This window comes from Sus scrofa, chromosome Y, assembly GCF_054392235.1.
Source record: "Sus scrofa isolate SSC_HxYL_T2T_F1_AM1 chromosome Y, Sscrofa_HxYL_maternal_Yorkshire_Landrace_v2.0, whole genome shotgun sequence".
Lineage (NCBI taxonomy): Eukaryota > Metazoa > Chordata > Mammalia > Artiodactyla > Suidae > Sus > Sus scrofa.
In genome coordinates, this window is record NC_139402.1 from 1688167 (window position 1) to 1831209 (window position 143043).

Here is a 143043-nt window from a genome sequence, read left to right on the forward strand (position 1 = left end):
TGGGACTCAGGGACTTCTTAAAACTCGGCATCCCTCGATGTGTGGCTGGATCCAACAAAGGAAAATCCCAGGATTTCAATCAGGCCCAGGGTTTATGTCTGGACTGTGTCTAATTCCAGGCTTGTTCCTCCTGGCCCAGATGTGCCCCCGCCCACGTCCCAGACCCAATGCTGAGGTGCACCTCCTGGGGAGGGTCAATGTGGCCCCTCCCCCGCGGCCCCGCCGCTGCATTAGCTCCGCCCCAGACCCCGCCCCATGAAACCTTCCCCACTTGTACAAGTTCCAAGGCTGTGCTTTCCGGTTAAGGCCACTGGGTGGAGCCAAAGGGAGGGAAACACCCCGTGTTTCAGAGACCAAGTCCCTGTGTCCCCGCAGTAACCTCCCACTAGGAGCAGGTGCGAGAACTTCAGGGGGTTTTTCTAAAATCTCGGGGTCCCCTGGCAAAAGCCTGAATCCAATGAAGGAAAAGTCACGAGTGGCTCAGGGCTTATGTGCGGACTGTGTCTAATTCCAGGCTTGTTCCTCCCGGCCCCCGATGTGCCCCCGCCCACATCTCAGAGGCAGAGCTAAGGTCAGGGTGTGCCCGCGGGTGGGGCCCCGACCTCATCCCAGACCCTGAGCTGATTAGTGTGATGATGGACAGAGGGACAGCGGGGTCGCATGAGGGGCCTGCATGGACACACGAGCTCAGGCGACCAGGTGTGGACAGACATTTGGGAGGGTGGCTCTGCCCATCTCAGGCCAAGAGGCATGGAGATTCTGGGGGGCCTCTGCCCTGCCAGGGGATCGAGCCGCTCCTCCCCTCCCGCTGGGTCCCCTTTATTCCCAGAGCATTTGAACTGGGGGCCAGTGGGAACCCCTTAGCCAGGAAAAGGTGGGGCGTCCTCACCGAGGGGCCAAGGGGATGCTGCTGTTTTCCTTTTTCTGTCCTCTGTTTTCTTGGAGCTCAGCTATAGGGATGGGTCCATCAGGGTCCCCGTCCCAGTGGATCAGCGTGACTCAGGACAGTTCAGGGCATGTTGTCGCCTCTTTCCATGGGAGGTGTTGGAGCCACCAACCACATTCTGTGGCCCTGACATGCGTGGCTTCCTCTGTCCTGTGCCCCAGATGTCAGTCTCAGGACAGGATGCCTCTCAGAGGAAGTGCCATGTGGGAGGGTCTCTGGGGGCCTCACAGGTGACCACCACCTGGGGCTTAAACCACAGGCATCCCCCCTCCCCCAGCCATTGGGTTCAGATGTCTGAGGTCAAGGGGTCCCAGGGCTGCGATCCCTCCAGAGGCTCCAGGGCAGGGTCCTTCCTGCCTCTTCCAACTTCTGGGGGCTCCAGGGGGCCCTGGGCTGGTGTCCACCTCCCTCCCGTCTCAGCATCACCCCCCCAACCCCTGCGCTGGCCACCTTCTCCCATCTGCACATCTGTCTCTCTGTCCCAACGTCTTGTTTCTGCAGAGACCCCAGTCCTGTGGGGTCAGCCTTGAAGTGTGAAGCCAGGGGTGGGGCTGTTAAGCCTGGGGAGACCCCCTTCCCACCTGCCCTGCAGCGGGCAGAGCTGACCCCATGGGGCCATAGCCTGGTCCTGTGTGCCATGGACGTCCTGGGTGGGTGAGTCACAGGGACACACCTCCTCCATGGGGTCTGAGTGTGGGAACAGTGGGGCCTGGTGCCCATCACAGCCCCTGTGGCCGTGTCCTGCTGTCCTCTTGAGGTCCGGTCCCCTGAGGGTGTCCTCTTGTTTATGTGTTGGTGAAGGTCTAGGGGTGGGCCTGGCCTCCATCCAGGGTGTCCTGTCAGCACCTGAGTCCTGTGGGTGAGTGGGGGGGGGCAAAGGCAGGGGTGGGGTGGGGGTGGTGACGTTAAGGCAATGGGGGCAGCTGTGTTCTCTTTTCATGGCCTGAGGGTCAGGTCGGATGCCTGACTCTGGGTGGGGGGGGAACCCTGGGGTTGATAATTGAGGTGATTGTGGGCCCAGAATCTTGGGGGGAGGCGTCTGTGTTCTGGAGGAGCTGCCGTCCTTTTCCCTGCCCCTGCCATTGGCCCTGTCCCTGCCATTGGCCCTGTCCCTGCCATTGGCCCTGTCCCTTTGCCCCCATTTCCCCCTCCCCCCATTTCCCCCTCCCCCCATTTCCCCCTCCCCCCATTTCCCCCTCCCCCCTTCCCCTCTGTCTCCTCGTCCCCCTTTCCCCTCCCCCATTCCTGCATCCCCTCTGCTCCCTCCCCCTCTCTCCATTCTCTCCTCTTTCTCTCCCGTCCCCTTCCCCATCCCCTCCCCAGTCCACTGACCACTCTTAGTCCCCACCCTCTCCCCCCAGCACAGGGACACGGCCGGAGTGACGACCAGTGCAGAGACACCGGGACCCAGCCATCCTGCAATGAAGGAGGGGGCTCCGCCTGTGTCCGATCTGCCCGGCTGCTCGATGAATTGGTGTGATGACCCCACTGCTGGACACGCTCATCCAGCGGGTTGTGTGGGTGTGGACGTGGGTGTGGGGTGTGATGTGGGGTGTGTGCTGTGTGTCCTCAGACACAGGGGTGGTGGGTATGCATCTTGGGTGTGTCCCTGGGGTGACGATGGAGGGCCTTAGGCTCAGCCTTTCCATTCTGTAGAAATCACACGAAATCGTGTACCTGTTGGGGGATGGTCCACTGAGCCCCACATTTACTGGTCTCCGGGGACAGGTGATCACGTTTTGTGGGCCCCAGTTGCTCATGTGGGCATACGAAGGGGGCTTCTACCCTGGGAGTGGGTAGATGGGGGTAAAAAACATCCCCCTGTCCCCCAGGGGAGCCCTGTGATAATCTGGAAAACAGCCTGAGTCAGGCTTGGCTTGTCCACACTCGGCCACTGCTGCCCTGTGGCATAAGGAGTTCCTGGGCCAGGGCTGCAACTGTGGCAACGCTGGAGCCTTGAACTCACTGTGCCCGGCTGGTGATGGAACCTATGTGGGAGACCCCGGGGTGGATGCTTTATGGGCTGGTGATTACGCATCATACACAGTGAGTCAAAGTGAGGTTTCCCCCTCAGGCCCTGCTGTCTACACACCAGGCCCCTCCAGCTACATAACCTGGGCTTGGGTGCAGCTTCTGACGCACGTGCCTGGGGTCCTGCCGGCTCCCAAGCATGTCAGCTGCTCCGTGCGCTCCGTCCTCAGCCCAGCGCCTCGCCAGGCTCTTCTACGCATTCAGTTGGGCCGTCGTTTCCTCCCTCCATCCTCCACAGTCTCGGGGGTCCTGCTTCCTGGTAGCGAAGACCCCGCTGGGGCCCTAGAGGAAAGCACCTCATATTCCTGACGTCCTGTCAGGAAGGAGGTTTGTACTTTCTGGCCATTGACAGCGACTCTGGGATGGTCCCTTGTGCAGCTTGTGAGCATTGGGGATGGCCCCTTGGGGCCGGTTTCCTGCCTGGGTGCTGCAGACGATGCCCTGTGTGTTGCTTGTACCTGTCTGTAGTATGTTGTACACTGTAGGTCATACGTTGTAAGTTTGTACATTGTCTGTACAGCACATGGTCCATGTTGCATGTATGTTGCATGTTTGTACAGCACATGGTGTAGCATGATGTATGCAGGTTGCGTGTTTGCAGTTGTGTGTACAGCACAGGTCTGCATGGCATGTTGTGTGAATGTTGTGTGTTTGCATGTCATGTTTGCACAGCACACAGTTACATGATGTATGCATGTTGCATGCTTGCATGTCATGTATTTGTACAGCACAAGTCAGTGTTGAATGTTGTATGTATGTTGTGCGTTTGCATGTTGTATCTTGGTACAGCATAGTCTGTGTTGCATGTTGTATGCATGTTGTGTTTGCATGTCATATGTTTGAACAACACATTCTGTTTTATATGATATATGCATATTGCATGCTTGCATGTCATGTATTTGTATAGCACATGGTCTGTGTTGCATGTTGTATGTGTGTTGTGTGTTTGCGTGCTGTATCTTTGTACAGCACATGGTCTTTGTTTCATATGATATATGCATGTTGCATGCTTGCATGTAATGTATTTGTATAGCACATGGTCTGTGTTACATGTTGTATGAGTGTTTGCATGTTGTGTGTTTGTACAGCACATGGTCTTGTTGCATGGGTGTAGGGTGTTTGCATGTCATTCTGCCAGTCAGCCTCATGCTCCAGCACTTGTCCATGTCAGTTCCTGTCCTGTGTGCACTGGTTTCATGTTCATATTTTGACCCTTTGACCTCTGTCTTGTATGCAGGCAGGGGTGGGGTGTTGGGGGGTTTTCCAGGCTCGGCTGCTGTGCCCCTCCCAGCACTGGTCTCCCACCTTGGAAAGGCTGGGTCTCCGTGGGGTGGATGGTTCCTGCTCCCATGGGGATGACTGGATGCCCATCTCAATGGGTGCCAACTCACCCCTGGCCCCACAGGCCCTTGTCCTTCTCAGTGACCTGCTGCTGACCCTGAGCTACCAGGTCCCCAAGGAGGACACAAGCTGCTCCTTCTCATTCCTGAGCCCGTCTGCAGCCAAAGGTGGGTGCCTACACCAGGGAGGACATGTGCTGGCAGGAGACAGTGGGGCTGTAGGTCCCCCCATCCCTGGTGGGAGCTTGGGGTGCTGTCAGCTGTCCTGGACTGGACTCAGGACTCAGGCAAGCAGGGGCCAAGGCAGCCTGCATGGACACACAGCTGGGACATGTGCCTGGGGGGGTTGGGACACACAGGTGTGATGTGTCCCTGCGGAGGGGTGTTGGGACGCACAGCAGGGACATGTGCGTGAGGGGGGTTGGGACACGTCTGTGCTGACCTTGGCTCCTCCCAACACCGGGATCCCAGGTCCCAGGGAGGCCCCATGTGTGACCTTCCCAGTGACCTTGAAGACCTGTGCTGCGACAATGACTGGGGGAGGGAATCTATCCATCCCGTCCCGTCTGTGCTGTCATGTTGTCATGACGCGTGAGTGAGCCTTGGTTTTCTGACTCTGCCTTTGTGGAAGAGTGGCCCCAGCATTGTGGGGTCCAGGGTATGGCATGGGGTCCAGGGTATGGCATGTGGCCCACTTCCTGCTGGGCTGTTGCCTGCTGTGTTTTCCACGCTGAGGCCCCCGCCCCAGCATCAGGGGCTACTTAGAAATGCCTGATGAGCAGAGTCTCTGAGGCGTCTGCCTGGCATCGGGCCCCAGGCGGTGTTGGTCCAACCGCGTCGCAGAGGAGGAGGTGCTCACCTGAGGCCGGAAGGGGATCTGGGCTCTTATGGGGACAGCCTTCAGCCCTCAGTGGCCGTGATGACCCCGCCATGGCCACCCACCCGAGGGCCTCAGACCTCCCTGCTGCTGCTGCTGCTGGAGTTTCTCCCTTTCTTGGGGGTTGACCCCTGCTGCGAGCGAGTGTCTGTGGTTTCTCTGGAAGTGCTGGGGAGGGAGCGCCCCCTCCCTGAGGGGGAGCATCCGATGCAGCATTCCTGGGGTGGGGCGCCCAGATGTGGTGTTCCTGGCATGGAGTTCCCAGGTGGGATATTGCTAGTGTGCCGTTCTTGGCATGGATCTGCCAGGTGTGGTGTTCCTGGAGTGGAGTTACCAGATGTGGTGTTTCTGGCGTGGTGTTCCTGGCATGGAGTTCCCAGGCATGGCACTCCCAGCCATGGCACCCCTGGCACGGTGCTCCCAGCTGGCACGTGTCCTTCAGGATCCAGGCTGCACACAGGCGAGAGGCCCAGCTCTTCCTAGATGCCCGTCAGATGCCCCCTATCTTCCCTGTCCTGGGGACGTGGCATCCCACCGCCCCCCTTTCCCCCTGATGTTCACACGCCAATGTCGCTTTGGTTTTCCTGCAGTTTGCTCCTTGGTGGGAGTGGCCTCGTTTGTTTCTCGTTGTGGAGCAGCCCAAAATGTTCAAACGATCCAAAAATTCCAAAAAGCATCGGCCCTACATGTACTTTTCTCTCCTGGTAAATAAACCACGGGTGCCTCCCCTGGTCAGTGAGTTTCCCTTGGGTCATTGTGTTGAAAAGCTGCGAGAGCTTCCGCGGGTCCGCTGTGACGTGGCTGGTGTAGATGGAGCTGGAGTAGGCTGGTCTCCATCTGGCCACTAATCAGATCAGTGACCTCCGTGTGGGTCACTGTGGTTCTACGCCACACACACCCCCATGAGTGTCCCCAACCCCAGGGGGACCCGCAGCATCAGCCTTCCTTTGAGCACCAGCCTTTTCCTGGGACCCTGTCCTTGTCACCTGTGGGGGAGGCCCTTCCACATTCTCCTCTGTTTTGTCTTGAGCCCAGGTCCCTTGGGGCGGGGTCTCTGCGCTCCTGTTGTGGTTGACAAACCCATCCAGATGCTGGACTCCTCCCTTGAAGTGCAGAGTCTGTGGAAGGCCACCAGCAGTTCTGGGGCCCGCCCTCGGGGGCTCGGTGCAGCCCTGGATCACAGACTGGGCACACAAGCCTGTGGGTGTGGCCACAGCACAGAGGCTTTTCAGCCTCTTATGGGGTCTCTTGGAGGTAAGCAGCCCCCACCCCTTCAGCTGGAAGGGGGTGTCAAGCCTGCCATGGCTCCTCCCTTTTGGGAAAAGGTGCCCAAATGGATCCCCAGACTCAGGACACGGACCCCTCCCCATGAACCTCACCTGGACCCGGCAGATTGGGTGGGTGCCCCCAGGCCTTGCACCCAGGTGGTCTCCCAGAGCCCCAGCACATGGGAGGTGTCTTCCTGACCTGCCCTGCTCTTCCGCAGCTATTTCAGAAGCACCTGGACACATACAGCTGGGCAGAGACGCTCCTGAGTTCATCTGCCGCGCCCTCGACTCTACCTGGCCGCTGGCTCACAGCCTGGTGCTTAAGCCACCCACCTGATCCACAGGTAGCTGGGCCCCTCCCCTGCCTAACCTCCACTGCTCCATCGGGCCCCCGCCTTTCCGAGCTGAGCTGAGCTCGTATCTGCAGCTGGTGGTCTGGAGCCCTGCCCCTTTCTCTAAGCCCCGCCCCCCGGAATGGACCGGTGTCAGCGCAGAAGCCAGAGGCCAGACAGGACCGATGAGAAAGAGGCTGCCAGCACTTCCCCAATCTCTGCTGCCCACTCCTGCTCGTCAGGTTCTGCAAGATCCCCGTGGAGCGTGAGTGCCCGGCCTGGTAGAGGCTGGGGGGAGACCTGGAGGGACTGGGGGCGGGGCTCCCTCCGGCTGGAGTCTGCACCTCTGCCGGCCCCCACCCTCCGCTCACGCATTTTCCACCCTGTCTGGACAGGTGGAGCTCTGGGGTGGCTGCAGCCCCGAGATTGGGCTGGCCCTTCTGGCCGTTGGTGCAAGGACCCTGCCTGGGTCTTGGCGATGAAGGGCGGGGACGGCTGCTCCGCGGGTGGGCGGACGTGTGCAGACCCCTGGCTCGGTGCAAAGAGTTCCAGAGGCAACGTGGGCTCCGCCCATCCCGCCCAGGGACCCGCAGCTCAGGAGCGGGGGCTCAGGGGGTGTCAGAGAGGCCACTGGGCTCCCGCGTCCTGGGGCTGGGCCTCCGTCAGCGTGTATCAGGCTCCGCGCCCTCGTTCTCCTCCACCAGCAAGCAGGCGATGTCCTTCCACGTTCCCTCTCAGGACCGACTGAGTCTGATGAAGGTGCGCCCCGCGGGGGCGGCCCTGAGCCTGGCTTGTCCCTGAGGGGAGGACTGGCCACTCTCCCCTGCAGGGTCTGTGACACCGTTGTCTCTAGGGACTCAGATTTCATCCGAGGAAGACGTGGTCACGGAGCCGTCCAGCCCGGTGGGTGCATCGCAACGGCGGGGGCGGGGGCTCTGGGCCACGGCTGCAGGGACGCTGGAGGGTCTGGAGCGGCTGTTGCAGGGGATGGGGGGCCCAAGGGGCTGCCTCTTCCTGCCCCCACCCCCAGGCGGGGGTCTCCAGGTGACCTCTGCCTCTGCCTGGGGTGGGGAACGGAGGGGGCTTCCGGGCAGGATTCTCACCAGTGACCTGGGGCCACTGTAGGAATGGTCGCCTGGCAGTGGGCCTGGCTGTCATGCCCTCCCCATCCCCGCCACCCTGGTGTTCTGAGCTCCTGCAGGATCTCGGGTGCATCTCCAGGCCTGAACCTGAGCAGCTCAGAGCACTGCGTCTGGGGTGCCCTGGGGTCCTCGGTGCCTGTCCTGGCTCCTGCCTGCAGCACCAGCCCCCCAGCCCCCTGGCCTGAGCTGGAGCGGGGTTCTCGGGGAGGCCGGTGGATTGGGGCGGCCCTTGGTGGGGTAGGAGCCCTGTGCAGACCCAATCCTGTGGGATCCGTGTACCAGCCCAGGGGCTCCAGGCAGGAGTGTGGCCGGCCTGCAGGAAGGCCCTGCTCCGGAGTCTTGCCCCTGTGTCCTCGGGTCCCTGATAGCTGTGGGGGGCATTGCCACCACATCCATGTGTATGGCAGCCTCTGCATGTGGACGACCCAGGCCCTGGGGTCCCCAGACTGAGGGGCTGGCGATGGCCCGTCATCCACATGCGCAGATCTGACCCTGTACGGGGTTCGGGGCATGTGACCGTTGATGCAGGACCTACCCAGGTGCCCACTCCTGCTGACTGACCGCTGCGCTGGGCAGGCAGGTTCCAGAACAGCTCTGACCCCGTCCACGATGCTCAGCGCAGGGTGCTGGGCGGACCTGCGGGGCTCCAGCCCTGCTGTTGGAGCAGTGTGTCCAGCGCCGTGAGCCCAGCTGCAAGACAGACGGACTCACTCCCCGAGGTCTGGTCAGTGGCCATTTAATTAGACCAACTGCCCTGTGCCCGGGGCTTGTTGGCTGCCTCCCCCTGGATGCGTGGGGCCGGGCTCTCCTGGAGCAGGGGGTGCCAGGGGGGCATGGGGGTGGGTATCAGGCTGTCCCTGTTTGTCTGCAGGGCTGTTTGTCACAGATAGACGGGACCACAGGAGGCCGGCCACGGGGGCAGTGTCAGCACCTGGGGCCAGAGCTCAGGCTGCGCGGCCCAGGAGGGTCAGGCTGCTGGGAGCCCTCGGGCCCAGCACCCGTGACCCACGCCCGGCTGGCTCCCTGCCCCCGAGGGCCACACCCCTGTGGGCCCCCCCCACGGTGACACTGCCATCCGTCACTCTGCAAACTGCGTCCAGCATTCCTGCTGCTCTGTCTGGTTTTGTCGTCAGCGGAGCCTGTGGCTGAAAATCCGTAAATTCTTTATTTGAAAATACAAACGTGATCTCATAAAACATTTTTAAACAGCTCTGCACGGCAAATAAAAGGTAACTTTACATGTTTTGTACATTTACACAACAACGTTCACAGAAGCTGGCGTGGGTGCTCCCTGTGGCGGTGGCGTGCCCTCCCGGGGACGCTCGTGCAGGACGGAAGCTTCTGGGGCTCCTGGAATGTTCCTGACGACCACCGCCCACCTGCGGGCCCCTGCCCGCCGACCAGCCCGAGGGACAGCAGCCTGGTCCCCTCTGGGGCTGGCTGTCAGCAGGGACAAGGGGGCGCCTCCACACACCGGGACACAAGAGCCGGCCAGCGGGGCCGCGGCCGTCCTCATCTTCAGGGACGCCCTGGACGTGGGTGGCCCCCAGGCCAGGCCCGGGTTCCTGTGTGCGCGTTGGCCCCTCCAGGACAGGTGGGACACGCGCCTCCGTGCCCGCCTCCGACCAGCTTCCGCGTGAATAAATAACAACTATCATTCCGTCAAACACACTTCACTTTCTGTAAAAGACACAGCTCAGCCACCAAACAGTCTGCTTTCGACACAGAAGTCGCTGCCTCCAGCGGGCCGCACGGACGTCCCACGGGCGGGTCACGAGGGCTGCAGGTCGTCATCCCCGCACTCGTACAGGTCAACGGTGCCCAGGCCAGACGGCGTCTCGAAGAAGGGCCTCTGGGCCAGCGGAGACCGCAGCGCACTCAGCTTCTGGTCCACAGGGCTGAGCTCGGCGTCGTACCTGCAGGGAGGGGTGAAGTGAGGATGCACAGGGGCCGGGCACCCCCTGCACTCAGGTGAGCACAGGCGTTCCCCACAGAGCCTCGAGGGGCCACCTGCGCTCAGGTGAGCAGGGGCACTGGCCAAACGGCCTCGAGGCGCCCCCTGTGCTCCATGACGTGTGGCCTTGGCTGCTGCAACTCTGAGCTTGTGGCATCTGGGCCCAGAGGCCTCCCTGGTGAATCCTGCCAACCGGGGGAAAGGACACGTCCCTGATACGAACTCTTCCAGAAAACAGCAGGAGGAGGCCGCTGTTCCAGGGGCCATAACCCGGAAGCCAAGGTGGTCACCAGGGGCCAGCATGACCCCCACCCAAAACAGGACAGTGTCTCCGGCGGACGCCAAGAACATACAGAAAGGACCCTGCATCACGGCCGGGCTGGCCAGGGGACGCGAGGCCCGTTCACTCAGCACCATTCACTGAATCTGCAGGCGACAGACCCGGAGCCGCGTGGCCAACGCACTTGACCACGTTCAGCGTCTCCACAAACTGGCGTCAAACAGACGCCCTCACGCTGGTGCAGGACCCTGACAAAACCCCACAGCGGGCTCCGTGCATCTTGGGTAGAGAAGGGGACTCCAGACCGGAGACGGGGCCGAGGCCAGGCCACCTCCGGTCATCTCGTTCACTGAAGGTCATCCTGGGTGTCCCAGGAAACCACGGCCAGGAAGAAAGACGACATCCACAGAGCGGAGAAGAACGGCCCCAGGTCGACAGGGACCTCGGCTGCCACTAGGAAAACGCCAAGAACGTGGAAAACAGCTTAGAAACCTAACAAGTGCACCTGATAAAACAGAAGACACGTGGACCGCACGTCTCTGTGGCGCCAGGGGAGGCCCAGGATGGAGACGCTGACGGAGCCTTGGCGGCCCCCAAACTGTGACATCCTGCGGTTCACAGCTCATAAAACACGCAAAGACCAGTACACCAAAAACCACCCACCGCCGCCGGGAGAGGGGGCTGGAGACGTGAAGAGACAGCGCACACTGCAGCTCGGGCACCTCCGAGTCAGTACGACCGCCACTGTCCCCACCGGCCTCACGCAGTCCTCAGAGCTGCAGCACAACGTGTTCTAGAAGCAGACAAGCTCACTCTTACACTTCCACATGGAGGCAACGGAAGCCACACCACCCTGGAGAACAGAGCCCCGGCTCTCAGCACGCGATGGCCGGTTCCCGCAGAGCAGCAGAAAGCGGGACCGGGCGGCCGGGGAAAGGACGGTCCCACTGATCGGGGGACAGATGCTCCCAAGACCGAGCCTCGCAGGGGGTCCAGCGGTCACAGGCCGATTCTCACCCCCAGGAGACGGCCCAGCCCAGTAAGTGCCCCCGAGGCTACTCCTGGGACCTCAGGCTGAACCCACGGCTCACACGGAAGCCGCAGAAACGGGAGGGACCCAAAGGGTTCTGAGCAAGACCAGAGGGAGGCCTTGCCACAAGTCTCCACTGCCCACAGGCCACAGTGGCCCAGACGGTGCTGCACTGGTGGACAGACACAGCGACAGCACGGAGTCGGCTCAGGGACGACCTCGCACACGGTCAGCTGATTAAAAATAACAAGGACGGTTTGGTGGCTTCGTTCAGTGGCGCTGGAGCAGCTGGGCCAGACCTCGCACCCCACAGGGAAGGTCAGCCCAGCAGATCAGAGACGCACAGGTACACTGGAAACACCCGAAACTGCGGGACAAAGTGTTGTGGCTTTAAATCAGGCCCTGGCTTCTCACACCCAGAGCAGAGCCCGTGAAAGCAAGCTGGCAAACGGCAGCTCACCAACGTGAGGTGGCGTCGGGGAAATGGAGAGACGAGCCACAGGTCAGGGGGCAATGTTCACTCCTCACCCAGCTCCTGCAGGACTTGCATCCGGGGGAAAGAACCCCCAAGACTCAGAAGGAGGAGAACAGCCACGAGGGAGAAGGCGCAGCAGGGGTGTGACCTCAGCCCACAGGCCACAGGAGGACACAGGCCAGGCCATGGCGAGACTGCTCTGTGCAGCAGCGCCAGGAGAGGAAGTGTCCCCAACCGGATAGCTGCACGTGCTTGTCTGCGCTCCGGGTCTCCGTCCCCGACTCCGCCGCCCCCTCCCTCCCTGCTCCCCAGGTACTCGGCGGCCACTCACCCATCCTCCCACGGCTCGCCCACGGCCTCCTCGGCCACCAGCAGGTCGTACTCCTCGGCCGCGTAGCGCTCCCAGTCGGACAGCTCGGGGCCCTCGCTGTCGCTCTCCTGCGGAGGAGGCACGCGGGTCACACGGGCCGCGGGGGGCGGCGGCGCCCTGGGGCTCCCGCCACACTCACCCTGAGCAGCGAGGCTTGCTCTCTCTGCTCGTGGTCCAGGTACTTCTCGATGTTGAAGAAGGTGTCGAAGAAGACGCCGGCGAGCTTGCAGCGCTTCAGGTCGCTCAGCGTGATCCTCCCTGCGGGCGGGGGGGAAGACGGCCGCGCATGCGCGTCAGAGGCTGGTGCCAGCGGGCGCGAGGCACACGCTGCTGCAAACCCGCACTGGTGAGGCTGTTCCCCTGGACGGACACCTGGGGCAGGGGGACCGAGCCCAGCACGGGGGGCCCTGCGTGTCCTAGGATGCGCGTGGCTCAGGAGGAGACTCTGCCCATGTGCCCACCGTCTGAGGGCCAGATGGAGCTGCCCGGGACCGCAGACACGGAACAGGGAGGAGCCGAGTCAGGGGGGTCCTTAGGTGACAGTCCGGAGACCAGGATCCCAACCAAGGCGTCCGAGTGGGGGCAGCGCCTCCCTCTGACCTCAGACCGTGTCCTGGGTCCCCTGGCTCCCAGATGAACCCCACACTGGGATCCCAGCACCAGGAGGGGGAGGTGGAGAGTACAGGGCCGGGATGAGGGGAGCCAAGGGCCGCTGACCCTCAGTGACCCCACACCCGGGGCCCGACCTAGCCTCCCCACTGGGAGATGAAGGAGCACAGGCTGGGGGATGGGGGTCCACCTTCCCAGGCCAGGACCAGACCTGTCAAATGAGGGTAGAGGGAGTGAGGAGGCTGGGACACAGGGTCCCGTCCACCCCAGGACCTGGCCTGGGTGGCAGGTGAGTCCAAGTGAGACATCTGCCCTGGGCACCTGCCCACCTTCCTGAGGCCCTCCCTCGCCTGATTAGTGACACAGAGTGGGGTCAGCTGTTCCCCGAGTGGGCCAAGCCCTCACACCCCTCACAGAGGGCTGTCCCACCTCCCACAGGTCCCCCCTTCTCAGGGGGTGTCCCCCTCCTCCCCGGGGCGTCTCCTCTGGGCGGCACCTTCACTCTGGGGCTTCACCAGGTCCAGCATCTGGCAGAGGCAGTCCTCGAAGGGCAGGGCCTCGATGGCCATGCTGTCCAGCCTGCGGCACTGCTCCTCGTAGAAGTACTCCAGCTCGAACATGGACAGCGCCCCATCCCCGTCCAGGTCCATGCAGCGGAACCAGTACTCGATGCTGCCGCACGGACACCATCAGCGCGGCTGCCCGGGACGGCCCCGTGGGAACCAGGGAACCCAGCCTGGGACCGACGCTGAGGGAAGCCGGGCACCCAGCCTGCACCCCCTCGAGCGACCTGGCCCAGACAGCCCTGGGGCGCCCTCACTGCCCCCCACTCCCTCCCCCCCCCCCCCGGCCTCCTAGTGTCCTCGCCGCTGGAGCCCAGGGCCGTGGCCATCACCTACCTGGTGGGAGTCTTCTTGTCCTCCTCCGAGATCAGAAACCAGACAAAGTCCGCGTAGCTTATCTTGCCGCCTTTCTGCACCTTCTTCCCTCTGGGCATGGAATTCGGACACAAGACCACGTCAGGGAGAAGCACGTGAGCACGGTCCCTGCCCCCATCTGACCACACCCATCTCCCCATGTGCCCCACCCCCATCTGCCCCCATCCCTCATCCCTCCACCCCTCATCCCTCATCCCTCCACCCCTCATCCCTCCACCCCCATCTGCCCCCACCCCCATCTGCCCCCACCCCCATCTGCCCCCACCCCCATCTGCCCCCACCCCATCCTACACTCCCTTCCTACTGGGCCTGAGAGGGACCACGTGACCAGAGAGGGTCCCCCCAGCACCCCAGGTGGGACAGGAGCGACTGCTACAGTCACCGCCACTGCCACCGCCACCTCCGGGCCTCAGAGGCCCGTGCCCCCCCCACCCCCGTGACCTCACGTGACGTTGGCAGGCACTGAACGTGCCGCCCCCGTGGGCGGCGAACGGCAGAGGTGGACACAGCGCGAAAGCGGCCACAGCCCTGAGGAGGCGCAGAGCAGCGGGGCCGAGACGTACCGCGTGACGGCTCCGGAGAAGATCCTGTCAATCATCCTGCTGGAAATGGCTGCGAAGCAGGACGGGCCGTGAGCGCCCGCGCCCTCGGGCGGGGCGGAACCTCGGGGCCCAACCCCTGCTCGCGCCTCCCAGGACCCTGAGCCGCGGGGGCAGAGGCCGGCCTGGGGGCGCCTGGCCAGCGGACGGCGAGGAAGGGGCTCACACGCGCTCGGCCGGGGCTCTGCTCCCGACACCCGGTGCGACCGGGGTCGGAACACAAGCGCGTTTCAACTCAGACGCGGCGGGGAAGGAGAGAGGACGAGGCCGAGTAAGTCGTTGCGGCCGCGGTGAGGACAGGACGCGCCAGACGCGCGGGCCGGCGGGTCCCCACGCAGGCCGCTCTCTGCGCCTGTCGACGGCGTCTCCTCCCCGCGTCCTCACCGGCCCTCCCTCTGTGCGTGTCTGCGTCCTGACCTCCTCTTCGTCTAAGGACCCCCGTCCTGGGGGATCAGGACCTCCCCCCCCACCCCACCCCACCCCACCCCACCCCACCCCACCCAATTTATCTCCATCTCATCTTGAAAGACCCCGACCCCTAACACAGCCCCGTCCTGACGTCCTGGGGGCCAGGGCTTCATCCTGCGGATTCTGGGGACGCTTTTCGGCCCACACCACGCATGAAGCCACAAAAATGGGGAAGTAGAGAGGCAGTCTCTTTCCTGACCGTTCATCCAGGCTCCGTGAAGGTCACGGGTAAGGAAGTGACTGGATGGTGTTCGAGGGTGAACAGGGGTCCCCAAGAGACACAGCCTCGTCCTGACCCCATGTCTGTGAACAAGGCCTTAGTGGGAAGAAGGGTCTTGGCAGATGTGAAGTGAGGGGCCTGAGAGGAGGTCCTCCTGGATGAGGGGGGCCCTCCATCCAAGGACAGTGTCCTCCTAAGAGACAGAAGTGGAGACCCAGAGGAGGGGAGGAGAAGCCACGGGAAGACGGAGGCAGAGACGGGAGGAGCCCCCAGACGCTGGAAGAGGCAGGAAGGACCCTCCCTGGAGCCTCTGGCGGGGGCGCGGCCCTGGGCCCCCTTGACCTCTGGTGTTCAGAAGGGGAGAGGATGAATATGGGATTTTTTTGTTTTTCCCTTTTTCTGGTTTAGCTGCCCCACGGCACAAGGAGTTCCTGGGCCAGAGATCAGATCCGAGCCTCGGTTGTGACCAGAGCGGCAGCGACAGCGAGGCAGCATCCTCCAACCCACTGCGCGGGGCCGGGATGGAACCTGTGTCCTGGAGCGGCAGCGACGCCCGTGCTCGCCGTGCGCCACAGTGAGGGCTGGGAGTCTGGGGTGTTTTCCACCCAGGCTGTGTGCTCTGTTCGAGTCGCCTCCGTAACCCCTTCCGGGTGATGGACCGACGCTGTACGTCCAGCTCGGAACTGGAGGGTCATCTCCTGTCGTGGGAGCCCCGCCCCACCTCCACCACGACAGCAGCCCCAGGGGACAGGACAGCTGACGGGGAAGGAAAGAGGAAAAAAGTGATCCGATGACAGGATCAGTGGGCTGACGACACGGAGGACCCTGCGTGTTCCTCTCCCTGGTGTGAGACGACCCCGCTGTGCCCCGGGCAGGACTCAGGCTTGCCAAGCGCATGGGATGCATCAAGGCACGTGTGTCCGCCCGGGGCTGTCCCGGAAGCTGCCGTGTCCTGTCCCATCACTAGTGTTACCAGGACAGACGAGCCCACAACGCCACCAGCTCCCAGCCCTGCATGGTGACAAGCTCCCCCACTGTCCCCACGAGAGCCCCTGACGTGAGGCCTCAACGGAGTGGACAGGAGGTCCCAGGTACGTGGGTGGCTGGAGAGGGGCCATGGGGCCGGGGGCCAGGGCCATCTCCACCCTGCGCCAGGGGGCACTTCCCGCTGAGTCCGCAGCTCGGGTCAGAGCGGAGACCACGTGTCACGTTAGGGCTGCAGTTGAGAAGGACCCTCAGCCGCGGGAGCCTCGCCGGGTGAGACCAGAGGCGGGGAGCAGACAGCGGGGACGCACCGACCACGAATACAACAAATGCTGGAGAACCGAGAACCGCGCTCGAGGTGAAGGGACGTGAAAGAAAGCATCACATCACGACACGCAGGTTTAAGCAGCTGAAGGCGCCCAGCACAGTGGACCCTCTACCAGATGGGCCCACGGCACCCTCAACTGCATCCCGCATCTGCACGCTGAGCACCTGCGCTCTGGAGCCGGAGCTGGGAGCTGGTGGCCTCTGCTAAGAAGGTATTTACGGCCGCCTGTCTCCGCTGCAGCTGCAGTGAGGCCCTGAAGCCCCTGCCCGGGCCCCCTGCCCAGAGCAACGAGAGCTCACGGGCCGCACGCGGAGGCCAGAGCGAAAGCCCTCAGATGGCTCTGCTCCCCTGTCCTGCAGCGCAACCCCCGGGCTGTCACGGGCACAGCCTGGTGCCACCCGGCCCCACCCAAGTGCCCCACATGGTGCCCTCACCCTGCACGTCCACCCGCAGACAGGCCCACCGGAGGCTGCAACATGGGAGGGGAGGGCAGTGTGCAGCGGGGACACCGTGACCACCCCACTGCACACAAGCGTCTGCTCCCCCGCAGAGCAGGGACCATGCTCAGAACTGCACCCACAGAGGGCCTGGTGGGGGGCCTGGCACGAGAGGACGGTGGGGAGGCCCCCATGTGACGACAAGCCGAGGGTCCTGGGTGGGGGTGGGGCAGGAGCCGGGTGCCCAGGAGCCACGGCTGCCGAGGACACGCCTGCTGCTGACGGCCCGCCCGCCCCTGCCCCACGTCTGCCCTGCTCCACCCATGTCCCGTGTCCACCCTGATCCCACGTGTCCACCCTGTTCCCACGTGTCCCAGTGCATGTCCCATGTCGGCCCTGCTGCCTGCATGTGCTATTGTGTGTCCCGTGTCCGCTCTGTTCCCATGTGTCCTATCGTATTTCCCGCGTCTGCCCTGCTCCCCGCATGTTCTGCCTGTGTCCCTGTCCCCCACGTGTCCTGCAGTGAGTGTCCTGGAAGGGCCGGGCTGCAGGAGGTGACCGGAGGGCAGTACGGAGCGTCAGTCCTTGGCGCTCTGGGAGGCGGCCACGCTGGTGTCCTTGGAGGGGACGGGGCCAGTGTCCCCCCGCCGGGGGCCGCGTACTCACCGTGGTCATTGTGCCGGGCCAGGTCCTGCGCGTCGATGAGCAGGTCGTGGTCGGTGTCCAGCTCCCAGAACTTGCAGTAGATGACGTAGAAGTGCTCGTACGAGAAGAACTCTGTCAGCTGGTTGATGTCCGCTTCCTCTTCCAGCAGCGCCACGTTCTGCCAGGACAAACCCAGGACGCTGCAGCCAGAACCCTAGGCATCGTCTGAGGCAGGCAGGCCTCCCGCAGGGGGGGACCCCAGGACCCTCGTATCGTGAGGGTGGGCTCATGGGTGGAGGGTCGAGAGCACAGCACCGCGTCGGGGCCGCACCTGTGTCAGGGCCATCACCTGACGGCCACAACGTGCAGCCCAGGTGACGGCTCCCAGGCGGACACTGGTGACGCAGGAGAGGTGGCCCCACCCGCAGCCCCAGGTTAGGGAGGGCCCGGCGCCCCAGTGGCGGGGGCTTGCCTTCTGGATAAATGAGTAGAGGATGCAGGTTTGGATCCAGGATGAAGGGAAGATGTGAGGGTGGGAGGAAGGATGGATGAAAAGAAGAGGAGACGCATGAACAGGTGACAGAGGAGGGAGTGGATGCGGGATGGGGGATGGGGAGGTGGGTGGAGGGATGAATTATGAGTAAACGAATAGCTGAGAGCATGGAGGGAGGGGTGATGGGTGCGGAGGCACAGGGATGCTGAGGGTGGGGGCGGGGAGAGGTGGACGGTGGGTGAGTAGATGGACGCAGGGATGGACACGGTGGGTGAGTAGATGGACGCAGGGATGGACGAGGGGATGGGTGATGACGCGATAGAGCAGGGAGGGCCACGAGTCCCCCCCCCCCCCCCCCCCCCCCCGGCCAGCTGCCCACCTGCAGGAAGCTGCTCCTCCTGAGTTCTGCACAGGTGATCCTCCCGGACCAGGACCTGTTCACGGTGTAGAAGATCCTCTGAATGACCTGTAGGAGAGTGGTCAGCTGACCGCCGTACACTGCGGGGCTGCAGGGCCCCACGGGGACCTTCCCTGTGCCCTCTGGCCTCAGGGGGAGCTCTGGACCCTGGGCTGCAGGACACCGCGTGGCCAGCAGAGGGCACCACCCCCCCACCCACATATCAGCCCTTGGGGATCTGGTCTTGTCTCTGGCTGCAGGAGGCGGCACGGGTGGCGGGAGAAGCTGCCCCTGCCCCATGTGGATGGGTAGGTGGGCGAATGCCTGAGGGGGTCACTCGTGAGTCGGGACGGTGGGGACCGGAGTTCCTGCAAGCCTGAGTCCCCCTTCCATGGCTTTGGTTTAAAAACCTGCTCTGAACCTTCCACCAACACTGAACTTACGAGTGGATGAGAGGCAGTAACTTCAGGCCAGAGCGTGATCCCTCTCCTTCCCCTCCCCCCTCCCTCCCTCCCCAGGGAGGCCCACGCTGGACATGGGGCTCAGCTCTGGTCCCGGATGGGGGGATTCCTCACTCAGACCCCTCCTCTCCCTGGAATGTCCCTCACCTGTCTCCCCCCTCACCTGCCCCTGCCTGGAGCACGAGGCTCTAAGTCAGTGCGGGCCTCCCGCAGGTACAGACCCCTCAGGCCCAGGTGCCCTCCATCCCTCCCTGCCCAGGAGCAAGACACGGGTTCTCTGGGCGGCACCTGCCTGCCATGGCTGCTGCGGTGGCGGCTGCCTGCCCAAGAGGCCCGTGGTGAGGACGTCCAGGCTCTCTGACGCCCGACCCCGATTCATGCTGAGGACGCAGGGCCTGGAGCGCTGCTGCCCCCACCCAGCCGGGCAGCAGGGCCCACGCGGTACTCACGGTGGTGATGTAGCGGGAATGGAACTCGGACGCCTCCTTCAGGAAGGCCAGGCCGGGGTGGGTGTTCACCACGTCCTGCACAAGTGGACAAGGACACGGCCTGAGGTGCACCACCCGCCCCGGGGACCAGCATACACATGTCCACCCTGCAGCCTGGACACCGCCGGCCACAGAGCAGCTCCGGTGGAGTCGGTGCAGACTCGCGGTTCTGTGGAATCCCGGCCCATAGGGACTGTGCAGGAGCATGTGGCCAGGAGAGCGCGCCCAGCGGGTCACACCAAAGCCTCTGTCACAGCCTTTCACATGTAAATCCAGGGCCTGACATGTAAGGGGAACTTGACTTGGGAACAGAGGGACTGACACGCGAGCCGATCGCAAAGCTCGAGAATGCCAATCTGAAATATCCTCATCTAATAAAAACTGCAACCCCCGGAGGCTTTGAAATCCTTTCTCTTGGAACCACGTGGGCAGGTTCTATTATGTGCTGTGTAGATGGAACACACAGTAACGTAACGGAGTCGTCTGCCGCCATCTTCCACCCAAATAAACCACCCCCCGCTTCCCGGAAACCTCAGCCCACGGCACTGATCCCCTGCGGACGCCACCCTGGAGGGGCTGGGCAGTGGTGCCTGCACAGTCCTGCCTCGCACGGGACGAAGGGGCGAGCAGATGCGCTCTGGGGGAGGCGGCCCCAAAGTCAGAGAACCAGACCCCCCCGCCCGGTGGGGTGCAGACACGAGGACGCCTCTGTGAGAAGGGGGGACAGGTGTGCAGGGCAAGGATGCGGAGACGAGGGTGGGGGCAGGAAGGAAGCGGGGAGGGAGAGCTTGCTCAGCTGCGAGGAGGTGGGGGGGGAACGGCGGGGGTGGGGGCCGGGGAGAAGGCCGGACGGAGAGCATGCGCGGCAGAGAACGCGGGACCCGGAGCGCCTGCTAGGCGGAGGAGGGCGTGAGCAGGGAGGGCGGAGGCCGCAGGCACGTACCTGCAGGAAGGGGATGAAGTCCTCCTGCACCAGGTAGTTGCACCCGGGATTCATGAGCAGATGGACGAACTTGGCAGCATCGTCATGACAGTTCTGCAGGACCCTGAGTGACACAGGACGCCAGGCTGTCCTCACACAGGCGTCCCCAGGGCCCTTCCCAGACTCAGGGTCTGTCAGGTGCTCTGTGACGCTGGGCGCAGGCAGGAGAGCCGGGAGGGACACGGGGGCTGCGGCAGGGGACTCCCGGGGCCACCACCCCCTCCCCCGCACCACCAGGACTCACTTTCTCCACATGGCGACGAACTTGTGGACGGAGACGGAGCCGGTGCGCTCTCCCCCCGCACCGCAGAAAAGCGGCCCCTTCCAGTAGAGCGGGCAGCCGCAGGCCTGTGGGAGCGGGAGCGGCGGCACGGTCAGGGGCACCCGGCCCTGCAGCTGCCTTCACAGCTGGGGCCACTGTGAGGGCAGGACAGGCGTCCCGGGAGAGCTGCTGTCACACTGCCACCTCCCCAACCGAAGGCAGTGTGGCAGCAGGTGTGCCCAGCCAGGAGCATGTCCCAAACCCTGGAAGGGCAGTGTCCTCTGCTGGCCGGAGATGAGGGCGCAAACGGCCGTGTGGGTTAGGGATGGAGCCGTGACCACACATCCTGCCCCGGGGACCACAACAGCGGTGAGGTGACTGTGCCGCTTCCGCGCTGGCACTGGGCGTGATGGAGGCTGAAAACCCATGCTCTGCGCATCTACCTCCAACACGTGGTGGGAGGAAGACACAGCACAGGCACAGCCGAGAAAATCAAAGCTAAGTCGGGTCTCCACAGAGGTTCCAACCACTTAGGAGCCCAGCAAAGCTCCGGGGACCAGACAAAGGGAGGCACGTGCCCACGCGAGTGGCCGTGGCAGGGCCCGCCAGCTGGACAGACGGGCAGCGCACACGGGGGACAACCTGCGGCCGCTAAACGTGATGACCGCAGTGACACAGACCGATACGGTGGCTGTCGCGTGTCATCAGGATTAAGAACAGAGAACCTGGGTGCGTCTGCATTCCGGGACGCCGGGCGTCAGTTAAAACGTCCCCACAGAGAAAAGCCTGGACCCACCCCATCTCCCACGAGCCCGGCCTGAGGTTCGGGAGGAACGTCCCTGACCACGTCCGCACCCCAGGGGACAGGGACAAGGGCGGCACCACGTCCCCGGCCTGGGCCTGCAACAGGGATCCGGCTCTGCCTTTCAGGAGCAGAGGCTGACACCCTACCCAACCCAGTCGGCAGCAAGGTCGTCACAGACGCCGGGCTGGAAACCAAGGAGCCTGGACAAAGGCTGCGCACAGGGGTCAAGCTCCCAGTGGCACCTCCCGTCGGCACACGGGGACGTGGGCGGCTCCACCCCGCGGGGAGCACAAGGAGGGACAAAGAGGGGAACTGCCGACTCCTAAATATGCGACAGGCGCAGCGGTCTGTAAGATTTCCAGAGTAAATTCGGCACAGCTACTGGATCCCAGACAACATGCGAGAGTCAGCTATGTGCCAACATGCACACGAGCAGCCAATAATTAAGAAACGAACAATCCACCAGAACCACTTAGAAAAAGCACAAAACCATCAACCTACAGACAGACACGCCGAAACTGTGAGGTCTGGAGGAGGAAGCTGCAAAGCAGGGCTGGGAGGAACCACACACCCACAAGGGGAGGGACCTGCCGTGCTGATTCCTGCACTGGAGACGCAGGGTGCTAAACCGTCACCTGGCCCCCGATGAAAATGCAAAGCTGGGGAGCTCCCGTTGTAGCTCAGGGGCGTAGGAACCCAACCAGCATCCGTGAGGATGAGGTTTGATCCCTGCCCTTGCTCAGTGGCTTAAGGATCTGGCATTGCTAGGGCTGTGGGGTAGGCCGGCAGCTGCAGCTCTGATAGGACCCCTAGCCTAGGAACCTCCATGTGCCCCAAGTGCGGCCCTAAAAAGCAAACAAAAAAAAAAAGAAGAAAAGAAAAAAGAGAAAAAAAAATGCAAAGCTCATCCACATGCAGGAGGCAGGTTTTGTAGAAAAGACCGGCTTGTTTAAGACCCAGGTACAACCCCACAGGAGTGTCCAATCTCCCGGGCAGTGCCAGGGGCGCGGGGGCAGAGAGGGGCAGACACGGTCAGAAGGGACGGCGGTTAGGAGCAGCCTCCAGCGCTGCCCGAAGGCCAGCTCGAGGCGAAGCCGGCTGCAGCTCAGAGGAAGCATGGTCTTCAGCCAGAGTCGGCAGGTCGCCCAGGCCAGGTCCTCCAAACTCACAGACACGGGGTCCCAGCCCCGCGCACGGGCGCTGGAACAGCACACCTTCCAGCAGGAACACTGAGGGGAGACCTCCCGGATGCTGCAGAAGTGGAGACTCCTGAACAGGCCTCAGACACCCAAACCCCGAGACAGAGGTGGGGGAACGGGCACCTTTGCCATCAGAACCTGGGGGCAGGCACCGTTAGGGGCCACAGACCAGGCGTGGACCGGGCATTTCCCGACAAGGGCCCGCGGCAAGTGGGAAATGAGGCAGAAAGATGTACGGGGAACAGCAAGGAGCCGCCCAAGGAACAGACGGGGACAGGGTGCAGGAGAGGATGCACCTGTCAGGACGTGGAGACGCAGGCAGGTGGTGCCCAGGTCCCAATATGCCACACCCAAGCCCCCCCAAACTGTGCGTGCCTGTGCTGCAAAGCCCCCCCAAAACATACAGCCCCCCAGCTGTCCTCCCTCCACTCAGAGCCCCCAGCTCTGTCCCCCCACTCACCCCTCCAGCTCTGTCCTCCCTCCACTGACCCCCCAGCTCCATCCCTCTCACTCACGCCCCCCACTGCCCTCCCTCCACTCACACTCTCCCAAGTCTGTTCTCCCTCCACTCAGAGCCCCCCCAGCTCTGTCCTCCATCCGCATGGCCAGCCACCCCCAGCCCGCCGTGAATACAGCAGCATGCAGCTGGGCGTGGGCCTGGTTCTGCTCTCACTGTGTCTGACAGTCATCAGTGCTGTGCTACAAGAGTACCCCGACCTGGTACACGGACGCCCCGGCCTCTGCCGAGTGCCCCTTCGGAGCCCATGAACCTGCAGGCCCCTGGGCCAGGGGTCCAGCAGCACCTGCCCCCACTGTGACTGCCTCTGCCAGGAGCACCTTCCCTGCTGCTCTGTGACCTCTGCCCCTGTTGCCGACCCGGAGCCCCTGCCCCCTTGGATCTTCCAGGGTGCTAGGAGCATGTGTGTCCTGAAGAGGCGACCCTGGGTGGGCCCCGGAGGGGACTGGTCACTGCAGAGAGCACGAGGGTCAGACACTGGACCTCTCCAGAGCCCGTTCTCTGCCGCGGGAAGTGGGCAGGGGCTGAGTGGGTGACATATCCCTGATGCCCAAGGCAAGAAGCCGAGCCAAGAGGCCGGGAAGACGCAGGAGAGAGCCCGTCCACGTGCTGGGAGGCAGAGGCGCCCCGAGTCCAGGGGCCAGAGCTTCTGCCCTGGGACCCCCAGACCAGTCCACACCCACACCCTGCCCCACCCCTGCTATGACCACAGGTCTGTCCCTGAGTCCAGGAGCTGCTCCTGCAGGGCACAGAAGCACAGGGCCCCAGAGCCAGGAGGGCCAGGGCCCCAGAGCCGGGAGGCCCCAGAGCTGTGGAGGGTTTGGGGTGGGTGGTGTTTATGGGCCAGGAATACAGACTGGGGGCAGCCAGGGTCCAGGCAGAGACTGAGGGGCTGCAGGGTGTGGAGAGACTCCAGGTGGCGGTCCCTGGCCGGAGGTAAGAGGCACAGGGGATGGCCTGGGACGCGGGGCTGGCAGGCGGCGGGGCGACGGGTCCTTGCTCACCAGGGACAAGGTGTTAAGCGGGGCACAACTGCAGGACGCCTGCGGGTGGCAGAGAGGCCAGAGCGGCGGCCTCGGCAGCCCGGGGAGCGGGTGAGGGGCAGCGGCCGGTGTCCCCGGGGCCCAGGACAGACCCAAGCCAGAATCGGGAGCACACACGCGTCTAACGCTGCGGGTGTCGAGCATGAGAAGAGTGGGTCTGTGAGGAGCGCTTTGCCCAAAAGAGAAAAGACACGACAAACACGCGTGTCGCTGCGCCAGGTGCAAACGCAACGGGAAACAAGCCGGCATGTGGGTGCCTGGGGCCGGGGGTCCAGCAGGGCTCGGGGGGCCTCTGAGAGCCCCACATCCCCGTCAGCAGCAAGACAGGCTGAGTGCACAAGCTGCCGGTGAAGACGCTGGAGCGAGAGCTCAGCCGTGACATCCAGCAGAGACGAGGACAGAGCAGAAATCATCGCGGCAGAAAGTGATGGCCAGAAAGCCACCCGACGGGAAGCGGGGTCCCGGGGGTGGCAGGAAAACAGCTTCTGCGCGCGGGGACAGAGCGTCAGCAGAGAAGAGAAAGATTCCAGGATCGGAAGTGGTGGCGGGCAGGATGCGGTCGCCGCAGACCCCGAACCAGGCTCCAGACAAGCCCCGCGTGTGGTCGCTGTACCAGACTTAGGGGGGAGGAAGGGGACTGAAGACACACAGGTTGGAGAGAACACGGGGACATGATCACGGGGACCCAGGAAACAGACTAGGGAGGATATGAGGACACTGTCACAGGGACCCAGGACCCAAGTTAGAGGACACGGGAACCCTGTCACCGGGACTCAGGACACAGGTTAGAGAGGACACGGGGACACTGTCACCGGGACTCAGGACACAGGTTAGAGAGGACACGGGGAAACCCTCACAGGGACTCAGGACCCAGGTTAGAGAGGACACGGGGACGCTGTCACAGGGACTCAGGACACAGGTTAGAGAGGACACGGGGACGCTGTCACAGGGACTCAGGACACAGGTTAGAGAGGAACGGGGACACTGTCACAGGGACTCAGGACACAGGTTAGAGAGGAACGGGGACGCTGTCACAGGGACTCAGGACACAGGTTAGAGAGGACACGGGGATGCTGTCACCGGGACTCAGGACACAGACGTTAGAGAGGACACGGGGACAGTGTCACAGGGACTCAGGACACAGGTTAGAGAGGACACGGGGACAGTGTAACAGGGACTCAGGACACAGGTTAGAGAGGACACGGGGAAACCCTCACAGGGACTCAAGACCCAGGTTAGAGAGGAACGGGGACACTGTCACAGGGACTCAGGACACAGGTTAGAGAGGACACGGGGAAACCCTCACAGGGACTCAGGACCCAGGTTAGAGAGGACACGGGGACGCTGTCACAGGGACTCAGGACACAGGTTAGAGAGGACACGGGGACGCTGTCACCGGGACTCAGGACACAGGTTAGAGAGGACACGGGGACACTGTCACCGGGACTCAGGACACAGAGGTTAGAGAGGACACGGGGACGCTGTCACAGGGACTCAGGACACAGAGGTTAGAGAGGACACGGGGACAGTGTCACAGGGACTCAGGACACAGAGGTTAGAGAGGACACGGGGACAGTGTCACAGGGACTCAGGACACAGAAGTTAGAGAGGACACGGGGACGCTGTCACCGGGACTCAGGACACAGGTTAGAGAGGACACGGGGACGCTGTCACCGGGACTCAGGACACAGGTTAGAGAGGACACGGGGACGCTGTCACAGGGACTCAGGACACAGGTTAGAGAGGACACGGGGACAGTGTCACAGGGACTCAAGACACAGGTTAGAGAGGAACGGGGACACTCTCACAGGGACTCAGGACACAGGTTAGAGAGGAACGGGGACACTCTCACAGGGACTCAGGACACAGGTTAGAGAGGACACGGGGAAACCCTCACAGGGACTCAGGACACAGGTTAGAGAGGACACGGGGACAGTGTCACAGGGACTCAGGACACAGAGGTTAGAGAGGACACGGGGACGCTGTCACAGGGACTCAGGACACAGGTTAGAGAGGACACGGGGACACTGTCACAGGGACTCGGGACACAGGTCAGAGAGGACACAGGGACAGTGTCACAGGGACTCAGGACACAGAGGTTAGAGAGGACACGGGGACGCTGTCACAGGGACTCAGGACACAGGTTAGAGAGGACACGGGGACGCTGTCACAGGGACTCAGGACACAGGTTAGAGAGGACACGGGGACGCTGTCACAGGGACTCAGGACACAGGTTAGAGGATTCGAGTACAGTGTCAAACAAGACTGACACACACAGCCTGATACCTGGCAGAACCCACGCTGGGGACATGGACACATAGACAGGCAACCGATGCTGGAGGAGGGGCCAAGGCCGGGCAGCAGAAGGACAAGGTGCCTACCAGGCGGCCCAGAGCCACTGGGCTCCGTGTGCAGAACACACCCTGCCTCGGACCCGCCATGTGCAAATGAGCCATCAGAGTGCAGCCCAGACCTGCAGGGAAGCGCTAACCGGATCAACCTCTAGAAGAAAACCTGAGAAATGAAGGGGCCGTGGATTTGCCAGTACCTCCTGCCTAAGGTACAAACTCCGTTAAAAAAAAAAATCTGAAAGCTCAACGGGACCAAAATTAGAAACGTTTGCAAATCCGACGACTGTTATGAGAATGAAAAGAGCAAACATACAGACGGACACAGCTGACAAAGGATGTGTACCTAGAGAATCACAAGCACATGGAACTCAGGGCTACGAAAACAACAGATGGGTTTTCTCTTTTTCTCTTTTTTCTTGGCTGCCCTGTGGCATATGGAGTTCTGGGCCCTGGCCTGGGATCAGATCTGAGTGGTAGTTGTGACGCAGGCCACAGGTATGACAACATCAGGTGCCAGGCCGGAGACTGAACCTGCGTGCTGGCATTGCAGAGACACTGCTGAGCCCACTGTGCCGCAGCAGCAACTCCAACACCTGATTTTTATAATTTTTTTGTCTTTTTCTATTTTGGGCCACACCTGTGGCATAGTAATGCTCCCAGGCTAGGTGTGGAATCAGAGTTACAGCTACTGGCCTACTCCACAGCCACAGCAACACATGATCTGAGCCGCATCTGGGACCTACAGCACAGCCATGGCAACGCCAGATCCTCAACCCACAGAGTGAGGCCAGGGATTGAACTTGCACCCTCATGGATCCTAGTCAGGTTCATTTCTGCCGAGCCACAAAGGGAACTGTCAAGATCTCTGAATTTTAAAATGGCTGAAATGCTGATAGACTATTATGTGAATTTTACCACAATAAAATGTTACCTACTCTATGCTTCTATTTGTGTTAAAGTTCCAAGAAGTGCTAACTAAGCCGTGGAGACAGAAAGCAGAGCCGTGGAGCCTGGGGCTGGGGCGGCTGGACCGGAAGGAACAGCCTGGGGAACGACAGGCTGCTTATGGCCCTGTGAGCTCCAGGCTCTCCCTCTCCCCCCACCACACACACACACACACACACACACACACAGAGTAACTCCACACACAGTAACTGCGCGCACACACACACACACACACACACACACACACAGAGTAACTCCACACACAGTAACTGCACACACACACACACACACACACACACACACAGAGTAACTCCACACACACTAACTGCATGCATACACACACAGAGTAACTCCACACACAGTAACTACACGCACACACACACAGAGTAACTCCACACACACACACACAAACTCCACACACACACACACAGTAACTCCACACACAGTAACTGCACGCACACACAGAGTAACTGCACACACACACAGAGTAACTCCACACACAGTAACTGCACGCACACACACACATACACAAACTCCACATGCACGCACACACACACACAGTAACCACACACAGTAACTGCATGCACAGAGTAACTGCACACACACACAGAGTAACTCCACACACAGTAACTGCACGCACACACACACACACACACAGAGTAACTGCACACACAGTAACTGCACACACACAGAGTAACTCCACACACAGTAACTGTACACACACACAGAGAGTAACTGCACACACAGTAACTGCACACACAGACACACAAACTCCACACACACACACACACACAAACTCCACAGACAGTAACTGCACACAGAGTAACTCCACACACAGTAACTGTACACACACACACAAACTCCACATACACACACACACACACACAGAGTAACTGCACACACACACAGTAACTCCACACACACACATACACAAACCCCACATGCACACACACACACAGTAACTCCACACACAGTAACTGCACACACACAGAGTAACTGCACACACACACACACACAGAGTAACTGCACACACAGAGTAACTCCACACACCGTAACTGCACACACACACACACAAACTCCACATGCACACACACACACACACACACACAGAATAACTCCACACAGAACTACACACACACACACACAGAGTAACTCCATACACACACACACACACACACAGTAACTCCACACACATTAACTACATGCACACACACAGAGTAACTGCACACACACACAGAGTAACTCCACACACAGTAACTCCACACACACACACACACACACACACAAACTCCACACACAGTAACTCCACACACACACAGAGTAACTACCCCCCACACAAACACAGAGTAACTCCACACACATTAACTGCATGCACACACACAGAGTAACTCCACACACAGTAACTGCACACACACAGACACACACACACACACAGAGTAACTCCACACACATTAACTGCATGCACACAGAGTAACTGCACACACACACACACACACAGAGTAACTCCACACACAGTAACTGCACACACACAGACACACACACAGAGTAACTCCACACACAGTAACTGCACACACACACACAGAGTAACTCCACACACAGTAACTGCACACAGTACACATAGCCTGGGGAATGATGGGCTGCTTACAGTCTTGTGAGCTCTGGGCTCTCACACACACTCACACACACGCACACTAACTGCACACACACACACAAAGTAACTGCACACACACACACACACCTGGGGAATGGCAGGCTGCTTATGGCCCTGTGAGCTCTGGGAGAATGTGAGTGAAAACACACAGAGTAACTGCACACACATACTCACTGCTCACACTGTGCACACTTAATGCACACACACACCCACTGCTCACAGTGCACACACCCATACACACACCCATCCACACATTCTGCACAACCCACACACACATTGCACACACAGTGCACAACACAGTGCACACACAGAGTAACTTCACACACACACTGTGCACACACACTCACTGCTCACACAGTGCATATACACACTGCACAGAGTAACCACACACGCAAAGTGCACACCCACACATTCACTGCACACACACACTGCATACTCACTGCTCACACACTGCAACACAGTGCACACACACCACACACACTGCTCACATGGCACACCCTCACTACTCACACACCCTCACTGCTCACACTGCACACACACACTGCACAACTCACTGCTCCACAGTGCACACATACAACACACACTGCTCACACTGCACACACTCACTGTTTAAAGTGCACACACACACACACACATGCATGCACAGTGCACCCCAGCTCTTTGCTCACATCAGTTATACAAGGAAGCTGCTGGGAAACAGAAAAGAGACTCTGATGAGAAACATGAGCAGGGACCCAATCTGGTCCTGGGAAGGGAGGCATGAAGCCAGTGTCTGGGCCCTGCACACACCCACCAGTGCAGCGGTCATGACAAGCATCACTGCCCAGTGCTGACGGCTTCCAGGGCCTCTGGCTGGAATGCGCCAGGGCCACCACGTCAAAAACGGCCCTATGGGGTGTCCTGAAACAACCCAGTCACCAGACCAGCAGCAATTCAGCAACGAGGTATGGACACCCCAGAGAAACGCACGTCTGGGGCATGAACCTCATGCACAGACAGCTGCAGCAGCTTGGCTCACTGGGGTGCTGGGATCAGGCCAACATTTGTGTGGCAGGCGGTCAGTGGTCAGTCAGGGCCGCATGCACACCCTATGCACTGCGGGGATGCTGCAGAAACCAGACATGCACCATGTCCACTTGGGTCAAAGTGCACACCTAAAGCAGGGGCCTTACTCAGTATCAGAGCGCGGGAAAGCCGACTGAAAAGAAGTATCAATGTTCAAGAAGCTGGAAAAGTGACAAGAGAAACACATATAATTTCTCAAATGCTCATGGAACATTCTCAAGAATCGACCACATGTTGGGACACAAAGCGACTCTCAACAAATTTAGGAGCATAGAAATTATCTCAAGTATCTTCTCTGACCACAACGCCATGAAATTACAAACCAACCACGGGAAAAGAAATGAGAAGAAACCTACTACATGGAGACTCAACAACACACTACTAAAAACCCAATGGGTCAATGAGGAAATCAAGAAGGAAATTAAAAACTACCTTGTAACAAATGATAATGAAGACACAACCATTCAAAATCGATGGGATGCTGCAAAAGCAGTGCTCAGAGGGAAATTTATAGCAATATAGGCCTTCCTCAAAAAAGAAGAAAGATCCCAAATTGACAACTTAACACTCCACCTAAATGAATTAGAAAAAGAAGAACAAAAAAGTCCTAAAGTCAGCAGAAGGAAGGAAATTACACAGATCAAAGAAGAAATCAATAAAATAGAGACTCAAAAAACAATAGAGAAAGTTAATAAAACCAAGAGCTGGTTCTTTGCAAAGGTGAACAAAATTGACAAACCCCTGGCCAGACTCACTAAAAAGAGGAGAGGAAGAACCCAAATAACCAAAATTAGAAATGAAAAAGGAGAAATCACAACGGACACAGCAGAAATACAAAAAACCAAAAGAGAATACTATGAACAACTATATGGCAACAAGTTGGACAATCTGGAAAAAATGGACAATTTTCTAGAATCTTACAGCCTGCCAAAACTGAATCAAGAAGAAACAGACCAACTGAACAGACCCATCACTAGAAATGAAATTGAAGAGGTCATAAAATCACTCCCTACAAATAAAAGTCAGGACCAGATGGCTTCACAGGCGAATTCTATCAAACATATAAAGAGGAATTGGTGCCCATCCTCCTTAAACTCTTTCAAAAGGTTGAAGAAGAAGGAATACTCCCAAAGACATTCTATGAGGCCACCATCACCCTCATTCCAAAACCAGACAGAGATACCACCAAAAAAGAAAACTATCGCCCAATATCATTGATGAATATAGATGCAAACATTCTCAACAAAATCTTAGCCAACCGAATCCAACAATATACCAAAAAAATTATACACCATGACCAGGTTGGGTTCATCCCAGGTTCACAAGGATGTTCAACATACACAAATCAATCAGCATCATACAACACGTTAACAAAAAAAAAAAAGTCAAAAATCATATGATCATCTCAATAGACTCAGAAAAAGCATTTGACAAAGTCCAACATCCATTCATGATCAAGACCCTCGCCAAAGTGGGTATAGAGGGAACATTCCTGAATATAATCAAAGCCATTTACGATAAACCCACAGCAAATATAATCCTCAATGGGGAAAAACTGAAAGCCTTCTCACTCAAATCTGGAACAAGACAGGGATGCCCACTCTCACCACTGCTCTTCAACATAGTTTTGGAAGTCCTAGCCACAGCAATTAGACAAACAAAAGAAATAAAAGGCATCCAAATCGGACGAGAAGAGATAAAACTGTCACTGTATGCAGATGACATGATACAATACATAGAAAACCCTAAGGACTCAACCCCAAAACGACTTGAACTGATTAATAACTTCAGCAAAGTAGCAGGATATAAGATTCACATTCAGACGTCACTTGCATTTCTGCATACCAGCAATGAAATATTAGAAAAGGAATACAAAAACACGATACCTTTTGAAATTGGACCTCACAAAATCAAATACCTCGGAATACACCTGACCAAGGAGGTAAAGGACCTATACGCCGAGAACTATAAAACTTTAATCAAAGAAATCAAAGAAGATGTAAAGAAATTGAAAGATAGTCCATGTTCCTGGATTGGGAAAATCAATATTGTAAAAATGGCCATACTACCCAATGCAATCCACAGATTCAAGGCAATCCCTATCTAGTGACCCAGGACATTTTTCACAGAACTAGAACAAACCATCCAAACATTTATATGGAACAACAAAAGACCCAGAATCGCCAAAGCAATCCTGAGAAACAAAAACCAAGCAGGAGGCATCACTCTCCCAGACTTCAAGAAATACTACAAAGCCACAGTCATCAAAACAGTGTGGTACTGGTATCAAAACAGACACACAGACCAATGGAACAGAATAGAGAATCCGGAAAGAAACCCTGACACCTATGGTCAATTAATCTTGGACAAGGGAGGCAAGAACATAAAATGGGAAAAAGAAAGTCTATTCAGCAAGCATTGCTGGGAAACCTGGACAGCTGCATGCAAAACAGTGAAACTAGAACACACCCTCACACCATGCACAAAAATAAACTCAAAATGGCTGAAAGACTTAAATATATGACAGGACACCATCAAACTCCTAGAAGAAAACATAGGCAAAACACTCTCTGACATCAACCTCATGAATATTTTCTCAGGTCAGTCTCCCAAAGCAATAGAAATTAGAGCAAAAATAAACCCATGGGACCTCATCAAACCGAAAAGCTTTTGCACAGTAAAGGAAACCCAAAAGAAAACAAAAAGACAACTTTCAGAATGGGAGAAAATAGTTTCAAATGATGCAACGGACAAGGGCTTAATCTCTAGAATATGTAAACAACTTATACAACCCAACAGCAAAAAAAAAAAAAAAAAAAACAATCAATCAATGGAAAAATGGGCAAAAGACCTGAAGAGACATTTCTCCAAAGAAGATATACAGATGGCCATCAAACACATGAAAAAATGCACAACATCACTGATTATAAAAGAAATGCAAATCAAAACTACCATGAGATACCACCTCACACCAGTCAGAATGGCCATCATTCATAAGTCCACAAAGAACAAGTGCTGGAGGGGCTGTGGAGAAAAGGGAACCCTCCTGCACTGCTGGTGGGAATGTCAACTGGTACAGCCACTATGGAGAACAGTTTGGAGATACCTTAGAAATCTATCCATAGAACTTCCATATGACCCCGCAATCCCACTCCTGGGCATCTATCTGGACAAAACTCTACCTAAAAGAGACACATGCACCCGCATGTTCATTGCAGCACTATTCACAATAGCCAGGACATGGAAACAACCCAAATGTCCATCGACAGATGATTGGATTCAGAAGAGGTGGTATATATACACAATGGAATACTACTCAGCCATAAAAAAGAATGACATAATGCCATTTGCAGCAACATGGATGGAACTAGAGACTCTCATACTGAGTGAAATGAGCCAGAAAGACAAAAACAAATACCATATGATATCACTTATAACTGGAATCTAATATCCAGCACAAATGAACCTCTCCTCAGAAAAGAAAATCATGGACTTGGAGAAGAGACTTGTGGCTGCCTGATGGGAGGGGACGGGAGCGGGAGGGATCGGGAGCTTGGGCTTATCAGACACAACTTAGAATAGATTTACAAGGAGATCCTGCTGAGTAGCATTGAGAACTTTGTCTAGATACTCATGTTGCAACAGAAGAATGGGTGGGGGAAAAAACTGTAATTGCAATGCATACATGTAAGGATAACCTGACCCCCTTGCTGTACAGTGGGAAAATAAAAAAATTATAAAAAAAAAAAAGAAACACATATAAGACAGGAGTGAAGAGGAGGAGTTCCCACTGTGGCTCAGAGGTTAAGGACCCAACACTGTGTTTGTGAACACGTGGGTTCGATCCCTGGCCTCGCTCAGTGGGTTAAGGATCTGGTGTCGCTGTGAGCTGTGCTGTAGGTCACAGATGCCGCGTGGATCCTGTGTGGCCATGGCTGTGGTGTAGGCCAGCAACTGCAGCTCCAATTCGACCTCTAGCCTGGGAACTTCCATATGCCTCAGGTGTGGCTCTAAAAAGAAAAAAGAAAGTAGTAAAGATGAAAACAGAGATTCATAAAAGATAAAAAAAGTAGAGTACCCCATGAAGCTGACAGATATTTATCCGAAAAAAGTAGTGTCAGTTACTCTACAGCATGAGTGGTCAAAGGAAGCAGAAATAAATAACCCTACAAAGGAAAAGGGTCGTCTGTGCAGATTTGATAGAGTTGAAAAATCATACAAGAAGATAACGAGTTTTGGAGGCAAGATGGCAGAAGAGTAGGGGGACACGCTTGCCCTCGCCCACAAACACAACAAAAAAACCCCACATCTACAGATTAATCGACTCACACAGAACAGCAATTAATCACTGGCAGAAGAACCTAAACTCCAATAATGGCAAGAACCCCATGACATAACTGGGTAAAACAAAAGAAAAGAGGAGAGCAAGAGCCCCTTGGGTTCTCAGCGGCCCAGCTAGCTGCTCCTGTTCTCAGGGGGTGCTGCACTCCCCATAGAACAGCTGCCCAGCACTGCCAGCCCCCTGGAAAAGGCCCGCAGTCCAGAAAAGCTAGAACAAGCCCGGCCCGGCTGTGCAAAATCTGCCTCCATTGTGGGCTGATCCTGCCAATCCTGGCTGCCCTGGGGAAGAGCCCCTTGGGTTCTCAGTGGCCCAGCTGGCCGCTCCCAGGCTCAGGGGGTGCGGCACTCCCGTGGAACAGCTGTCCAGCACTGCTAGCCCCCTGGAAGAGCCCCATGGCCCAGAAACACCAGAGCAAGCTCTGCCTGGCCGTGTGAAATCTGCTTCCATCGTGGTGTGGACCTCCCAGTCCTATCTGCCCTGAGGAAGTCCTCCTTTGCTTCAGAGAGACCCTGTCAGCCCTGCCCACCCTCAGAAAAAGCCATGCTGCCTCAAAGAAGACCGACCAACAACGCCAGCCCTCAGGAAATATTCCACGGCAATGTCAAGGCAAAGCCTGCCCGGCCACAGGGAGTACAACTCCACCAAGAAAAAAAAAAAAAAAACAACAAGCAAGATGAAGAAGCTGAGAAATCACCCCCAGTCAAACCAACAGGAGAACTCACCTAAAGCAGTGAGCAATGAAACAGATCTCTGCAGTCTGACAAACCTGGAGTTCAAAAGAGAAATAGTGAAAATACTGAAGGAATTAAGAGAAGATATGAACAGTAATGCAGACACCATCAGAAAGGAACCTGAAAACATAAGGAGGAGCCAAGAAAAACTAGAACATTCATTTGCAGAGACACAAACTGAGCTAAGGGCAGTAAAAACCAGAATGAATAATGCAGAAGAACAAATTAGTAAGATGGAAGACAGAATAACGGAAATCACCCAAACAGGACAGCAGACAGAAAACCAAAGGAAAAACATGAAAGCAATATAAGAGACCTATGGGGTAATATAAGTGGGCGAATCTATGCATAACAGGAATTCCAGAAGGAGTGAAAAAAGATAAGGGGATGGAAAATATATTTGAAGAAATTATCGCTGGAAACTTCCCAAATCTAAGGGATACTGAGTTCAAGATATAGGAAGCACAGAGGGCCCCAAACAAGGTGAACACAAACAGACCCACACCAAAACACATCATAATAAAAATGGCAAAAGTTCATGATAAAGAGAGGATCCTAAAGGCAGCAAGAGAAAAGCAAAGTGTCAATTATAAGGGAACCCCCATAAGATTATCAGCTGATTTCTCTACAGAAACTCTGCAGGCCAGGAGGGAATGGCAAGAGATATTTAAAGCACTGAAATGAAAAAATATGCAACCTAGAATACTCTATCCAGCAAGAATATCATTTAAAATAGAAGGGGAAATAAAACATTTTTCCAACAAACAAAAGCTAAAAGAATACAGCAGTACAAAACCCAAGCTAAAAGAAATAATGAAAGGGCTTCTCTAAAGGAAGGAAAGAAAGGAAAGAAAGGGAGGAAAAAGAAAAAAAAAAAGAAGAGGAAGAACTAGGATTGAGGAAACCACAATCAGAGCGCAGTCACTCAAATAAGCCAGCACACAGATTTAATCATGAACATGTTTAAAACAAAATAAAATTTCCAAGAAAAAAGAGTCATCAAAATCATAAAATGTTGGCAAGGGAAGTAAGGAAATAAATAGACTCATTAAAAAAAATTTGGGATTTTTGGTTTTTGTTTTTTTGTTGTTGTTTTTGTTTCTCTTCTTAATTTTAGTATAGTAATGAAGTGTTTGAACCTACAGGACCATCAGGCTAAAACACACAATTATACTAAGAGGTTAACATACTTAAAAAACAGGGCAACCACAAATCAAAACCAAACATTGCATTCGCAAAAAAAGAAAACAAAACAAAACAAAACAAAACAAAAAAAAAAACTCAAGCAGAAAATAACCAGAGACGATCCAACCAAAAAAAGAAAGAATGGAGAACCATGGAATCAACTGGAACACAAGGTTTAAAATGGCAATAAATAATCATCTAACAATTACCACCTTATATGTCAATGGACTGAATGCCCCAATCAAAAGACACAGAGTAGCTGAGTGGATAAAATAGCAAAAACCTTCAATCTGCTGCCTACAAAAAACTCACCTTAGGACAAAGGACACATATAGATTGAAAGTGAAGGGGATGGAAAAAAGTATTTCATGCCAATAGACTTGACAGAAAAGCAGGAGTTGCAATACTCATATCAGGCAAAATAGACTTTAAAACAAAAGACATAAAGAAAGACAAACAAAGACACTATTTAATGATTAAGGGATCCATCCAAGGAGAGGATGTTACTATCGTCAACATATATGCCCCAAATACAGGAGCACCCAGATACATACAACAAATACGAACAGACACAAAGGGAGAAATTGATCAGAATACAATCGCAGTAGGAGACCTTAATACCCCCCTCACATCAATGGACAGATCCTCTAGAAAGAAAACCAATAAAGCAACAGAGAGCCTAAAGGAAACAATAGAAAAGTTAGACTTAATTGATATCTTCAGGACACTACATCCAAAAAAATCAGAATACACATTCTTTTCAAGCGCACATTGAACATTCTCAAGAATCGACCACATATTGGGACACAAAGCTAATCTCAATGCTCAATTTCTATGCTTTGGGAGCATAGAAATTATCTCAAGTACCTTCTCTGACCACAACGCCATGAAATTAGAAATCAACCACGGGAAAAGAAATGAGAAAAAACCTACTACATGGAGACTCAACAACACACTACTAAAAACCCAATGGGTCAATGAGGAAATCAAGAAGGAAATTTAAAAATACCTTGTAACAAATGATAATGAAGACACAACCTCTCAAAATCGATGGGATGCTGCAAAAGCAGTGCTCAGAGGGAAATTTATAGCAATACAGGCCTTCCTCAAAAAAGAAGAAAGATCCCAAATTGACAACTTAACACTCCACCTAAATGAATTAGAAAAAGAAGAACAAAAAAGTCCTAAAGTCAGCAGAAGGAAGGAAATTACACAGATCAAAGAAGAAATCAATAAAATAGAGACTCAAAAAACAATAGAGAAAGTTAATAAAACCAAGAGCTGGTTCTTTGCAAAGGTGAACAAAATTGACAAACCCCTGGCCAGACTCACTAAAAAGAGGAGAGGAAGAACCCAAATAACCAAAATTAGAAATGAAAAAGGAGAAATCACAACGGACACAGCAGAAATACAAAAAACCATAAGAGAATACTATGAACAACTATATGGCAACAAGTTGGACAATCTGGAAGAAATGGATAATTTTCTAGAATCTTACAGCCTGCCAAAACTGAATCAAAAAGAAACAGACCAACTGAACAGACCGATCACCAGAAATGAAATTGAAGAGGTCATAAAATCACTCCCTACAAATAAACGTCTAGGACCAGATGGCTTCACAGGCGAATTCTATCAAACATATAAAGAGGAATTGGTGCCCATCCTCCTTAAACTCTTTCAAAAGGTTGAAGAAGAAGGAATACTCCCAAAGACATTCTATGAGGCCACCGTCACCCTCATTCCAAAACCAGACAGAGATACCACCAAAAAAGAAAACTATCGCCCAATATCATTGATGAATATAGATGCAAACATTCTCAACAAAATCTTAGCCAACCGAATCCAACAACATACCAAAAAAATTATACACCATGACCAGGTTGGGTTCATCCCAGGTTCACAAGGATGGTTCAACATACGCAAATCAATCAGCATCATACACCACATTAACAAAAAAAAATTCAAAAATCATAGGATCATCTCAATAGACGCAGAAAAAGCATTTGACAAAGTCCAACATCCATTCATGATCAAGACCCTCGCCAAAGTGGGTATAGAGGGAACATTCCTGAGTACAATCAAAGCCATTTATGACAAACCCACAGCAAATATAATACTCAATGGGGAAAAACTGAAAGCCTTCTCACTCAAATCTGGAACAAGACAGGGATGCCCACTCTCACCACTGCTCTTCAACATAGTTCTGGAAGTCCAAGCCACAGCAATTAGACAAACAAAAGAAATAAAAGGCATTCATATAGGAAGAGAAGAGAGAAAACTGTCACTGTATGCAGATGACATGATACTATACATAGAAAACCCTAAGGACTCAACCCCAAAACGACTTCAACTGATTAATAACTTCAGCAAAGTAGCAGGATATAAGATTCACATTCAGAAGTCCGTTGCATTTCTGTATACCAGCAATGAAATATTAGAAAAGGAATACAAAAACACGATACCTTTTGAAATTGCACCTCACAAAATCAAATACCTCGGAATACACCTGACCAAGGAGGCAAAGGACCTATACGCCGAGAACTATAAAACTTTAATCAAAGAAATCAAAGAAGATGTAAAGAAATGGAAAGATAGTCTATGTTCCTGGATTGGGAAAATCAATATTGTAAAAATGGCCATATTACCCAAAGCAATCTACAGATTCAATGCAATCCGTATCAAATTCCCCATGACATTTTTCAAAGAACTAGAACAAACCATCCAAACGTTTATATGGAACAACAAAAGACCCAGAATCACTAAAGCAATCCTGAGAAACAAAAACCAAGCAGGAGGCATCACTCTCCCAGACTTCAAGAAATACTACAAAGCCACAGTCATCAATACAGTGTGGTACTGGTATCAAAACAGACAGACAGACCAATGGAACAGAATAGAGAATCCGGAAAGAAACCCTGACACCTATGGTCAATTAAGCTTTGACAAGGGAGGCAAGAACATAAAATGGGAAAAAGAAAGTCTATTCAGCAAGCATTGCTGGGAAACCTGGACAGCTGTATGCAAAGCAATGAAACTAGAACACACCCTCACACCATGCACAAAAATAAACTCCAAATGGCTGAAAGACTTAAATATATGACAGGACACCATCAAACTCCTAGAAGAAAACATAGGCAAAACACTCTCTGACATCAACCTCATGAATATCTTCTCAGGTCAGTCTCCCAAAGCAATAGAAATTAGAGCAAAAATAAACCCATGGGACCTCATCAAACGGAAAAGCTTTTGCACAGCAAAGGAAACCCAAAAGAAAACAAAAAGACAACTTTCAGAATGGGAGAAAATAGTTTCAAATGATGCAACGGACAAGGGCTTAATCTCTAGAATATGTAAACAACTTATACAACCCAACAGCAAAAAAAAAAAAAAAAAAAAAAAAATCAATCAATGGAAAAATGGGCAAAACACCTGAAGAGACATTTCTCCAAAGAAGATATACAGATGGCCATCAAACACATGAAAAAATGCTCAACATCGCTGATTATAAGAGAAATGCAAATCAAAACTACCATGAGATACCACCTCACACCAGTCAGAATGGCCATCATTAATAAATCCACAAATAACAAGTGCTGGAGGGGCTGTGGAGAAAAGGGAACCCTCCTGCACTGCTGGTGGGAATGTCAACTGGTACAGCCACTATGGAGAACAGTTTGGAGATACCTTAGAAATCTATCCATAGAACTTCCATATGACCCTGCAATCCCACTCTTGGGCATCTATCTGGACAAAACTCTACCTAAAAGAGACACATGCACCTGCATGTTCATTGCAGCACTATTCACAATAGCCAGGACATGGAAACAACCCAAATGTCCATCGACAGATGATTGGATTCGGAAGAGGTGGTATATATACACAATGGAATACTACTCAGCCATAAAAAAGAATGACATAATGCCATTTGCAGCACCATGGATGGAACTAGAGACTCTCATACTGAGTGAAATGAGCCAGAAAGACAAAGGCAAATACCATATGATATCACTTATAACTGGAATCTAATATCCAGCACAAATGAACCTCTCCTCAGAAAAGAAAATCATGGACTTGGAGAAGAGACTTGTGGTTGCCTGATGGGAGGGGGAGGGAGTGGGAGGGATCGGGAGCTTGGGCTTATCAGACACAACCTAGAATAGATTTACAAGGAGATCCTGCTGAATAGCATTGAGAACTATGTCTAGATACTCCTGTTGCAACAGAAGAAAGGGTGGGGGAAAAAACTGTAATTGCAATGCATACATGTAAGGATAACCTGACCCCCTTGCTGTACAGTGGAAAATGTAAAAATAAAATAAAATAAAATAAAATAAAATAGGTTTTGAATGAGAAAAATAAAATAAACAGGGCAACCACAAGCCAAAAGCAAATATTGCATTTGCAAAAAATGAAAAAAAAATGCACTCAAGCAGATAATAACAGGAGACCATCCAACCAAAAAAAAAAAAGAAAGGAAGAATGGAGAGCCATAGAATCAACTGGAACACGAGGTTCAAAATGGAAATAAATAATCATCTATCAATTATCACCTTATATGTCAATGGACTAAATGCCCAGATCAAAAGACACAGAGTGCCTGAGTGGATAAAAAGGCAAAAACCTTCAATCTGCTGCCTAGAAGGAACTCACCTTAGGACAAAGGACACATATAGATTGAAAGTGAAAGGGTGGGGAAAAATACTTCACGCCAATAGACATGACAGAAAAGCAGGAGTCGCAACGCTCATATCAGACAAAATAGACTTTAAAACAAAAGACATAAAGAAAGACAAAGAAGGACACTACTTAGTGATTAAGGGATCCATCCAAGGAGAGGATGTTACTATCGTCAACATATATGCCCCAAATACAGGAGCACCCAGATACATACAACAAATACGAACAGACACAATGGGAGAAATTGATCAGAATACAATCACAGTAGGAGACCTTAATACCCCCCTCACATCAATGGACAGATCCTCTAGAAAGAAAACCAATAAAGCAACAGAGAGCCTAAAGGAAACAATAGAAAAGTTAGACTTAATTGATATCTTCAGGACACTACATCCAAAAAAATCAGAATACACATTCTTTTCAAGCGCACATTGAACATTCTCAAGAATTGACCACATATTGGGACACAAAGCTAATCTCAGTAAATTTGGGAGCATAGAAATTATCTCAAGTATCTTCTCTGACCACAACGCCATGAAATTAGAAATCAACCACGGGAAAAGAAATGAGAAAAAACCTACTACATGGAGACTCAACAACACACTACTAAAAACCCAATGGGTCAATGAGGAAATCAAGAAGGAAATTAAAAAATACCTTGTAACAAATGATAATGAAGACACAACCTCTCAAAATCGATGGGATGCTGCAAAAGCAGTGCTCAGAGGGAAATTTATAGCAATACAGGCCTTCCTCAAAAAAGAAGAAAGATCCCAAATTGACAACTTAACACTCCACCTAAATGAATTAGAAAAAGAAGAACAAAAAAGTCCTAAAGTCAGCAGAAGGAAGGAAATTACACAGATCAAAGAAGAAATCAATAAAATAGAGACTCAAAAAACAATAGAGAAAGTTAAAACCAAGAGCTGGTTCTTTGCAAAGGTGAACAAAATTGACAAACCCCTGGCCAGACTCACTAAAAAGAGGAGAGGAAGAACCCAAATAACCAAAATTAGAAATGAAAAAGGAGAAATCACAACGGACACAGCAGAAATACAAAAAACCATAAGAGAATACTATGAACAACTATATGGCAACAAGTTGGACAATCTGGAAGAAATGGATAATTTTCTAGAATCTTACAGCCTGCCAAAACTGAATCAAAAAGAAACAGACCAACTGAACAGACCGATCACCAGAAATGAAATTGAAGAGGTCATAAAATCACTCCCTACAAATAAACGTCTAGGACCAGATGGCTTCACAGGCGAATTCTATCAAACATATAAAGAGGAATTGGTGCCCATCCTCCTTAAACTCTTTCAAAAGGTTGAAGAAGAAGGAATACTCCCAAAGACATTCTATGAGGCCACCATCACCCTCATTCCAAAACCAGACAGAGATACCACCAAAAAAGAAAACTATCGCCCAATATCATTGATGAATATAGATGCAAACATTCTCAACAAAATCTTAGCCAACCGAATCCAACAACATACCAAAAAAATTATACACCATGACCAGGTTGGGTTCATCCCAGGTTCACAAGGATGGTTCAACATACGCAAATCAATCAGCATCATACACCACATTAACAAAAAAAAATTCAAAAATCATAGGATCATCTCAATAGACGCAGAAAAAGCATTTGACAAAGTCCAACATCCATTCATGATCAAGACCCTCGCCAAAGTGGGTATAGAGGGAACATTCCTGAGTACAATCAAAGCCATTTATGACAAACCCACAGCAAATATAATACTCAATGGGGAAAAACTGAAAGCCTTCTCACTCAAATCTGGAACAAGACAGGGATGCCCACTCTCACCACTGCTCTTCAACATAGTTCTGGAAGTCCAAGCCACAGCAATTAGACAAACAAAAGAAATAAAAGGCATTCATATAGGAAGAGAAGAGAGAAAACTGTCACTGTATGCAGATGACATGATACTATACATAGAAAACCCTAAGGACTCAACCCCAAAACGACTTCAACTGATTAATAACTTCAGCAAAGTAGCAGGATATAAGATTCACATTCAGAAGTCCGTTGCATTTCTGTATACCAGCAATGAAATATTAGAAAAGGAATACAAAAACACGATACCTTTTGAAATTGCACCTCACAAAATCAAATACCTCGGAATACACCTGACCAAGGAGGCAAAGGACCTATACGCCGAGAACTATAAAACTTTAATCAAAGAAATCAAAGAAGATGTAAAGAAATGGAAAGATAGTCTATGTTCCTGGATTGGGAAAATCAATATTGTAAAAATGGCCATATTACCCAAAGCAATCTACAGATTCAATGCAATCCGTATCAAATTCCCCATGACATTTTTCAAAGAACTAGAACAAACCATCCAAACGTTTATATGGAACAACAAAAGACCCAGAATCACTAAAGCAATCCTGAGAAACAAAAACCAAGCAGGAGGCATCACTCTCCCAGACTTCAAGAAATACTACAAAGCCACAGTCATCAATACAGTGTGGTACTGGTATCAAAACAGACAGACAGACCAATGGAACAGAATAGAGAATCCGGAAAGAAACCCTGACACCTATGGTCAATTAAGCTTTGACAAGGGAGGCAAGAACATAAAATGGGAAAAAGAAAGTCTATTCAGCAAGCATTGCTGGGAAACCTGGACAGCTGTATGCAAAGCAATGAAACTAGAACACACCCTCACACCATGCACAAAAATAAACTCCAAATGGCTGAAAGACTTAAATATATGACAGGACACCATCAAACTCCTAGAAGAAAACATAGGCAAAACACTCTCTGACATCAACCTCATGAATATCTTCTCAGGTCAGTCTCCCAAAGCAATAGAAATTAGAGCAAAAATAAACCCATGGGACCTCATCAAACGGAAAAGCTTTTGCACAGCAAAGGAAACCCAAAAGAAAACAAAAAGACAACTTTCAGAATGGGAGAAAATAGTTTCAAATGATGCAACGGACAAGGGCTTAATCTCTAGAATATGTAAACAACTTATACAACCCAACAGCAAAAAAAAAAAAAAAAAAAAAAAAAATCAATCAATGGAAAAATGGGCAAAACACCTGAAGAGACATTTCTCCAAAGAAGATATACAGATGGCCATCAAACACATGAAAAAATGCTCAACATCGCTGATTATAAGAGAAATGCAAATCAAAACTACCATGAGATACCACCTCACACCAGTCAGAATGGCCATCATTAATAAATCCACAAATAACAAGTGCTGGAGGGGCTGTGGAGAAAAGGGAACCCTCCTGCACTGCTGGTGGGAATGTCAACTGGTACAGCCACTATGGAGAACAGTTTGGAGATACCTTAGAAATCTATCCATAGAACTTCCATATGACCCTGCAATCCCACTCTTGGGCATCTATCTGGACAAAACTCTACCTAAAAGAGACACATGCACCCGCATGTTCATTGCAGCACTATTCACAATAGCCAGGACATGGAAACAACCCAAATGTCCATCGACAGATGATTGGATTCGGAAGAGGTGGTATATATACACAATGGAATACTACTCAGCCATAAAAAAGAATGACATAATGCCATTTGCAGCACCATGGATGGAACTAGAGACTCTCATACTGAGTGAAATGAGCCAGAAAGACAAAGGCAAATACCATATGATATCACTTATAACTGGAATCTAATATCCAGCACAAATGAACCTCTCCTCAGAAAAGAAAATCATGGACTTGGAGAAGAGACTTGTGGTTGCCTGATGGGAGGGGGAGGGAGTGGGAGGGATCGGGAGCTTGGGCTTATCAGACACAACCTAGAATAGATTTACAAGGAGATCCTGCTGAATAGCATTGAGAACTATGTCTAGATACTCCTGTTGCAACAGAAGAAAGGGTGGGGGAAAAAACTGTAATTGCAATGCATACATGTAAGGATAACCTGACCCCCTTGCTGTACAGTGGAAAATGTAAAAATAAAATAAAATAAAATAAAATAAAATAGGTTTTGAATGAGAAAAATAAAATAAACAGGGCAACCACAAGCCAAAAGCAAATATTGCATTTGCAAAAAATGAAAAAAAAATGCACTCAAGCAGATAATAACAGGAGACCATCCAACCAAAAAAAAAAAAGAAAGGAAGAATGGAGAGCCATAGAATCAACTGGAACACGAGGTTCAAAATGGAAATAAATAATCATCTATCAATTATCACCTTATATGTCAATGGACTAAATGCCCAGATCAAAAGACACAGAGTGCCTGAGTGGATAAAAAGGCAAAAACCTTCAATCTGCTGCCTAGAAGGAACTCACCTTAGGACAAAGGACACATATAGATTGAAAGTGAAAGGGTGGGGAAAAATACTTCACGCCAATAGACATGACAGAAAAGCAGGAGTCGCAACGCTCATATCAGACAAAATAGACTTTAAAACAAAAGACATAAAGAAAGACAAAGAAGGACACTACTTAGTGATTAAGGGATCCATCCAAGGAGAGGATGTTACTATCGTCAACATATATGCCCCAAATACAGGAGCACCCAGATACATACAACAAATACGAACAGACACAATGGGAGAAATTGATCAGAATACAATCACAGTAGGAGACCTTAATACCCCCCTCACATCAATGGACAGATCCTCTAGAAAGAAAACCAATAAAGCAACAGAGAGCCTAAAGGAAACAATAGAAAAGTTAGACTTAATTGATATCTTCAGGACACTACATCCAAAAAAATCAGAATACACATTCTTTTCAAGCGCACATTGAACATTCTCAAGAATCGACCACATATTGGGACACAAAGCTAATCTCAATGCTCAATTTCTATGCTTTGGGAGCATAGAAATTATCTCAAGTACCTTCTCTGACCACAACGCCATGAAATTAGAAATCAACCATGGGAAAAGAAATGAGAAAAAACCTACTACATGGAGACTCAACAACACACTACTAAAAACCCAATGGGTCAATGAGGAAATCAAGAAGGAAATTAAAAAATACCTTGTAACAAATGATAATGAAGACACAACCTCTCAAAATCGATGGGATGCTGCAAAAGCAGTGCTCAGAGGGAAATTTATAGCAATACAGGCCTTCCTCAAAAAAGAAGAAAGATCCCAAATTGACAACTTAACCCTCCACCTAAATGAATTAGAAAAAGAAGAACAAAAAAGTCCTAAAGTCAGCAGAAGGAAGGAAATTACACAGATCAAAGAAGAAATCAATAAAATAGAGACTCAAAAAACAATAGAGAAAGTTAATAAAACCAAGAGCTGGTTCTTTGCAAAGGTGAACAAAATTGACAAACCCCTGGCCAGACTCACTAAAAAGAGGAGAGAAAACAACCCAAATAACCAAAATTAGAAATGAAAAAGGAGAAATCACAACGGACACAGCAGAAATACAAAAAACCATAAGAGAATACTATGAACAACTATATGGCAACAAGTCGGACAATCTGGAAGAAATGGATAATTTTCTAGAATCTTACAGCCTGCCAAAACTGAATCAAAAAGAAACAGACCAACTGAACAGACCGATCACCAGAAATGAAATTGAAGAGGTCATAAAATCACTCCCTACAAATAAACGTCTAGGACCAGATGGCTTCACAGGCGAATTCTATCAAACATATAAAGAGGAATTGGTGCCCATCCTCCTTAAACTCTTTCAAAAGGTTGAAGAAGAAGGAATACTCCCAAAGACATTCTATGAGGCCACCATCACCCTCATTCCAAAACCAGACAGAGATACCACCAAAAAAGAAAACTATCGCCCAATATCATTGATGAATATAGATGCAAACATTCTCAACAAAATCTTAGCCAACCGAATCCAACAACATACCAAAAAAATTATACACCATGACCAGGTTGGGTTCATCCCAGGTTCACAAGGATGGTTCAACATACGCAAATCAATCAGCATCATACACCACATTAACAAAAAAAAATTCAAAAATCATAGGATCATCTCAATAGACGCAGAAAAAGCATTTGACAAAGTCCAACATCCATTCATGATCAAGACCCTCGCCAAAGTGGGTATAGAGGGAACATTCCTGAGTACAATCAAAGCCATTTATGACAAACCCACAGCAAATATAATACTCAATGGGGAAAAACTGAAAGCCTTCTCACTCAAATCTGGAACAAGACAGGGATGACCACTCTCACCACTGCTCTTCAACATAGTTCTGGAAGTCCAAGCCACAGCAATTAGACAAACAAAAGAAATAAAAGGCACTCATATAGGAAGAGAAGAGAGAAAACTGTCACTGTATGCAGATGACATGATACTATACATAGAAATCCCTAAGGGCTCAACCCCAAAACGACTTGAACTGATTAATAACTTCAGCAAAGTAGCAGGATATAAGATTCACATTCAGAAGTCCGTTGCATTTCTGTATACCAGCAATGAAATATTAGAAAAGGAATACAAAAACACGATACCTTTTGAAATTGCACCTCACAAAATCAAATACCTCGGAATACACCTGACCAAGGAGGCAAAGGACCTATACGCCGAGAACTATAAAACTTTAATCAAAGAAATCAAAGAAGATGTAAAGAAATGGAAAGATAGTCTATGTTCCTGGATTGGGAAAATCAATATTGTAAAAATGGCCATATTACCCAAAGCAATCTACAGATTCAATGCAATCCGTATCAAATTCCCCATGACATTTTTCAAAGAACTAGAACAAACCATCCAAACGTTTATATGGAACAACAAAAGACCCAGAATCACTAAAGCAATCCTGAGAAACAAAAACCAAGCAGGAGGCATCACTCTCCCAGACTTCAAGAAATACTACAAAGCCACAGTCATCAATACAGTGTGGTACTGGTATCAAAACAGACAGACAGACCAATGGAACAGAATAGAGAATCCGGAAAGAAACCCTGACACCTATGGTCAATTAAGCTTTGACAAGGGAGGCAAGAACATAAAATGGGAAAAAGAAAGTCTATTCAGCAAGCATTGCTGGGAAACCTGGACAGCTGTATGCAAAGCAATGAAACTAGAACACACCCTCACACCATGCACAAAAATAAACTCCAAATGGCTGAAAGACTTAAATATATGACAGGACACCATCAAACTCCTAGAAGAAAACATAGGCAAAACACTCTCTGACATCAACCTCATGAATATCTTCTCAGGTCAGTCTCCCAAAGCAATAGAAATTAGAGCAAAAATAAACCCATGGGACCTCATCAAACGGAAAAGCTTTTGCACAGCAAAGGAAACCCAAAAGAAAACAAAAAGACAACTTTCAGAATGGGAGAAAATAGTTTCAAATGATGCAACGGACAAGGGCTTAATCTCTAGAATATGTAAACAACTTATACAACCCAACAGCAAAAAAAAAAAAAAAAAAAAAAAACAATCAATCAATGGAAAAATGGGCAAAACACCTGAAGAGACATTTCTCCAAAGAAGATATACAGATGGCCATCAAACACATGAAAAAATGCTCAACATCGCTGATTATAAGAGAAATGCAAATCAAAACTACCATGAGATACCACCTCACACCAGTCAGAATGGCCATCATTAATAAATCCACAAATAACAAGTGCTGGAAGGGCTGTGGAGAAAATGAACCCTCCTGCACTGCTGGTGGGAATGTCAACTGGTACAGCCACTATGGAGAACAGTTTGGAGATACCTTAGAAATCTATCCATAGAACTTCCATATGACCCTGCAATCCCACTCTTGGGCATCTATCTGGACAAAACTCTACCTAAAAGAGACACATGCACCTGCACGTTCATTGCAGCCCTAATCACAATAGCCAGGACATGGAAACAACCCAAATGTCCATCAACAGAGGATTGGATTCGGAAGAGGTGGTATATATACACAATGGAATACTACTCAGCCATAAAAAAGGATGACATAGTGCCATTTGCAGCAACATGGATGGAACTAGAGAATCTCATACTGAGTGAAATGAGCCAGAAAGACAAAGGCAAATACCATATGATATCACTTATAACTGGAATCTAATATCCAGCACAAATGAACCTCTCCTCAGAAAAGAAAATCATGGACTTGGAGAAGAGACTTGTGGTTGCCTGATGGGAGGGGGAGGGAGTGGGAGGGATCGGGAGCTTGGGCTTATCAGACACAACCTAGAATAGATTTACAAGGAGAGCCTGCTGAATAGCATTGAGAACTATGTCTAGATACTCCTGTTGCAACAGAAGAAAGGGTGGGGGAAAAAACTGTAATTGCAATGTATACATGTAAGGATAACCTGACCCCCTTCCTGTACAGTGGGAAAATAAAAAAATTATAAAATAAATTATAAATAAATAATAAATTAAATTAAAAAAAAAAAACTCTCGCCAAAGTGGGTATAGAGGGAACATTCCTGAACGTAACCAAAGCCATTTATGGCAAACCCACAGCCAATAGAATACTCAATGGAGAAAAGCTAAAAGCCTTCCCACGAAAATCTGGAACAAGACGGGGATACCCACTCCCACCACTGTTATTCATCATATTATTGGAAGCCCCAGCTACAGCAGACAATCGAAAGAAATAAAAACTATCCAAATCGGAAGAGAGGAGGTAAAATGTCACTGCATGCAGATGACATGATACTATACATAGAAAACCCTAAGGACTCAACCCCAAAACGACTTCAACTGATTAATAAATTCAGCAAATTAGCAGACTATAAGATTCACATTCAGAAATCGTTGCATTTCTGTACACCAACAATGAAATAGTAGAAAAGGAATACAAAAACACAATACCTTTTGAAATTGCACCTCACAAAATCAAATACCTCAGAATACACCTGACTAAGCAGGGAAAGGACTTATATGCTGAGAATTATAAAACTTTAATCAAAGAAATCAAAGAAGATGTAAAGAAATGGAAAGATAGTCCATGTTCATGGACTGGAAAAATCAATATTTTAAAAATGGCCATACTACCCAAAGCAATCGAGAGATTCTGTGCAATCCCTATCAAATGACTCATGACATTTTTCACAGAACTAGAACAAACCATCCAAACATTTATATGGAACAACAAAAGACCTAGAATTGCCAAAGCAATCCTGAGAAACAAAAACCAAGCAGGAGGCATCACTCTCCCAGACTTCAAGAAATACTACAAAGCCACAGTCATCAAAACAGTGTGGTACTGGTATCAAAACAAACAGACAGACCAATGGAACAGAATAGGGAATCCGGAAAGAAACCCTGACACCTATGGTCAATTAATCTTGGACAAGGGAGGCAAGAACATAAAATGGGAAAAAGAGAGTCTATTCAGCAAGCATTGCTGGGAAACCTGGACAGCTGCATGCAAAGCAATGAAACTAGAACACACCCTCACACCATGCACAAAAATAAACTCCAAATGGCTGAAAGACTTAAATATACGACAGGACACCATCCAGCTCCTAGAAGAAAACATAGGCAAAACACTCTCTGACATCAACCTCATGAATATTTTCTCAGGTCAGTCTCCCAAAGCAATAGAAATTAGAGCAAAAATAAACCCATGGGACCTCATCAAACGGAAAAGCTTTTGCACAGCAAAGGAAACCCAAAAGAAAACAAAAAGACAACTTTCAGAATGGGAGAAAATAGTTTCAAATGATGCAACGGACAAGGGCTTAATCTCTAGAATATGTAAACAACTTATACAACCCAGCAGCAAAAAAACCAATCAATCAATGGAAAAATGGGCAAAAGACCTGAAGAGACATTTCTCCAAAGAAGATATACAGATGGCCATCAAACACATGAAAAAATGCTCAACATCGCTGATTATAAGAGAAATGCAAATCAAAACTACCATGAGACACCACCTCACACCAGTCAGAATGGCCATCATTCATAAGTCCACAAATAACAAGTGCTAGAGGGGCTGTGCAGAAAAGGGAACCCTCCTGCACTGTTGGTGGGAATGTAAACTGGTACAGCCACTATGGAGAACAGTTTGGAGATACCTTAGAAATCTATCCATAGAACTTCCATATGACCCCGCAATCCCACTCCTGGGCATATATCCAGACAAAACTCTACTTAAAAGAGACACATGCACCTGCATGTTCATTGCAGCACTAGTCACAAGAGCCAGGACATGGAAACAATCCAAATGTCCATCAACAGAGGATTGGGTTCGGAAGAGGTGGTATATATACACAAGGGAATACTACTCAGCCATAAAAAAGAATGACATAACGCCATTTGCAGCAACATGGATGGAACTAGAGACTCTCATACTGAGTGAAATGAGCCAGAAAGACAAAGACAAATACCATATGATATCACTTTTAACTGGAATCTAATATACAGCACAAATGAATCTTTCCACAGAAAAGAAAATCATGGACTTGGAGAATAGACTTGTGGCTGCCTGATGGGAGGGGGAGGGAGTGGGAGGGATTGGGACCTTGGGCTTATCAGATACACTTGGAATGGATTTACAAGGAGATCCTGCTGAATAGCATTGAGAACTGTCTAGATACTTATACTGCAACAGAACAAAGGGTGTAAAAAAAAATGTATACATGTAAGTGTAACTTGGTCCCCATGCTATACAGCAGGAAAAAATGTAAAATAAAATAAAATAAACTATTAAAGTAAAAAAAAAATGATAATGAAAAACTTTAGAGGAATTCATCTGTAATCCTGCAAAAATTGTTTTAGAAAAAACACATAAATGACCAAAACTGACTCCAGAAATTTAAATCCTCAATAGAGGAATTTTGCTAAAGGAAATTAACGGTCAAAGAGAAAACGGGGTGTTTCTATAAAGGGCATGTGCCTGGTGAGGTCGCTGCCGCTGGCGCCTGTAAGGAACAGACCGCCCTCCTCAAACTCCGGGGCACGATGAGGGACGCTGCTGCTGCTGCAAAGAAATAAAAGGATTCATTTGGTTCACCTTGAATCACAAAGTGGACAAGCCCAGGATAAACAGGGACACAACGCCGACTTCAATCAGCAGCTGTGGTGCAAACTTAAGAAACAAAATCTTAGCAAATGGAGAGAAACGCCAACCGAGGGCACCAGGGCAGCATTTCGCAGCCACGTGAGCGCGAGCTCCTGGGTCTGACCGCGTGGCCTTCGGGGGGCGCCCCCCCTCGGGAAGGGTGGGGGGAGAGCTGAGCCGCAGAGCCCCAGGCGGGGGTCTGACGGCAAGCACGTCACCAGGCCTCTGCCCGGACCGGAACCGCGCACAGAGGACGGTACCAGTACCGGTACCGGCACAGCCCAGGGCCCTCCCCACCGTCACAGCGGCGCTGACAGCCCCGCGTGGGAGGGGAGGGTGCACCTGAACCTCGCGCCCCTGCGCTGGATGGTTCCTGGGCGCGGGGGGGAGGAACTGCAGGATGAAGGATGCTGCAGCCAGGCCCCGGCAGGCACAAAGTCCAGCGGCCACGGCCGCGACACCTGCGGTCCCCACAGACGGGCGGGATTTGCGCTCCTCGGGCAGAGATGCCTGAATCCTGGGCACCTGCACGGCGGTTCTTTAGTCTGCGCGCAGGACAAGACAGCGTGAAAGCGGCGTGTGGCTCCTTTCAGAGCGTCAGGCATCCGCTGTGTGTCAGGCACTCAGCTCACACATGACAAATGTGTGGCGGGGCTGCCCGGTCCCCGGGGGTAGAAGGGGCCGAGCGGGCAGAACTCCACCCTCCCCAGGCTAGAAGGCCAGGTCACCTGGCTTCGAGGCGGTGGGGGAGGGGGGGTTTAAATCTCTCTTGATCACCAAACCCGCCTTGCCCTCCAGCCAGGGGCCCAGCTAGCTCTGGTCTGCGGGCCTGCCGTCCTGAATGGGGTCCAGAGGGGTCACTGACCTGCAACCTGAGAGCAGGTGACTCCGTGCACTACACACTGAAGGAAGCAGGACACGGAGCAGGTGGAAGTGACTGGACATGACCGGCTGGAGAAGCGGCAGCTGACTGCGGGGGCGGGAGGCTCTGAGGACGAGCGGGTGGGTGGAGGGAACCGACAGAGAGTCACGGCCGCCCAGGAGGCTGTGATGGAGAACGTGCTGACTCCGAGGAGGGGACACTGGCCAAAGCCCACGTTAAAGGAGCTGTCAGGTACCGCACAGCATGGAAGGGGTGAAGGCTGAAGCTGGGGCGTGGACCACACGTAGAAGACAAGTCACGGGAGGTCTCACTGTGGCCCAGAAGGCGAAGAACACAACTAGCATCCATGAGGACGCAGGTTCCATCCCCGGCCTTGCTCAGTGGGTTAAGGATCATGTGCTGCTGTGGCTGTGGTGTAGACAAGCAGCTGTAGCTCTGATATGACCCCTAAGCTAGGAACCTCCATGTGCCTCAGGAATGGCCCTGAAAAGGAAAATAAATCAATAAATAAATATTAGTCCTAAATAAATGAATAAATAAATACTAGTCTCTCTCTCTCCCTCTCTCTCTTTTTTTTTTTTTTTTTTTTTTTTGTGCTTTTTAGGCTGCAACCACAGCAGATGGACGTTCCCAGGCTAGGGGTCGAATCGGAGCTGCAACTGCCGGCCTACACCACAGCCACAGCAACAAGGGATCCAAGCCACATCTGCGACCTATGCCACGGCTCACGGCAGTGCTGGATCCTCAACCCACTGAGCGAGACCAGGGATCGAACCCCTCATGGTTCCTCATGGATGCGTTTCCGCTGCACCACGACGGGAATTCCAGATACTCTCTCCGTTCCCCTGTACATTTATAACCCACTGTTAGAGAGTTTGTGATGTTTCAACACCATCTTTTAAGGGTTACAACAAAACACGAGTAATTTTTCCCACTGAATGAAATGCTTCAAAAGCGAATGAAATCAGTCCATTTGCGGCAACGTGGATGGGCCTAGAGATTCGCACACGAAGTGAGGACGTCAGACAGAGAAAGACACGTGACACAGGCGCCTGCCACGTGGACGCTAATAAAATGGTACAGAAGAGCTTCCTTAGAGGACAGAGACAGGCTGGGAGGTCTCAGAACCAGTCGCGGGGTTACCACGGGGGAGACCACGTGGGGAGGAGGAACTGGCAGGGTGGGGAGAGCCCACGACGCCCGCTCTGCAGGAGACAGAGCAGAACATCCGCAGGAGATGAGCAGCAGAGCACAGGGAACCGGACTCCGAGTTCTGCCATAACCTCCATGGGAAGGAAGAAGACAGGTGCGCATCACGGGCTCCCGTTGCTGTGCACCTGAAACGGCTGCGACGTTCGAAGGCGTCCATCCTGCAATAACACTGTTCTAGAAACTGCATTTAAGAGGGGACACACAGGCCTTCCTGCTGTGGTTCAATGCGATCGGCGGTGTCTCTGTAGCGCTGGGACGCAGGTTCGATCCCCAGCCCAGCACAGTGGGTTAAGAATCCAGTGTTGCCGCAGCTGCAGTGTAGGCTGCCGCTCTGGCTCAGACCTGCTCCCTGGCCAGGAAACTCCATATACCATGGGGTGGCCAAAAAAGGAAAAAAAGGGGAAAAAAAGAAGAAGAATGTACACACACAAACAGGAAAAAAATAAAAATAAAGACTCGTTTGCACAATCCTTTCCACGCAGAGTGAGGACGAAGACACTGGGTGAAGGGCCTAGGCTCCGAGACAAACGTTCACTGACAAACACCCACGTGTGCAGCAGGGCACACTTTATGGTTGTTACCATTATTATCATCATCATTTTGGCCGTGCCTGTGGCATGCGGGGACTCCCAGGCCATGGATGGAACCTGAGCCACAGCAGTGACAACACCGGACCCTTAACCCACGGAGCCACCGGGGAGCTCCAATATACGACTTTTTACGTCTAAGAAAGGGAAGAAAGCAAATACACACACACCCACAGAGAGAATCACACACTCACAGAATTGAATGTACTTGCTCGAGTCTAAAAGTAGAACAAATGCTTTTCACGTTAACCGAAGCCATGAAAACGATTCCATGCAGGAAGAGAACAGAGCTGAACAGACAGCAAGAGAATCTGGGCGTCTCTGAATGTATCTGGTTTTCCAGCTTGAACCTGGGAACTATGGTGGTTTTTCACATACTATCAAAACAACATTTTAAAAAACGCCATAAAAGGCAATCCCCAATAGAAAGGAATGCTTCCAATTCGTCCGCTGGGCCAGTATCACCTTAATACCAAAACCAGACAGAGGAATCATAGGACAACCGCAATCCAGTATCGCTTAGGAACAGATGCAAAACCCAACAAAACAGCCAACAGAAGGAGGCAACATATAAAAAGGCTTATACCCCAGGAGCCAGTGGAATTTATCCCGAGAATGCAAGTTTAGCATTGGCTAAAGCAGTGCACATAACACCACATCAACAGCACAAAAAACCAGGACCCGCTGTGGCCCAGCAGTAACAAACCTGACCAGTATTGGCAAGGATTTAGGTTCAATCCCTGGCCTCGCTCAGTGGGTTAAGGATCCTGCACTGCTGTGGCTGTGGCGTAGGCTGGCAGCTGAAGCTCCGATTCAGCCCCCACCCTGGGAACTTCCACATGCCTCAGCAGCGGTTCTAAAAAGCAGGAAAAAAACAAAACAAAACAACCCCCCCCCAAAAAAAACAGAACCAAAAAACAAAACCACAGGATCATCTCAACAAATGCCAAAAAAGCACCTGACCAATGCAACTTCCTTTCTGTATGAAAACACTCAGCTAAGAATAGAACCGCGGAACAGCAAGGAAGGTCCTTGACCAATGAGGGGTGTCTATGGAAGCCCTACAGCCAACCCCACACTCGTGATGAAACACGGGAGCTTCTCCCCTAAGATCAGGAACAAAACTAGAACGTCTGCTCTGGCCACTTCTGCTCTGGAAGTTCTAACCAGAGCCATCAGGCAAGACAGAAAAGCAGAACACATGCACCCTGGGACGGGGAAGGGGCACTACTTCCACCGGCGGATGACGCGGTCACATGTGCACCAAATCCTGACGCACGCGCTAAGAGACTCTTAGGACTGATAAATGAGTCCAGCAGGATTGCAGGGTACAAGACCAATACACAAAGGTTAGCTGCATGTTTATGTGCTTCCCATGAACAAGGCAGAGGTAAGTTCAGGAAACAATTCAATTTACCATAGCACGGAAAAGAAGAAAATACTTTGGGACAAATCTAACAGAAGAAGTGCAAACTTATACTCCAGAACTGTAAGGCACATTTCTTTTGTTTGTTTGCTTTTTTAGGGCTGCACCCGCGGCATATGGAAGTTCTCAGGCGAAGGGTGAGATCAGAGCTGCAGCCGCAGGCCTACACCACAGCCACAGCAACACGGGATCCCAGATGCATCTTCCATCTACACTGCAGCTCGTGGCAATGCCGGATCCTTAACTCACTGAGCGAGGCCAGGGATCAAACCCGCAACCTCATGGTTCCTAGTTGGATTCGTTTCAGCTGCACCATGACGGGAGCTACCTATGAGACACTTTTGAAAGAAACTGAAGCTCTAAGTAAATGGAGCAGCTCACCTTGTACATGGATCAGAAGACCTGAGGGTAAGATGCTGATGCTCTGCAGAGAGACCTAAGTATTCATCACCATCCCCGGCAGAACCCCAGCTGGCTTCTTCGGTTTCTTGTTTGTTTGTTTCTTTTGCCATTTCTCGGGCCGCTCCCGCGGCATATGGAGGTTCCCAGGCTAGGGGTCGATTCAGAGCTGTAGCCATCGGCCTATGTCACAGCCACAGCAACGTGGGATCCAAGCCGCATCTGCAACCTGCACCACAGCTCACGGCAATGCCGGATCCTTCACCCACTGAGCAAGGCCAGGGATCGAACCCACAACCTCATGGTTCCTAGTCGGATTTGTTAACCACTGAGCCAGGACGGGAACTCCAGCTGCTGGCTTCTTCGTAAGAGAAACTGGCAGGCTGACACTACAAGTCGCAGGGATTGCGTGAGATTCCACAGCATCTTGCGGAAGAACAAAACAGACAGCCGATCTGAAAATGGTCAGGGGGTGCTTGCTGCAGAGGAGGGAGCCCCGTCGAGTGACCCCGGCGCGAAGACAAGACACGGTCCAGGGAAGAGAACCAAATCGGAGAGGGGTCCCTCACACCCACCGTCCGCTGACTCTCAACAAGGCTGCCAAGGCCCCTGGGCGTGGAAAGAGGAGTGAGTCTCCAAGGAGCGGTGCCGGCGACTGGCGGTCCACCGGCCAAGGGGTGACACCGAGACATCCCCGTCACTACAACCAAGCACGAACTCAAAATGGACCAAAGGCCTAGATGCGAGAGCCGAACACCACAACGTCCTTAGCGGAAAAACGAGGGGACGTCTTCACGCCTGGGGATTTGGCAATGGTTTCTTGCATCTGACACCAAAGCCAGGGCAGCAAAGAAACAGATAAAAGTGCTCCCTCGAAAGTAAAAACTTGGAAACCCTGCTTCTCAGACACAGGCTGTGCAGACTTCTTTCGACGCGAGGGCTGCCTTTCCCTGGGGTGGTGGTCTTCCTGCCGCTGCAGACGCGCCTTCCTTCCAACCAGTGCCACTTACTTTGGCCTCTGGTGCCTTCGCTTTGGGGTCAAATCCAAAAAATTATCAACAAGACTGAAACGAATGTCTTTTGTTAATTATACCTTAAAAAAAACTGTAGGGGTGTGCTGGATTGAGATGGCAGAATAGAAGGACTGGAGCTCAACTTCTCTAATAAAAACAGCAAGTTCACAACTAAAGACTGAGCAATCTCCACCCAAATGGACCGGAAACCCATATCCTACTCCAGAAGAAAAAGAGAAGGCCACATCAAGAGGCAGGAGGGGCGATTTCGCCATATAAAGAACCCCACACCTCCCAGGTAGGAAGCCCACAGACTGGAAACTAACTGGTTCACAGAGATACACCTATAGGAGTGAGAGCTCTGAGCCCCACATCAAATCCTCACGTGTGGGGATCTGGCACTGGGAGAAAGAGCCCCTGGAGCATCTGGCATTGAAGGCCAGCGGGGCTTCTGCACAGGAGCTCCACAGGACTGGGGGAAATGGAGACCCCAATCTTAAAAGGTGCACATGGGCTTTCATGTGCACTGGGTCCCAGGGCAAAGCAAAGGCTCTATAGGAATCTGGGTCAAACCTGGCCGCAGTTCTTGGAGGACATCCCGGGAAAACAGGGGTGAACCTGGCTTGTTGTGAGGGAAGGACATTGAAGGGAAAGCTCTCGGGAATATTCAGCAGCTGCCTGTCTCTGGAGGGGGCCATTTTGGGAAAATCTGGCCCCACCTATCAGTCAGCTGCTGAGAAGCCCCAGGACAAACAACAATCCAGGTGGGATCACAGCCCTGCCCCTCAGTAAACAGGCTACCTAAAGACCCTCAGGCACACAGCTGCCTCTAATTCCATCCAGAGACTAAGCCCCACCCACCAAAGGGAGTAGAATCAGCTCCACCTACCAGGGGGCAGGCATCAGCCCCTCCCATCGAGAAGCCTACAGCAAGCTCCCTCATACCCAACTTCAGCCACAAGGGGGGAAGATACAAGAAGGAAGAGAAGCTACAACTGTAAGAAGGTCACCACACCAAAAAGCTATAAAAATGAAAAGACAGAGAACTATAACTCAGATGAGGGAGAAAGAAAAACCCCCAGAAAATCAGCTAAGTGATCAGGAGTTTCTCAGCCTCCAGGAAAAAGACTTTAGATTGTTGATGCTGAAGATGATGCAAGACATTGGAAATAAACTGGAGGCAAAGATGGATAACTTACAGGAAACACTGACCAAAGAGATACAAGATATACAACTTAAACATGAAGAGATGCGAAATACAATAACTGAATTAAAAAATTCACTAGAAGCAGCTAACAGCGGAATACAGGAGGCAGAAGAGCGAATAAGTGAGGTGGAGGACAGATCAGTGGAAATTATGGATGCAGAACAGAAAAGAGAAAAAAGCTTGAAAACAAATGAAGAGAGTCTCAGAGAACTCTGGGACAACGTGAAACGCACCAACATCCGTATTATAGGGGTGCCAGAAGGAGAAAAGAGAGAAGAGGACAAAAAAAATATTCCAAGAGATAATAGCCGAAAATTTCCCCAAAATGGGGAAGGAATCACTCACGCAAATCCAGGAGGCAAAACGAATACCATATAAAATAAACCCAACGAGGAATACACCAAGACACATATTAGTCAAACCGACCAAAATTAAAGACAAAGAGAAAATCTTGAAAGCAGCTCGGGAAAAGAAACAAATAACATACAAGGGGACCCCAATAAGGTTATCGGCAGATTTGTCAGCAGAAACTCTGCAGGCCAGAAGGGAGTGGCATGATATACTTAACGTGATGAAAGGAAAAATCCTCCAACCAAGATTACTCCACCCAGAAAGGCTCTTATTCAGATTTGAAGGAAAAATAAAAACCTTCACAGATAAGCAAAAGCTGAGAGAATTCAGCAACACTAAACCAGCCTTACACCAATACTAAAGGAACTTCTCTAGGCAGAAAAGAACAAAAGAAGGAAAGAAAAATGAGCAGTGAAAACAAATCCAAAGTAATTAATGAAGTGGCAATAAGAACATACATAGCAATAATTACCTTCAATGCGAATGGACTAAACGCCCCAGCCAAAAGACATAGACTGGCTGAATGGATACAGAAACAACACCCATACATATGCTGTCTTCGGGAGACCCACTTCACTTCTAGGGACACATACAAATTGAAAGTGAGAGGATGGAAGAAAATATTTCCTGCAAACAAGGATCAAAAGAAAGCTGGAGTAGCAATACTCATATCAGACAAAATAGACTTTAAAATGAAGAATATTTTAAGGGACAAGGAAGGACATTACATAATTATCAAAGGATCACTCCAAGAAGATGATATAACACTTTAAATATCTACGCACCCAACACAGGTTTATCACCATATATAAGGCAACTGCTAACAACCATAAAGGACAAATTGACAATAACACAATCACAGTGCAGGACTTTTAACACCCCACTGACAGCAATGGACAGATCAACCAGACAGAAAATCAATTAGGAAACACGGGCCCTGAATGATGCATTAAACCAGATGGACTTAGATGTTTATAGGACATTCCATCCAAAAGCAACAGAATACACATTCTTCTCAAGTGCACATGGAACATTCTCTAAGATGGATCATATCCTGGGCTGCAATTCCAACCTCGGTAACTTTAAGAAAATTGAAATCATATCAAGCATCTTTTCCGACCACAACGCTATATGACTGGAAATCAACAACAAGAAAAAAAAATGCAAAAAACACAAACACGTGGACACAAAACAACGTGCTACTCAACAACCAATGCATCACTGAAGAAATCAAAGAGGAAATTAAAAAATACCTAGCCGCAAATGACAAGAAAGATACAACATGCCAAAACCTTTGGGATGCAGCACAAGCCATTCTAAGAGGAAAGTTTATAGCAATACAAGCCCACCTCAGGAAACAAGAAAAAGCTCAAACAAACAAGCTAATTTTACATCTAGAGCAGCTCAAGAGAGAACAGACAAGACCTAAAGTTAGTAGAAGGAAAGAAATCATAAAGATGAGAGCAGAAATCAATGAAATAGAAACAAAGAAAACTGGAGAAAAGATCAATGAAACGAAAAGCTGGTTCTTTGAAAACATCAACAAAATTGATAACCCCCTAGCCAGACTGATCAAGCAAAAAAGAGAGAGGAATTACATCAATAAAATTAGAAATGAAAAAGGAGAAGTAACAACAGACATCACAGAAATACAAAGGATCATAAGAGACTAATATATGCAACTGTATGCCAATAAAACGGAAAAGTTAGAAGAAATGGACAAATTCTTAGAAAAGTACACTCTTCCAAGACGAAACCAAGATGAAAGAGAAAAGATGAATGGACCCATCTCAAGAACTGGAATTGAAACTGTGATTAAAAAACTTCCAACAAACAAAAATCCAGGACCAGAAGGATTCACAGGCGAATTATATCAAACATTTAGAGAAGAGCTAACACCTATCCTTCTGAAACTATTTCAAAAAACTGCAGAGGAAGGGATACTCCCAAACTCATTCTATGAGGCCACCATCACCCTGATACCAAAACCAGACAAAGATTCCACAAAAAAAAGAAAACTACAGGCCCATTTCACTGATGAACATCAATGCAAAAATCCTCAACCAAATACTAGCAAACCGCATCCAACAATCCATTAAAAGGATTGGACATCATGATCAAGTGAGATTTATCCCAGGGATGCAAGCATTCTTCAATATTCGCAAATACATCAGTGGGATACACCACATTCACAAACTGAAGAATAAAGACTATAGGATCCTCTCCATAGATGCAGAGAAAGCCTTTGACAAAATACAACACCCATTTCTGATGAAAACCCTTCAGAAAGGGGGCATAACGGGAACCTACCTCAACATGATAAAGGCCATATATGACAAACCCACAGCAAACATCATTCTCAATGCTGAAAAGCTGAAAGAATTCCCACTGAGATCAAGAACGAGAGAAGGATGTCCACTCTCGGCACTACTCTTCAACATAGTTCTGGAAGTCCTAGCCACAGCAATCAGAGAAGTAAAAGAAATAAAAGGAATCCAAATTGGAAAGGAAGAAGTCAAACTATCCCTATTTGCAGATGACGTGATACCATACCTAGAGAATTCTAAACACTCTACCAGAAAACTGTTAGAGCTCATCCACAAATTTGGCAAAGTCGCAGGAGACAAAATCAATACACGGAAATTGACAGCACTTCTATACACCAACAATGAAAGAGCAGAAAGAGAAATTAGGGAAGCAATCCCGTTTACCATCGCATCCAAAAGAATAAAATACCTAGGAGTAAACCCACCTAAAGAGACAAAAGACCTGTACTCTGAAAGCTATAAGCCACTGATGAAAGAAATCAAAGAGGACACAAATAGATGGAAAGACATACCATGCTCGTGGATTGGAAGAGTTAATATTATCCAAATGACTATACTACCTAAGGCAACCTACAGATTCAATGCAATCCCTATCCAATGACCAAGGACAATTTCCACAGAACTCGAACAAAAGAGTTTAAAGTTTGTCTGGAAGCACAACAGACCCAGAAGAGCCAAAGACATCCTGAAAAAGAAAAATGGAGCTGGAGGAAGTAGGCTCCCAGACTTCAGACTATACTACAAAGCAACAATCATCAAAACCACATGGTACTGGCACAAAGTCAGAAACAGAGATCAGTGGAACAGGATAGAAAGCCCCAAATTAAACCCATGAACCTACAGCCAACTCATCTCTGACAAAGGAGGCAAGACTATACAATGGAGAAAGGACAGCTTGTTCAATAAGTGGTGCTGGGAAAACTGGACAGCCACATGCAAAAGAATGAAAGTAGAACACTCCCTAACACCAGACACAAAAATCAACTCCAAATGGATGAAAGACCTAGATATAAGACCAGACACTATCAAACTCTTAGAGGAAAACATAGGCCAAACATTTCCTCACATAAACCACAGCAACATCTTCTCAGATCTACCTCTCAGAGTATTGACAACAAAAACAAAAATAAACAAATGGGACCTAATCAAATTCAAAGTTTCTGCACAGCAAAGGAAACCCTAAACAACACAAAAACACATCCCACAGAATGGGAGAAAATCTTTGCAAGTCAATCAACTGACAAGGGATTAATCGCCAAAATTTATAAACACCTCCTATAGCTCCATACCAAAAAAACAAACAAGCCTTCAAAAAATGGGCAGAAGATCTAAACAGACAGTTCTCCAAAGAAGTCATATAGATGGCCAAGAAACACATGAAAAGATGCTCAATATCACTCATTATTAGAGAGATGCAAATCAAAACCACGATGAGGTACCACCTTACACCAGCCAGAATGGCCATCATCCAAAGGTCTACAAACAATAAGTGCTAGAGAGGGTGTATAGAAAAAGGAACCCTAGTACACTGTTGGTGGGATTGTCAATTGGTGCAACCACTTTGGAAAGCAGTATGGAGATGCCTCAGAAAACTAAACATAGAACTACCATTTGATCCAGCAATCCCACTCCTGGGCATCTCTCCAGAGAAAACCACAACTCTCAAAGACACATGTACTCCGATGCTCATTGCAGCACTCTTTTCAATAGCCAAGACATGGAAACAACCTAAATGTCCATTGACAGAGGAGTTGTTCAAGAAGATGTGGTACATATACACAATGGAATATTACTCAGCCATTAAAAACAATGAAATACCAGCATTTTTTGCAACATGGATGGACCTAGAAACTATCATGCTGAGTGAAGTCAGCCAGACAATGAGACACCAACATCAAATGCTTTCACTGACAAGTGAATCTGAAAAAAGGACAGACTGAACGTCTTTGCAGAACAGATGCTGACTCACAGACTTTGAAAAACTTCTGGTCTCGGGAGGAGACAGTCTGCGGGGTGGGGGGATGCGCTGGGGTTGTGGGATGGAAATTCTGTGAAATCAGATTGTTATGATCAGTATACAACTACAGATGTGATAAATTCATTTGAGTAATAAAAAAAATTGTAAATATTTTTTGCACCAAAGGACAAAACAAGTGAAGAAAACCACCCAGAGAATGGGAGAAAACATTTGCACATCACATATCTGATGAGGAACTGTACCTAGGATATTTAAAGGGAGCTTACAATTCAATAATAAAATGACAAATAGGAATCCCTGTTGTGGCTTGGCAGGTTAAGAACCCGACATGGTGTCTGTGGGGATGCAGGTTGGATCCCTGGCCTCGCTCAGTGGGTTTTTGATCTTGTGTTGCCACAAGCTTTGGTGTGTGTCGCAGATGCGGCTCAGATCTGGTGTGGCTGTGGCTGTGGTGTAGACTGCAGCTGCAGCTCGGATTAGACGCCCAAGCCTGGTAACTTCCATATGCTCCAGGTATAGCCACAAAGAGAAAAAAGAAAAAATCCAGCTGGAAAAAATAGTGAAAGGACCTGAAGAGACATTTTTCCACGGAAGACACAGAAATGGCCAACAGGCGCATGAGCAGAGGCTCAAGGTCAGTCTTCAAGGACACGCTCATCAGAACAAGAGGAGGGATGAGTGGTCCCTTACACTGCAGGACGGACTGGTCCCCAAACAGAGAGACAGGTAACAAGCGTCGGGAAGGGTGTGAATAAGCTGAAACCCGCCCACAGCGCCAGTGGGAACGGCACGCGCAGCAGCTGCTCTGGAAAAGTCTCGTGGTTCCGCGAAGTTAAACAGGGTGTGGCCGTGTGGCTCGGCAATTCCGGTCCTAGGTACCGACCCAAGAGCGAGGCAAGCCTGACCATCCACATAAAAGCTCACGGGACGGAGGGTTCACCGCAGCACAGCGCACAGCAGCCAAACGGCAGAACAGCCCCCGCGTCGGTGGAGGATCAGCGGATGAGAATGTGCGGGAACGGGAACCGAGAGACGCCTGGACAGGGGCTGCCGGATCAGACGCAGAAGGCGTAGCTCCAGCCCCAGGAAACGCACGGGACAGGCCCATCCGCAGACAGAGGGCGGGTTAGTGGTCTCCTGGGCACGGGGGAGAAGGGGGCTGCGGGACGACTGCCCAAGGATGTGAGGTTTCTTTTGCGGGCGATCGGGGGTGACAAGAACTGGACTGGTGAAGGCTGCACAGCTCCATGAAAACACACACAAGCCCTGCGCTGTACACTCTAAACGGGAGAGCTGTGCAGCGCGTCTCGAAAAAGCTGCTAGAGAGAGAGGGAACGGCAACGCCTGACGTCTGAAAAAGCAAAAGGGCGCACGTGGGGAGTTTCGCAGAACAGGAGGGCTTCCAGATGCACAGGAGGACAGGGGGGTAGCTTCCAGGACACCCCCTTCTATCGGACGGGGGTGGGGGGGGGGGAAACAATGCAGGATACAGAGACCTCTCCCGGGGGAGGGAGAAGAGGAGACAGGGCAGACACACAGCAATCTCACAGGAGGCAGGGGGCGGGGGCGGGAGGGGCTGTAGCAGGAAGCAGAGAGGGAAAGCGACCCAGCCCAGCCACAGGAGGGAAAGGCTGGAGCAGCCACGCTGAGCTCAGACGCCCTCGGTAAAGCAGCCTGGCCCTCGGGGTCAGGAGAACCCACCCTCAGGGGGCGCCCACATCCGGCTGCCGGGGTGCGGAGGGCTGGGTGCTCCAGTGTGGTTCCTCATGCAGGGCAACCTTGGCATCTGATGGAGGGGAGGGACAGTTCTCTGTCCCCACGACCCCACCCCTGGGTGAGCACTCGATGGTCTGCAGGGCGCATGGGCCCCTCGCTGCACAGAGACCCCTGGAGGAGGGGTAAGAAAACCACAGTGTGAGCCCACAGCAGGTGGCTCCATCCCACAGCAGGTGGTGTGTGCTCACAGCACATGGGGCGTGCCCACAGCAGGTGGCATGCACCCACAGTGGTGGAAAGCCCACAGCAGGGGGCACAGATACTGAAATGACCACACTGCAGCCACGAAGAGACTCTGGAACCTGGATACACCGAACTGCCAGCGACACACACGCTTAGGTCAAGTGGAAACTCCCACACTCCCTGCTGCTGCATGTGGTCCTGAGCCACACGCCGCAACCCCCACCAACCCCCACCAACCCCCAAGAGCACCACTGACAGGAGATGCAGCCAAGGCACGCCTGAGCCTCTGGGAACGGGCTCCTCAAAGCTGCCAGCGTCACCATGGCCACGTCAGGGGACAGCACCCAGACGTCACCACAGCCACATCAGGGGATGGCACCCAGACGCATCTGCTCCTCCAGGCTTGGGGGACAAAGGTCAGCAAGGAGCTGCTGGCGCTGCCGCAGAGCGCGAGGGGCAGGAGCGGGCGGGGCTCAGACACGAGAGGCTCCGGGCGTGACCCCGACCCCAGCTGGGCCACGGGCCAGGTCTGCACACCAGACACCCACCTTGGCCACTCTGCCCATGTCCTCCATGGTGGCCCTCTCGTGCGGGAACTGGGCGAAGGTCCTCTCGATCTTGGCAATGACGGCATCGATGTTCACGGTGTCCTGGGGGCGGCCGCGGGGGAAGTAGAAGGCGGGGATGCTCTGGCTGGCGGCCGGGGGCAGGGGCTCCTCCTTCTTGGTCTGGACCTGAGGGCGAAGCAGGGTTGGGAATCAGCGGGGGCGGGGGCGGGCCTCTTCCCACCTGCACAACGAATGTGGGTGGGTCGGGTCCCCAAGAGGGGTGCGCTGGGCCCGCCAACCCATGCAGGGACAGAGCACCACAGACCTCCTGGGCGTGAGGCCCCCCGGCCCCCCGAGATCACACCAGCCAAGCATAGGCGTACCACTTGTGACTGCTGAGCTGGTCCACACGGCCCACCTCCCCAGAGCGCCTCGGGTGTGACCCCTGGGGACAAGCACAGCTGACCACCCAGGCTGCAGAGGCCAGTGTGGTGCTCGTGGACAACCTGCCTTGGCCCCCTCCCCGAGGGCAGGTGGGCACAGGCGGGCTGTCCCTGGGCCATCACTCACAGCCAGGACATGGTGTCCTCTGGTCTGGAGCTCGCACCAGTCACCACCTGTCCCCACACCTGCACTTCCTGGTGGATGGACACAGGTCCAGGCAGCCAGAGGACAGCCTCAGCAAGTGCACAGCCATGGGGGTCACTCCCCCAGAACAGGGCATGGCAGGGAGCCATCCCAGAGCCGACACCCACGCCCTCAGCCATGTCAAAGGGCAGCTGGTGCCCCCTGCCAGGCCCTCTGGACAGTGTGTCAGGTGACATATGGGACTGACCTGGCCCGGGCTGCAGGTACACGGAGGCCAGCTGCACCATCTACACAGATTGGGGCTGTGTCTGCAAATGCCCTGAGCAGACGGGAGCGCTCAGCCAGACAGCTCAGCAAACACCTGCAGAGAGGCAGCTGCACGGGGACCGAGTAGCTGGGGGGAACTTGGCGGGCGGGCACAGCCAGGCTCCTCTGTGGCCATGCTCAACGAAGCTCGCTGTCCCTGGACTGTATGTCACTGTCCCCCTCAGGACGCAACAGTGCCCCTCTATGCTGACCCAGGAAGGCCTCCTTGGTGCCAGAAACAGCTGCCCTGAGTCACAACTGGTGAGCGGCCACAGAGAACATGTGCCCGTTCCCCTGACAGGCAGAGAAGAGGAGACAGGGTCCAGCCCCATGTCCAGGACACACCCCGTGCTTGGCAGCTGGGCACCCACGGACACACCTCACGAGGCAGGGAGAGCTCAGGGTCCTGGCGGGGAAGCACTGGAAGGAGGGGGCTCACGGCGGGCGTGCCCCGTGCCAGCCACCTCCACCAAGCACCGGGCTTTACCCAGCACAGCACACACACCACGGCTCCACACCCGCAGCCAGCTGACCACCAGGACAAACACACGGACAGTCAGTGCCATCTGTGCAGTGACACTGACACTGGGGGTGGACGTCACGCTGACAGCCTGCGGTGGGGACGCTTCTCCACCTCAGCAGCGCAGGGACCCCCTCAGTGCCCAGCAGCACGTCGGGGATGTGCTACGTTTCCCACGTGGTCCCGGAGGTGCCCAGTGAGAGGCTCGGTGCTCAACGACCTCACACAGGGTCAGGACCGCAGACGGGGCCGCGTTTCTAGAGAAGGCGGAGGCATCCTGAGTCAGCTGGACTGGGTCAACACGGCCACCTGGGGGCGCTGGGTGTCAGGTCCCTGATCGCCAAATACAACCTCCCGGGCTGAGGCAGAGCCAGCTCCGTCCTGAGGGGTGACAGGATCAGCAGCCAAGTGAGGGGAGAGGAAGGAGGGGAGAGGCCGGCAGCCCCAAGGTCACAGCCATGGGGCAGGCAGGGTCAGCAGGGGACCATCTGTGGCCGCACACACAGACAGAGGTGGCGCCCACCTTCCCCTCCACTGTCAGGACGGGGACGCCACCCTCACCCCCCACCCCCCACCCCCCACCCAGGAGGCAAGGACCAAGGAGCTGCCTGAGACACAGCAGAGCGGAGACTCAACGCCACGGTGCAGTGACCACTCCCTGACTCACTGGCCACAGTGCCTGCCTCACAGGTAGTTCTCAGGCAGGCTCAGGAGACTTGCACAAAACAGACGCAGGGTGACAGAACTCAAGTCCCGCCAAAGCCCTGCACCAGAGCAAGCCTTCCTCCTTCGCCCTGCAGCCCCTGAGCTCCACTGTGCTCGTGGCTGGTCAGGCCCCCGTGGGGAGACACAGGCATTGGGGTTGGGGGGGGGAACAGCGTGGTGTGCACTCGTCCACAGAGGCCTGGCAGGAGGGGCGGGTCCCAGGGACACAGACAACCTGGATGCACGTTTCCTGCTCAGGGGTGCAAAAGCACTCTCTAGAAGCTCAGTCTACACCAGGCAAAGTCTCCAATCTCTCCGCACGCAGCACCTCCTCCCACACCCGCCCGGCACACGAGCTGGACTGCAGAGGCACCTCCATGGCACTGGCGGCCGCACTGTCAGTCTCAGGGGAGCTGGGCCCCATGGGGAGGGGTGCCACTTGAAGCCGTGGAAGGGGAGCAGCCTCGCACCGGCCCCCGCCACCCCCACCCCCATGGAGTGGAGCACAGGGCATATGCCACATGTGGGCTGTCCACAGACAGGGAGTCAACCCGGGACTCTGCCGTCTGATGGGAACAAAGACAGGCAAGGGAAATTTAACCCTGCACCCACTTCCCATGCCTGAGGTGTACCATGCCGTCAGCTGTTTAAAAGACTATGTTTTCTTTCTCTTTCCAGGGCTGCCCCTGTGGCATAGGGAAGTTCCCAGGCTAGGGGTCGAATCGGAGCTGCAGCTGCAGGTCTACACCACAGCCACAGCAACACCAGATCTGAGACACGCCTGTGACTTACACTGCAGCTTGCAGCAGCACCAGATCCTTAACCCATGGAGCTGGGCCAGGGATCAGACCCACATCCTCACAGAGGTGATGCCAGGTTCTTAACCCGCTGAACCGCACGAGGAACTCCGACAGTACTTTCTTTCTGGTGTCTTCTCTGCACAGATGTCTGCCTGTATTTGCGGTCCTCTTGCCAGCCTCCAGGGCACCACCTACTTGGGCTCTGACAGTTCGGTCATTTGTCCCCAGGCACCACCTGTCTTTTTACCTGGTTGCGATGTAAGTTACTACATGGAGTTATTCTAACCCGGGAGTCACTTTGTTCTCTCATCTCCCTACCACGGCTGGGAGGGGCGGCGATCCTGACTCCATATCCCCGCGGGCAGACTCACGACAGCGGGCTCTGCCCTGACGTGGGCGAGGTCTGAGGTCCGTGCAGTAGCCTGTCAAACCTTACATGGCCAGCAGGGCTGGGACAGGCCGCACAGGGTGAGGGGACACAGGTATGGGAGGACTGACCCCCAGCCCAGGCTCAGGGGCTCAGCCGCATCGCAAGGAGGATGGAAGCTGGATGGGCCATCCTGGGCAGAGGGGCCCCAAAGTCCTATCTAGGACCCGTGGTTATTCAGAGAAGGAACTTCAGGATCGTGGAGGAGTCGGGGACTCGAAGAAGGGCGGTCACCTGCACCCACCCAAGGGCTGCTCCCCCACCTCATCTCGCTGCGTCCCACTTGCCCCACTTGCCCCACCACGCCCACCGCATCCTGCCACACCACGCCCATCTCACCTAGCCACGCCCACCGTATCCTGCCACGACACGCCCACCTCACCTAGCCACGCCCACCGCATCCTGCCACACCACGCCCATCTCACCTAGCCACGCCCACCGCATCCTGCCACACCACGCCCATCTCACCTAGCCACGCCCACCGCATCCTGCCACGCCACGCCCCATCTCCTCTGGCCACACCCAGTTAATGCTGTTGCAAAGACCTCAGAGAGCAAGGATGCTACGTCGCAGTCATAGCGCCTGCGTCCCAAAGAAAGAAGGTAAACACATCCCCCAAAGGCCCAGGGAAGTAACCGAGATGAAGGAGGGAGACCCTGCACTGCAGCTGGAGTCCGTCGTGCGACTGCTGACCCCAGGGTCATGGTGCCACAGCCAACAGTCCCGGTCCATCCTGGATGGACGGGAAATACAGAGGGAGCTGAAGGCACGTGGAAGGAGCGACCACCAGCGCACACCGGGGCTTCGGGTCCGGGCTGTTTCTGCCTGCGCGTCTGGAGTTCCAGAGAATGAAGGCAACTAGAGAAAGTAGTACTTTAACGGCTCAGGGCGTAACCACACCTCTGCTCCTTCTGGACGTGCTCGCAGAGTACATGAGGCAGGGATTCCACCCACGGAGAAGGTCTCCCTCTCCTGCGCCTGCTGCTCCCCTCTCCTGGGGCCGACACGAGGACCCTGAGCTCCCCACACGCCTCCCCTCACCTCTGTCCCGGCCTTTCTCAGACCTGAACCCAGCAGAGTGCTCTCCCACCCTCAGGGCCCAGAGGCCTCACCTCCCAGGCCCACGTTTCATGAGACACGCCCGGGGCAAAGCAGTGCTGGACACACGGAGCTGCTGCCTCCTGGAGTGGGAGCGTGGGGGAGAGAACGCACCCGAGACAGGAGCCAGGGGCTGAGAGGAGGGGGCATGGGGAGCAGGGGGCATGGGGAGGAGGGGGGAGCAGGGGGCATGGGGAGGAGGGGGCATGGGGAGGAGGGGGGAGCAGGGGGCAAGGGGAGGAGGGGAGAGGAACAGGCGGGGAGAGGAGGGGGCGAAAGTCCAGGCAGGGGAGGGAAGCCGCTCTACCCAGGCTGGAGCAGGAGGCTGGGAACACAGACACCATGCCAGGAGGTTTGCTCTCAACAGCCTTGGCGACAACACCCCCTGCAGTGCCAGCAGGACCATTATCCCATGACCACCACACGTCCCTTTCACCAAGTCCTCCTGTGGGAGCAGGACAGGGAGCGTGAGCACCACACCACTGCCCTGGGCCACAGGGCAGGGGTGCATCTGTCCGGGGCGTGCCACTGTCCCTGCCTGTCTCAGGGCCTGGGCACCACGGTCCCTCCCAACACCCCCACAGCCCCTGCCTCACTTCCTCCAAGACCAAGCTCAGATCCACCTGACACAGCTGGTCAAGACAGAGCCCACTCCGCCCACCCTCTCCAGCCATGGGCTGCTCCTTCACAGGAACTGTCACCCCCGGTCACAAGGCCATCCACAGATGACACCCACCTGCACTGGAGCCCACCTCCATCCACATCTGTCCTGTCCCCTACCTGTCCCCCTCCCCCGTTCCCTCCCCCATTCCCTCCCCCCACGCTCACCCCACCTGTCCCCGCCCCACTGTCACCCCCACCTGCTGCCCCTCACAGGCCTCCCCAGGCTCAGTAGGGTTTCCTGTAGTCCCAACTAGAAGCAGCAGGGCCACCCCCACCCTAGAGCAGGCTCCCAGGGTTAGGCACTCACAGAACCTCCAAAAGTGCTGCCCCAACAGGAAACAACCTTCCTCTCTTTCAGAAAGCTGTGCTTCAAACTGTAAAGGGACCTTTCTTTCTGTGGCAACCCCTCTGCTGGATGGAGCTCAAGACGCTGGCCCGCACATCTTCCGGTGTCTCCTGGGGCACGTCCACAGACGGGCGGGAAGGCGAGGAATTCTCAGGCCTCACACACCAGGCAGGAAGGGGGACCCAGCAAGGCTGGTGGGGCCTGAACAGGACCTGCCTCCAGGGCAGGGCGAAGGTCACCCCCCAGCCTTGTAGAGCTCAGGGGACAGGAGGCAGCTCAGGGGACAGACCGCCCCTGCCAGGGGATCCCCATGGCTGCACCTTCGATGCAGAGGGTAAACCACAGAGAGATCCCCACCCCCCCCCCGTGACCCCTGGGGAGCAGAGGAAAATCATGGGTCTCAAGCCTGGCACCATCACCATGGCAGGGAGCTGGGGGGCTGGAGGTCCCCCCACCCCAGAACACAGCCTCCACAGACTGTCACTCAAGCCCACCAGCCACACTCAAGCCATCTGTATGGGCCCCAGACTCTCAAGCCAAAAATATCAAACTGTCCCAGGCTGGCAGCGCCCAAAGCAGCAAGACCTCCTGAGGGTAAAGCCATCCTTCTTTCAGGACTCCAGAAACCCCCAACGTCACCCGGAAAACAAGGAGGTTATGGTCAAACCTTCAAACACACATGGAAACAGGGCACCATGCGGCTGAGTCTGCAGACAGGGAGCAGGATCGAACCTGCACAGGCTCCAGGCCCTGGAGCTATCACAAGAGAGAACCAACACGCTTCGTGTATTTCCAGAAATAAAACACAGGCTTGAGAACACACGAGCAGGCAGATTTAAGACAGACCCAAGTAAGACTTCTAGAAATGAAAAGGAGATGAAGAGAAAACATACTTGTCAGACTGGGTAAAGAGCAGATCAGGCACCGCCAGTGAGAGATTCCGTGATGGAAGAGAGAAGTGAAACTCGTGTTCAGACTGCAGCTGGGACAGCGGGAGACGCATCCAGGGAATGCAGGAGCCATGAGTCCCAGGGGTTGGAGAAAGACCCGCACCTGGACCAGGACAACGAACCTGGAGAGCCCAGAGCTGCCAGCAGAAGTGCAGACACAGCCCAAAAGGAACGAAGAGGATGAAAAGGGGGAAGGGGGGCCATGACCAAAGGCGCACCTAGACCTCCAGCCAGCTCTCAGCGGGAACAACAGATCCCAGGAGCTGGAGAAAAGCAGTCTCCATCTAGGACTCCCCCTGCTGCGAAGGTGTCTGTCACATGACAGGAACACTGAGGCATTTTAAAGACCAAAATGAGAGCAAGACCTGCCACGAGAGGCTGAGGAAGCTGTGTCAGGTGGAAGCAAAGTGCCCCCAAATGCAAGACAGAAAAAGATCCAGGCAGGTGTACATGGGGGCAAACGCATGTAGCAACCACATAAATCAGGCACATAAAGGTCATTCTACCTCTTGTAAGGACTCTGTCAAGACAACAGCATAACTGAAAGGCTGGTGGAACTGAAGGGGTTAAGCGTTTTGACGTGGAGCGTAAAGAGATCGACTTGGAACCTAGAACGATGGTGACACCACTGGCGCACCGGCGCGTAAGAAAAGCAGGAAGCTGGCGCCAGGAGGTCCAGGCTCACAGGGAAAGATAAAAAGGAGGCAGGAAAGGGGAGCCTAAGAAGAAGCACAAAATGAGATGAAAATAAATCAAAATGGACTAATAGACTTAATAAATGTAAATGGACTAATGTTCCAGTTAAAATACAAAGATCAGATGGAAAAAAGAATATTTACCTCCAAGAGACTCACAGAAGGTATAAAGACTCAGTGGGTGAAAACCGTTAGCAAATGGGGGAAGATCCAGAAGCCAACAGCAGGGAAACGGAGGCCGGTATCGCCATGCCATGCCCAGAGAGTGGGCTGGAGGTGCAGGCCTGCAGAGGGGGCAGCCATGCCCAGCTGGCATTAGGCCGGGAACCTGCCCCAGCACAGCCTCACCCAGGCCAAGCCGAGGTGCTGCGAGGGAGGCTGGGCACAGCTCCCCACACCCGACAACGGAGAAACAAAACAGCCCAGCGCGGACATGGGAGATTTACGGTTTAATCTCCAGGCCAGAAATAGAGCGCAGAGGCACAGCTGCAGGCACGCATCCTGCAGCGCACAAGGCACCACTGGGAGCTGGCCCCACCTAGCCCTACAGGTCCCAGCCAAGCCACAGGGACCCTTTCCAGAGCTCCCTGCAGTCAGGATGGACATACAGGGACAGTAAAAGTGGCACAAACACATGTGTGTGCCACACAGTGAGGCGCAGAGAAACAGAGGCGCAGAAACAAAGGGAGACACAGAGAGAGTGGGGGGAGGGAGACAGAGAGAGGGAGCATGTGCTCCACGGGGCTGAGGCCCCTTAGAGAGTAAGCAGCAGCAGCACGGGTGGGCACCAGATTTCCAAAGGCGATGCCACCCCCACCTCCAGCAACCTGCCTGCTGCCTCCTGGGGCTTGTCACCCGGTGCTGGTCAAGATGACAGCTTGGTCACAAAGAGCTATTTCTGGCTCAGGCCGGGAGGCCAGGGCTCCCTGACTCATCACTGATCCAGAACTAACAGGGCTGCCCGCAGCCCACTAGATCTGCACAGGGCCTGGACGGCTGGAAACCAGCACAGCCTCTGTGCAGAGGCCAGAGGCCACCACCTGGGGTGTGGCTGAGCTGCTCTGGACAGCAAGTGGGCATATGGGGACAGCACGAGCTGTGGAGGAGCTGGTGGAGCAGGGACTCCACGTCTGCCCAGCATGAGCTACCCCTGGATCAGCACCAGACCAGAGGCAGGGCTGGGGCTGGGGCTGGGGCTGGGCAGGGCAGTGGTACTGCATCCAGAGTGGCCACATCAGGTCGGGTCGGGACACTGTGCGTCAGAGGGCACTCAGGGCCCGCCCTGCCCAGTGCTATGACTCCTCATGGTCTCTGAGACTCCCAGAGCCCAGAAGCCAGGCTGTGACTGTGAGGAGGGTCAGCTCCATGTCCAGCACTGTCACCTGGGGGACAGCTGCACTGGGGTCTGGGTGCTTTGTGGGGCCCGTGTGGACCTGAAGGACCCCACAGGGCGGCGGAACAGGTGTGAGCAGGACGGGGCAGTGACAACATGGAGGGAAGCAGGGGAGCTCATGGTGCAGTCCTGGGGGTTGGGGGGAGGCACAGGGTAGGCCACAGAACCAGCAGTGTACTGTCATGAGCTTGGCACCAGGTCAAACGGACATGGCTGTGGACTACCTGGGGTTTCAAGGCCGCCCAGAGTGCACAAGGCCCGAGCACCTGCAGGCAGGGCAGGTGGGCAGACACAGCACAATCCACACTGTGGGCCATCCACTGCCCCACATCCAGTGGACACCCACTAAAGGCCCTGGCTGTCATGTCTAAGGCACTGCCCACCATCCCCGTCAAACTCCCCCTGACCCCCCCAACACACACCCCCCACACCCCTGACCCCCCGACCCCCCCCACACCCCCCACACCCCTGACCCCCCGACCCCCCCCACACCCCCCACACCCCTGACCCCCCGACCCCCCCACACACCCCCCACACCCCTGACCCCCCGACCCCCCCACACACCCCCCACACACCCCCCACACCCCTGACCCCCCGACCCCCCCACACACCCCCGACCCCCCCACACCCCCGACCCCCCCACACACACCCCCGATACCCACACCCCCCACACACACACCCCCCACACCCCGACCCCCACACACACACCCCCACACACACCCCCCATGTGTCCACCATCCACCCATCATCTCCCCCCACCATCTCTAACCCATTCCCCTCAGCCTGGTCTACCCTGGAGGGTAGCCACGGAGGCTACCTCCTGAATCCACCCTCAAACATCAAGGACTGAACACCAGGAAAACTCCCCCACCCCCAAGGGGCACTCCTCTCGGCAGCCCACTGTCCCTCTCAGGGAACATGGATGGACCACATTTTCTGTAACATGAAACTCCTTCCTCTTAAAGGCATTCGCGAAGCGTGTTTCCCAAAAAGTGCTTCTGTAAGATCAACAGCTGTCCTAGAACAACCCAGACAGTCAGGGACGGGTCTGCCTGCAGCCTGGAGCCAGGAGGTGCCCCCACCACCGAGTGACGGCCACCGTCAGGGGAGGGCAGGGTTTCCAAATCTAGAGACCATCTCAGCACAGCGTGTGTGCACAGGTAGGACCAAGAGCAGCCAGCAAACACCGAGGCCCCTTCCTGTAAAACAAGGGCAGCAGCCTGGCTGGCTCTGCTTTGAGATCCGCACACCCCGACCCTAAACACGTTCCTCCCAAACTCCCAAGCACTACCCGCTTGCCGGGAAGCTGGAAGATGGAGACCAGACAGAGGAAATTCAGAAGCTCTGCAAAAGTTGAGAAACGGCCTCAGAAAAGCAATCCAGTTCAGGTACCAGCAGAAAGCAGTCCTTCCCACCCCAAGCAGCCTGGTCTGACTTGATGGGCTTTTTAGGGGGGGTGACATAGCCTTAACTCCTTGATTGGGGGGTAAATACAAGTGATGAAGAGCCCTGGACCTGAAAAGCAGCTCCTCCAATCACAAAATGCTCCCAGGGCAGCCAGGGCTTTGAACCCCACGGCCCCTCCACTAATGTCGGAGGCACAGACAGAAGGGGGTTTCCTCTGGAGCCCCGAGCAGGAGCGGAGATGTTGACAAGCGGAGTCCTTACAGAACCCCGGGCGCCACGCGCTCACAGCAAACAGCGCTCCCCGACCCAACACCGCTCCCCGACGGTGCCCTGCGTCCGACAACCCCGGGGCTCCCCCGGCCCCTCGGAGGGTCCAGTCCCCACGCTTCCTACCGAGGGGGAAGCTCCCCCCTCGCTGGAGAGGCACCCTGCCTGTCCCAGGCCCGCTAAAACGGCGGGCAAGAGCCGCCTAACAAACTCCCCCAATAACCTCCCCTAACAAACTCGCTAACAAGCACGAAAGCCGCTCCCAGCTGAGGCTCCGGGATCGCAGGCGGCGCCCACCCGCGCCTGCCCGGCCTCGCCCGGCTGCCTGAGGCCCCGGCGCACCTGTTGGAAGGCCTTGAGCCTCTTCTTGAAACGGGAGGGCAGCACGAAGTCGCAGCCGCGGGCCAGCGAGGCCAGCTCCTGCCGCAGATCGGGGTCCTGGCGCAGGGACAGGTCCCGGAGCCGCATGTCGCCTCGCATGGGCCGCCGGGGGCCGGGCCGGGCGCGCTCTCGGGGCTGCGGCTGGCCGGGGCCGGCGGGCTCGGGGCGGTCCGGGCGGCCGTGCTCAGCGCGCTCCATGCGTCGCCCGCCGGGCGCTGTGGGGGCCGGGCCCGGGCCGCGCGCATTCCACAGGCCGAGCCGGGCGCCTGCTGCGGCGCCCCTCCCGGCGGGGCTGGGCCGGCCCGCGCCGGGCAGATCCGAGCGGCGGCCCTGAGCTCCCGCTGAGCGCGGAGGCGCCTCTGCTCTCGGCTGGGAGCCGCGCTCTCACTGGGCTCCGCCGGGCAGGGACCCGGCCTGTTCCCGGTCGGCCGGCCGGAACAGATGGTGCGCAGACGCCCCCTGCGAGTTCCCGGGAGGGAGGGGACTTCGCTCCAGACAGGGGAGGTCTGTGCAGCACCGGGGGACGCCACGGCGCCCGATGGGCCCCCCGAGCCCACGTGCGGCCCTAGGGCTGTTCCCTCTCCACCTAAAGGAGCGGGGCCTGAGGCAGCTCGGCACCTGGAGTTGAGATACACAAACTTTACACTGCAGGCGACACTCTGACGGGCTCGGTCCAAAGATGGGGAGTTTTACAGCTTCCTCGCACCGGACACGACGGTGTAGAGCGCGATGGGACGGTGACACGGATGGGGAGGGGGTGACGCAGACAAGGCAGAGGACGCAGGTGGTGTGGGAAGTGACACAGAAGACACGGGTGGTGTGGAGGGTGACACAGATGATGCAGACGGCGTGGGTGGTCGCATGAGCAGACGGTCATGCACCGAGTGGGGAATGCAGGGGCCCCGAATCTGACATGAGGACTAAGCAGAGACAGGGCCAGGCCCCACCTCTGGACAATCCCCCCTCCCGCTCCCCCAGAGCTGACCTCCGTCTCCACCTCTGAGGTCCCAGGACCCCAGGGCCGCCTCCTCCTACCAGGGCTGACCTTCCCTGCCCTCTCCCCGCCACCCCCTGGACCTGGGACAAAGATGCTGGGGGGAGGGCAGGCCCCCCATCCCCTGCTTCCTGCTTGATGGACTTGTTTGGGGGGTTATTCTTGACCCCTGTTTGTCTCACAGGCCCCCGGCAGAGTTCAGAGCCTGTGCTTCCCACACAGTCCAGGTTCATGTGTGAACAGGAGCCCACGTAGGCACTTGCACACAGACTGCACACGGTGCCTTGTCACAATCCTGGGGGCACCCTGCAGTGCACCCCTTGTGGATCTGGACACACAACAGCCATGTGAGACTGCTGCAGCCGCACGTGGCCCTGACCACACACACACCAGGGGGAGGTCCCCACACGCCAGGTCTGTGTGGAGCTCGTGTTCCATCCAGACCAGGGCCCGGCCCTGAGACTCGCCGTGGCCATCTGGCCGACGTGGTGGCTGCAGTCCCGCGCAGGCACAGAGTGGGACCCCCGCGGGGCTCTGGGAATGCTCTTGCAGGAACAAAGGGGCGAGCAGATGGGGGGGGGGACCCCGCAGAACCCACCCATGGGCTGTCCCGCAGACAGCAGACCCACGTAACCAGCCTGCCTGACCCGGGGCCAGGCTGACCATTGGCTTCTGAGCCCGGGGGGTGATTTCTGGTGGCAAAGCTCAGCACTGCTGCACCAGAGCGACCAGCCCAGGGCAGTGGCACATGCTGGTCACCGGCCTGCCCGCAGGGCCTCTGGGCCTTACCTTTCAAGTCAGCTCTATGTTCTGTTTCCATAGCAGTGCTGGGACCTGCGTGCCCCTTGCTAAGGGTGCAAGACGGCTCCCATACAGGCGCCTCGCACCCTAAACCCTGCTGCAAACAGGAGGGTCGATGCAGGCAGAGAAATGCAACCTCTTATTCATCTGCCGCTAAGTCCACCGGGCAAGGTCAGCAGGTCCTCCAGCTCAAAGGGAACGCACGGGAGAGGGACACAGACCCGCAGACCACGGGAAAGAGCAACGTTTGTCCCCAAGAGCACGGGCACACCCAGCACAGCCCAGGGAGAGGGGCAGAGGTGACGAGGCCAGGCTGCAGGCCACGGGATGGAGCAGGCCTGGGACACCCAGGCAGACAGGGGACTCTCGCAGGACTGCGGCTCAGGGCCCCCTGGCGGAGACCAGCTGCCCCCCTGCAGCCAGGACTTCGGAAGCAGCACCTCCACTCAGGAAGGGTCTGGAACTGCACAGGCTTGCTTCCCCTCCTGAGGCCCTGGCCCTGTGCTCCAGACACGCAAGGCCCTGGCCAGGCTGGAGACACTGTCAGGAGAAGCAGGAAGAGCCTCCAGGGCCAGAGGAGCCACTCGCTGGGCAAATACTGGTGAAAACTGCTCTTAGCAGCGCAAGTAGGACCATGCCCGACCTCGCGGTGCAGACCCTCGGGGGAAGGGACGGCGGGCACCCGGGGGTTCTCCTTGGAGACCTGAGGTTCCTGGGCTCCTTTGGGACCAGACAAGACCCTGCCACACACTCTTCCCATGGTTCTCAGTGTCGGAGCCAAAGGCTGCCCAGAAAACCCAGGACGATACGGCCTGCCCACGACACGGCGTCAATGAGAGAACGGCGACCCCACACCCACTGCTCGGGGGGGCCTCGGTCTGAGGAGTCGGCTGTCCGGGAGGTCGCGGGCCGCCCTGGTGCACCCCTGCCCCGGGTCCTAGAAGGACCCACGAGACCCACGGCAAGAAGCACCCACCTTCACGCACTGTGAGCACCTCCCAAAGCCCACGACACGTGTCCCCCGAGCAAGGGGTGTTGCAGGATATGTTCTCATGTTTCCGGACTGACCTTCGGGCCCGGCCTCCACGTGGCACTGCCAGGGGGGCATGGGGGCTGCACGCCACGGGGCTTCCGACGCCCAGCACACCGGCGCTGGGGTCGGACCTCGACACCCAGGGAAGAAGCGGTCGCAGTGACAGTCGCCGGCATTTTAAGGCAGAAAGGACCTGAACAGTCTTGCAGGAAGGACAGGAGGAGGCACAGGCCTCTCCTTTTAGGAGGCCCGCCCTGCCCGACACCACACCCGCAACAGCACATGGAGGGCAGACCAACGTCCCAAGCGGACACACCAATCTCTCAGCGCGTGAGCCCTCTCGGCCCAGCCACGGGTGGGGTCACCGCCTGGGATCGGCGGGGTCACCCCAGGCAGTGAGGCCAGGTAACGCGCACAGACCGTGAGCAAACACTGCGTGACCACGAGGCCTTGGACAAGCTGGACACCCACCCGCTCCGGCATTTCCCGGCCACCTAAAGGCACAAGGCAGCCCCCTCACCTGAGTGGGCGGCGTCTGAGCACACCTGCAGCCACGCCCTCCGGAGGAAGACAGGGGGCGCTTTCCGGCTGAGGGGGGACAGTGCCAGTGCGCCCACTCTCAGCACTGACCCCCGACCAGATCCAACCCGAGGGGTCTGGCCGGGCAGAGGCCCAGACAGCAGAGACATGACCTCAGCCCCTGATGCACAAAGCCCTCCCTCCGCACCTCCACGGACCGCAAAACTAGGACACAGGGTCCCAAGGTCACAGGGCGGAGGGCAGGGGTGCTGCTGCTGGCGGGAGCGTGTGGAGCGGACACGAGGCCGACCGTCCATTCACGACAGCGTATTAAGGGACTGACACCCAGGTCCCACCTAGAAAACAGCCGTGAGACCCGTCGGCCACATCACAACCCTGAGCAGGAGGGCAGACCGCCCCCTCCCGCACCTCTGGAGATGGACGGCCCGCCGTGAGGACGGCCACGCTCCCCCAGAGACCGGCAGGCCAGACAGTCATCATCTGGACCTCAGCTGCCTTTTCGTGCGGAAATCGACATGACTGTAAAACTACAGGAGTTCCCTCCGTGGCTCAGCAGTGATGGACCCGATTAGTATCCATGAGGACACAGGTTCGATCCCTGGCCTTGTTCAGTGGGTTAAGGATCCGGCGGTGCCGTGAGCTGTGGTGTACGTTGCAGACGTGGTTCGGGTCCCGTGTGGCTGTGGCTGTGCTGTAGGCCAGCAGCTGCAGCTCCGATTGGACCCCTAGCCTGGGAACCTCCATGTGCCGCAGGTGCAGCCCTAAAATACAATAAAACTCTACGGAAGCATAAAGGACCCAGAAAAGCCATCCCAACAATGGTGCACAAAGGTGATGGGGGGGAGGCTGATTTCCAGGTCACTAGAAGGCGTGGCAGCAGGACAGGGACCCATGGCATGAGCACATGCGTACGTGGGATGGCCACCGTGGGGCCACAGGACCGTCAGCCAGGCGCCAACCCAGGACAACGGGAAACCACTTCAAAGACTGACAGCAGAGCAACCGAGTAATCGTCCCAAAGAAACTAACCTCAGCAGCTCACCCGAGACCGCATGGAAGAGTCAGCCTGCACCGATGGCAAGACTAGGCATCCAAGTGCCATCTGTAAAAGTTCCAGCGGAAATCCAGGAGGAAGCCTTTCTGCACGGGGTTGTGGGATTTTTTGTTTTTTTGTTTTTGTTGTTGTTGTTGTTTTGCGTTTTAGGGCCGCACCCGCAGCATACGGAGGTTCCCAGGCCAGGGGTCTAATCGGGGATGCAGCTGCCGCCTACACCAGAGCCACAGCAACACAGGATCCGAGCTGCATCTGCGACCTACACCACCGCTCATGGCAACGCCGGATCCTTAACCCCCGGAGCGAGGCCAGGGATGGAACCTGCATCCTCATGGTTCCCAGTCGGATTCGTTTCCACTGCGCCACGACGGGGACTCCCGCCCTGGGGTTTGACCCTACTGTTTAGATTCCAGATCACACACAAGCGGATATAAAGAAAATAAGTGACAACGGGGACTTCATCCAAACCATAAGCCTCTCTTTTCCAGAAGACACTGTGAGAATACAGGACAAGGTGAGGGACATTGAGAGAGAGAGACACCCCCGGCTGTGAAAGAAATGAGTCGGAGTGGAGGAGGGGGGCGGAATGTCCAGAGTGGAGAATACAGCCTGTTATCACGTGAGGTCCTGTGTGGGGACGGGTCACAACCAGACTCCCTGAAGTGCAAAGCAAGATCGAATTGCTCCAGGGACTAGCAGTTCTGGAGGCCCACTGCACGTCTGAACCAAACAAACTCACAGCGAGAGAGACCAGATTTGCAGCCATCAGAGGACGTGGGGGGTGGGAGCATCAGAAGACAGTGATGCAAATGTCTCCCCACGAGATAAACGGTATGAGGGCTGTGGTGTAGACGGAAACCTAACGAGCTCAGATGTACATTTCATATGAAAGCTCGGTGCGTGAATGGTGAGGTCCCATCCCAAGGGGGAAAAATTCCTTTTAACATTTACTGATTTATTTTGTCTTTTTAGGGCTGCACCCGCGGCACATGGAAGTTCCCAGGCTAGGAGTCGAATCAGAGCTACAGCTGCCAGCCTACGACCCAGGCACAACCTCAACTACCACCTACACCACAGCTCACAGCAACGCCAGATCCTTAACCTACTGAGCGAAGCCAGGGATCAAACCTGCGTCTTCACGGATACTAGTTGGGTTTTTACCGCACTAAGCCACAACCGGAACTCCTATATTTCTTATTTTTTATTTACTTACTTTTCATGGTTGCACCAGAAGCATGTGGAAGTTTCCGAGCTAGGGACTGAATCCGAACTGCAGCTGCAACCTATGCCATGGCTGCAGCAATGCCGGATCCTTCAGCCCTCTGCACTGGGCTGGGAATCAAACCCGTGCTTCCACAGTGACCCAAGCCGGTGCAGTCAGATTCTTAACCCACTGCACCATGGAGGGAACTCCCATTTTTAAAATTTCTTTAAAGTTCTATCTGTATGAGATGAATGTTCACGGAACTTCTGGTGAGAATCATTTCATGATGTATGTAGGTCAGTTCATTATGCGAAACAGCTTAAACGGATAAAGTGCTGTGTGTCAATTACATCACCGTAAAACTGGAAGAAAAAAGTAGATCATAGGCAAAGTCATTCACCAGGAAGGCATTCTGCAAATCCTCTACCTATTGACGGAGTTATATCCAGAAAACGTACAGAAATTACTCCTCGATAAGAAAACTAACCACCCCCTGGGAACACAACAGAGGGTCTGAACAGCCTTCAGCAACACAGCGAGGCGTTCTTGCTGTGGCGCAGCAGCTTAAGGATCCAGCACCTGCTGCAGCTGCGGCTCAGATGGATCCCTGTACACTCAACCTCACTGATGCAGGAAATGCAGATAAAGCCAGAGGTGCCACCAGCGGCCCACACTCCAAAAGGGGGCAGGTCCAATGCCTGGCGATGCTGAGGGCTGGCGAGAATGCTGGCGCTGCTGCACCTGTGCCTTGCTGGGAGGCAGGGGACGTGTGCAGCCCTCGGGAAGACAGCCTGACGGTTCCTTAAAAAGTGACATGTACATTCGCCATGAACACCGCGATGGCTCTTTAGTTCCATCCCTAGGACAGCTGGCGACGCACCTCCCCAGGGGTACTCACAGGGCCGCTCACAGCCCAAGGCCAGAAACAAGCCCCGGACCCACCGGACACAACCCATGGGACCTGCAGCCAGCTGAGCAGCGTGCAGCCAGGAGACAGCATGGACAGCCGTACGCCTGGACTTGGCGAGCGTCACGGGTCGTAACAGATTCCCGAACGCAGCCGGGAAAGGTCCCCCTACAGCCGCACGAGAGCGGTTGACACAGGGGTGCGAGGAGCCCTGGCTGCCTCCGGTGTGGCTGAGGCAGGAGAAGAAGAGTTTGAGCACAGCTTTCGACTCCTAAATGGGAAAGCACCACATCTCCAAAACCCAAGACCCTACTCTTCCAAGAGCCAGAGCGCAAGCAGCCCATCTGCCTTGGACGGCATCTCTGCACGTCCAGTGACCTGGGCCCCCCTCGCCGTGCGACACTGCTGCCCAAAGGCGACACACGGCTGACACACAGGGGGTGGCACACTCTGTCTGCTGTGTGGGGCTGGAGAAGCCCAGGTCACAGTCAGGCAGGACCTCCGCCTGGGGAAGAGGCAGAGCCTGTAAGTGCACGCCTGAGGAGCCCGGGAAGCAAGAGTCACCCTGAAGTCCAAGGACTAGCAGTTGCCCCCATCTCATGACAGACACCACCCAGCACCCAGCACCCAGCACCTGACGGACCATCCAGTACTCATCATCCGTTAGACCACCCAGGACTCCAGCACCTGAGAGACCAGCCTGCAGCCATCACCTGACGGACCACCTGCACCTATCACATAATGGAGACCACCCAGCACCCAGCACCTGATGGACCACCCTGCACCCCAGCACCTGACAGACCGCCTGCACCCCACCTCCTGATGGAGACCCCACGCCACCTTCTCAGGCATCCCCTGGAGGAGTCCTGTTCACACCACTATTGCTCCCTGGCCCAGCTGGTTCCTGGTGCCTCCTGATGATTATGCCAAGGGCATGAGCCACCCCCAAGCTCCACCCCTGCCCGGAGAGGTCCCCCCAGGAGGCCGCCCCACCTCCCACCTCCCAGGACCTCGCGGCCAGCCTGCACGTCCCCTCCCTCTCCTTCCAACGTGGCCTCATGATGGTGCCTCGTTCCTCCTTCCAAGAGCGTGAATGTGCACCCAGAGGAAGCAGAGGAGCAGGGGAAGTCCAGCCCTCGTGTCCCCGGCTGCAGCCACCAGGGAGACAGAGTCCCGGGAGGGAGGAGCCTGGACAGCAGGCTGGTCAAGCTGGTGCAATGGGCATCACAGTCCGGGCGCTGTGCCCAGGCCCAAATGCTGCCCCCAGGCCCGCCACGTCCGAGACAGCCACCCTCTGACCCGCAGGAAGGAGCGGGCAAACCCTGATCGGAGAAGACAGATCTGACATACGACCAGCATGTCTGCTGGCTCCGTTCTCACCCAGACCCACGCAGCCCGGGGCAGGGAGCGACATCCCCTTCTCGGGCGTCCTGGGCACCTCGGGATGGGGAGGCACTCCTGGTCTCCACCCCCAGGTGCCAGGAGCCCTCCCTCAACTGCAACAGCCAGAAACGTCACAGACGGGGCCCCCGGTGAGGTGCTGCTGTGGCCGTGGACGGCACACTCACCTGAGCTGCGTCCTGGCAGCTGGTTTCAGCAACAGCAACCGAACTGTCACCTAATCCTTAAACGTACAGACCTCAGAACAGCCCAGGGTCACTTAAGATAGACAGCGAGCAAGAGGAAGGGCAGGGACTCATTGCAGACCTTCCCACGGTCTCTAACCAAAGCCAGCACGCGGCTCCGAGGACACACCTGACCCCGCCCTGCAACGTCCCCCTCCACCCAGGAGGGAGCCTACAGGACACGGGTCTCACCTCCACCTCGTCCTCACAGCCGGGAGGGCGCACGGCCAAGCCCACGAGCGACGGCTCCCTGGCTGCACTGATGCGGTGCCCGGCCCTCTCAGCGCAATGCCCACGGCCTTCCCACTTCGGGGCCAAGACGAAGAGTGTGGGTCCAGAAGGCAGGTCCCCAGTCCTGCTCCTGAAACCACGGACACCTGTGGGTCATGAGGCCGTCACAGGAGCCTGCTGTCCCCGGAAAGGACAGACTGTCTCTACTGTGTGAAGCAGGGGTCCTCCCGGGGGGGTCCCAGCAGCAGACCCCAAAAAAGGCTAGAGACAAACTCCACCACCACCTCAGACCCTGAAACTGGAAATCGGGACAGGGGCTCAGCAACGGTTTCCACAAGCCTCCCAGCCAGCTGTCCCTCCACCCCTGTCCTCCCCCTCAGGACCCCCCCACCCCACCTCCATCCTCACCAGGTCCTCTGAGCAGGTCACGAGGTCACAGCACTAACAAAGGCTCCGGAAGCCCCCTGTGCTGCGGACCTGTTCCCAAAGTGCCCTCCAGAGCTCCGAGAGCTGCCCTTGTCTGGCCCCGACCTGAGGCCCTCCCGCAGCCCTGCCCTGAGCGCTGATGAAACAAATGCTCCAATAAAACCAACATAAATCCTAGCAATAACGCCATCAGAGGGGAACGCAGGGTACACAGCTCTTCCCTTGACAGCCACTAAACCCCAGGTCCCAAAAGCCCTGGGCCTGAGTCGCCGCCACGAGGGCCTCCCCCTGCAGCACGAAGCACGGGATTCTTGTGGGTGACTCTGCGGGGGGGAGGACGGGCACTATTCCCCCTCCCCCTCCAGAGGTCTCCACCCAACACGGGACAACTCAGGGGGCCACACAGTCTTTGTGGGGCCATGGGGACAGAGCCAGCCTGAGGCTGCCTGCTTGTTGGGAAGCCCCCAGAGGCTCTCCCCGCCTTTACCTTTAGCCCCTCCTGAACCGGGGCCCCTGAACCAGGCCTGAACCAGGACGGACCAGGGCCCCTGTACCAGGATGGACACAGGACCAAACGAGGACTCCGGAACCAGGACGGACCCAGAACCAAACCTGGGCTGAACCAGGACTCAACCAAGGCCCCTGAACCAGGACTGACTGGGGCCTGGCCCAGGGCCGCAGAACCACGCCCTCTGAACCAGTGCCCCCCCAGGGCTTGTCCTGCCACACAGGGCTCCCCCCCGCCCCCACCCTCCGCAGCCTTCCAGGACAGAGCTGTGATCGGCCTCTTCCAGCCGAGCCCCCGCACGAGGTCTGGGAAGCTGGCACACGTGGCCCCGGGCAGCTTTGGGGGAACTCGGGACTTGAGGGCAGGGCCCTGCCCAGTACTGCTGGGGGGTGGGCTGTGGCAACCTGAGTCCCCTGGCCCCTCAGCTGTCCCACAGCCCCTGCTGTGGCCAGTCGGGAGCAGGACTGGCAGCTGGGCAGCATCCACAGCCTGGTTGGGGGGGCCCCAGTGAGCTGCCCTTGGCGAGCCCGCGTGGGCTGCGGGGCCGTGGAGCAGAGGCTTCCTCCCGGTCTGGGAGGCCCCAGAGGACAGGATGATGGCATGGTGCCACCACACGATCCCAGAAGCCTCTGGGCCACTGGTCAGGAAGAGCGGGGTGGGTGACACCCTTCCAGCCCCTCCACCGAGGCAAAGCTCTCAACCGAGGCCACGTTCTCCATGTTTCCCCTCCTTCCTCCACCGAGACTCTCGGCAGCACAATAGGGAAGCCGGAGAGCGAGCGTTCTTCGCTGGAAGAGCAGAACTGAGTGCAGCCGAGCTCGGCCCCATCGCAAAGCCCGCCAGCGGGCCCCTCGAGGCTCTGAGCAGAAAGGCTTCTGCTCGGAGGGCTTCCAGCTCCTTTTCCGCCCCCAGCACAGCCGCCGAGAACACCTACGGAAGATGCGTCAAGGTAAACACGCGGGGTCACGCCTGAGGACACGGACACGAGCGTGTCTCCCAGGCACCCGCTTCCAACCTGCGAGAACACGGCCTCACATCCTGCGAAAACCAAGGGCTAACTGGATCCCCCAAACTACAACGCGGCTGCAAAGAGTTAACAATCTCGACAGACGGTAAACAATGAACAGAGGAGATGCAAGACTGCGCACAGCGCTGCTGGGAGAAGGCGTGAGAGGCGCGGGGAAATGCAAAGACATCCAGCACCCACGGGCTGGAGAACTCCGCATGTGAAATTCATCAACTGTGCCCTAAGTATCAGCAGATGCAACGCCACCCCAACCGAGACTCCAATAGGGTGTTTCGTAGAAGCTGACAAGCTGAGTCTCCTGGAGACGCGGACATGAGAGCTGGAGTTGCCCTGGTGGATCAGCAGCAAACCGGCAGGGATCATTGGCGATTTCATCAGATTTCCTCCAGCTTCCGAATTTCCGAAAGCAAGATCCACGTGTGTTCTACATTCCTGTGTGTTGAACTGGAGTTCCCGTCGTGGCTCAGCGGTAACAAACCCAACTAGGATCCATGAGGATGCAGGTTCCATCCCTGGCCTTGCCCAGTGGGTGAAGGACCCGGCGGTGCCGTGAGCTGTGGTGTAGGTCACAGAGGCAGCTCCGATCCCACGTGGCTGTGGCTGTGGGGTAGGCCAGCAGCTGCAGCTCCGACTGGACCCCTAACCTGGGAACCCCCACATCATCTGCCGCAGGTGGGGCTGTAAAAAGAACAATAAATAGATAAAAGCACAGAGCTGGCCGCACGTCACCTGCCTCCCTCCCGGTGCTTACCCAGCGCCACAGAGAGACAGCACAAGCGCGATCGGGGGGCGGACATCAGAAAACAGACCCAGACTCACACAGCCGCCTGACTTCCGACAATGCAACCTAGTGGCAAAGAAGAGAGAAGATTCCAAAACTGCTGGGGTCCCTGGGTCACTAGTGTCACCGCGGAGCCTGATGTGAAAGGGATCAGAAGCCTGCATGAAAAAGCAAAGCCCAGGAAACCGCTAGGGGGGAAAAGACAAACAACCCTGGAGACCCTGGCAGAGGCCCGCATGTCACAGACAGGACGTTGTCAATAAAAACCAGATGAGAAAAAAATTAAAAGAATCGAAAAATTAACAGCTCGTGCTTTCAAAACACATGTTAAACAAATGACAAAACGGGACACAGACCGAAGAGAAACGCGTGAAACAAAGGCGCTGCACGGGACCCCCACGAAGAGCCCTGGCAGCTCAGAAGCAGAAGCCACCCGGAGCCCCAGGGGGCAGAGGGCCGGGGACGGCGCACATCTGCTGATAACTCACGAAGCGATGCTGCCGTCAGGAGACTGGGAAAGGCAGATAAAACCGGGACACCCAGCACACCCACCAGGACGGCTGGAGTAGGTCCGAAGACAGCCGGGGCTGGGAGAACGTGGATGGCTCGCACGGCGGGGGGAAATGGGACAGACACCCAGCATGGAATCACTCAGGGGCTTTGGGAACGGCTTTTTTGTTTTTATTTTATTTTACTTGGGGCCGCACCTGCAGCATATGGAAGTTCCCAGGCTAGGGTCGAATCGGAGCTACAGCTGCTGGCCAACACCAGAGCCACAGCCACACTGCACCCAAGCCCATCTGCGACCCACACCACAGCTCACGGCAACGCTGGATCCTTGACCCACTAAGCGAGTCCAGGGATGGAGCCTGCATCCTCATGGATCCTAGTCGGGTTCCTTAACCACTGAGCCATGACGGAAACTCCGTTTTTATGTTTTAAGTTAAACACACGTGGCGTACGACCCAGCAATTCCACTCCCAGGTCATTCCGCCAGGAGTGACCCGTCCTCGGGAAGCACCCAGCACCACCCGAGGGGTCCTCGTGTCAACGGACAATCAGACAGTGGTCCACCCGGCCAGCGGGGCTCCCCTCGGCAGGGACCACTAGCAGTCCGTGAAGAAGTAGGGTTCCCTGCTTTCCTCGTGGCGTTTTCTCTACGAACACTATTCCGGAGTTAATTATCCACTTCTTGGGGCAAAAGAGCGCTTATCACTTTGTCCCAATGAAAAGACAGGTCTTTTTGGGTTACGCGTGCCTCAAAATCCAAGAGAAGCAGGCCCCAAGCTGCACATACACCCAGACGGGTTCAAAGCCACCTTCAGGTGCCACACAAGGTCTGTCATTACTTTTCCAAGACTCTTGGGACTTTGAAGAGACAGTCTTTCTGCGTTTCCTCAAAACCCGTTCCTCCTGCTGCTGTCTTATTCTATCTGGTGATGGAAAGCACGGACGGGGGCGGGGTGGGGGGGATCTTTCATCTCCCCCTGCCTCCTCAGCAGCCTCTCATCCCCGTTTTCTACGGCAGGGCAGCCACGACAGGCCCCCCGAGGCGGAAGCTGGCCTCTCTGGGGCGCCACGCCTGACAGTGGTCCTGGGGCAACACCACCCTTCGGGAGCCCAGCAGCCAGCCATGACGCACATCCCGCAGCCCAGAACGCTGCGCCCTGCCCAGCGCAGCTGCCCGGCATGGCCCCCGGCTCAGCAGCCCGCCTTCTGGGGTCCGACCGCTCTGGTCTCTGAGCAGAAACTTCTGATCTGTTCTGTTCCCAGTCTGTTCATCGGTTCCCGGGAGGTCCACCCTTCCCCCACGCCCTCCCCTCTTAAGTTCAGTGCGCTGCCAGGTCCCACAGCTCACGTCGTCCACAACCTCTCTCCAGGGGGAGAGACCCCCCTTCCCTGCTGTGCACACCTATGGGAACTGAACTTGCACCCCGCTGTGGCTTTCTGTCTGCAGTGCACAAGTAGGTGCTGTTGGTGTTCCCGTGGCGGCTCAGCGGGTTAAGAACCCAGGTGGTATCCACGAGGATGCAGGTTCAATTCCTGGTCTGCTCAGTGGGTTACGGATCCGGCGTTGCCGTGAGCTGTGGTGTGGGTTGCAGATGCGGCTGGGATCTGGTGTGGCTGTGGCACAGACCGGAGCTGCAGCTCTGATGTGATCCGTAGCCTGGGAACTTCCATAGGTCGCACCTGGGGCCCAAAAAAGCAAAAAGAAAAAAGAAATACACTGCTGCCCAAATGTCCTTATTGGGGATAAATTAGGGATAAAAGCTCCAGGTTCGGCAGCTAAGTAGGAGAGTCGCTGTGGGTAACTAAACCCAACTGGAAACAAACTCCAGAACCGCAAGCCACATGGGACTGCGTCAAAGACATTTTTCGGTGTGCGGGAGTTTCTTGGGGGGGTCGGGTAGGGGGTACAGACTAGACGTGCAAGCGCCATCACCCCTGACATTCCTCCACCAGCCTCGGCCACCTCGGAGCCACACGTGAGTTTACGCGACCCGAATTACCTGCGCAGGTGTTAGCAGAAGGAAGAGTAACTTACTACTCTGGTCCCTGCGGATCTACGAGGCCCTCGAACAGGTGGCCCACTCCGGGCACTAGAGGCGGCTCCCACTGGGAGTGCGGTGGACGCCGGGGCCGGACTGGGCGCGCCCAGGCTACCGGGGCCGCGAGGTCTGCAGGCCGGGGCTGGGGCGGCGAGCGGGGGCGCGGGCTGCCTCGTGTCTCCTCCGCCCCTCTCGGGCCTGCCGGGCACCTTGATCCTCTGCAAACAGTCCTGGAGCATCGCCTGCGTGCTGGGCTCGCTGAGCCAGCACAGGAAGAGCTCATCCACCTTCATCTTCAGGACCGGCTGCAGGACTTTGCCGGGCGGCATCTCCGGGACTCGGCGCCCCCCTTCCTGGGGGACCCCCTTCCTCCCGCACACGTGCCCGGGACCCGGACAGAACTCGGGCCTGAATGAACCGCCGAGCGGGCTACGGCCGCCAAAGGGGAGTCCGAGGGAGTCGTGATTCGGGGCCAGAGGAGGAGGCGGGGCCCGGCAGAGTCAGGGTTCCGGACCGGAGGTCCCGGGTGAAGGCGGCCGGCCGGCGGGGGTCGCGGGTCTGGGGTCCTGGGTCCGGGGTCCTGGGTCCGGGGCGAGCGGCGCCGGCCGGGTGGGGCTCCTGCGCAAGGGGTGGGGGGCGGCGCCCCGCCCCGGGGCTGCGTGGACTCGCGGGGCCCGGGCGAGGCGGGCGTTCGGACCGCAGCAGGGCCCGCCCAGCTCAGGGCAGCTTCAAAACGGGCGCCCGAGGCGCGCGCCCCTAGAAGGTCGCCTGCGTTGTGCGTCACCCGCAACGCGTGGCGTTATCACGATCCTCCCATCCGCGCCCACAACTCGGGCCGGGCCTGTGCAAGGGCGCTGGGGGGCGCCCAGGAGCGGGGTGGGGACCGGGGTGGGGACAGCGGTTGAGGACCGCGGGTGCCCCACTTAGAAGTCGTTCCGCTTTGAGGGATTTGCGGGGGACGGCCCGCGCCAGCGAGGGGCCCCTAGGGCCGCAGCGATGCGGGCATCCTCGGGGCGAGCTCGGCAGGGGGCGGGAGGAGGAGGAGGAGGCGGCGGCGGCGGCTGGGGGGTCGGGCATGCGCAGTGCGCGCCAGCCCAGCGCGCCTGGGAGGCCTGGCAGCGCCGCAGGAGAAGGGAGTGGTACCGCGGGGAGCGTGCGCAGTGCGTGCCTACCGGCCCGGGAACGAGCACGCGCGCGGCGGGCGCGGAAGCGCCCCGAGGCGGAGGTGGGGCGCAGGTGCGGTTTTTAAGTAAGATGGGCCCCCCCATCACCCCGCCAGCCTCGCCTCGACGATAATTCTGTTAATGAAATGGTAATGGTGGGTTGGAGGGGTGCAAGTGCTTTAAAGCTGGCCTTTTAGGATGAGCATGAACCACTCAGAATGGCGAAAAGCATCCATCTAAATCGATAGAGGCGGAATTAATCACCTCAATAGCCTTCGGCCCCTCGACTAGCTTCTTTCAGTTTGTCCTTTTAATAAATCACCCACGCAGCACATATGCATCTCTTTCCCTTATGTCTTGATTTTTTTTTTTTCTTTATTTTAAAAGTCTTCCCTTGGGTTTGCTCTCTATTAGGAGGTAGTTTCAAGTTCTTATGAGCTGGGGTCTCTTCTTCGTATAAATATAGCTACACTCATTGCGTAATACTCTTAAACTATGGTTTTATTTTGTGTGTGTATTGATTGCAAACTTCATTCGCGTTTGTCAACTGAAAACAAAATTTTCTCAAACGTGGAGAATTATATTTCATTTGGCCGCCTTGCTGAAGGCTTCAAGCCCAGGAGGCAGCCTTGCAGATGGCTCTGAGGGAGGGTTGGGGAGGAGCCAGGATACGGAGAAGATTTTGCAACAAAAACAAGGTTCCTGGGACATTAAAAGGGTACTGTTAATTAAAGAAAACTGGGAGATCCCCTTGAGGCTCAAAGGGTTAAGGACCTGAAGTTGTCTCTCTGAGGATGCAAGGCTGGCTTCCTTAACCCATCCATCAGTGGGTGAAGGAGTTGGCATTGCCGAAAGCTGTGGCGTTAACTTCACAGGTGGAGCTCGGCCATAAAAAGAAAAACAAAAAGAGAGCTTGACATTTCAACTTAATAAATTTAGCCTTTTTCTATTATGGGAAGATGCTAGAATCTGGGCCCATGGAAATCACTCCTTGTTGGCTCCTTAAATCTCTAAGTGCAGCCAGAGCCCTAATTCCCCTCCCCACCCCGCCCCCAATCCCCCCAGGGCGGGCGACTGCGGACTGCAACATCCTTTGTTGACTGATGGACCAAGACATTCTTCGTCCAGCTGAAGATGAGGATAAAACCCGAGTGTCCTGGGTCCCGAAACAGCCGTGAGGCAGGAATTCCGGACACTTCTTTCTATTCACGGGCTGACGCGTCTGGAGAGCAGTAAATCCTAATACACATCTCTGAGGGCATCGCAAAACAGACATCTTCTCAAAGAACAAACGTGCGTTTCACTCTGGGTCTTTTAAACGAGCTTCCATTCACCCCTGTGGTTTTGCAGGGGAAGGGCCTGCACAAGACGGCTTTATGCCCCCGGCCAGGCCGAGAGAACGAAGGAAGAGCCTGTGTGTCTGCCAACTGGACGGCAATAAACTCAGAAACAGAACCACCTTCACTGCGTGCAGCCGGGCAGGCTCCCGACCCCAAGGGCCAAGAGCTGCCGTGGGGCCCGAGGCTAGCTGGACCTGGGATGGGCACTGCCACCCTCCAGACAGACACGGGGAGCTCTGCTGGCTACTCTACATTCCAGCGGTGGCAGGAGAGCCTCAGCATGGGGGTTGGGGGTGGAGTTTGCTCCTTATCTCAGAGAGACAGAGTGGGTAATGGCTTGAAGCAAGATCTTAACTCTCTGCTCAGGAATTGAAACTGAGCAGCCAGGATGAAAACCAGGGACTTAGCCGCTAGACCAGATAGAGGCTGTGAAACTGACAGCACTAACGGCCTCAACCAGGCCAGAACCCAGATTGGGCCTTGAACCTACGTGCCGGGACTTGAACCCGGCCAGAACCTAGATTGGGCCTTGAACCCACATGCCGGGACTTGAACCCGGCCAGAACCCATACTGGGCCTTGAGCCCACGTGCCAGGACTTGAACCCGGCCAGAACCCATACTGGGCCTTGAACCTACGTGCCGGGACTTGAACCCGGCCAGAACCCATACTGGGCCTTGAACCCACGTGCCGGGACTTGAACCAACGTGCTGGGACTCGAACCCGGCCAGAACCTAAATTGGGCCTTGAACCCACGTGCCGGGACTTGAACCCAGCCAGAACCTAAATTGGGCCTTGAACCCATGTGCTGGGACTTGAACCCGGCCAGAACCCATACTGGGCCTTGAACCCACGTGCCGGGACTTGAACCCGGCCAGAACCCATACTGGGCCTTGAGCCCACGTGCCGGGACTTGAACCCGGCCAGAACCCATACTGGGCCTTGAGCCCACGTGCCGGGACTTGAACCCGGCCAGAACCTAGATTGGGCCTTGAACCCACGTGCCGGAACTTGAACCCGGCCAGAACCCATACTGGGACTTGAGCCCACGTGCCGGGACTTGAACCCGGCCAGAACCCATACTGGGCCTTGAATCCACGTGCCAGGACTTGAACCCGGCCAGAACCCATACTGGGACTTGAACCCGGCCAGAACCTAGATTGGGCCTTGAACCCACATACCGGGACTTGAACCCGGCCAGAACCCATTCTGGGCCTTGAACCCACGTGCCGGGACTTGAACCCAGCCAGAACCCATTCTGGGCCTTGAACCCACATGCCGGGACTTAAACCCGGCCAGAACCCATACTGGGCCTTGAACCCACGTGCCGGGACTTGAACCCAGCCAGAACCCATACTGGGCCTTGAATCCACGTGCCGGGACTTGAACCCATGTGCTGGGACTTGAACCCGGCCAGAACCTAAATTGGGCCTTGAACCCACGTGCCGGGACTTGAACCCAGCCAGAACCCATACTGGGCCTTGAACCCACGTGCCGGGACTTGAACCCAGCCAGAACCCATACTGGGCCTTGAGCCCACGTGCCGGGACTTGAACCCGGCCAGAACCCATACTGGGCCTTGAGCCCACGTGCCGGGACTTGAACCCGGCCAGAACCCATACTGGGACTTGAGCCCACGTGCCGGGACTTGAACCCGGCCAGAACCCATACTGGGCCTTAAACCCGGCCAGAACCTAGTTTGGGCCTTGAACCCATGTGCTGGGACTTGAACCCGGCCAGAACCTAAATTGGGCCTTGAACCCACGTGCCGGGACTTGAACCCAGCCAGAACCCATACTGGGCCTTGAACCCACGTGCCGGGACTTGAACCCGGCCAGAACCCATTCTGGGCCTTGAACCCACGTGCCAGGACTTGAACCCAGCCAGAACCCATACTGGGCCTTGAATCCACGTGCCGGGACTTGAACCCACGTGCTGGTACTTGAACCCAGCCAGAACCTAAATTGGGCCTTGAACCCACGTGCCGGGACTTGAACCCGGCCAGAACCTAAATTGGGCCTTGAACCCATGTGCTGGGACTTGAACCCGGCCAGAACCTAGACTGGGCCTTGAACCCACGTGCCGGGACTTGAACCCAGCCAGAACCCATACTGGGCCTTGAGCCCACGTGCCGGGACTTGAACCCGGCCAGAACCCATACTGGGCCTTGAGCCCACGTGCCGGGACTTGAACCCGGCCAGAACCCATACTGGGCCTTGAATCCACGTGCCGGGACTTGAACCCGGCCAGAACCTAGATTGGGCCTTGAACCCACATGCCGGGACTTGAACCCGGCCAGAACCCATTCTGGGCCTTGAGCCCACGTGCCGGGACTTGAACCCGGCCAGAACCCATACTGGGCCTTGAACCCACATGCCGGGACTTGAACCCGGCCAGAACCCATACTGGGACTTGAGCCCACGTGCCGGGACTTGAACCCGGCCAGAACCCATACTGGGCCTTGAATCCACGTGCCGGGACTTGAACCCAGCCAGAACCTAAATTGGGCCTTGAACCCACATGCCGGGACTTGAACCCGGCCAGAACCCATTCTGGGCCTTGAACCCACGTGCCGGGACTTGAACCCGGCCAGAACCCATACTGGGCCTTGAACCCACGTGCCGGGACTTGAACCCGGCCAGAACCCATTCTGGGCCTTGAACCCACGTGCTGGGACTTGAACCCAGCCAGAACCCAGATTGGGCCTTGAACCCACGTGCTTCGGCTCGAACCCAGCCTAAACCCAGATTGGGACTTGAATCGACATTTTAAATTAGCACTCACCTGTTGTCTGGACTTACTAAGGTTCAGATTCTTTGTGCCTCTGCGCCAAAGGAATTCAGCAAAGAGACAACGTGATGGACAAGAAATAGATCTACTAAGAAAGGATGCTAGTGAGAGATGCAAGGGGCGGGCAGGGAAGCTCTGCCCCCAGGATCTGATGGGCCACAGTTTTCTCCTCCAAGGGGGAGTCGGGGTTGGAAAAGCCTGCCTCTTCCTTTCCAGGAGGAGTGGCTCCTCCTTGGTATGGGTAAGGTGGGTATTTAAATCAGCTGAAGGGCGGTCCTCAGCCTTCTGCCCTTGGTGGACGGAATCCGAATGCAGGCCTCATCCCATCCCCACCCAACGACCTGAAGCAGTTCTGGCACCTCCACTCCGCAAGCCAGCCTGCCTTGGCTGATGGCTTTTTTCAGGAGCAATTTATTAACCTACGGTGATCTCCCAACGTCCCATACGTTCCCCTCGATATCTGTAGTCCTCTCCTGGGACCTCTACAACCACCTGGGCCGACTCCATCCCTATCAGCGAAAGGCAGACTTCCCCGGATTCTTGCCCCCCTGTGGAAAGAAAGAGTGTTTCAAGGAGGCAAAAGACTTGAAACAGATACAAAGTGTATTGTTAGAGACACAGTACCACCTGTGGGAGCGCACACAGAGCAGTAGTTTATGCGTGTAGGGCAGACGCAGCCCAGTCACACGCAGCCAGAGGAGGAGTGAGGGTGCGGGCGTCCCCCTGAATGAGGAGCCAGAGAGGTGATTTAAATCATGGGGCAGTTCTTCCGGGACTTCGTCTTCCTTTGGGCAGGGACCTTGTTTTGTCCTTCACACCTGACTGGACCCGGGGCCCTCCCTGATCTCCATCTTTTGGCCGAGATGGATTTCGGCGCAGAGCATGGTGGGAAGTTTATCTAGACTTGTTATGGCCTGGTACCCTCCACCCCAACTTCTGACCCAGAGCAGTCTCTCTGTGCACGTGGAGTTGGGGTCTCCTTGAGGATGGAAAGTACGGAGGTATGTTACGGGTTTTTTTTTGCTTTTTAGGGCCGCACCTGCAGCATATGGAAGTTTCCAGGCTAGGGGTCAAATGGGAGCTGCAGCTTCCAGCCTACGCCACAGCCACTGCCACACCAGATCCAAGCCGCTCGTGGCAACGCAGGATCTTTAACCCACTGAGAGAGGCCAGGCATCGAACCTGCAGGGATCCTGGTCGGGTTGTTAACCCACTGAGCCGCAGCAGGACCTCCCCTCCCTGGCCTTTCTGTGCTTTGCTTTATTCCTGGCTGGTTTCTTCCTCAGCAGTTCGTTGCCCCATGAAACTTCCTTTTGTACCATGAGAAAGTGGAGGAAGTGACAAGTGCGTCCCGTCTCGGTGGGGTGGCCCCGGCACACACGTTCCCACACTGGACGTTTGCGCCTTCTGTGATGCCTGAGGAAACAGTGCCTTCCTGTCAACCACGGTCACCCCTGAGCCGCCTTCCTGGTGGGCCTCAAACAACCCCAGGACCCACTGCCCCACTTCTCGCTTCATTAAAAGCCACGTGGCTTCAGGGAAAGGTTTCCAGACGCGAAACCCGGGCTCAAATGGCCTTTGAACGTTTTCTTCAACAAAGATTGTTATAGGGTCATTCCTTACACTTCAGATTTTCTGCAATGGGGACAAAAAGGAGGGGAGATCCATGGAATGTTTCCTAAGCAGCAGCTTTGTAGGCAAAATGCCGCAGAAACCTGACAATTAAAAAAAATTTAAAATGAAAGGATCATAATTTTATTTTTCTCAAAAAACAAAATATTTTGTGTGATCACAGTTCACCATATCCCAAAAGGGATCCTTGAAAACCAAAGATTTTAAAATATACTTTACAGGAGTTCCCATCATGGTGCAGCGGAAACGAATCCGACTAGTATTCGTGAGGATGAGGGTTCGATCCCTGGCCTCGCTCGGTGGGTTAAGGACCTGGTATTGCTGTGAGCTGTGGTGTAGGTCGCAGATGTGGCTCAGATCCTGTGTTGCTGTGGCTGTGGTGTAGGCTGGCAGGCAAGGCAGGATCCAAGCCGTGTTTCTGACCTACACCACAGCTCATGGCAATGCCAGATTCTTAACCCACTGAGTGAGGCCAGGGGTTGAACCCGCATCCTTATGGATACTAGTTGGGTTCTTCACCCACTGAGCCACAACGGGAACTCCAACAGAATGTATTTCTGCACTGCAAGCAGTCAGCCACAGCCTCATGGTTACTAGTCAGATTTGTTACCACTGAGCCACAACAGGAGCTCCTATGACTTCTATCCTGAGAGTCCCCCTTTCCTCTTTGGGCAGTATTTCAGGATACTGCCTCCTGGGCTATCCTTAAGTGGACAAAACAAAAGGTGTCACAGCTACCTGTGAGCACAGCCACTCCCAAGGGTGGGCCAGTGAGCCCTGAGGGAACTCAGGGAAGAAGCCCAGTCACTGAGTTTAGAGAGAAGGGCCAGTGCACGTCAGCCAACGCCCAGCCACCTATGGGTGTAGATGCCTTAAGGGAAAGAGAGGAGTGCTACTGTAACCAGTGATCATGGGAGTGGCTGTTACCTGCCGCTAGCTGACTGCTACACAAAAGGCAGAACAGTGAAGGTTTTCATGCCGGGGACTGAAATGATGCAATATGTTTGGGGCCTGTGACTATGACCGTGACAGTGAGAAGGATGGTCGTTTATGGGCATGGGATTCCAGATGGTGGTACCACTGTCCAGGGGCAATGCTTATTTTCATATCACATGAATACCACCTTAATTTTAAAAAAGAAGAGGAAGCCCGTAGGTAGCAACCAAGACACACCCATGAAAGGGAGCAGGGAAGGGGCTCGGAAGACAGGGTGTGAGGCCGTGGGATCAGAATGTGACAGGCGAGGTGGCAGGGGCCCCAGCACAGGGCCCGCGAGGAACGAGGCAGGCCCGGCCGTGCCCAGGCAGAAGTGGCCTTCTCCCCGTGCCCCTGGCCCTGTGGCCACTCTCTGCCCTTGATGCGCTTTCTCTATTGTCCCATGAATATTTGAGGCCTCTGAGGAGACCGTTGCTAAGGGTGCCCTGCATTTTACCTGGCTCTAAGACGACCTGGTGACACGGGTCTGATTAGCCATCGGGGGAGAACCAGTGAAGGTGTTTGCAGAAAGTTGGCAGATGCAGGGCTGCCCTGAGGTTTGGAGAACCTAGCGAAGGTTGTCCCAAGCCTGGTGTTGCCTCTGAAAAGGGCAACACCGTTCTTACAGAGATCCCTGTTCCCCGACCCCAGGGTAAGGGCTTCAGTGGGGGCCCCGCAGTTATGTCCTCACCCCAACCCAGAACCTGTGAACCAGGCCGTATTTGGAAACAGGGTCTTTGCAGGTGTGATGAAGGGAAGGGTCTGAGAGGAGGTCGTCCTGGATGAGGGGGGCCCTCCCTCCAAGGACAGTGTCCTCCTAAGAGACACAGACACAGAGCAGAAACCACGGGAACATGGAGGCAGAGACGGGAGGGAGGCGGCCACCAGCCCAGGGCCGCCTGGAGCCCCCAGAAGCTGGAGGAGGCAGGAAGGACCCTCCCCCCGAGTGTCTGGAAGGAGCGTGGCCCGGGGACACTGTGACCTCAGAGTCTGGTCCCCAGGATGGGGGAGGGTGCCCTTGTGCTGTTTTAAGCCCCCCAGTTTGGAGTCATCTGTCGTGGCCACCCCAGGACACTCACAGCCTGGGGTCACTGTTAAAACGGGGCAGTTCTGGTGAGAAAGTCCAGCCAGCTCAGCTTTAATGCAGCCTGGGAGAGCTGGTTGTCAGAGATGCTCTGAGAAAGTGTAACTAGGACATGGTGTCAATTTTGCGTATCTTAAGCGTTCAGGAAGAAGCAGAGGGTGGCGGGCACGGCGTCTGGCAGGAGAGCTGGGTTGCAGGGCAGCGGCGTGTGTGAGTGTGTGTGTGTGTGTGAGTGAGTGAGTGTGTGTGTGTGTGTGTGTCTCTCCTTCCCCTAAGTCCCCATGCCTGCGTCCTCATCCCTGGGAAGGCGACCCTGCCCGCCACCCCCAGCCCCTGGCTGCCACGTGTTTGGCAACATGAGCGGCAGGTTAAAAAGGCCCCCATTCCTTTTCTCGTCTGATTGAATTCCCTCTGCAGCCCCCGGTTCCCCCCGGCGCTGTTTCAGGTTTCGGTGATAAGGAAAAGCACTTCGGCTTCTGACTTGCTTTCCGCCCCCTTCCACTCGATTTCCCGTTCCGGGAGACACTGTGTGTGGTAGAAGAGCATCCAATTCCTTATCCATGGGCAAAAAGCTCCAATGTAATCTGAATATTCAGCGCCTGGCACCCGCAGGGTGAAGGATGGCCTATGGAAATGCTTCTGGTGCAGGTAATCAAAAGGCAGAAGCCACCGCGGGACCGAGGGAAATAATGACGTCTCTTCACTATTCTCGCAAAGTGCAGCAACACGCATCACAGCGCCCAGACGCTGCATCCTCTGATGACCGAACCTGTAACTGCTCCGTCGCAATGGGAGAGAATAACGGCTGGTAAGAAATGAAGATGTAATGGACGCAACCGCCTGGAAAGGCGTCGGGGGCCAGGGCAAGGCGGCAGCTGCCTGCCACCGAGACCGAAGACCAGGACCGTTGTCCTTGTGGGAAATGAGCAGAAGCCGTGGGTCCCACAGACCTGGACATGTTTCCTGAGGGTTGATGGGGAAGATGCATCCTTGGCGGGCGATGGAGAATTGGATGGAATTGGAGGCAGGAGAGGAGACCCAGACACAGAGGAGAAGCCACGGGAAGGGTCTGAGAGGAGGTCCTCCTGGATGAGGGGCTCCTCCCTCCAAGGACAGTGACCTTCTACGAGACAGGAGAGGAGACCCAGACACAGAGGAGAAGCCACGGGAAGGGTCTGAGAGGAGGTCCTCCTGGATGAGGGGCTCCTCCCTCCAAGGACAGTGACCTTCTACGAGACAGGAGAGGAGACCCAGACACAGAGGAGAAGCCACGGGAAGGGTCTGAGAGGAGGTCCTCCTGGATGAGGGGCTCCTCCCTCCAAGGACAGTGTCCTTCTACGAGACAGGAGAGGAGACCCAGACACAGAGGAGAAGCCACGGGAAGGGTCTGAGAGGAGGTCCTCCTGGATGAGGGGCTCCTCCCTCCAAGGACAGTGTCCTTCTACGAGACAGGAGAGGAGACCCAGACACAGAGGAGAAGCCACATAAAGATGGAGGCAGAGACAGAAGTGAGGTGACCACCAGCTCAGGGCCACTTGGAGCCCCCAGAAGCTGGAAGAGGCAGAAAGGACCCTCCCTTGGAGCCTGTGGAGGGAGCACGGCCCCGGGCCCCCTTGACCTCAGACGCCTGTCCCCCAGGACTTGAGCCCAATGACTTTGTGTGGCTTTAAGCCCCTGGTGTGTGGCCATCGGTTGTGGCCGCCCCAGAATGCTCACGCAGCCCCACCTCCACTTGTGGTGGACCCAGAGCCCTCACTCACCATCGCCCACCACCCTTCATCCCCCTCAGAAGAGAAGAGACACTTCTCTGTAAGCCTGGAGTCATTTGATAAGGCTCTTAAGCCAACGACTTTAAATAATGATTCCAGATAATGGGGAAAAACTTCCTTGTTTGGTTACATTGCACGGAGGCAAAAAGCACCCTTGGGAGCCAAGCACTTACTCGGCTGAGAGTCACAAACTTTGAGGATCAGCTCTGATCGGGGCACGGTGAAAAACGCAAATGCTCAGGATGCTCTTCTCCTGTGGGTTCCAGGCTGGTTGGGGCCCCCGCCCACCTGGGCTGGGAGGGGAGCCTTGTGGAATACACCTGCCCCAGAGCGGGAGCGACGCCTCCGCTTCAGTCCAGATAACCTGCCTGTGTTTTTCTTTAATAAACACATGGTCTCCCCTTTGGCTGTTCCCTTAAATTCTCTTCAAAAGCAACTCTGTGATCGGTTCTGAGAGATGTGCATTTTCTGTGGTTTAAAAGTCCTCACTCTGCAAAACTATCTTAGGAAAATCGCCCCGCCTCCCACGCCCATGCTCACTGCCCTGCTATTCACAACAGCCAAGATGTGGAAGTGACCTGAAGGTCCATTGACAGAGGCACAGAGAAAGAAGAGGTGGTCCACATACACAGCGGAATATTACTCAGCCCTGACAAAAGGCGGGTCATGCATTTGCAGCAACATGGATGCAACTAGAGATTTTCCTAGTAAGTGAAGTCTGAGAAAGACAAATATCACATGATATCACTTACGTGTGGAATCTAAAACAAACAAACTAGTGAATAAAACAAGAAGGAAGTAGATTCGGATGCAGAGAAGCAAGGAGAGGTTCCCAGGGGGAGAAGGAAGGGGGAGGGGCAGAAGGGGGGAGCGGGGAGAGGTACAGACGACCATGTATAAGAGAGAAGCTGCAAGGACAGATCATGCAGCGCAGGGAACAGAGGCATGACCTTTCCCCCCCTTCTTTTTAGGGCCGCACCTGCAGCATATGGAAGTTCCCAGGCTAGGGGTTGAATCAGAGGAGCAGCTGCCGACCGACACCAGAGCCACAGCTACACCAGATCTGAGCTTCATCTGCGACCTACACCACAGCTCAGGGCAACGCCGGATCCTTAACCCACTGAGTGAGGCCAGGGATCGAACCCGCATCCTCATGGACACTATGTCAGGTTCTTACCCTGCTGAGCCATAATAGGAACTCCTCGAGCCATTATCTTGTAATAACCTCTAAGGGAGGATAACCTGTCAGATGTGTGAGTCATTACGCTGTACTCCTGAAACGAATATAATATTGTAAGTCAACCACACCTCCGTACTAGTGAGATTCGTTTCCACTGCACCACGGCGGAAACTCCCAGCCCCGGATTCTTTAACCCATTGCGATGTGCTGCGGATCCAACCTGTGCCTCTGCAGAAACTGGAGCTGCTGCAGTCAGATTCTTAACCTACTGCACCGTGGTGGGAACTCCTAGCTAGAGGACTTTTGCTGTGACCTATGATTCCCCTTGGACTCAAAGGAGGTGGAAACTCTTTAGACAACGGGTGTGGTGTATTTTTCTTTCAGTGAACACAGTGTTAAGGGTGCTGGGGGGTTAGACATGGTATTTGTCCTTTTTTAAGACCCACATTTGACTCTGAATGTGAGCTCACATGTTCCTTGATGATGCAGGGTTGTATTTTTCTTTTTTTTTTTTTTTTGCTTTTTTTTTAAGGGTTGCACTGGTGGCATATGGAGGTTCCCAGGCTAGGGGTCGCATCAGAGCTACAGCTGCTGGCCTATGCCGCAGCCACAGCAACGCCAGATCCGAGCCTTGTCTGCGACCTACACCACAGCTCAGGGCAACGTCGGATCCTCAACCTGCTGAGCGAGGGCGGGGATCAAACCCACCACCTTATGGATGCTATTCAGATTCGTTTCTGCTGCGCCACGGCAGGAAATCCCTCAGGGTTTTACTTCTGAGGGCCAAGGTTCGTGCCTTAGATCACGGCACAGCAACAGCGAATTACTTTCTAACCATGGAAGTTTTGGGTGCGATGGGAGAAATCGGAACATCTAAGGAAGTTACAGAGAAAACAGACCCCGGGGACCAAGGACCCTCCCCTGAGCCTCCAGAGGCAGCACGGCCCTGGGACCCCTTGACCTTAGAGGTCTGGTCCCCAGGGCTGGGGGAGGATGGAGGTTTGTGGTTTTAAGCTCCACTGTGTGGTCACCTGCAGCCTCGGGGACCCCGCATGGTGGGGGGTGTCGGGAACGGAACGCAGCCCGTCAGCCTGGGGCTGGGAGTGGGCAGAAGTCCTGACGACTCTCTCAAACGGGGGCGTCTTGTGACAAACCATTCGGACGAGGCTGCCCAGACACCCCGGTCTTTCTCTGGCCGCCATCCCCAAGGTTGACGAGGACACAGGGCTCGGCGGTCCCGGCTGTGCGTTGTGTCCCTCCGGAGCCAGGCAGCAGGCATGTCCTTGGGGGACAGCTGGGCACAGGCTCCTGTTGGCAGCATGGACCTCAGGTTATTTTAAGGGCTCTTCTTCATGCCCCAGAGGTTGCGTACCAGGAAATTTCAGGAAATTGCAGCCACGCCTGGCATTAAGGCTGCATTGCTGTCTGGCTCCAGAATCTGAGGAATGTCATTAACCCTTGACCTCCAGCATCAGCCGCGGTCAGGCACTTCGAGGACAGTGACGCGCTGACCCGTGGGCTTCACGGGGGTGCAGGGGACACAGAGCTCGCGTGGCTTCAGCCGACGCCGTGGTGGGCATTGCCTGTGCTGCCCGGTCATGACGGTTCCATGGCGGCCACAAGTGACCCCCCCATAGCTTCTGGTCACGCGAAAGGCCAGCTCTCAGAGTTGTGGCATTTCTGAGGCTCAGACAGAGCCAGCGCTGTCAGTGGGCACCAAATCATGTCCCATCACCTCCTGCCCCATCGTCAGGGATGCCATCGTTCCAGACACAACTTGCTTCTACGATGAGTGAGCATGTCTCTCAAACGGCCATCTTCTGACCACGCGTGGGGCAGAGTCAGAACTGGGTTCCACCCAGGAAGTGGGTTATTCACTATGGTGAACAGGATTCTGACCCATCTTAAAGCCAAACCCGACCACCTTGCCCAAACCAGTTCAATTCTTTCTCTGCAAACATGCTGAGATGGTTGGTACCTGACTCCTTGAAATGCAACTTGCATAGTCAGCTTGTGTTTCCGTCCCGACAGGCGATGAAAGGTAAATAGATGATAGATATTGATAGATCGATGACAGGTTAGATGGGTAGAGAAATAGACAGGTGATGGAGAGATAGGTAAGTAGATAAATAATTGATAAGCAGATAGAGACGGATGCTCGATAAATCCATAATAGATATATAATAGATGGATAGATAGGTAGATAGGCAGATAGATACATGAGAGATGATAGACAGATGCATGAGAGATAGACACTTAATGGCTGGATAGATAGACAGATGGGTAGATAGAGACGGATGATGCTAAGCAGATACACAATAGACAGATGGATGAGATGCCGACCTATTTCCTCTAAGACACATGCACACATGCCGCTTGGAAACAAGCAAAAAGCTTGTGAGGCACATGCATATATCTACATATAAAAATTATGTGTGTTATTGTATATTCTATACTCTACATGATGCATATAATATGTATCCTATAAAATTTCATGACGCATAATTATATATCATACCCACACGTATACATTTTACTTTATATAACTTTACATGATACATGTAAGCCTATCATGTAGCAATAAGACACTATATGCTTAATGCACCATGGTGCCATATTATTACACAGTATATGGGTGTGTTATATAATGAACATGGCACAATATGGCAATACTATGCCTTTTACATTTCATAGGCACATATGTTATAATGCAATTACGGTAGCATGCTATATTATTTATAATTTGATTCTCTCTCTCTCTTTTTTTTTTTTTTTTTTTGGATTTGCCCACAGCGCTTGAAAGGTCCAGGGCCAGGGAGCGAAACATTGCCACAGCAGCAACCCGAGACATAGCGGTGACCACGCCGGAGCCTTAACCTGCTGAGCCACCAGGGAACTCCTATAATTTGATTCTTTGTGCATCGTTTTTACCATCCAACAAATTACTAAGGTGGATTTGACAATTTTATGTGGATTCCAACCTTGTGCCTGTTTTCCTTCAGGAACTTTCCTGGGGCGGCTGTGGGATATGGTCTGTGGACAGCACTGTCCACCCACTGGGCTGGGGGCTGCGTCTGGCCGGACTGGGCTTCAGGAGGCCACTGCCTGGGTGTCCTGGCCCTGAGAGGTTGATGGTCTCCAGGCGCTTTTCACCTGCTGTCATGCTGCCTGGTTCCCGGGACAGGTAGGGCCCACCTGGTGCCAGACGGCTCACCACGCGGGAGGGACGCCCTTGACCCCAGGAGCACCGGAGTCCACAGAACTGACCTGTGGGCAGCTTGCCGGTCCTTCTCTATCCTCCTTGAGCTGGCTGCACCCCATCTCTAGGTGTGGAAGAGGGGCTGACCTTACAGTAGCCAATAGGAGGGGTGGGACCTCAGCTGGGGGGTCCCCGGGACAGCTATCCCCATACCCCGTGGGCTGTGCAAGGCTGGGAGACAGACTCCCCCATTCCTGGGATTGTGAGTCCTGCTCTGTCATTAGCAGTGAGCTGTTTTCACTGAGTGTTCAAATCCGTCCCCACAGGCAGAGCCTCAAGGGCTCACGCGCTCAGCAGGCTGCACCACAGCTTGGATCACCCCTGGCTTGTGTGGTCTGGATACACCAGGAAGACTGAGTCCCACCCACCCCCGGACGGGGGCAGAGCTGTGTCCCTTTGGGTGGTGATAGGTGCCCCCAGAGAGGTGTTTACCAAATGCCCTCTGCAGCTCGGAGCTGTGGTCCAGCAGGAGCTGTGGGTCCACAATGTAGGATTTGTGTCATCAAGGGCACAGTCCAAGCTGGCTGTGCATCAGAGCTCAGTGTGGGCACAGTCCAAGCTGGCTGTGCATTAGAGTTCAGCGTGGGGGCCCCACGTGGACGCTGGGGGAGGGAGGACGGGAGCTCCAGGTGGATGCTGGGGACTGGGGGGCCGGGAGCCCCAGCCAGACACTGGGGGAGGTGGGGACAAGAGCCTCAGGTGGACACTGGGGGCAGGGGGACGGGAGCCCCAGGTGGACGCTGAGGGGGGAGGATGGGAGCTCCAGGTGGACACTGGGGGCTGGGGGGCCAGGAGCCCCAGGCAGACACTGGATGAGGGGGGACAGGAGCTTCAGGTAGATGCTGGGGGCTGGGAAACAGGAGCTCCAGGTGGACATTGGGGGCCAGGAGGCTGGGAGCTCCAGGTGGATGCTGGGGGCAGGGGGACAGGAGCTCCAGGTGGACTCTGGGGGAGGGGGGACAGGAGTTCCAGGTGGACAGTGGGGGCTGGGAGGATGGCCAGGCTGCTTCTTGATCTCTGGACCGAGAGTGTAGTGGAGACTCAGACACACACCGTGGCAGCCTGGGAGGGAGGGCACGGCACCTTCTAAGAAAGGGCAGCCTGCAGTGAACCCTCAGCGCGAGCCAGCCTGGTCCAGGGTGGTCAGGTCGTGGCTTTGGACACTCAGGACAGCAGCTGTGGGATGGAGTCCCCTCCGCCCACCCCCCCCACCTCCTGGCTCAATCGATGCCATGTGTGCAGAGCAGGGGTGGATCAGGTGGCGCCCAGCCCGCGTCTCCCAGGCGCCTCACCCGCATGAGTGGCAGAGTTTATTTCTGGCCGCGGCACAAGTGACCGAGATGCCGACACTCTAAAAACATCCCTGCAGGCGAGCAGCTGGCATCCGCGTCCAACACCTGACCTCGTGCGCGTCCTGGAGGCTCTATTTTTGGAAGGCAGCTGGAGGAAGGAGGCAACCCCCACGGCCGTGTTGTGTCCGGCAGGACGACAAGGGGCTCCCGGGTGGGTAGCGTTTCGATTCTACAGCCCTGCTCCATGCCGCTTGGGGACGAGCGGCAGGGAGTGTCTGAGGCCAGGGTCCTGGAGCCAGGAGGGGTGACAGTGTCAGCAGGCTCTCTGCACTGGGGGACCACTGCCCTGGGGCAGAAGCTCAGATTTTCCCTCTCGGTTGCAAAGGCTAGGCCTTGAAGGGGCCGGCTTCACACACTGCTCCGACCTCACCAGCTCGCTGTGCGCGGGTGGGGGGACCCTCCTTGCCCCGCAGCGACGGGAAGCCTGACCTCACGTTTGTAGTTCAACCCCCACCATCCACAAGCCGATGGCGCTGCAGGAACTCATGCCCCTGCCCCCTTCTCTCCAAGCTGACAACACAGAGCTGCTTCTGACGGCCAGCGGTTCCCCAAGTGGCCTTCTATGGGCCTCTGGGTCTAGGATCTCAGCCTGGCTGCCCTGCAGCACCGCCGTGGCCCCCATGGGCCTTCAGAGATGTGGCACAGGGACTCACATTCTGGCGGGCCCCCAGGAAAGCTGGCTCTGCAAAGGCAGGCTGGCAGCTTCCAGGGCACAGGCAGGGCTCGTTAGGTACAGTTTTCTTTCCCCGTGTGGGGGCCATCTGGTCCCGAGGGTTTCAGGGCTCCCTGACCCTCCCTCCATCTGTATTAAATCCCCACCTCCCCTGACGAGCCGGCTGCCTGGTTCATGGAGAGGCTGCATCCTCCAAGGCAAGAGCCCAAGCCTTCCTCCTCTTAGTCGCAGAGTGAGATGGTTCATAGCCGGCCGGGGTCCGAGGCTTTTGCACACTCCTGGGGGTGGGTGTTACATGCTGAGTCCTGAGGATGTGGCAGCTGGTGAGCTGAGCCTTCACAGGGTGGGGCTGGGGGGGGGTGGCAGGTGAGAAGGGGGACACGGAGGCCAGGGAGGAGCAGGCAGGATGAGGGATGCTGGACAGAGGAGACGGCCGTGCAGGGGGACGCAAGAGGGAGAGGAAGACGCGGGAGGGGACACCCGCGCTGGGCGGAACGTGGCCCCATTCACCAGGTGGCCCTCGCCCCGGGACCTCAGAGTCTGACCGTGTGCGGAGACGGGGTCTCTGCGAGACGATCAAGACGAGGCTGTTCCGGCGGAGCTTGATCCGCTCCGATGGGGTCTGTATCAAAAGGGGGGATCCGGAGGCAGCCACGCCCCAGGAGAAGCCACGAGTGGACAGAGCAGAGACGACACGGTGCGTCCACACGCCCAGGACCGCCAAGCGTGCCGGCAGCCCCCAGAAGTGGGGAGGGGCCGGGCCGCTTCTCCCCCGCAAGCCCCCGGGAGGAACCGGCCCTGCCCACGGAGACCTCGGACATCACACCCCCAGAAATGAAGGAGGGCAGCGTCCTGCAGTTTCAGCCCCGCCGTGGGCAGCACCCAGGACACTCGTACAGAGCCGTCCGGGGCAGGGACCCTGAGGGAGGCAGCTGTGGGAGCAGCTCTGAAGGATCGGGCTAACCCAGAGACGACATGGGGCAGCCCCGACCCCAGGAACAGGCCCTGCTCCTCGCAAGTCCCGGGCAGGTGTCACCCCATCACCGGGGTGAGTGGGCACCAGCTCTTTCGGTGACAACTGATGTGGGATTCTCAAGTCTCGGGCCAACTGGAGGCTCTCCTCCTCATCAGTGACAGCTTCAGAGGAAGGAGAGGTGATGCCCGAAGCTCACCTTTGGGTCATTTATTTTCCCCAGATTTGTTTCAGAGGCCTTGTCATTATCTCCCAAGTCTGTGGTTACAAAATGCCACAGACGGGGGTGGCTTCAACACTAGACATGGATTTCCCAGGGCTCTGGAAGCTGGACGTCCGAGACGACGGCAGGGGCAGATTAGTTCCTGGCGAGGCTCAGGTTCCAGTGAGGCTCTGTCCTCACACGGTGGAGACAGATCTGGGGTCTCTTCCTCTTTTAAAAAGGACCCACCTCATGACCTCAACTAACCCTAATCACCTCCCAAAGCCCCCCCCTCCTAACACACCCCACTGGGGATCAGGGCTTCCACCTCGGAATTTTGGGGACATACAGGCATGTCGTCCAAAGTTTTCAACAGATTTAGGAGTTCCCGTGGCGGCTCAGTGGGTGACGAACCCGACTAGGATCCACGAGGATGTGGGTTGGATCCCTGGCCTCGCTCAGTGGGTTAAGGATACGGTGTTGACATGAGCTGGGGTGTAGGTCGCAGACGCAGCTTGGATCCCGCGTTGCTGTGGCTGTGGTGTAGACCAGCAGCTGCAACTCTGATTCAGCCCCTAGCCTGGGAGATTTCACATGCTGCAGGTGCAGCCGTGAAAAGAAACAAAGCAAAAGAGAAAACACAAACAAGCCAACAAAACGCAAGGTATGTATGTCCTGGCTCTCTGGATGTGATCTCCCCATCGGGGCGGCCCCCAGCCCCTATTACAATGAAACCCCCTGAGGAGAGGGAACTAGTCGGTTTCACCCGCTGCTGGGACCCCAGCTCTGGATGGCGGCTGGCAACAGGGCAGGTGTCTACCTACGTTTGCACAACCGTCACACAGATGGATAAGCCGGAGACAGGGTGTTAGAGCAAACGACCAGGCAGAGGGCTTGGGTTTCTCTTGGATCTAGCAGATCCCCCCCGCAGCTCAAAGGGCACCAACACCAGCCCACATTGAAGCTGTTTGCTCAGGGAACAAGTGTGTTTTCAGCGCAGACGATGCCTCTCCGCATCCTGCCGCTGGCTATTCATTTAAGCCGCATCCGCTGGAAAAAAGGGGGCCTTTGTTCATCAGTTAACATGAGGTATTTCCCCACCATCTCCTCACCTGTGGCTGTTCTTACTCTCATTCTTATTCTGGCCATACCCATGGCAGGTGGAAGTTCCCTGGCCAGGGACTGAACCCTCAACGGACTTGCAGGCTGCCCCACAGCTGAGGCAACACCAGATCCTCATCCCACTGCCCCACGAGGGAACTTCCCTTGCCGCGTGGACATTATAGGACATAGTTCTGACAATTCTGGTACATTCTGATGAGAGGCGGGGCCGCCAGAACCGAGCCCTGCCCCCTTGGGTGGGGAGGGGGCGGGTGGAGTCATGGGTATGACATGGCGGTGGGTGGTGTCCTGGTTGGAAAAACATCACCCCAGAATCTCCTTGCTCATCAGTGCTGTGTGTCCGCACCTTGGATGTAGGAATAACACACTTGTGGAGGGGTGTGTGTGTGTGTGTGTGTGTGTGTGTGTGTGTGTGTGTTTCTGAGGCAGGCGGGCGGGAAGAGTGCATTCCCATCCTGCTCCTTCTTCTCTCCCTCAACACTCAGGGAGGCTGTGGTGGGAGGTGGGCAGCCTGGTTTTCTCCACCTGGTGGGCCCCTGACACTTGACGCTTGTGCCCTCCGAGAGCCCCATGTGCACAGAGGGGCGGGAACCATCTGTTGGGAAGAGGGCAGCCACACAGGTGGCATTGCCACCTGCCAGTCCCTGCACCCCTGAGGGTTTCCTGATGCTCTCTTACGAACAGGTGCCTTTGGCGGCTGAAAGAAAAATGCAAGTTGAGCATCCCATGGCCAGGGACTCAGGGTCCATCCCCCCATCCCGGGGGCCCAGAGGCTCCAGCTCAGATATCGCATCCCTGTAATGAAAGCTCTTTGTTATTGCCCCCCAGGTGGGAAGTAGAAATTGCACTAAAGCATAGCTGAGTGATTTGTTTTCTTTTTGTCTTTTTGTCTTTTTGTCTTTTTTTTTTTTTTTTTTTTTGTCTTTTGTCTTTTTAGGGCTGCACCGGCAGCATGTGCAGGTTCCCAGTCTAGGCATCAAATCAGAGCTGTAGCTGCCAACCTACACCACAGCCACAGCAACGCCGGACCTGAGCCGCATCTGCGACCTACACCCCAGCTCAGGGCAACACCAGATCCGTAACCCACTGAGCAAGGCCAGGGATCAAACCCACATCCTCATGCATCCTAGTTGGGTTCATTAGCGACTGAGCCACGGTGGGAACTCCTAATCATAGCCATGTGATTTCATTCACAGCTGCACCATTTTGCATTCCCACCAACACAGACAAACCATACCCGTAAAAAGTTCAGTTAACGATTGTGGGTCTGCAAGCTTTTTTTGTTGTTGTCAACTGCATTTGTGTTTATTTCATTTAGAATGTGACTTATAAATTACGTCACTTGATATCCTGGCAGCTTTAGGGATGTGGAACATGCTGGATGTGAAAATCAGCTCCCAAACCTATACGGGTGCGGGTCTAAATGCGTTTAAGGGGCGCAGCGGCTGCCGGTGGCGGTTGGCGCCACCTGGTGGCCCAAAAGGATATGACCATTGCGGTCGCAGCCTCTTGCAAGCGTCCAACCCCGTATTGCCCCAACCAACATCTTCAAGGGTTCTCCACTTGAACACCAAGGCCAAGCGTCACCATACATAAGCCAAAGCCGCGCAGTGACAGCGCAGAAACGCTGGCTTCTCACCCAACGACCCTGCAAACTCTGGCTGCACAGCAGCTCATCCAGGGCTGCAACCTTTCAGGTGTGTCTGGGCTGCTGTCACACAGCCATCCTTCACCTGGTTGTGGCCCTGGGGGAGGTGATGGCAAGGGTGGGGGTGAGCCGCTGCCCCTTCCTGTGACCTTCTGGCCGGCTAGGTGGCCTCCTTCCTATCAGCAGGGCCAGTGGGTGTGTTTCCCCATCACCTGCATGTGTGTTGCCGCTGCTGCCCAGGGCAATATTTCCTGCCTTGTCTCCCAGGGGGTGGTTCTTCTATCCTGAAAGGGTGACCAGATGTCCTCCCTCTCCCAGGATATCTGCCCACTCTGGACCTGCTGGAGGGAAGGGTTCTTGCTAGTTCTTGCCTCCTCTGCTGCTGCCAGGGGATGGGAGGAGGTTGAGGGGCTTACGAAGGGGGGATCAGGGTGAAAACTTGGGAAGCTGGTGGTGGTGTGGGGAGATATGGGGATAATTCTCCCTGGCTGTGGGCTGTTGGGTCCAGGCATCTACCCATCTGCCCATAATCTCTCAATATCTCTATCTTTTATCTACCTGTTCATTTATCCATCTGTCCATCCATCCATCCATCCATTATTGATTTATTATCCATCCATCCATTATTTATCTTTATATCTATCTTCTATCAATAATCTCTCTTTTCTATCCACCCATCCATCCCTCCATCCATGGCCACTAGGGTGGCTTCCAACATTTGGCTGTGGTGCTCAGGGAGGACTTTGAGGCTGGGCTGGTGGGATCTGCCTCTGTCTCCCGGTGACAACCGACCATTGTGGACAGTGTGGGACCAGAGAGCCCAGGGCCAGAACTCGGACCAGAGCCTGGGGCTGCTCCCATACCAGGCAGTGGCAGAGGAGGCAAGAACCGGCTGGACTTGGGTGGGTTTTGGAGGCAGAGTCTGCAGAATTTGCTGGCTGGCTGGGTGTGGGGTGAGGAGGAGGGTGGGGCCAGGGCTGGCCCGGCCAGCAGTCACATTTGGGGAAGAGCCAGGAGTTCACTCATTCATGTCAAGCATGAGATGCCTTTCCTGAGACGTGAGCTCCGCTCCTGGGGAAGGAAATGGAAGAGGGGTATCAGGGACCCCACGGGCTCGGGGGCTCCAGGCGTCCATCCAGTGCGATTGAAATAAAAATGGAAAGCACGGCAGCCGGCAGGGACAGCTGCGGCATCCTGCCTCCGTCCAGGCCAGCCCTGCCGCCCCTCCTGAAATTCCACAGCGCGTGCTTTTGTGAGGCCGCGGCTGGGACACTCCCTGAAAGCTGGTGGCCATGAAGAGCGGCTGAATGGAGAGCATGGATGGCCCCCGGTAAAAGCACTTGCTCCCACGTTCCTAGGAGCTGAGATGTAGCCTGCGGAGAGGGACCACATGCGTCTGGATCGCCAGCAGAAACACAGTCCCACTTCGATGCCTGTGGGCTCGGCGGGACGCCTGCCTTTAAAACCAGTTTCGTCATTAACGTGTGGTCTACGTACCTGGCTGCTTCTTTCTTCCACGGAAGTACACTTAATGCACATTATCTGAGTTTCTGGTGGACCTCCTAGTGATTCACGGTTTTTAATGACTGTGCTCCGTTTGCAGTTATTATAAAACACTGTCTCGACTCCCTGTGCTGTACAACATATGCCTATTATTGATTTTTTAATTTTTTATTTGTTTACAGCTGCACCTGTGGCATACAGAAGTTCCCAGGCGGGGGGTGAATCGGAGCCACAGCTGCCAGCCTGCACCACAGCCACAGCCATGCCAGATCTGAGCCAAGTCTGTGACCTAAACCGCAGCTCACGGCAGCGTCGGGATCCTTAACACATTGAGCGGGGCCAGGGATCGAACCTGCACCCTCATGGATATGAGTCGGGTTTGTTTCCACTGCACCCTGACGGGAACTCCCTGTTACTGATTTTATACCTAGTGGTTTGTGCCTCTTATTCCCCTCCCCTCATTGTCCCCCCCGCCCCGTACCCCGGCCCCCGCCCCGCTGGTCACCACTAGTTTGCTCTCTGTATCTCTGAGTCTGCTTTTTCTGATCATGGTCCTGGTGGGTTGTATTTTTCCGATTCCACGTCTATGTGATGCCCTGCAGTGCTTGTCTATCTGCCTGACGTGTCTCCCTGAGCATAAGGCCCTCCCAGGCTGTCCATGTGGTCAGTTTCCTTTAAAAGGCACACAGAGCGGCTCAGCACTGGAGGCACCAGGGTTCCAGCCGCGGCCCCACCCTCTGACCCCTAGACCAGCCAGCACCTGGCTGGGGCGGACCTCAACCTCGGGGACCCTCCGTGTTGTGTCGGAGAGGAACTGGACCCACCCAGGGGGAGACGCTCAGCCTCACTCGACCTTGCTCGACCTCCAGGTCCTGCTGGCAGCTGGGCTCAAATGGAAAACCCAGCGGCCCCTGAGCTGGGGCCTCAGCTCAGGGCTGGGAGACCCGGGAGCCCTGGGGTGTGGGTCTTTTTTGGGCTCACGTAAAGAAACAGGATCTGTGCATCTAAGACCTCGGGGCCTCGCCTCTGCCCCTCAGCTGTTGCGGGTGCTGTGTTGGTGTGGTTGCTGGGAGAAGCGAGTTATAAATAGGAGGGGTCGGCTGGGGCCGGGCAGCTGTGGGAGACCAGGGAGCGGCTGCTGTAAACAGGGCCAGCCCGGGGCCTGGCATCCTGAGCTGCTGCTCACAGGGGAAGTGGCACCTTAACAGATGACGGGGGGCTTTGGGATGCAGCCTGCACAGTGCCCGTGACTCTGCAGACCTCAGGGCTTCCAGGGGCCCAAGGGGCCACGTCCTGTCTCCGTTTCCAGAAACACAGGCGGGGGCCGAGGACAGCCGCCTCCAAGACAGGTGTTTTTTTTCTTTTTTTTTTTGCTTTTTAGGCCCGCACTTGGAGCATATGGAAGTTCCCAGGCTAGGGGTCTAATCGGAGCTGTAGCTGCAGGCCTACACCACAGCCACAGCAACGCCATATCCTTTAACCCACTCAGCGAGGCCAGGGATTGAACCCACACCCTCATGGATATTCTGTTGGGTTCTTAACCTGGTGAGCCACAACGGGAACCGCTCCAGGTTTTTTGTTTGTCTGCTTTTGGTTTTTGGCTGAACCTTCACCATGGGGAAGTTCCCAGGCTGGGGGGGGCGGGGGGCGAACCTGCACCACAGCAATGACCGGAGCCACAGCAGGGACGATGCTGGGCCCTTAACCTGCTGAGCCGCAGGGGAACTGCCTAATTCATTTTTTGGGGTTTATCATGCAGGGAGATAACACTGGCACCTATTTCACTATACCTCAGCCAGCAATGACAGGCATGGGCTTCTTAAGAGCGTTTCATGGAAAGAAATTAAACTTCCCTTATTAAATTTAAAAAAAAATCCCAACGTTACAAAACACCCCGGCTGGTGTATGTATTGAACCCCAGCAGCCGCGAGCGAACATCGTTAGACAATGACCCCACGCCCCTGGATGTGAACTTCGACCCTGGGAGCTGCAGACTTGTCATTAAGATCAGACAGAGATGAAAAGAAGTCCGCGAGTGTGTCTAATTATTCTGCGGCTCAGGATCCGGGCGCCCCAGGTAGCGCGCACTCATGCAGATTTCACACCGCGTACCCGGTACTGGAATCACCCAGCGCCTTCGGCGGGAGCTAATCCCTCAGAGAACTGAGCCGCGTTAGGCGGCCAGGTCCTTCCGCGTGGCCGGTTCACGAACCGGTTCCTGCCCGGCTTGTTGACTAGGGTACAATACACATAACACAACGGGGTTCTGCTCTTTTTCTCCAGCCGCACCTGCACCCCGTGGAGGTTCCCGGGCTAGCGGTCCAATCGGAGCTGCAGCTGCCGGCCTACAGCACAGCCGCCAGATCTGAGCGGCGTCTGCAGCCTGCACCACAGCTCGCAGCAACGCCAGATCCTTCACCCACCGAGCGAGGCCAGGGGTCCAACCTGCATCCTCGTGGAGAGGACGTCAGGTCCTTAACCCGCTGGGCCACAATAGGAACTCCTGAATTTCTGCTCTCTGACAATCGCTGTCCCGAGGGGTGTGAGGTGGTGGGACACTCTGGGGTCTGCCTTTTCGTCCCAAGGAAGGGAACGCTCGGAGGAAGAAGAGGCGGAGGGATCCCCAGACACAGATGCTGGCACTTTCTAGGCCACGTGCACTTGTGGGAGCGTCTGACTCTGTCCCCCACCCGCCACCGCCCCACCGCGCTCTGGACCTGCGACCTCTGCCCCCGCTCATCCGAACACACCGCTTTCCCCCGAGCAACCGCCCCTCCTGACACAAGGCCAGTCCCTCCAACTCGGCTTCCCGCCGCTGTCTTCCGGGGGTGATGGAACAGGGGGCGAGGAGGGCGTGCACTTGTATCGTAACCACCCGGGCGGGGCACAGTGCCGGGTGTACGCACCGCTTTCTGGGCGGGTGGCAATGTCTGCGGGGCACAGATGCCCACAGGCCCTGGTGACCTCATGATCACCTGCATAGCATCCATCTGCTCTCGAATGTCCACCAGATAGAGAGGCGCACCTGACACCAGTAGGAGCCGCCCGCGCCCTGGGCGGGTCCAGGAGGTCCCAACAGAGTCTCCTTTCTGGGTGACTCAGGGTTGAGCCTGAGTCCAGCGGTTGGTTTGAGGGGGGAAGCCGCGAACACCACGGAGACGGAACTCAAACCCCTTCCTCTCACGCCGGAGCCACCTCTGGACACGGGGCCGACACAGGAGAAGCCGCAAAACAGCCTCAAGCCTACCCAGTCGATGACTTAGGGCTCCCCGAGGCCGCCGAGGCTGGGGAGCCCCCCAGGGTTGCTCCGACAGGAGAACCGGCAGCGTCTGGACAGACATTTGGTGCCCCCGCCACACCCGCCCAGAGCAGCACTGAGCAAACATGATAAATCCTGCTCGTGGCCTCATTCCTGACAGCCAGTATCCCTGGTCTGTCTCTAGTGGCCTCGAGGCCCCAGCCAAAGGGGAGATGCCGCCGCTGGACAAACACCGCTGCTGCCCAAACACCGCTGCTGCCCACATCACACGGTTGTGGGGGAAGAAACGGCTCCCCTCCGAGACCTGGGCCCCCGTCCGACCACGTCTGCAGGCGCTAATCCCAACGACGCCTCCCAGGCCACCTCCACGCTCAGGATGGGCGCCTGCTGCTTCCTGAAACAAGGGAACTGTGTCTGCTGCCCCTGGAGAGGCGGTGGCCTGCTCAGCAGAGACAAAGTGCCCAGCAGGGCTGGGCGCCTTACCTGTGACTCACCTGAGTGGGCAGGGCCGCCATTGAGGTCAGTGGCCTGGGGTTCTAAGCATGGCTGTGGCACCTGCTGGGTCTGCTCTGCTGGAAGTAGAACAAAGCAGTTACTATGTGGGGGTGAGGGTCCCTCACACCGCTCCCAGCCTTTCCCCAGCCAGATGGACATTTGGTGCCTGCCCTGAAGAAGGGGCCTCCTTTCTTCCCACAGAGGCTCAGGATTGTTCTGGTGCTGCCCCCCCACCCAGCCCAGGACAGAAGGCAACCTTCTCCGAGCTGTGAAAAATCCGAAGATGCTTCGTCTGATTGCAAAAGCTATCTGGGAAGACTCCTGGTAGAACATTGAAGAAAACAATAAAGGAAAACAAGACTAAGGCAGCCTTAAGAAACATACAGGCAAGGGAGTTCCCGTTCTGGCTCAGCAGGTTAAGAACCCGACCAGGATCCATGAGGATGTGGGTTTGATCCCTGGCCTCGCTCAGTGGGTTAAGGATCCAGCAATGCCACAAGCTGTGGAATAGGTCACAGACGCGGCTTGGATGCAGTGTTGCTGTGGCTGTGGTGCAGACCTGCAGCTGCAGCTCCAATTCGACCTCTAGCCTGGGAACTTCCATAGGCTGCAGGTGTGGCCCTAAAAAGAAAGGAAAAAGGCGTAAATAATGTCACTCCTAGAGAGAGTTTGTGGGTTTCCTTCTGTTGGTTTTTTCCCCAAGCAATTGAATGTCCATCAGTAGCAACACCCCTTCATCCCCGCCGGGAAGGGATGGCACGCGTCTCGTGCTGTAAGTTGGGATCTCACCAGGTTTGCAGCAGACGCTTTTATGTCCAGAAGTTTTTCCAGTTAAACTGTGGGGTGAGTGTGTTGTTGTTTTCTTTCTCCCGGTGAGGGTCTGGTTCGCGGTGTGGCTCTTCACCAGCTGTCGGCTCAGCCGTTTCCCTGATGTCCAAGGCGCTCCCTCGTTTCCAAGTTCCACACGGCAAAGTCGAACGCTGCCCACGCGGCATCTTCCGGGCACGGCGCTGACTTACGACCTTCCAGCACGACGCTGATTTAGGGAGTGGTTCTTGGAGGGAGGGCCCAGAGGAAGTTTCTGGAGTCTTCGGTACCCAGAGCTGTGTCTCTTTCCCAGAAGGCTCCAGTGCCGGCCTCCCTGTGGCCGTGAACACGCGTGTCTGCTGCGTTATCAGGTTCCTTGAGACTGTCAACTCTGCCACTGAAAACAGGCTCTGTGGGTGCTGTCGCAAAGGACAGATGAGGGCCTAAAACCACAGTCACCCACCCTCCCCCATCCTGGGAACCTGACGTCTGAGGTCAAAGGGTCCCAGGGCCCCATTCCCTCCAGAGGCTCCAGGGGAGGGTCCTTCCTGCCTCTTCCAGCTTCTGGGGGCTCCAGGCGGCCCTGGGCTGGTGGCCGCCTCCCTCCTGTCTCTGCCTCCATCTTCACGTGGCTTCTCCCGTGTGTCTGTGTCTCCTCTTGTGTCTCTTAGGAGGACACTGTCCTTGGATGGAGGGCCCCCCTCATCCAGGAGGACCTCCTCTCAGACCCCTCACTCCATCCCCTCTGCAAAGACTCCGTTTCCAGATAAAGTCCTGCTGCCAGGCACCAGAGGTCAGGGCTGGAGGTGTCCTTACAGTGCTATTTTGCCTTTATAGGGGATCACCAGTGGGGAAATTTGCCTCATTTCTTCATGAGCGGCATTTTCCCAGTGAAACGTTCGTATGTTTTTCATTTGTATGTATTTTTCTGCCACAAGTGGCTGTTTGCTTACTGATTGCCAAGCCTTTTAGTAAGCAGCTTCCCTCCCTTTCTGTCTTTTGTCTTTTTTTTTTTTTTTTTTTTTGTTGTTGTTGTTGCTATTTCTTGGGCCGCTCCCGCAGCATATGGAGGTTCCCAGGCTAGGGGTCGAATCGGAGCTGTAGCCACCGGCCTACGCCAGAGCCACAGCAACGCGGGATCCGAGCCGCGTCTGCAACCTACACCACAGCTCACGGCAACGCCGGATCGTTAACCCACTGAGCAAGGGCAGGGATCGAACCCGCAACCTCATGGTTCCTAGTCGGATTTGTTAACCACTGCGCCACGACGGGAACTCCTTCCCTCCCTTTCTGGTTGGCCTTTTGAATTTTCGTGACATCTGCATATCTACATGTGGAGTCGCTGGATTTACCAAACTGACACTCTATGTTTTTCCTGCGTGGGAGGCCGTTCCTGTCCTGGAAACGTGGACATGCTCATGTGCTTCCTCCATGTTCTGTCCAGGCTTCTGCTTTGTTGATCCCGGGGGATCCCCAGGGGATCCACGGTGCCGTTTTCTCCGAAGTTTTGCCCTGCAAAGCGCCGTCTCCGGGACATGGGCTATGTGGTCTGTCCCTGCCCACCGGTTCTGTGTCGTGGGCTCTTCTGGGGGGACTGCCTCTTTCCGAGTCACCTTGTGATTTGGGTCTGGAGTGTAGCAGAACCCAGGGCCAGGCTGGAGGTGCCAGTTAGGCAGTCAGGTAGGACTGGAGAGGAGCCACCCAGCCCTTCCCTGGGTGTCCGGCTAGGACTTCAGGTAGGACTCGGGGGTTCCCTCTGCACCAGCCCTGGGTCAGCGGGGATCCTGGGATCCCGAGTCGGCGGCATCACGGGGGCATCCCTGCCCTGCACTTGTCTACCTTCCTTCTGAGCCTCCGTCCCTCCTTTCCTGGTTTTGGGGCCCCGGGCACATTGTGGTTCAGACCCCCCCCCACCCCCGGCCCTGCCCAGGAATCCCGGGAAACTTGGGGGAAGGCGTTAATGGCCGGCCCAGACCTAACCCAGGCAAGACGTGTGTTTTGACAGCTGCCTTTGATTCCTCCCCTGCAGAAGGGAGCAGGGCTTGGAGGCACCTGTGGAGGTGCGGGGGTGGGGGGTCGATGCACCTCACCATGTAGGTGGCTGCCGGCGCCGAAGGGCGAGGGGCTGGCTCTGTAGGCTGCAGTGGTGGCAGAAGATTATCGTGTGCAAGACCTCGGAGATAGGGAAGGAAAACAAGAGTCTGCACGTGGTTCTGGCACTTGGACAGGCCCCAGGGAATCGGCCCAGAAAATGCTTTTCTCCTCTCTACTATGCCTCAAGGCTCTACCCTGTGGACTTCAGCTTCCTAGATGCTGGTTGAGCTTTACAGTGGAGGAGACAGACTGAAAGTGCATAGATAAACAAAATAATATATAACTGCTGCACATGGGGAGTTCCTTGGGGATGGTGGCCTCGCAGGGTGTGGAGAAGGAAGAGTGAGGATGTCAACTTGGGTGGGTGGTGGAGTCACCCTTGAAGAGGGAAGGACATGTAGGGCAACAGTTAAAGCACCAGGAGTTGCCAGTCATGTACGAGGAACAGCAATCTGGGCAGAGGGATCAGCACGTGCAAAGACTCTGAGCGAGCAAGGAGCTTGGCGTGTTCTGAGAACTGAAGGTAGTCAGGGTGGGCCAAGGCCCAAGGGAGAATTCCTGGGAGTGGGGTGTTTGGGGGTGGTCAGGGATCCTTGGAGGCCTGGTGAGGGGTCCAGATTCCATCAAAGGACATAGGGGAGTAGAAGAAGTTGTTGGTGCCCAGCTGTGTCCCCTCCCTTTGACCCACTCAAGGCTCTTGGACTGAGAGTCCAGCCTCTCATGCCCAAACAGCATTATCTCTGGGCTATGGAGCCCTCCACATGGGAGGTTGTGACAGCACGAAATTAACCCCCATCCATGTGGGTAGCTCTCAACCAATCCAAACCTGCCTCCCCGCACCCCCAGCAGCCACTGGTCTGTGTTCTGTTTCCATGGAGTTGCCTGTTCTGGATTTTTCACATCATGGAGTCATGCAATATGAAGCCTCCTGAGTCCAGCTTCTCTCTATGAGCATCATGTGTTCAAGGTCCATCCATGTGGCAGCCTGTGTCAGAACTTCTCTCCTTTCCATGGATGATGCTTTGTGTATCCCTCCCTCCATCCATCCATCCACCCATCATCCACCAATCTACCCATCCATCCATCCATCCGTCCATCCATCATCCATCCAACACCCATCTAAAAACCATCAGAAATCCATCCATCCACCATCCAGCCATCCACCCATCCATTATCCATTGTCCATCTAAAAATGATCCATCCATCCACTTATCCATCCATTCATCCCCCATCCATCCACTCCCCCATCCATCTACCCATCCACCCGTCCATTCATCCATCCACCCGTCTGTCTGCCCATCCTTGGACACTTGGCTGATGTGCATAGTGCCACTGAGGCTTCGTGTACCAGTGCTTGCTTGAACACATGTTTCTAGTAATTTGGGGGATGTATCAAGGAGCAGAATTGCTGGGTTGCATAGCAATTCTCTTTAATGGATTGAGAAACCCCCAAGCTATTTCTCCATCTCTGCTTCAGACTCCCTTTTGTGCCCAGGTGTGTGGGTGGCCCTCACCTGCAGAGCACCTGCACTGGTCCCTTTGCTCCCGTGGATGAAACCCTGGACCAGGGTCTGTGTATGGCCTCCTCTGTCTCCCCTAGAGGGGCCCAGGCCTCAGCACGTGGCCCCCAGCACCCAGACAGGAAAGGCACCTTTGAGTCATGCCAGGGGGGCCCTAGAGATGTTTTCCTGCACAGCTTTCCCTGCAGGGATCTCAGGTTTCTGGGTGGCTTCCGAGGCACTACCTGGAACCCCACAGCCAGCAGGCTATGCCTGGCCCCCGAGACCCCTGCCCCATGACTCGGCTGACCTGCACGGCTGTCCTGGGGATGGAGGCCAGCTGTCCCAATGGGGCCCAGGGGCACGCATGCTGGGATTCGGACATTGAAGGTGGCCTCAGCCCGGTCCCTGCAGAATTAGCAAGCATTTGGACACGGTTGGTGAGTGTAGGTGGAGACCGGGGACTCTCTGCTGCCCTAGGACCAGAAGGAAGGGGGAGGGGGTCCCGAGGAGGCCAGTGGGGCTGGGGGTGTCTGTGTACAGGGAGGGACCCTGGGACCCTGGACGCCACTCACGATGGAGTTGGAGCGAAGGTTTGAGACAGAAGGCAAGGACCTCCTTCTCCCCTCCCCCTCCCTCCCTTTTCCCTCCACCTCCCCCCCTCCCCTCCCTCCTTCCTTCCATCATTTAAGACAAGCTCCCAGGCACCCTGGGAGGCTCTGGTCCCCGGCTCATCTCTGAGTGGCAGTGACTTTCTCCCTTCCTTCCTTCACCCGTATACAGACACGCACACACACTATGTGTAAACATTATGTATATACGTGTGTTTTTTTCTGAACCTTTTGAAAATAGTCTCAGTGGCTCAGAACATTCCAGCCTGCATCTCCCCTAACCCTGACCCCAGGGCATCTAAGACAGTGAACCATCCCCTAAACACTGGACCCCCGTCTGTATCGTCATGTTGACATTTATGCCCCCCTCCCCCATGCAGGCGTGGTGTTGTTTCTCCCGACCTGGAGGCTGGCGACGTCGTGTGGGCGGGTGCTGTTCCCTGGCGGGCTAGGAGGAAGCCTGCTTGGGGTTGGAACCAGTATCCAGCTGCCCGTTCTCTGTGCAGACACGCGATGGCGCTGTCACCCACAGAAATGCAGCATTTCTGGGCTTTGCAGAGTTTTGAGACTTATCTCCCTCGCTGTAAGGTTTGCAACGTTCTTCTCTGGTGAGGGGCGGGCGCCTCCCCCGCCCTTCTGTGTTTAATGAGGCGGGCATTTGGGGTTTTTAGAAAGTTCATTAGAAACCAGCATCGACCTGCCCCCAACCACCCTGCTCCTGGTTCCTAACTAGGTCTGGATTCCACTGCAAACTGTCAAATTCAGAACCGAAGCTGGCAAGCCCGTGGACTTTTCCTAACAAAACCATCCCTTCATCCCCTTTCTGTCTTCACTGCCTTCTCTGGATTTAACGGTCATCCCACAGCAGATCCGATTAAAACGGAGGGGAGACAGGAACCCCATATCCGCCTGGCCACTTAATAGGAAGAACGCATCAAATCCTTGGGTTTGGAATCCAGAACGGGCTGAGCCAAGTTCTGGCTGCTTCCAGACACAGGCAGGGCAGCTGGCACTGTCCTCATGGCCCTCAGCCCACGCTGGGGGCCACAGGCACCACCGAGGGTGCAAGAATCCACTGGGTCCCTGCTGGAGACAGTCTGGCTCAGCCTTGCCAGAAACACCTCTTACCCTGCAGCTCCAGGAACCGCACTGCAAGCCTTGCAGGGTTTTCTCCAAAACCCTGCAAGGTTTTTTTTTTGCAGAAAAATTTTCATTCAATGAATTTTATTATATTTATAGCTGTACATCCATCGTCACCACCTAATTTTATAGCATTTCCACACCAAACCCCTGGCCCATCCCTTCCCACCAACCTGCTCCCTTTGGTAACCATACGTTTTTCAAAGTCTGTTTTGCAGACATCTATTCACAGCTGACGCTGTGCATGAATCGTCCCGCTGTCCTTCTCCACAGAGATTCACATGTGTGGGGATGAAAGGATATGTGGCTGCCCATGTGAGTTATTCAGGGTCGCAAGCTGGATTTCTGGTGTTTGGCCACAGGCTGCTCTTCGCATCTCTAAGAAGCATGAATGGAAGGTTCTGCAAGTGGCAGGTCTGTGCTGCCTTTGCACGAGGATAAGATGCAAGGACAGGCATGTCCAGAAGTGATGGGAGGTGTCCAGACACTGTGTAAAGAGCTGTGAGATCCGCTGGCGGCTGTGCACTGGCGGTTCTAGGATGTCTGGCATCCACTGACGGGCCAGCTCAGAAGTGCCTGCCACTGTGCTCAGGGAAAGGGGTCTCCTCCCCCATTTAGGCAGTGACCTCCGTTCTTTGCACCTGCTCTTGTCTGGCTGGCTAGCGACTCCCTTCCCCGCAGGCCCTGCAGAAATGCCGTGCATGGGAGCTCCTGGGTTTGGACATAATCGGGGGTGTGGTGCAGAAGTGTTGGCACAATTTCAGTAAGTTGGCCCCACAAGCCAGGCTGCCGAGGCGGACAGTTCTGCAGGGATGTGGGGACGTGCTGCTGAGGTGAGGAAGACGGGGCTGAGAGGAAGCCACTGCTGTGCCTGGCTCCCACCCAGACCCCTCCACCTTGGCAGCATTGATCACCACTGTCACCTCCATAATCAGCCCTCAGACCAACACCATCAACCTCCACCTTGGCCACCAGCACTGGCACTGTCACCTCCACTGTCACCTCCACCATTGTCATCCCCTTGTCTAGCATCACCACCACTGTCACCTCCATAATCAGCCCTCAGACCAACACCATCACCTCCAACTTGGCCACCAGCGCTGGCACTGTCACCTCCACCATTGTCATGTTCACTGTCACCTGTGCCTCGGCCTCCATCGCTAGAGCTTGGCGGGAATGAGAGGGATGCTTTACTGTGGCAGTGACAGTAACAGCTCACACCTGTAGAGTACTTTACAGTGGATAAAAACCTTCTGGCAGCCTCGTTGTATTTTTCAGAGGTGATGTGGCTTTCAGAGAAAAGACGTTTTCAATGAGCTTGAGGTAAAATGGTATCACCTAAAATGAACCATTTTAAGTGGGTGATTCAGGGGCATTTGGCACACTCACAGGGCTGTGTGACCACCACTTCCACCTGGTTCCAGAACACTGTCCTCTCCCCAAAAGGAGACCCCGTCCCCATTTACAGTCATTCCACACCCCTGCCCCAGCCTCTGACAACCACAAACCTACATTCTGCGCCTGTGGACTTGCCTCTTCTGCATGTTTCCTGTCCACGGAATCCCACCCTGTGTGTCTTTCCGGATCTGGCTTCTCTCCCTGAGCATCGTGGGTTCAAAGTCCATCCATGTGTCAGCCTGTATCAGAGCTTCCCTCCTTTTCACGGCTGAGTCACAGTCCACTGTGTGGATGGACCCCATTGTGTTTATCCATCCACCCTTCCACTCATCTACCCATGCATCCATCCATCCATCCATCTGCATGTGCATCCATCCATCCATCCATCTGCATGTGCATCCATCCATCCATCCATCCATCCATCCATCCATCCACCCATTTATTCATCCATCCACTCATCCATCCAGCCATCTACCCACCCACCCATCCATCCATGGACATTTGTGGTGTTTCCACTTTTGCTGTTGTGAGCAGTGCTGCTGGGAATGTATGTGGTGGAGATCCTATTTTCATGTCTTTTGTGTACATACTTAGAGGTAGAATTGCTGGGTGCCACCATTAAGGTGTATGTAACTGTGCCCAGTTTTATTTTTTAATTTTTTAGGGCCGCACCTATGGGATATGGAAATTCCCAGGCTAGGGATTGAATCGGAGCTGCAGCTGCCAGCCTACACCACCCACAGCAACGCCAGATCTGAGGCACATCTGTGACCTACTCTGAAGCTCATGGCAATGCTGGATCCTTAACCCAATGTGTGGGGCCAGGGATCAGACCCACGTCCTCATGGATACTAGTCAGGTTCGTTACTGCTGAGCCCCAATGGGAACTCCCATATGATATCACTTCTATGTGGAATCTAAAATAAATACAAATGAACATATATGCAAAAAATAAGCAGACCCACAGACACAGGGAACAAGCCATTTATTACCAGTGGGGAGCAAGAAGGAGGTGAGGGCAGGAAGAGGGGAGGAAGAATTATGTATAAAATAAATAGCACAAGGTAGATTGTACAGCACAGGGAAGAGAGCCACCATTTTACAATAACTATGAACGGAGCATAATCTTAGCCACTGTCAATCACTAAGTTGTGGACCTTGCAGTGCTGGGGAGGCGTCTCTATCATAAATGGGCAGAACCCACTGGCATGTGGTGCGTGGAGATCAGGGAGGCTGCTCAGCCCCCCACAGTGCAGAGGGTGCCCCTCATCAGAGCCGTCCAGCCCCACGTGCCCACAATGCGAGGCTGAGAGACTCCGGACAGAGCGTCGTCTTCCTAATCAGAACTGCTGTCAGTCATCATCTATCAAGGCATCACCAGCTCTCCTTAGGGTGAAAATCCCCACCTCTCCATCTATGCACCTAGCAAGAATCAATAAGCATGCACATCATCTATCACACCTATATATCCAGTATACCTAGAGCTCTGGTACCTAGGTATCCACCCTCACTAATCTATCATAGCTGCTAATCTATCACCCATATCTAATCATCTATCATCTGTCAGTCTATCCGTGTCTCTATCCACTTACGTATCCGTCTATATATCCGTCATCTACTTCTATCTATCTATCTACTGTACCTATCATCCATTTATTGTCTATCTATCATCTATCTATATCCCCCATATATCTGTTCATTTTTGCCTACCACCTACTTGTATCGATGTGTTCATCATCAATCTACCAATCATATCATCTGTATCCAACCCTCTACCATGTATCAATCAATTGATATACCCAAGTGTCTATCCATATATCTGTCCCCCATTTTTATCACCTGTACCTATCATTCATCTGTATCTATCTAATCATGTATCTATGTATCATCTGACTATTTATTATCTGTCATCTCTTTCTCTGTCTCTACTGCTCAGTCTCCCTCAAAGCACAGATCAGCCCCCAACAAACACAATGGTGGGACCCCCCCACCTCAGTCATGGGAGGTGGAGGAAGCTGGACAGAGGGTCTTGAGGGACCAGCCTTGCTCCCGGACGTTGCAGTCAGATATGCCTGTTGCCAGGTCTCGTCAACAGCTCTTGGGTCACCTCCCCCAGGACCCCAGACCACAGTGTCAATAGGAAAGCCTGTCCAGTTGACCCTGAGTCTGGTCACCCACCGATGGGCCAGCAGCAGGAGCCCATTGGTCTGTGCAGATCCCGGAGGAAACCAGGACAGACCCTGTGGTTAGTTCTGGGTCCATGTTTCCACCGAGATGCCCACGGACCCTGGTCTCCTGCCGTGGCCTTGAGGTGGAGGACACGTCCTTCCTGCATTTCTGTTACTGACCGAGAAGTCCGGATGTTCCCTCCTGGTGCACTTTCCTGGGAACCCCTGCCCCAGGGCCCTCCTCGGGGGAGGGGAAGGGACGAGGGCCTGGGTGATCTTGCAGGACAGGAGGCTCTCCTGGGAGCAAAAGCCACCCAGAGGGTGGTCAGGGTCCCCCACATTCATGTCCACAAGGATATTTATGGACAGGACCTTATTAAGAAGCAGGGTCTTTGCAGGTGTGATGAAGGGAAGGGTCTGAGAGGAGGTCCTCCTGGATGAGGGGGGCCCTCCATCCAAGGACAGTGTCCTCCTAAGGGACAGAAGGGAGATCTCAACACGGAGAAGCCACATAAAGATGGAGGCAGAGGCAGGAGGGAGGAGGCGCTGCCTGGAGCCCCCAGAAGCTGGAAGAGGCAGGAAGGACCCTCCCCTGGAGCCTCTGGAGGGAGCACAGCCCTGGGATCCCTTGACCTCAGACTTGTAGCTTCCAGGGCTCGGGGGTGCGTGTATGTGGAGGACTGTGTTTTTGGGTGCCTGGTTGTGGTTGTTTGCTACTGCAAGAAAGCCCGTCAGGCTGCTACAGCTCCAGGTCCTCCTTGGCCCTTGGCAGCCCCCTGGATGGACAGCCTTAATTCTCCGATAGGATACAACCTTGCAGGGAGAGGACGTCCCATCACCCTGAGGGGAGGGCCTGCCTGAGCCGCAGGACCGGCCCCTTGCTGATTGGAGTGGGGGCTGTGGGGTAAACCCAACCCCAGTGCTCATGGGAACAGCGCTGGTCCCCGGACGCCCAGACCCAGCCCTGCCTCCCGCCCGGTGCCTGGAGCTGGTCCCCCCAGTCCTGCCTGCCAGTCGGCATTACCTGCGGTGCTCCTCCGAGGGCCTTTGATGTAGCGCCTGACACGCCGAGACGGTGAGGAAGAAAATAACTTTAAAAATTTTAAGAAACCCTAATTGGAGTTAACATAAAAGAAGATGCACGGTGTTAATTGGTCTGTCTCGGGCATGATTTGGGCCCCAGAGACCATGTCCCTACCCCCTGCCAAAGTGTCAGGACTCACATCTTTAATTCAACAAGCTTTGTATTAATTACCTCCAGATAAGGTAAGCTTTGATTGGGAGCCCTTCATGATGAAATCACGCGGCATCGCCGGCCTTAAGATAAATAAATTAGGGCTGAAGGGGGGGGGGATGTCTCCGTCCAACTGTGAACGGGGCAGGGGATTTGCGTATCAAATACCTGATGAAAGAAAGGGTTTCCTCTGACATTCTTGGGGGGGGAACGGCATCCAGACACCCTCCCCTCCCCGGTAAGGCTGGACCGGGCTGTCTGCTGGGGGAAGGGGCATCTGTGTCCTGTTTAAGATGAGCTGAGCATCCAGACTCCTCCAAGGAGCCCACTCCCCCCCGGGGGGGGGTGCCCACCAGCGTCCACACGGCACTGACAAGCCTGCCGGGGGTAGGAGTCAGGCCGTGGTCTGCAAAGTGGATGCTGTGGAGAGGGAATGGGCAGGTGGGATGGGCTGGGCTCTGCTTCTGGTATGTCCCAGGTGAGGGGAAAATTCTTGGGGGAGAATGGGGTCAGAACGGGGGTGGGGGGGAGTGCACAGAGGGTGGGGGGTCGGAAGTAAAGGCTACCTTCCATGGGAGGGGACTGCGGGGGTGACTCCAAGGCGGACCCCGTAAAAGTGTGTCTGGCTATCTTGAGGCTACGGTCACATGTCACCCCAAACCAGTGTGTTCAAGCAGCAAAAATTGTTTAAGATGAGCTGAGCATCTCATTGTCTCAAGTTTCAGAGGCCAGAAGTCTGAAATCAAGAGGTTGGCAGAGGACCTCCTGGATGGGGGGTGGCCCTCCATCCAAGGACAGTGTCTTCCTAAGAGACAGAGGATGAGACACAGACACAGAGGAGAAGCCACAGGAAGGGTCTGAGAGGAGGTCCTCCTGGAAGAGGGGGGCCCTCCATCCAAGGACAGTGTCCTCCTAAGACAGAAGAGGAGACCCAGACACAGAGGAGAAGCCACAGGAAGGGTCTGAGAGGAGGTCCCCCTGGATGAGGGGGCCCTCCCTCCAAGGACAGTGTCCCAAGAGACAGAAGAGGAGACCCAGACACAGAGGAGAAGCCACAGGAAGATGGAGGCAGAGACGGGAGGGAGGCGACCACCAGCCCAGGGCCGCCTGGAGCCCCCAGAAGCTGGAGGAGGCAAGAAGACCCCTCCTCTGGAGCCTCTAGAGGAAGTGCAGCCCTGGGACCCTTGACCTCAGACATCTGGTCCCCAGGATGGGGGAGGGCGGGTTCCTGTTGTTTTAAGGCCCTCAGTTTGTGGTTCCATTACTCCCACCCCAGGAAACCCATACATTGAATCCAGTCCTGTGCAGCAAATACACGCAGAACAGGGCGGGGCGGCTCTTACGTGTTCTAACATCCGTCCCCCCTCAACACATTCCTGGATACGCCTGTGTATGCATTTGCCTCCTACTCATTGACAACGCCAGATCCTTAACCCTCTGAGTGAGGCCAGGGATGGAACCCGCACCCTCATGGACACTGTGTTGGGTTCTTAACCCACTGAGCCACACTGGGAACTCTGACGTCTTTATTCAAAACGGATTTTTCTGCATGAAGACCACTGGCATCAAAAGACCAAAGCAGACTCAATGGGGAAGTTTGAAGAAAAATACTTCTCCACCGAACCTGACATTGACCCAACATCGCCGGTTACAATACCCACACTGGTTATTGTCAGGTTTGACTGTCAGGTTCATTGCGCTGCTGGGATTCAATGTGCCAAGTTGTGGTGCTGTCCTGGTGTATAAGAAGGCCGAAGGTGATTATTTTACATTTGCGCTAAAGCAACGTTACAAGAAAAATAATTTGCTACCTCCGAGGGAGTCATGAAAACTCCTTTTCTTTTAATATTAAACCTTTTTTAAGCATTTTTATTTCCTTTTTTTAGGGCCACACCTGTGGCATATGGAAGTTCCCAGGCTAGGGGATGAATCAGTGCTTCAGATGCTGGTCTACACCACAGCCACAGCAATACTGGATCCAAACTGCATCTGCAACCCACGCGGCAGCTCACGGCAAGGAGGGATCCTTAACCCACTGAGCAAGGCCAGGGATTGACCCCACATGCTCACGGATAAAAGTTGGGTTCTTAACCTGATGAGCCACAATGGGAACGCCTTGACTTTTTTTTTCAATTAAAAATTAAGATCCTGACTTTAAAAGGGTTGGCCCATTAGTGAATCAGAGAAATAGTTGATGACCTTGGAAACCTTGCCCAGGGATGCTCTAACAAGGCCAGCACCACCACGGCAGCCAGGGGGGCCCTCTGGGGCTTCTGGCTTTTGGGGCTTCACCTCCTGCGCCTGGGCACCCACCCCGGACCCTTCACCTCGTCTGAAGACCCCTTGCTCCGTATCTTGCACCCATGTGAAGGAGGTAGGATCATTTCTTCCATGCTGGGGTATTCTGGGCTGGTGCAGGGCCCCCCTGCAGAGCGGGTGTTGGGGCTGGAAGCACCGCACCCATCTTGGCGGGTTCGGTCTGTGGTCTTGCCTTGGACCCTGCTTGGCCCGAGTGGGAGGCCAGGCTCCAAAACCATGACCTTTATCTTGCCCAGAAAGCTGGAGGGCCTGAAATTGCTTTGGGACATAGGTTCTGCTGCAGTTCCAAAAACACCTGCGCAAACCTGAGGCAGGACGTGCACACGGGAGGCTCCCGGAGGAAGCGGATGGAACCAGAACCACAGCCCCGCCTCCCTGAGCTGGACTGCCCCCACCCCGGGGGCGGGGGTGGGGGCACAACTGCTCTCTGACGTCTTGGGGGCAGGAGGTGGGCTTGAAGGGCTTCTTGTTTGGCTGGGATTTAATTTGCAAACTGTTCATGGCCCCAACGTCTCACAACTCTAAGCACAAGCCACATGGGATGATTTTTACGTCATTGGAGTAACAGTAAAACAACTTGCCTGTGGTGACGTGGGGCTGGAAAACATTCCCGAGGCTCATAATACCCCAGACTGGACAGCTTCAGCTACAGACTTTTATCCCACCAGGTCCTGGAGGCTGGAGCCTGAGCCCCAGGGGTGGGCAGGGTGGGTCCCTCCCGAGGCCTCTCCCCTGGGCGAGTCGATGGCCGTCTCCTCCGTGTGTCCTCACAGGAGCTTCCACGATGGAAGATAGTATGAAAAAAAAAGAATATATATATACACACACACACGCCTATTGCTGAGTCACTTTGTTGAGCCGCAGAAATTGAAGGAACATTGTAAATCAACTATACTTTAATAGTTTAAAAAAGAAATGGTGGGAGTTCCCACTGTGGCACAGTGGGCTTGGAGGTGTCTCTGCAGCGCTGGGATGCAGGTTCCATCCCTGGCCCAGCACAGTGGATTAAGGATCTGGTGTTGCTGCCACTGAAACTTAGGTCACAACCGCGGCTCGGATGTGATCGCTGGGCTGGCAACTCCATGTGCCACAGGGCAGACAGGAAAGAGAAAGAAAGAAAGAAAGAAAGAAAGAAAGAAAGAAAGAAAGAAAGAAAGAAAGAAAGAAAGAAAGAAAGAAAGAAAGAAAGAAAGAAAGAAAGAAATTATGACATCAAATCACATTGTCTGTGCACAGCTCCACAGGTATCAGAAAAAGATGGGGTTATTTTTCGTTTTTGAAGGATGGGGTGATACTTGGTTTTAACCCAGCGAGCGAGCGCTGACTTTAGTTACTCTCAGGAATGAGGAGGAATTGCAGAGACGGGGCCCCAGGGAGGGGGCTTCTCTCAGCTCTGCCTGGACCGGAGGCTTAACCCCTCACCACCACCCCCGAACCAGGGGCTCAAGCTCCTGAGAGGCAGACCCTGCATTAACCCTTGTCCTTGCACGAGCCACAGACACATGTTTGCCACCCCTGGGTCACTGTTGGTCAGTCAGGAAAAAATGAGACAGAGTAAAATACAGGAGACATGGCCCATGTTGGGGGGGCAGGTATTGATTCCAGAGTTCACATCTTTCTACAGACGGAAGGTGCACCTTTGTGGAGTTTCCGTGGTGGCTCAGCGGGTTAAGAACACAACATAGTGTCCATGAGGATGCAGGTTTGAGCCCTGGCCTCACTCAGTGGGTAAAAGATCCGGCATGGCTGTGTGCTGTGGTGTAGGTCGAAGATGTGGCTCGGATCCCGCATTGCTGTGGCTGCAGCTGCAGCTCTGATTCGACCCCTAGCCTGGTAACCTCCATATGCTGCAGGAGCGGCCCTAAAAATGCAGTAACAAACCCCCACACATTTGCGGAGGCCCAGAGTTTCCCCAGGCACCGACCCGGTGACTTTCCCCCACGCCAGCTCCTGTGTGGAGCAGCACACGTTTGCAACAGCCAGGATGTCCCCAGGTGCCCCTCTGGGTCCCCTCTCCGCCCAGAGGCCCTTGGTGCTCTGGTTTGTATCGACCCCGACACGTTTCGCTGCACACGTTCACGGCATGTGAGTCTGTGGATGTACACACACGCACATGTGGCACACATACTGGAGCATACGTGGCATCGTATGCCTTCATGACGTCATGGATGGCATAGGATGCGGGACACACGGTGGGTGGTTTCACAGCCGTGCAGGACTCGCCAGAGCGTGAAGCAGCGTAGGTGGAGCGGATAAGGCCACCCTCCTCACGTTTGGACCGGGAGGCCTATGGCATCACCCAGGTGAGGAGCTCCTTGATCAAACCCTTCCTCCCGCATGAGAAGTTAATCCACCTTCCGTGGGCTTGCTGGGGGGGCAAGAATTGAGCCACCACGACAGGTACTCCCTCCCAGCTGGGAGCCCCCTTCCTTAAAGGGTCCGGCTGTCCCCGAAGCTCTCACGGCCAGCACCGGTGCTGGACGTGGACGCAGGCACACGGGAGCCTTTTCTTCCTCTGTGCAGAGCAATCGTTTCAGTGGGTTAGGAAATCGGCACCCTTGCTGCCGCGAATTTGATCCCTGGCCCCAGAACTTCCGCAAGCCGAGGGCACAGCCCCGCCCCCCCAAAAAAAGAGGTGGCAGAAGTGAAGTTGCAGAATGCGCCCTGGCCAGCAGCAGCGTCTCTGCGTGCTCAGGGGCGTCTCCGTGCTCCTTCCGCCCTGGGCGCAGCAGGTGGCCTCAGGTCCGTGCGCATCGCGCAGAACGCATCTCCTAGGACACGCCCAGGAAGGGACGCTGCTCTGTGTTGACAAAGCCGTGAAGAAGAAAACCGGGGAGCAGAGTCAAGTCCCGCATGCCTCACGTCCCGGGAGTCCCCTCCGCCCCTCTGGAACGCGCCCTGGTTGGACTACCACGGGGCCCAACCCGGCGCTCAGAACTCTGCAAGTTTTGAGGAAAAGTTTGCAGCCAGGCTTTTCAAGCCGTCTCTCTCTTTTTTTTTTTTTTTTTAAGGAAAGAAAAAAAAAAAAACCCACATCCCTCCCTGTCTTCCTTATTCTGACACCGTTTTCCTTTAGAAGATCTCAAACTACAAGCGGGTACATGACATCCGCGGCGCTCCCCAGCGAACTCACTTTGCGTTTGATTTATGACACGGCGCCATAGGTGCGGCTGACAGCTCTCAGATTGAGCCCAGGCAAGCCGGCTTTCAAGAGAGGCGGGCGATCCGGGCGAATCCATCACGGGCGCGTCCCGGGAGCCGCGCGCTGCCTTTGTAGAGCCCCGCTGCGCGGCAGCCCCCACGCTGCGCTCGCCCCCGCTCGCTGACAGGCAGCCCGCACTTCACCCTAATCACGAATAAAAGCCAGCTCCCTGTAGGTTACAGATCTTCTCTGTTTTGACATTGACCTTAATACATAATTTAACCACAAAGCCTGAGCAATGTGGAACAAGATAAGAAAAGACCACAGAACTGGCAAATAAAGCGGTGTTCAATCAGAAATCATATTTGTTCCTGATCGCGGAGACGTGGGCATTAAGGAGAGAGCCGGGGAGCAGCGGGGGCGGGGGAGGGCGGGGAAGGGCGGGGGGCTGCCTGGCGCAGGCACAGGATGAAGGGCTGTCACGTGAACGTTGTCCCTTATGAGGGATGCGGGGGAGCAGTCAATGACGGCTGGGATCCCAAGACAGGAAGGGCTCACAGAGGGGCGCGTGCACTGGGGTCCTGTGAGCACTGAGGCACAGCATCCTGGAGAGCCGCCAGAACAAATACTGACAGTCATGGGGGAACCAGCGCCCTGTGCCCCTGCAGTTGGCCAGGGAAGGAAAGGGGGGCCCGTGGGTGATGCTTGCGGCTGGTGGGTGATGCTTGTGATTAGCAGGATGATGCTTGTGGCTGGTGGGTGATGCTTGCGGCTGGTGGGTGATGCCTTGGCTGGTGTTCTGGGTATGGAGGATGCGAAGTTGGAGATGGTCAGGCAGGTGTGTCCCCACGTGCCGAGGGCACCCAGCAGAGGTGACACTGCCTCTCCATCACGAGCAGGCAGGGTCCATTCTCCAGACTGCTCCGGCTCAGGGGTCTTCAGGGAGAACAGGTTCAGGCCTCCAGCCTGAAAAATCGTGCCCCCGTGAAGGGCAGCAGGAACCCAGCATCATGCAAATGCGCCCAGGTGTCCACAGGCAAGGGCGCAGCCTTGGCCCCAGGCAGTCGAGTGGACAGGGGGCCGCACAGCAGGCTGGGGTCCGGCCGCCCCCATGCTCGGCCATCCCTTAGCACCAAATGTCTTCAGGTTCAAAACACGTGACCAGGAGATCAGGACGCAGACGCTGGTCAGAGGAAAGAACCCGTTTCTTTAGTTATGAGCTCGGTTGGCTTGTCCACGAGACACAAGGATGTGTGATGGGGAAACACACATGGGATGAGGCACAGCCACACAGACATGACCCAGCCACACACGTGCGCACACACACATCTGTACACACATGCACATTTACCCATGCAGCACCCACATCAGATGCACACACACACCTCCACATACATTCACACACATGGAACACATGCACTCTCACCTCTGGTCCTGCAAACACACACACACACACACACACACACACGCACACGCCCTGCCCTGGGCCCTGCCTGTCTCTCGTGAGCCCAACATGGAGCTGACTTTGGGAACAGGAAGGGGATGGCCCTGCTGGCCCAGGATTCTCCTCCTGCCGGGACACCCCCCCTCCTGTCACTGGGGGCGAGACAGAAGCCACCGGTCAGCGTTCCAGCAGCCGAGATGGGCCACAGGTTTCTGCTGGCCACGCGGTGGGCTGCCTGTGACGGTCAGAGCGCCAGGTCGCTCGGACTGGGGCTTGTCTGCGGCGTGTCTTGCGGTCGGACAGCCCCACTTGTGAACCATGAACACGGCCAGGTTCCAAGAGGCCTGGAGGCGGGTGATTGACATGCATCGGAGCGTCGGCGTGACGCGTACACGCCACAGCTATGCCTCCGCAACCAGCGATTATGCCCGCGGATGAGGAGATGAAGGCTCCGGGCTTTTTCCCTTTGGTCCTGCGTGCTCTGGCGGAGAATGTCAATTCTGGCATTTTCTCCATAGAAAAGCTTCTGACGCTGCTAGATTTCCGTGCCTTACATGGCAGATGAGTGTGGAATTGGGGGGATTTCTTGTTGTTTTCCTATAGCTTGCTGTACCATGGCCCGTGAGGCAAAACCTACTAATTAATTTTTCATGCTGAAAATAAAAAATATATAAAGGAAACATCTGAAGAGAGGGGAAATCATAACAAATACTTTTGTGCATTTCGCTGTTTTTTATTTTTCCCCCTGGTCTTCATTTTTTTTTTTTTTTTTTAAATGGCGGGGTGGTTTCTGACAAGTTCGAGCCGGTTAATAACTTCCCCAAAGTTGCACAGCTGGACTCCGATTCAGGCCTCCGTGGCTGGGGCAGACGTCTCAGGAAAGAGGTTTCAGAAGACCCACCCCACACACACAGACACACACACAGACACACACACAGACACACGCTTCTAGGCCAAAGAAATACATGGACGGTGAGCCTCACGCTCTTAGGTTCTGTTGTTTTATTACCTGCCCATCTGTCCATTGGTAGATGGATTGATAGAGCCATCCGTGCTCTCTATCTGTCATCGATCTATCTTTTATCTGTTATATTTATCAGGTAGCTCTTATCCGTCTAGCTGTTATCTCTCTCTATCATCTTTTCATACATTAAAGGGCTGTTTTTACGTTTCCCTGTTTTGTCTGTCTGTATATTTTGCCCATTTTCTGTAGGATGCTGGACCTGTCTCCTTACTAAAAAAAAAAAAAAAAAAAAAAAGAAAGAAAGAAAACCTATGATAGTAAGGCTGTTGGCCGTGTACCTGCGGTAAGTGTGGCAAATATTTCTTTCTCAATTTGTCTTTTCCCTTTTGACTTTGCTTATGCATTTTTGGGGGGCTGGAGGACACACAATTAGGCCAAAAATATTTGTCTGTTGTCGAATTTGTCCCTCTCTCCTTTTCTTGCATCTAGGTTTTGAGTCATAGTTGGAAAGCCTTTCCTCCCACACAGAAAATGTGGGAATTCAAGCAGGTTTTCCCGCATTACTTACATAATTCCACTAAAAAAAGACATGTGCGTCTCTAATCAGTTTATTGGTGTATGGTAACAGGAGCGGAGTTAATTCGATCTTTTCTGATTTATGGAGTAGGTCCATCTTTCCCACGGACTTGAGGAACCAGATTTCCAAGTGGAGTTGGGGTTATTTTCTGGATGCTATTCTAGTTTACTGGTCTGTTGAGTCAGGCACCAACAGCACACTTTTTTCTTTCTTTCTTTTCGTTGTTTTCCTTCTTACAGCTGCACCTGCTGCGTATGGAAGTTCCCAGGTGAGGGGTCACATGGGAGCTGCACCTGCAGGTCTGCACCGCAGCCACAGCAATGCCAGATCCAAGAAACATCTGTGATCTACACACAGCTCTCGGCAACGCCCAATCCTTAACCCACAGAGTGAGGCCAGGGGTCGAAACTGTGTCCTCATGGATGCTAGTTGGATTTGTTTCTGCTGAGCCACGGCAGGGACTCCCGTAATCATTTTGTTTTGTCCAATTAACTGCTTGAGCTAACTCCTGGAGCACAAGGTTAGAGGAGAGTAAGGCTGAAGGATGTCCTCGTGTGATTTCTAACCGTGGCACAAATGTTCCTAGTGTTTCTCTATTAAGCAGGATGCTGGCTTTCGGATTCCGCTACACTACATATTTTTATCACATTAATAAAGAGCTTCCTGTTCCTAGTTTTCTCCGTGTTTTTAGGAATTATGCCAAGGGTTTTTTCCAGCACCTGTAGAGTTACTCCGATGAGCTTTCTCCTCAGATCTACCTACCGTGAATTATACTAACGTTTTCCCCAATATCAAACCACCCTTGCATTCCTGCTATAAACGTCACTTGGTCACAGTATTGTTTTTTAAATGTGACGTTGGCATCCGCTGGCTGATATTTTATTTTGGATTTTTACATTAATATCCATGAGTGACTCGAGGATGTGATATACTTCAATCTTTCCTACCTATACTCGGTTTAGGTGTAGTTGTTTTACTTACTTCATAGAAAGGCTCTGGGGGGATTTGCTCCCTCTTCATGTTCTCTAAGACGTTCAGGAGGCTTGAGAATCTCTGCTTCTTGAAGGCTTGGTAGAATTTTCCCATGAAGCCATCTAATCCTGGTACTTTCCATAAGGTAGTTTTTTATATGATTTTTCTCTATGTCATTGGTTGGAAGGGGTAATTTTATACTTTTGATTGCTTTTGGGGTTAACAGTGAAAATGATATTTGCATAGGAAGCAGTGCCCATGGTCAAAATGTCCACGTTATTTGCAAAGACGTGTGTGTCGAGTGTTGGCCCTTCTTGTATCTTTATTTCTAATAGTGTAGACTTACTTTGTATCATTATTACTAATCTGTTACTATTTCTCCTGGCACCCTCCTTTTCTGATACTATGTAGGTGGCTACTGAGTTATTTGGCATGTAGATATCCAAGAGTGTTACGTCTTTGTTTTTATTTGTTTGTTTGTTTGTTTGTTTGTTTGTTTGTTTGGCTTTTTTAGGGCTGTACCCACGGCATATGGAGGTTCCCAGGCTAGGGGTCTAATCAGAGCTGTAGCTGCCAGCCTACACCACAGCCACAGCAACGCGGGATCCGAGCCCTGTCTATGACCTACACCACAGCTCAGAGCAACACCGGATACTTAACCCACTAAGCGAGGCCAGGGATCGAACCCACAACCTCATGGTTCCTAGTCAGATTCATTTCTGCTGTGCCAGGACGGGAACTCCCCATGGACTGTTGTGTCTTGATTGTGGATTGTGCTCAAGCATCAGGAAGTGCCCTTCTTTGGCTAATGTTTTTTGGTCTAAATCCTCAATTGTCTTTTATTAGGACTTTAACCCCTGCTGTCAGATGGTGTCCATTTATCTAGGATTTCTTTGTCTTTTATATTTGACCTTTTGAAATGTCACTCTTTTCGGCATGTCTTTCATGTAGTGCTTACAGCTGGATATAGCTTGATACATCAATTTGAAAACCATTCCCTTTTAATAGACGAATGAAACCCATTCATGTTTATTGAGATGAATGCTATTTGTTTTAATTTGGCCATTATATATATATATATATATATATATATATATAAAAATATTATATATATTAGAAAAGAAGCAGCAGCTGTTTTATTTCTCACAGGCAGCATTTGGAGATACCAGCAAAGCACCCCCAGACTTTCAAAGTGCAGCACAAAACTTAGATGCCACGAACACACACACACACACGTGCAAACACACATGCAAGACTGGTGGAGTTACATGCATGAAGACTAAACACTTCTGCAGGGCTAAAGAAACCGTGAGCAAAATTATAATCAAATATACATTAGAAGAAAACAGAGTTAATGACACTATCCTATATAAAGAGCTTCAACAATTCAATAAGAAAGTGACAACTCAGTAAGAAAAAGTAGGCAAATAATGTGAAAAGAGAATCTCAGACGAAATGCAACCACTTGAGTATATTTTAAGTGTTCAATACCATCATAAAATTGTAAAAATATTCTATTTTTCCTAGTTTTTTTTCTAGGTGTGTGGGTTTGGGGTGTTTTTGTTTTTGTTTGTTTTTGTTTTTTTGCCACTCATGGCATATGGAGCTCCTGGCCCAGGGATCAGATCCAAGTCACAGTTGTGGTTTGCACCACAGCTGTTCAGCCAGAATATTTTATAACTGATGCTTGCATTAGGTTGCAATTACTGTTTCTTTCTGTATTTGATGAATATTCCTTGTAGTTAAAAATTTTCTTGGAGTTCCCATTGTGGCTCAGTGGTAACGAACCCGACTAGTACCCATGAAGATGTGGGTTCAATCCCTGGCCTCACTTAGTGGGTTAAGGGTGTGGTGATGCCATGAGGTGTGGTGTAGGTTGCAGCTCAGCTCAGATCCCTCGTTGCTGTGGCTGTGATGTAGGCTGGCAGCTGCAGCTCTGATTCAAGCCCTGGCCTGGGAACTTCCATATGCCACAGGTGCGGTCCTAAAAAAAAGCAAAAAAAAAAAAATTTTCCCTTTAACATTTACGAAGATGTGTTGTTTGTTGTTTCTCACTTTTCTGTTTACACGTAGTGCCCTGACTCCCTCCATCCTCTCATTTGCCGTCTTAACATCTCACTGGCTGGTTTCTCAGTTGAAGTGGCAACTCTATGAGGGTCCTGGAGCTGCTGTAACAAATTACCACAAAGTCTGTAGCCGAAAGCAACACAAACTTGTCTTGCAATTATGGAGGTGCGAGGTGGAACGTGTGTGGCCAGGGCTGGTTCCTTCCAGAGCCTCCAGGGCAGACTCTGCTTCATATTTTGCTTTGCCCAGCTTCAAGAACCTGCCCATGCTCCTTGACCCATGGCCCCTTCCTCCATCGTCAGAGCCAGAAGCTTGGATTGTCTTCTTGCAACCCCTACCTCCCTATGGTCAGGACCCTCATGACGACGTGGGGATCAGCCCGGTGATCCAGGAGAACTTCCCAACTCAAGATCCTTAACTGAGCCACAACTCTGAAGTCCCTTTTGCCATGTACGTTAACGTATCTACAAGTTGTAGGTTGGGGAATGGACGTCTTTGGGGACACTGTTCTGTCTACGACACTGGGACTGAAACATGGATCCCCTGGGGCCATTGTTCTGCTGACCCCAACATCCTTTGATGTCGACTGGTTGCCCAAGTCCATGATTTTCTTCTACGTCCCTCTTCTCTGTTCTTTCTCATGTTTAGAAGTTCCATTCTTTCAGCTTTCTCAGAATTTATAGTGTTTCCCCACATGTTCTACCTCATCCTGTCCTTCTTTCAGACTTGGTTCCACAAGGAAATCTCTCCCATGCCTTTGAAGGTCATGGTTGCTTGACCTACTGGTAGTGCCTAAAGTCTGAGTCCTGGGTCATTTATCTGTGGTCTCGGTTGACCTTGGGATGGTTTTTAAGAGAGAGTCACAGAGATTCTAATCCAGGCAGAGTGTGTGATCCTGCAGCCTCGGAGCTCTCCTTTGACGTAACGTCACTGCTTTAATCCGGGAAGGACCACGTCACTGCTTTAATCCGGGAAGGACCACCACAGGGGGGTTACTTTATGTAGCATGAACGAGGGCAGTAAAGCAGAGCAAAACATCTCCTGTATCCTGGGAGCTCAACAGGTGTGATGGAGATGTCTCAGTGTCCTTCCAATGAGGTCACAGGCAGCAATTTGCTCTGATCAAGGGAAGGCGTGTGTGTGTGTGTGTGTGTGTGTGTGTGTGTGTGTGTGTGTATTCTCCATCTCAATATATATATATATATATATATATATATATATATATATATTTGGGTCACTTTGCTGTACAGCAGAAATTGACAGAACATTGTAAATCAACCATAATAAAAATTAAAAAAAATATATAAATCTACATGTCAGCTTCATTCTCCAGGCAGAAATGTAGGGACTATTGAGACTGAAGTGGGTATTCTTATGTCTTTGAGCTGCTTCTTGACCTGGGGTGTGGCTTGATGGGTCCATCTTCAAGGGCGCACGTTGGATTGGTTAACCTCCCAGGGTCCAGGCGGAGAAGTTTCCCCGGCCACTGAAAATACACTCGCAGGGCTTGTTAGGAAGGTCCACTCTGCGGTCAGACTGTCTCTGCAGATTCTCCCTGTGGACAGATATGGAGGCCAATGGGGAGGTTCTCCCAGGCCTCTGACCCGCTGCTGGACGTGGAGTGTGGCTTGATTCATTAATCGTCAAGCGTCCAAGCAAAGACGTTCTCTGGCAACCAACAGATGCCCCTAGAGTTTGTTGAGAAAGCACCTCCTGGTGAGAAGCATCAGCACGGTCTCCAAATCTGCAAAGTGTTGGAAGCAAGGTGGACCGGGACCAGGACAAGGTCAGGATTTTCAGTCAGAGACCGAGAGAACCCACGAGATGTCAACGTCCTCATAGGAAAGGAATTGGTGGGAAGAATGTCCAGGAGTTGACACACAACAGGGAGCCTGAAGAACCCGTGTCGGAGCGCAGATCAGACCCCAAGGCCAGGAGGTGGCAGAAGACCTTTCCAAGCCACTGTGGACTCTGGGGCCATTGCTGCTGCCATGATGGATTTCTCACCTGCCCCTGGTTTCCGTCACGCCCTCGAGACCCTAATGCTGGCCAGAGCACCCCCTCTGATGGACGTCTGAACGATGCCCAGACATCGGCAGGAAGCACTTCTGCCCCTGCCCCCAGACGAGGAAGTTGGGCCTGGCTGCTGCCAAGCTTGCCATATGTTCAAGGAACCAAAGATAAGAAGGCTCTGAATTCTGGCAGGACGATGCTGCTCCAGGATTAGGGGGATGGGGAATTAAGTCAACGCACAGAAAGCGGGGGAGCCGAGAGGAACATGAGAAACAGAAGGACCCTCAGGTGGGTTCACATCAGCAGCACCGTGGTCCAGGAGGGGATCCACCACTGGCTGCGTGCGTGCGGGAAGAGGCCGTGGCCAGCAGCAGTGCCGAAGATGCCTCACGGCTGCATTTCTTCTTTGCTAAACATAAACTGGAATCTCACTGGAGCTCCCTGGTGGCTCAGCGGGTTAAGGGTCTGGCGTTGTCCCTACAGTGGCTCGAGTTGCTGCTGTGGTGCCGCGCGCCCCTTGCCACTGGAACTTCCACGTGCCGTGGGTATGACCAGGTGATGCATGTCTTCAAGAACCTGCTGAACCATAATTGACAGCATTACGAGAAAACGCCCATGAACAGCACGTCCAAGCCCCACATCCTCGCAAACACCTTCTGTGTCTCCATACAATGATCGTAAAACTTTGGGCACTCCCACTCTCAAAAAATCCACCCCCAAACCCAACTCGCCCTTTGACCAAGTGTACGGAAAAAGTTGGAAATCTCCAAGGCTGGCCTTTTTTCGAGTGGTGAGCAGAAAAATTTTGGACACTTTTTGCAAAAGTCAGAAACGTATTAATTTTTCAGAGGCTTGTGAGTCAAACATGGCTGGTCCAATTTGCTTCAAACTTCCCACCCCGAGATGAAGCCTGAAACATTTCCAGCGGAAGGAGATGTGTTGGCAGAGTTGCCAGGAGGTCAGGTGAGGGCAGGGGGCACCGTGGGCTTGATAGCCGGGGGCTGGGATCCAGGCAGAGTCTAATTACCACCAGCAGGAGTCCTCCAGTCAAGCTGCAGCAACGGGTGTTTAGGGGGAGGCTGCGAGGTGCCCAAGGGTGTCCAAGGAGAGACGGCCCCCATCGACAGAGGGAGGGAGGGAGGTATGGGGCTTCCTCCGGTTTTTCCCAAGCGCGTCTGGTTTATCGAGTCCCGTCCTGAGAGACAAGGGGGTTCCGGGTTGCTGGGGGAAATGACTTATGAGGTGTTGGCAGACTTCAGTTCCTTGCTCTTGTAAGGCTGAGGTCTCTGTTGACTTGCTGGTGGTCAGCCAGGGTCTGCTCTCAGCTTCTAGAACCTGCCCTCATGCCTCGCCCTGTGGCCCCACCACCTTCGAGTCCACAAGCACGGACAGACTCCTCGCCCTTGGAATCTCTCTGACTGCCCTTCTCCACTCGGCAGAGAAAAACGCTCCACTTTCAAAGGACTCGTGTGATCAGGTTTGGCCAGTCTGCCTAATCTCCCTTTAGATCAGTTCTAAGTCACAGATTATGTCCTGAGTTCCTTCTGCAAAGACACTGGTGCCACGTAACGTCATCACGGGGACAGAGACGGCGGTGCTCTTCCGTTCCCACCTCCTGCCCCTACCATAGAGAGACTAAGTGGGGGCAAGTGAGATCTCAGGGAAGGACTGAGGGTCCCCCGAGAGCAGTCAAGGGTAACGGGACAGAAAGGATTTGACTGGAGAGTGGGGATGTTTCCCAGGACCTCCAGGTCAAGGTGGAGGCCACATGAAATGATGGATGAGTGAAGTGGACATGGGCTCGTGCCACTGCCTGGACAGGGACTGAATCCTGAGCCGCTGCAGCTGGCGACCTCCAACACCCCCTGAAAGGAGCTCAGGGTGGAGACCAGGAGTGAGGGACTCTGCGCTCTGGGAAAACTGGCAGAACAGGACTTCAGATGGTAAGAGGTTTTCAGAAGATTTTAGAAGGCCAAGTCCTGCATCTCCTTGTCCCTAGAAAACCACTACCATCTTTCATGGTGACGTCTCCTCGTAACCACCAGTGACCTTCATGAGACCAGCAACGACCTTCCACACAATGTGTGCTTGGTTGTAGGGACCTCCCCCTTCACCAAAATCACAGACACACTGCCGTCCCCCTGCCTCTTTGGAGCAGTTTCCAAGATCTCCTGAGATGCTGCCTCCTGGGCACTAGTCTTCGTGTTCCCCCAATAAAACAGAACCCTCAGCT

At 54.3% G+C, this 143043-nt stretch overlaps 2 protein-coding genes and 1 long non-coding RNA gene across 19 annotated transcripts; 1 reads left to right on the forward strand and 2 right to left on the reverse strand.

The window, feature by feature from the left end:
• Positions 1-3020: 3020 nt before the first annotated feature.
• LOC110258190 (uncharacterized) lies at positions 3021-9089 on the forward strand. Of its 7 annotated transcripts, XR_014836229.1 has the most exons (10): positions 3021-3304; positions 4383-4485; positions 5785-5898; positions 6230-6448; positions 6681-6806; positions 6923-7059; positions 7190-7553; positions 7648-7697; positions 8465-8660; positions 8808-9089. XR_014836229.1 is itself a non-coding variant. In XM_021081374.2 (8 exons), exons 2-8 carry the CDS (start codon positions 5839-5841, stop codon positions 8824-8826), a joined length of 816 nt encoding a protein of 271 aa, XP_020937033.1. In that variant the 5' UTR covers positions 4406-4485; positions 5785-5838; the 3' UTR covers positions 8827-8971. The 7 variants fall into 7 exon arrangements, 6 of the variants coding, with proteins under 6 accessions (XP_020937033.1, XP_020937032.1, XP_084865222.1 ...); XM_021081374.2 differs by lacking the exons at positions 3021-3304; positions 7190-7553 and having other exon boundaries at positions 4406-4485; positions 6890-7059; positions 7624-7697; positions 8513-8660; positions 8808-8971; XM_021081373.2 differs by lacking the exons at positions 3021-3304; positions 8808-9089 and having other exon boundaries at positions 4406-4485; positions 6890-7059; positions 8513-8674.
• Positions 9083-90715, reverse strand: PPP2R3B (protein phosphatase 2 regulatory subunit B''beta). Of its 11 annotated transcripts, XM_085009092.1 has the most exons (20): positions 72960-73338; positions 72627-72839; positions 72339-72419; positions 72064-72223; positions 71838-71926; positions 71132-71382; positions 68629-70606; positions 66553-67512; positions 65718-65903; positions 20339-20442; positions 20056-20158; positions 19074-19148; positions 18146-18232; positions 17295-17451; positions 14156-14204; positions 13554-13643; positions 13151-13326; positions 12185-12303; positions 12007-12113; positions 9083-9852 (listed from the first exon to the last, which is right to left on the reverse strand). In XM_085009092.1, the coding sequence occupies exons 9-20, from the start codon at positions 65742-65744 to the stop codon at positions 9708-9710; spliced, it is 1239 nt and encodes a 412-aa protein (XP_084865218.1). In that variant the 5' UTR covers positions 65745-65903; positions 66553-67512; positions 68629-70606; positions 71132-71382; positions 71838-71926; positions 72064-72223; positions 72339-72419; positions 72627-72839; positions 72960-73338; the 3' UTR covers positions 9083-9707. The 11 variants fall into 11 exon arrangements, with proteins under 11 accessions (XP_084865218.1, XP_084865219.1, XP_084865216.1 ...); XM_085009093.1 differs by lacking the exon at positions 72339-72419 and having other exon boundaries at positions 72960-73239; XM_085009090.1 differs by lacking the exons at positions 71838-71926; positions 72064-72223; positions 72339-72419; positions 72627-72839; positions 72960-73338 and adding an exon at positions 73647-73701 and having other exon boundaries at positions 14039-14204.
• Positions 82111-89067, reverse strand: LOC146394322 (uncharacterized). The gene is made up of 2 exons (XR_014836230.1): positions 88302-89067; positions 82111-87095 (listed from the first exon to the last, which is right to left on the reverse strand). It is a non-coding gene; the product is annotated as an uncharacterized LOC146394322 (long non-coding RNA).
• Positions 90716-143043: the final 52328 nt, after the last annotated feature.

Coding starts and splice junctions, on each gene's coding strand:
- LOC110258190 (XM_021081371.2), top strand. CDS start 5,839: ATGTTCAAACGATCCAAAAATTCCAAAAAGCATCGGCCCTACATGTAC. Junction 6,449..6,680: donor TCTTATGGGGTCTCTTGGAG/GTAAGCAGCCCC, acceptor GCTCTTCCGCAG/CTATTTCAGAAGCACCTGGA. Junction 7,554..7,647: donor ACCGACTGAGTCTGATGAAG/GTGCGCCCCGCG, acceptor CGTTGTCTCTAG/GGACTCAGATTTCATCCGAG.
- PPP2R3B (XM_021081364.2), bottom strand. CDS start 90,272: ATGCCGCCCGGCAAAGTCCTGCAGCCGGTCCTGAAGATGAAGGTGGAT. Junction 18,233..19,073: donor ATTCCCGCTACATCACCACC/GTGAGTACCGCG, acceptor ACTCTCCTACAG/GTCATTCAGAGGATCTTCTA. Junction 13,644..14,038: donor TCAGTGCCTGCCAACGTCAC/GTGAGGTCACGG, acceptor TTCCATGCCCAG/AGGGAAGAAGGTGCAGAAAG.